This window comes from Jaculus jaculus, chromosome 3 (assembly GCF_020740685.1).
Source record: "Jaculus jaculus isolate mJacJac1 chromosome 3, mJacJac1.mat.Y.cur, whole genome shotgun sequence".
NCBI classification, from domain to species: domain Eukaryota; kingdom Metazoa; phylum Chordata; class Mammalia; order Rodentia; family Dipodidae; genus Jaculus; species Jaculus jaculus.
In genome coordinates, this window is record NC_059104.1 from 97,747,358 (window position 1) to 97,869,991 (window position 122,634).

Consider the following 122,634-nt stretch of genomic DNA (forward strand, 5'->3'; position numbering starts at 1 on the left):
AGTAACTAGAGTACAGAGTAACATCTCGATCACACCTTCCAAAGCTCAGGGTCTAATGCGGAAGAGGTGGCGGAAAGAATGTAAGAGCCAGAGGAAGGGTTCGACTCCTTACATCGTGCTCCCTCCAGACAAAAATTTGCCCTTGATATCCAAGACCTCATAGTGCCTGACCCTACCTACACAAGACCATCATAAGAGGAGGGAAGGATCATGGCATCCAAATACAGAAGAGACTTACTGAGATGGGGAGTGGATGTGATGGAGAGTGGAATTTCAAAGAGGAAAAGGGGGGAAGGGAGGCTATTACCATGGGATATTTTTAATTTTCATTTATTTATTTATTTGAGAGCGACAGACACAGAGAAAGATAGAGGGAGAGAGAGAGAATGGGCGCGCCAGGGCTTCCAGCCTCTGCAAACGAACTCCAGACGCATGCGCCCCCTTGTGCATCTGGCTAACATGGGACCTGGGGAACCCAGCCTTGAACCGGGGTCCTTAGGCTTTACAGGCAAGCGCTTAACCGCTAAGCCATGTCTCCAGCCATGGGATATTTTTTATAATCATGGAAAATGTTTAATAAAATTGAGAGAAAAGAAACAACCAAAAACAGTTGATAGGGGGAAAGGATTTACTTTGGCTTATCCTCTCTAGGGGAAGCTTCCTGACTGCAGGTGAAAGGTGATAGAGCAAAGGCTGACCATCACCTCCTTGGCAACAGCACCAGCAGGAGTGTGAGCTGACTAACTCTGTTAAGCTAGGGCCACAAACCTCAAGTTCCCAATGCAAACAGCTAATCCAGTCTCTCTTATTTTTTTTTCTTTTAAATTTTTGGTATGTTCTTCCTCTGCCCAGGATTCACTATGTAGTCTCAGCCTGGCCTAAAACTCACAGTGATCCTCCTACCTCTTCCTCCTGAGTGCTGGGATTAAAGGCATGTGCCACCAATCTTGGCTTTTTTTTTTTTTTTTAATAATCTTTTGGTAGGGTCTTGCTCTATCCCAGAATGACTAGGAATTCACTATGGAGTCTCAGGGTGGCCTCAAATAGCAATCCTAGACTTCCACCTCTTGAGTGCTGGGATTAAAGATGTGCACTACTACGCCCAGCCTGACCCAGCCTCCATAGTGGCAAGGGTTTCCAGCTAGATTGCCATGGTAATAGCTGAGTTTTGTTTGAATAAGGAGCTAGCTTTTTAATATAGTGTAATATTTTTGTTTATTTTCAAGGAGGGTGGGAGAGGAAGAGAATAGGCACACCAAAGCCTTTTGCTGCTGCAAAAAACCTAGATTTTAGTCAGGCTTGCTATAATGCTAGCTATCTGTAAAGTGTGGCTGGAGGATTTCAAGTTCAAGGCCTGCCTGAGCTATGAAATCAGCTTAAGCCAGTCTGATCAACACAGAGAGACCTTGTCTTGGAACTGAAGATACGGTTCAGTGGTAAAAAGCACTTGCTTGCAAAGACTAATGGCCCAGTTTCAATTCCTGAATACCCACATAAAATCAGATGTACAAAGAAGCACATGTGTCTGGAGTTCCTGGCATGTCTATTCTCTCTCAAATAAATGAATAAAGAAGAGATAACCCATCTCAAAATTAAGTAATAAGTTTGGGATATATGTCATCTGTATAGTACATGCTAGCATATGTGAGGCCCCAGGTTCAATCTCCAGTACACAAAAATACACTCTTAAAATTTAACAGATTTCAAGCAGGGCAGTGGCCCACACCTTTAAGCCCAGCACTCTGGGTGCAGATGTCAGAGGAGTGCCATGAGTTCAAGGCCACCCTGAGATTCCATAGTGAACTCCAGGTCAGCCTGGACTAGAATGAATCCCTATCTTGAAAAACAAAACAAAAAAAACAAAAAAAATTGAACAGATTTTAACATAGCAGCACAGAAAGTTCTTGTATGCTGTTTCCGATTCTACTATGTAACTAAGCCTTAAGAAACATCACTTGATAAGTTTTACAGAGGTATTTTCAAAAATCCATAGTACAGAATTAAATAGTTCAAAAACTATTAAAAAAAAACTACTCCCTACCTTTCTAATTTAGGTACTGTACTTTTCTTCATATACTTCATAAACTCTTTTGCAATTGGTTAAATGCAAAAGTAGGCAGGGAAAATTAAGGTCCATCCTTTAGAGATTTATAAACATCTAAACAGTGGGGGATAAGGACAGGTTCAGTGGCTAAAATACTCACTATTCAAGCCTGGGTACCCCAGTATGATCCTCAGACCCATGTACAAAGTCAGAAGCTGGTGTGTGGTCTTCTGTAGTCCTGGCATCCAAACTGAGCTGGGAAGTGAAGATAGAATTTTCTGTTAACTCTCAGGGAGCACAGCAGAAAGAACACAGCAAAGCAAGAGGAGAGAAATTCTTCCTCAAATGAGGTGGACTATTGAGAGCAGACACAGTTCTCCTCTGACCTCCAAACATGCACTGTGGCATGTGTGCTACACAACTGAACATCTGTACACAGGGTCATATATACACATACATTCCAATAAATAATTTTAAAAAGTCTAAACAGTGTTATTCTACTAAGTAAGTTGACTTAAAGATTGGAAAGTACTTTTTCATTAGGCTATGTTAACACAGCCAGGCATGGTATCACACACCTTTAATTCCAGCACTTGGGAGGCTGTGGTAGAGAGATCTCTGAGTTCCAGGCCACCCTGAGACTACATAGTGAATTCTAGGTCAGCTTGAGCTACAGTGGACACCCTACCTAGAAAAACCAGAAGGAAAAATGCATTAAAACATACATTGTAGTGTGTGTATGTGTATTACTGTTACTGAAAGGTCTCGCTCTACTCCATGCCGACCTGGAATACTCTATGTGGTCTCAAGGTGGCCTCAAACTTATCGCAATCTTCTTAGCTTTTTGTCTCTGCTGGGATTAAAGGAGTGTGTCACTACTCTCAGCCTTTTTTTTTAAAATTATTATTGTTTTAAACTTTATTTTTAATTATTTATTTGAGAGAGAAAGAGGCAGTGAGAGGGGGAGAGAAAAAGGGCACACCAGGGCCTCCAGCCACTGCAAACTTCAGACACATGCGCCTCCTTGTCAATCAAACCAGGGTCCTTTGGCTTTGCAGGCAAGTGCCTTAACCACAAGCCATCTCTCCAGACCTAGCTTCCTTTTTGAAATTTTCATTAATTGGGGGGAGAGGGACACAAGGCAGAGATAAAGGGCATGCCATCTAATCACTAATCTAATCTCTAATCGCTGCAAACAAAATCCAGACACATGCACCACCTTGTGCATCTGGATTACATGGGTACTAGGGAATCAACCTGGCTCTGTAGGCTTAGCAGGCAAGTGCTTTAACCATTAAGCCGTCTGCCCAACCCTGTATTCTAGATTTCTATGGGTCTTGGGGAACTGAACCTGGGCTGACAGCTTTTGCAAAGAAGAACCTTTAACCACTGTGCCATCTCCCCAGACCCAGTTTTTGTATGTATGTATGTATCTATCTATCTGTCATCCATCCATCCATCTATCTATCTATCTATCTATCTATCTACCTACCTACCTACCTACCTACCTACTTATTTATTTGAGACAGAGAGAAGGAGAGAGTGACAGAGAAAATGGGCACGCCAGGGCCTCCAGCCACTGCAAACTAACTTCAGATGCATGGGCCACCTTGTGTATCTGCCCTACATGTGACCTGGAGAATTGAACATGTATCCTTAGGCTTCACAGGCATGTGCCTTAACCACTAAGCCATCTCTCCAGACCTAGTTTATTTATTTAGAGAGGCTTTTATTTTGTTCTGGCCTCTAATTATTACAACAGTTTTTTTTTTTTCTGGTCCTGCTTTGAACTGCCTATGGAGTGCAGGCTTCTCTTGAACCCCTTGATTCTCCTGCCCCCCCTTCTCATGTACCATCACACCCAGCTTATTTTTGACTTTTTTTTTTTTCTTTTGAGGTAGGGTTTCAGGATAGTCCAGGCTAACCTGGAACTCACTATGCAGTATCAGGGTGGCCTTGAACTCATGCCTGTCTACCTACCTCTGCCTCCTAAGTGCTGGGATTAAAGGGGTGCACTACCATGGCTTTTTTTTGGTTGTTTGTTCTTTTGAGGTAGTATCTCACTCTAGCCCCAGCTGACCTGGAATTCATGATGTAATCTTAGGGTGTCCTTGACCTCATAGTGATCCTCCTACCTCTGCCTCCTGAGGGTTGGGAATACAAGCATGTGCCACCACACCCAGCCTTTTAAAAAAAAAAAAAAATTTTTTTTCCTAGGCTGGGGAAATGGCTTAGCAGTTAAGGAGTTTGCCTCTGAAGCCTAAGGACCATGGTCTGATTCCTCAGGATCCACGTAAGCCAGATGCACAAAGGTACAAATGCGTCTGGAATTTCTTTGCAGTGGCTTGAGGCCCTGACACGCCCATCCTCTCTTTCTATCTGCCTCTTTCACTCTCTCTCTCTTTCAAACAAATAAAAAAATAAATGTTACACTTTCCTTCTCAGTCTTTGGACTTTTGTTTTATTTGAGAGAAAGAGAGAATGGCCATGCTAGGGCCTGTAGCCTCTGTATATGAACTCTAGATGCGTTTGCCCCCTAGTGCATCTGGCGTACGTGGATCCTGAGGAATCATACCTGGGTCCTTTGGCTTTGGGTCTCAGTCTACTGCTCAGACGGGCTACAAACTCTTGTGCTCAAGTGATCCTCCTGCCTTAGCCTTCCAATAAGCTGGGACTACAGCGCACTGTGCCAGGTTTATAGCGTCTTTTGTGACTTCATCACCCGATTCATGACTATTAGCATTCTTCCTTCTTCCAAACCTTATTACTTACTAATCACTTAGCAGCACAGTCCCACCTTGCACCTAGATGGCCCAGTTTCCAAGACTCAAATTTTGCTCGTCTTTCACTCTTTTCCTTCTCTTCCTCCTTCCCCCCTCTTTTTTTTTTTTTTTCTACTTACTTTTTGAGACAGGGTCTTGTGTAGCTCAGGCTGGATTTGAACTTGCTATGTAGCTGATGAAGATCTTGAATTCCAGATCTTTAATCCTAAATGCTAGGATTAAAGACCTGCGCCATCACACCCAGTTTGTTCTGACTTCCTGACCACGACCTTCTTTCTGAATTCCAGTGCTTCACAAGGAATGCACTGATCCCATCCTATGATTCCCAGCTCAGCTTCCTTTTATTCTTCCTGTCTGTATTCTTTTATGCTTTTATGAGCATCCCATCATGTTGTTTGCTGCTAAGTAGGTTAGACCATGTGTTGTTTGGGCAGATATTGGTCATTATCCTCCAGTTGCTCAAGTTAGCACCTTTCAGCACTAGATGCACTGTCTGGGGATTGACTCTCTTCCAGCTTCCAGCAATGTCACTCCATGATACATACCAACAGTGTACGGTGTCTTCTGCAGTCGGGTCTTGCCACTAACATATGGTGTTCTGGCATATATCTATCTGTCTTTCTTTTGGGAGACCTTGTATGTCTCTGTGATCAAAAGCTCAATGTGTGTGATAACCTGCTGGTACCTGGGGTTACAGGACAGCGTCCAAGAAGAGAAGGAAGAAAAATATAAGTGATATAAAAGCGATAGATGAAAGAGAAGAGGGGGAGAGAGAGAGTAGCTGAAAGAGGAGGAGATAATGGTCAGTTTTTATTTAATTGAGAGATAGAGATATAGAGTCTAAGGCTGGTCAGACTGGGCTGTAACTCACTATGTAGAAGAAGCTAGCTTAGAACTCCAGACCCTCCTGCTTCACCTTATTAAAACATTTCATCAAGAGCAAAAACCTACCTTGAAACACGCCCCCCCCCAAAAAAAAGTCATTATTTGAGGGCTGGAGACATGGCTCAGCAGCTAAGGCACTTAGTTGCAAAGCCTGATGACCTTAGCGCGATTCTCTAGTACCCACATAAAGCCAGATGCATAGTGACACATGCATCTGATGTTTGTTTGCAGCACCTGGAGGCCCTCACATGCCCATTTTCTTTGCCTTCTTTTTCTCTACGTCTCTGCTTGAAAATAGATACATTCAGGTGGGGCAGAGAGTTCAGGGTAGGGTCTCACCCTGGACCAGGCTGACCTGGAATTTACTATGTCATTTCAGGGTGGCCTCGAACTCATGGTGATCCTCCTACCTCTGCCTCCCAAGTGCTGGGATTAAAGGCATGTGCCACCATGCCTGGCTAAATACTTTTTAAAATTCATTATTTGAATTAATAATGTATCCATCAATACAATAGGAATGAATAAAAAGCTTTTTTAAAAAAATTCTTATTAAATTTCAGTTGAATTTCTTATGCAGATTGAATTCATGTAGCAAATCTGTTGATTTATGACAGCATGCCTTTTGCAGAATTTTCTCTTTGATGAGTAACTGTAATTCTTCCCACACTTGTTTCTACTTGCGATACTTGAAAAACTCTCAGTCACTTTTGTGTTAAGCCTTCACTTGGATTGGACCCACCATTCATGTATTGGGTTTGCTTCTTGTGGCAAAGTAGCTTGTGATACCCCACCACCGCCCATTTTATGGTTTTCATGGGAGCAAATAGAAGTGACATTGGATTGATTTCAAAACCAAAGTCTTTTTATACATATGAAATTAGCATTGAATTTTCAAAGCGAAAGAAAAGACTGACTTTGGTTAAAGAATTAAAAATGAGTATTATTTTTGAACAGATGAAACTGTCACAAGGACATATTAACTTAAATGCAGCCAAAAGCGCTTGCCAACATAGTGGTTGTACTAGCTTAAATTCCCAACAATGAATGAGTGTTGCTATTTTTCCACATCCTTGCCAACATTTGTTTTCATTTAATTTTTTAATATTTGTTATCCTTACAAGGGCAAGGTGGAATCTCACAGTTGTTTTGTTGTTGTTGTTGTTGTTGTTTGGGGGAGTTGTTTTGTTTTTATTTATTATTTACTTTTTGGTTTTTTGGGGTAGGGTCTCACTCTAGCCCAGACTGACCTGGAATTCACTATGGAGTCTCAGGGTGGCCTCAAACTCATGGCAACCCTTCTACTTCTGCCTCTGTAGTGCTGGGATTAAAGGCATGCACCACCACACCCGGCTTCATAATTGTTTTAATTTGCATTTCCCTAATGGTTAGAGATACTGAACATTTTCTTCATTGTGTGTTAGCCATTTGTAATTCTTCCTCTGAGAACTCCCTACTTAGTCCTCTGCCCCACTTTTGGAGTGGGTTGTTTGATTTTTTATTGTTGAGTTTTTTGAGTTCTTTGTAGATTCTAGATATTAGGCTTCAGTCTGTGGTATAGTTAGCAAAGATTTTCTCCCATTTAGCAGGTAATCTATTGGCTCTGCTTATGGTATGTTGGATGTGCAAAAGCTTATTAGCTTCATGAGATCCCATTAGTTGAGTGCTTGTTTAATTTCCTGGGCTACTGGGGTTTTGTTGAGAAAGTCTATTCCCATTCCTATATCATGGAGAGTGCCTCCTATTTTTGTTTTGTTCTGCTTTCTTTTTTTGATGTAGGGTCTCACTCTACTTCAGGATGACCTGGAATTCACTATGTAGACTTAGGGTGGCCAGATTAGAAATAATGTGTACAGTGAACTCACCTACTCAATAAATTCAACAAGCATTGCTAAATAAAAATGGATGTGGGAAAATAAGTCAAAAATATTATAGAGAAATTGAGGGGTAACCCTTGAATCTTATTCATTAAAACTTTAATTTTTCTTTTTATTCACTTGTTTGAGAAAGAGACAGAGAGAGGGAAAGAGAGAATGGGCACATCAGGGCCTCTAGCCACTCCAAAGGAACTCCAGATGCATGCACCCCCTTGTTGTTCTGGTTTACGAGGGTCCTGGGGAATTGAACCAACGTCCTTTGGCTTTTCAGGCACATGCCTTAACCGCTAAGCCATCTTTCCAGCCCTGAGTCTTATTTTTAATTCCCTGCACCCTCCAAGCCAGGGTCTCATGTAACCTGGGATGGCCTCAAACTTGCTATATGGTCCAGGATGACCTTGAACTTCTGGTCTTTCCCTGACCCCACTTTCCAAGTGTGTATGACCACAGCTAACTTTTTGTGGCTCTATGCAGTGTTGGGGACCAAACTCAAGGTATTGTGCATGTTGGGCAAATACTGTAGCAACAAATGAGCTGGGCTCAACACAGGGAGTTAAACCAACTACTTGGAGGGCAAATTCAATCTAACACCAAGAGAAAAACAGCTCTTAATCCTAGACTGCCACCTGCTGGTTAGCAATGAACTAAAAATATCTGGGCGTTTTCATGTCTCCCATAATGGGGGGAAAACTGGTAGAAGTTTAAATTATCTCAAATAAATAACATTATAACAAATAACATTATAAATTTTGACTAACCCTCCTTCCACCCCTCTTCTCCATCATCCCTTCCTCTGACTACACTTTGTTTTCATGTATTTTAGACAGAAAATGGGCCTCCTGCTGCTGCAAGTGAACTCCAGACATGTACCACTATGTAGCTGGCTTTATATCAGCATTGGGAAATGGAACCCAGGGCAACAGACTTTGTAAGCAAATGCCTTTAACCATTAAGTAGACATGGTGCTCAATAGCTTTGTCCAGTTCTGGAGGGCATCCAGGACTTAGTATGTACTCATGCCAGGAATGGAAATATCACATTACAGAGTATTACCTCATAAAAGTACCTTTATTCAAGCCAGGGTTGGTGCTGCACACTTTTTAATCCCAGCACTTGGGATCCAGAGGTAGGAGGACCACTGTGAATTCGAGGCTCCCATGAGACTACATAGTGAATTCTAGGGCAGCCTGGGCTACAGTGAATCCCTACATTGAAAAACAAAACAAAACAAAAAGTGCCTTTCATAGCCATGCTAGCCAGGTATACATTGGCTTGGATACAAAAGAGTAGAATGAACAGACAGAGCTCATGGACAAATTCTATGATCAGTGCCTCCTATGTTTTACAAACCAGTGATTAGTATTAGTGCTATGCCACAGTGATAGTTCTCTAGAGAGAATGCTGTATTAATACCCTTCTGCTCCAAAATGAGTGTGTGCACAAGCACATGCACACACACGCACACTCTCTCACACGATTCCAGAATTTGCTAGTTCTTTGACAGGTGGTATCATTTGGTGGCTAAAGAATTAACCTTACTTCCATAATGACATGGTGTTGACATATCCTGCTCATGCTCCTTGTCAGTACCAGGTCCTGGGTGCTGAGTATTGCCACCTTTAGTAAAAGTGCCTATTCCTTGATTGAGATAGAGGTATTTGTCTGAGAAGGTTCCAGATCCAGTGGAGCTACTTAGTAAGCTACTGCTCATCCTGTCCTGGTTTGTAGTGGAGGCCTATGAAACCCAGCTGGGTCATCATTTTGTCCACTAGGTGTGCTGGGCATCAAAGTGAGGACATGCTGCTCTGGGACCCCAGTGGCAAGACTGCCCATAAGAAGCCCCTGTCTGACCGCATGACCATCGTGGAACCCACAGATGAGATCCTTCCCACAGCCCCCTTCTCAGCCATGTCTCAGCCAGTTCCTACATAATAGCAAGGTCTTGACCACTGCAGCTGGAGGCTGGATATTGCTCTGTAAAGACATTTAATAAAATCTTGCACAAAGAAAAGTAACTCTAGCATCAGAAAGTCTTAGGTTCCAACTGTACACTCATTTTTATTGTAATACTAGCCAAATTATAGAATTAGCCTGGGTGCCCAAAGATGGGAGTATGAATAATGAAAATGTGGTATGTATGTACAATGAAGTATTATTTAGCCATAAAGAAGAATAAAACCATGCTATTTACAGGGAAATGGATAGAACTGTAGATGATCATGTGCAGCAAAATAATCCAGCCCCCCTAAGACACATACTGAACATTTTCTCATACATGTAGAATCTAGATTAAAGAGGGACATGAAATTAGCTCTTTTTGTAGACAGTGTCTCATGTAGCCACACTAGTTGCAAATTTTTATGCAGCTGAAGATAACCTTGATACTACTGCATCCTCAGTGTTGGATTACAAGTGTTACTTGCTATTCTTAACATATACAGATTATAAACAACAAGAAACAGGGCTGGAGAGGTGGCTTAACAGTTCGGGTGCTTGCTTGTGAAGCCAAAGGACCCCGTTTCAATCCCCCATGATCCATGTAAGCCAGATGTACAAGGTGACACATCTGTCTGGAGTTCATTTACAGCAGCTGAAGGGCCTGGCATGTCCATTCTATCCTTATATGCCTCTCTTTCCCTTTCTTTCTCTCTCCCTCAAATGGAATAAAATAAAAAGCTAAAATAACAATAAACAAGTGGAGGTGTAGTAGGGACAATGGGCAGGAGGGTTAAGGGAAAGAGATGGAAGAACAAATAGTAAAAATGAAGCTTCCAAGCAACCCTTGCTCAGAAGAGGCTAGTTTTCTGACTAGTCATAAAGGCTTACAAAAACCTTCCAAAACTGAAGCTCAAAAGGTTGTTTGTTTGTTTTCTTTTAAATTTGAGGCAAGCCGACCTGAATGCCCTTTGTATGTGAGAGAGGAGGAGAGAGAGGTAGAGTTGATGTGCCAGGCCCTCCAGCCACTGCAATGAAACTCCAGATGTGTGCACCACCCTGTGTGCATGTGCAACCTTGCATGCTTGTGTGAATGTGCATTAGGAGTACATGGGACATGGAGAGTCAAACATGAGTCCTTGAGATCATATTTTTAAAAAATGAAGGTCAGTTAATTTGCACATCTGTGCAAGCATGCAGGCGTTAGGATGCCCAAGACAGCCAGAGTTGGACTCTCCAGACCCCATGTAAACAGGTGGACATAGTCATGCGCACCCGTAACCCATTCCCACAGAGGAGACCCAAGCATTGTCAAAGTGCTGCAAGTGTTGGAATCTGCAAGAAACTGGCTCAAAACATAGACTGGATAGACGTGTGCTGCAGAGCTGTTGCACTCCAGCCACTGCAGCAAGTGTCTCCTGACACAGGTGAGTGTGTGAGGTGCCACATGACAGTACACCCACACCATACCACATAAACACCACACACACAAAAGAAATATCACCATGTGTGATCTCTTTATATTTCTGCTCTGCAGCCTGGATAAACATATCTCCTTTTTTGTTTTTTATTTCTCTGAGTGGTTTATTCTTAGTGTTTTGAGAAAAGGTCTCATGTACCCAAGGCTGGCCTTGAACACTTGTTCCTCATGCCCCCACCTCCCAAGTGCTAGGACCACAAGTGTGTACTACCACACTCAGCACTTCCCCTTTTAAACAAATGTTGTTGCAGTCCGGTTCACATTGCTGGTAGAAATCACCCAACCAAGAATAGCTTCTGGGAAAAAGATTTATTTTGGCTTACAGGCTTGAGGGGAAGCTCCACGATGGCAGGGGAAACGATGGCATGAGCAGAGGGTGGACATCACCCCCTGGCCAACATAAGATGGACAATAGAAACAGGAGGGTGTGCCAAACACTGGCAAGGGGAAACTGGCTTTAATACCCATAAGCCGGCTCCCAACAATACACTCCCTCCAGGAGGCATTAATTCCCATATCTCCATCAGCTGGGAACCTAGCTTTCAGAACACCTAAGTTTATGGGGGACACCTGAATCAAACCACCACAAATGTAGTTACTTCTCTTTGTTCTCCTTTCTGCACAAGAAAAGCCTTTCCTTGACTCAGGAAAGCCAAGGTAGGAGGATTGCAGGTTAAAGCATATCCTGAGCTGCATAGCTAAACCCTATCTCAAAAAAGTTGTTGCTCCACACGAAGGCAAACCCTCCTGTGTGCATTTGTAATTTTATCCTTTTCTCTCTTAATCATTCTTCAAATTCTTAATCTTGCTATCCACATCTTCTTACCAAGATTTAAACATGTTCAAGCCTCTTGGATTAAAACAGATGGCCCTCTGCTCAAACTTACATTCTTCATAGCCCCTGATCCTTTCTATCCCTTCCAAAATCAACACAATAAAATTAGTATTATGAGTTTTTGTCAAAGAAAACTAGAATAATACAATGTATAAAGATACAGTGTATCCTTAAGACCAGTCACTCAGTCTCAAGATTCTGTCAAATGCCAAACAGGGTTCTAGAAAGTGAGTGGTGCTTACATTCCCTAGCCATAACCTAGAACGTGGGTGCCTTGCTCCCACTCCAGTGAGGCTTTCCCTCAGGGGCTTGCCTTGTCCTGATGGCTGAATGCAGCAGACACTTTTGACTTTGTAGTGGCCTCTTGGCTATGTTGCCCTTTGATTTCTCTTTCTTTTCTTTCTCGCTTTCCCTCTTACTTTTTTCTCTTTCTTTCTTTCTTTCTTTCTTTCTTTCTTTCTTTCTTTTCTTTTCTTTTCTTTTCTTTTCTTTTCTTTTCTTTTCTTTTTTTTGAGGTAGGGTCTCACTCTGGTCCAGGCTGAATTAGACTTACCTATGTAGCCCTCAGGTCAGCCTCAAACTCATGGTGATCCTCCTATCTCTGCCTCTGGAGTACTGGGATTAAACGTGTGTGCCACTATGCTTAGCTTGGTTTCTTTTGCTTGCTCATACATCCCATTTCCTCCTCAGTTGACAAAGTGTGGTGCTTTTAACTTGCCATGGCTGGCACTCAGCATGGTCATGCAAAGGAGGTCCATGGAAAGCAAGCCTTCCCCAGGAGCACCCACAATTTGATGCAAAAAATAAATTGGGGTCAATAACAAATGCAAAACTTTTCAACATTTAGTAAGAGGCTACAGTTTCATGGAAGCAACTGCCAAGAGCATGACCATGGGGCACCCGGTGCAGAAATCAGATGCAGGCTTGAAACCCTAGCTATTTAGGAGCTAAGGCAGGAGGGTCACAAGTTCAAGGCCTGCCAGACTGTAGCAATGATGAGCAGTTGTATGAAACCCAGGCATGTTCTGGCTTTGTTTGCCTGGCTTTGCCTTCAGCCATGCAGAACAGGGTCCATCTCTGCCACCTGCTATCAGGCTGCTGGGACAGTTTCACTGTGTGGTCATGCATTTGCAATCCCAGTCTACTTCAAATCTCTCTCATATGATTTAAAACTGCCCCGCCCCACTTATATTATGCTGAGAAAAATACAAGCACATTGAATACATCCTTTGAGGATACACTCAGTGAAATACAAACTGGAAAAAATGACCTAGAACAAGACACTATAGCAGCTCAAAGGCAGGAGAGAGAAGTACGGGTCATAGGTCTCAACCTGGAAGGTTGAGAGGTTGTCAAAGTCCAGGTTAATGCTTATAATGAGGCCAAGTATAAAATTAGGGGCACTCAGTGAAGGGCACAGAGACAAGGGGTTAAGTGCATTGCCCAGGCAGAGCAGGAAAGCCTTCTGTGTCCAAGACAATGGAGCTTCGCTTCACCCGGGTGCACATGTCCATGAAGAAGGCTCACTCATCTCCACTTCCCCACAGCAACTTGTGTTCCCCTTTCTCTCTGCACTCCTCTCCTCCTCCATGAGCTTCTGAGTACCCTGGTCAGATGCTGCCAGACATGCCACTTTTCATTGCTGAAGGTCCTTTCATGATCATCTCTCTTGTCACCGTTCTGTGCGGGGTACAGTCATGTCTTATAATCTTTTGCTTCTGCATTGTCTTCTTGTGAATCCATTGAAGACCATCTCTGATTTTCAGCTTAATCAGAAGGCTGGACCACATTCTTTAAAAAATATTTAATTATTTATCAGAAAAAGAGAGAGGGAAGAAAAAGGGGCATGCCAGGACCTCTAGGCACTGTAAACTAACTTCAGACACATGAGCCACCTTGTACATCTGGCTTTATGTGGGTACTTGGAATCAAACCTGTGTCTTTAGGCTTTTTAGGCAAGCATCTTAAGCCATGAGCCGCCACCTCCATTCCTGAACCCCATTCCTTTCTTCTTTTTCTTTTTTTCTTTTTCTTTTTCTTTTTAATTTTTTTTGGAGGTAGGGTCTCACTCTGGTCTAGGCTGGCCTGGAATTAACTCTGTAGTCTCAGGGTGGCCTTGGCTCATGGTGATCCTCTGACCTCTGCCTCCCGAGTGCTGGGATTAAAGGCGTGCACCACCACGCCTGGCACTTTTTCTTTTTCTTTTATTAGTTATGTATGCAGCGATGTTCATACCATCGTTAGCCTCCTCCCTGTCATTCCCACTCTATAGGGACCCTTCTTGCTGGGTTGTGTGGATCGTGCATTGTGGGGTTAGTCATCAGTTATGGGTAAGAGGCAATGTCTCTGTGCATAATATCCCAACATGTGGCTCTAACAATCTTTTCGCCCCCTCTTCCCCAAATTTCCCTGAGCCATGTTGGGTTCATTATAGGTCTACTTCAGTGATGAGGTCTTGGGAGCCTCTGTGTCTCTGGATATCTGGTTTGGTAGGAGTTGAATGTTCTGACTATCTCCTTCACCCTTATGCTTGCCCAAGTTCTCCAAGAAAGCAACACTCTTGCTCATTTTGCCAATTACTCTTGGGTTCAGCTGGGGCCTTGGTGAGGTGTGAAGTGCTGATTCTGTCCTCAGGATCTGCATCCATGTGAAAAAGACAAGTAAATTCTCCAATGGAGAGTGAAGTCAGCACCATATAAATGGGATAACCATTATGATTTTTAGAGAGAATTTAATAGGTGTAGGCCCTCTTGTAGCCACGATTGGTGGGAGCTTGGTAATGGAAAACAGGCTTGTTTGGGGAACATATTTCTAACTTGTTTCCCAGCTGCAGCTATGGGTTCCATTCCACTGAGCAGATCACTTAGCCAACTCGAGAGCAGTACATTACCCACCATGGCTGTGTGCCACTATTGCGCTTGTGTGAGCATCACGTCACGTTGGTTGCTGCTGAGTAGCTTAGACCATAAGTTGTTGGGAGAGATACTGGTCATTTTCTCCCAGTTGCTCATGTAGCACCTTCTGGCAATAGACAAGCTAACTGTCCAGAGACTGACTCTCTTCCAGATTCCAGCCAGGTCACTCCATGTTCCATACCAATAGCATGTAGCATGTTCAGCAGTAGGGTCTTACCACTAACCTTTGGTGGGTCATCAAGTACTCTGACAGAAATCGATCTGTTGGGAAACCTTGTCTGTCTCTCTGATCAATAGCTCATTATGGATATTAACCACATGCTATTCCTGGGAGTTACAGGTCAGCGCCAAGGAAGAGAAGGACAAAAAAAAATAGGTAATATAAAAGTGACAGAGAAAAGGAATAGAACAGGAGAGAGACAGAGAGAAATAGGAGAAGGCTAAGGTTACTCTTCATCATACTGTCTCTAGGGACCTGTGATTTCAGGTGTTCCCTCTAAGGACATGATGAAGGTTAAGCCATTTAGTCTGTCTTTTAGGACAGAGAATTATATGGTACTATTGCCATTTGGGCACAGTATTGTGTCCCTCACCCCAACACTTACCCTCCCCTCCAACTCCACCCTCCCTGCTGTTCAGTCCTAGGGTAACTTATTAGGTATGTCAGCATCTCAGGCAGATTCAGGTTAGGAGCCACAGATGAGTGAGACCCTGTGACAATTACCTTTCTATGATTTGGTGAGTTCACTGAGAATGATCTGTTCCAGGTCAACCATTTTTCTTCAAGTTTCATTGTGTCATTTATCCCTAGTGCTGTGTAGAATTCCATCATGTAGATGTATCACATCTTGGTTATCCATTTGTGTAATTATGGACATCTGGGTTGATTCAAGTTCTTAGCTATTATGAATTGAGCAGGTATAAACATAGTTGAGCAAATCTCTCTGAACTGAGGTGTGGAGCTTTTAGGGTAAATTCCCAATAAGGGAATAACTGGGTCGGTTGGAAACTCTATGGGCAACCATTTTAGTAGTCTTCTTACTGCTTTCCATAGTGGTTGTACCATGAAGCTGACCCCACTATTTTCTTCATCTATTGCATCATACTTAAGAACCTGAGAATAAATATCAGGATCTTTTAAATTTTATTTTTTTTATTAACACCTACCATGATTGTCAAAAACATCCCATGGTAATGCCCTCCCTCCCCCCACTTTGGAACTCCATTCTCCATCATATCCCCTCCCTCTCTCAATCAGTGTCTCTTTTCTATTGATATCTTGCTCTTTTCCTCTTATTATGATGGTCTTTTGTAGGTAGTCTAAAGCAGAATTCTTATGCTCACAGGGCTTCAGGGAGGAACAGTGCCACAACATAACCTGCAAGATCAGCCCTGTGTTCTTCCCCACTCTACACAACATCTGCCCCCAAATCAGGAGCTGCCACTTTTGCAACACCTTCTCTGTGCTTTATCTCTGGCCACGACAAGTCCCCACCTAAAACTCCCACTCCCTGGTATCTTCAAAAAGCTAGGGTTACTCTTTTTTTATTCTGGAGCTAGTAAGAGAGGGAGACAGAGAGAAAATTGGTGTGCCAGGGACTCAGGCATTGCAATCAAAATCCAGGCACTTGTGACATCTAATTTGCATGTGCAACCTTGCCTTTGCCTCACTTTTGTGCATCTGGCCAATGTGGAATCTGGAGAGTCAAATATGGGTCCTTAAGATTCATAGGCAAGCAACTTAACCACTAAGCCATCATCATGGGTAATACATTTTAGCATGTGTTCTCATTTTAGAAGGATACATCTCAAGTGCCATTGTATTTGAGTTTTGCTTCATAATGATAGGAGAAGGGGCTGAATGCCTAAGGAACTGGTGTGAGGTTGGAGGGAGGAGCTACTATTGTTGCAATGATTAACTTCTCCCAGGAGTGAAAAAGCAGACAATGTTAGACCTTGCTGAGGCCTAGGGGTCTACTGCCACTTCCCTATGGCCCATGGGAATCCTAGGCCATCCCAATCTGTATGTGGACATCAGGGACTCTTCTAGGGAGACATCCTTCAATGAGAACATTCTTTGGCTAATAGCTGGCCAACTGGGTCTTCTGCCTGGAGCCCTCAGGGCACCACCTTCGTGTAGCAACCACAATCTATGCCCTCAAGTTACCCCTCAGTGCATCTTCAGACCAGAAGGGTCTTATCCAAACTGCTTGCTTTGGCCCTGCAAGGCCCAGCCCCTCCTCCCTTCCCACTGCCCTCTCTACTCTTGCACTCTCATCATATTCCCAGTCTGCCCCTCCCAGGAACCTGGTGGCTTCCTCCAAACTCCATAACATCCATGTCCTCTGCCATTGCCCACCTTCCACTTGTTAATATTGATTGTCAACATCACTGGATTTAAAATCACCTTGGAGATACATTTCCAGGAATGTTTCTCTGGTGATGTTTTCAGAATTGTTTACTGTGGAGGAATGCCTCATCCTGACTACAGGTGGCACCATCTCATTGGCTGGTGTCCCCAAGTGAATAAAAGGAAAGGAAGCTAAACACCCACATTCATTTCTCTCTGCTCCTTGACTGCAGACACAATATGACCATCTGCCTCACTTCTGCCACAATGCCTGCCCCACCATGATGGACGATATTTGCATTTCTTTGGTCAAATATTTTGTCATAGCAATGAGAAATGTAATACACAGTTCTACATGCTAACACACAACTCATTCCACTTTCCACCTGATGCTTGCTTTTCAAGTCTTACCTTAGATTCTACTCATTCTAGGAAAAGGCCACTAAGTTCACTGAGGCAACCTTACTTCTGGTTGCCTAGATCTCCCTCCAAGGAAAGAGCTACGTGGGTGATTCATGAGCAAGTGCCACTCAGCTGTCAGCTCCATGTGCACAGACCTAGCAGGTGGGGGTAGGGATGCTTGGCAGTGTCAGGCTGACTCAGGAATTTGTCAGCCAGTCTGCTCTCCAGAGGACATTGTTTGGTCAAGAGTGAGAAGTTTATACATCCATTTAATGTCTTCCTCAACCAAATCCTGCTTCCCCCTCCTTTCATAGTGCGATCTCATAATCATCAAATGTCTGGCTCAGCATCCTCCTAAGGAGCTCAGCTGGAAATACTTTCCCATTCTCCCCTGCTTCTGGGACACCCTGGGAGGATTACTAGCTGACTTCATGGCTCCCAAGCATCTCTTCTATTTTACCATCACAACACACACACACACACACACAGGGTCTATGTAAGACTCTGTGTCCCACAAAGGACCCCAGACCCTGTGAGGCTGGATGTTCCTGTTCTTGCAGTTTTCAGCTAGGGGACAATAGTTGGCACATGACTGAGATCGAGTTCACCAATAGAATCTAGAGATAGGAAAGCACTACTAATGATACAGTGACCCACCCCATTTTGTTATCTTTTGACTCAGATTCCCCAAGTGTTCACTTGAGAACCCAAAGTTCATGAAGCCACAGCATCTTGCTATGCAAACAAACTCCAAATGCATGTGACGCTTTGTGTATCTGTCTTTATGTATTGGGGAATTGAACTCAGGCCAGCAGGCTTTGCAAGCATATGCCTTTACCTACTAAGCCAGGAACTTCTGAAACTGCTGGCAAGGTTTCTATAAACTCACTATAAAAATGCTTTCTGCGGGCTGGAGAGACGTCTTAGTGGTTAAGCACTTGCCTGTGAAGCCTAAGGACCCTGGTTCAAGGCTCAACTCCCCAGGACCCACGTTAGTCAGATGCACAAGGGAGTGCATGCGTCTGGAGTTCGTTTGCAGTGGCTGGAGGCCCTGGCATGCCCATTCTCTTTCCTCTACCTTTCTCTGTCTGTTGCTCTCAAATAGAGAAATAAAAATAAAATAAATATTTAAAAAATGCTTTCTGGAATTCCTTGGATATAAAGTCCTTACAAATTCTTTAAAATGAGGGTAGTTTCTTAAAGGCAGATACAGCAACTCACTTTAGAGACAGATCCTGAGCCTTGACATGGGCTCCTGGGGCGGGGTGAGATTGCAGGTGCTCAGCCCTTATGGGGAAACAGGACTAGAGGATTTATCACAGCACCCAGCATAGTCTGGTCAGCATTTGTACTTTAAATGCAAGTCTGTCTGCATTTTAGTGTTATGGAAATTGGGAGCCACAGAGCTTTTCTCAGATCTGGAAGATGTAGTTTAGGGTTACAACACTGGGCACTGTAATTCCAAAACCAAGCAGCACAAGCTCTTGAATTTTAACCAGTAAAAAATTCACAAGCATAGACACAAAAGGTAGAATATGAAAAATATTTACTCTGAGAGTAGAAAACAGTAGGTCGATCCACCTGGTGACTTGGATTGGATTTTCTTATCATCTTGGAGATGTGCTTAGTGCCCAGGGGGCTGGTGGTTTTCAGAGGGGATGGATGAGTTCCAAGTCAAGCACCTGAGTCTGAGATTGTGCCATGCGCTGGTGAGCTAGCTAACTCGCCTTAACATTTTGATATGGGATCTGAGTGATGGCACAATCCCACACACTTGTAAGAACATATCCATGAACAAACACCTTAGGATGGGCACAATTGTGAGGTCTTCCTCCTTGCGTGTGGGCTCCTGTATGGTCTCCTTCTTAGGGTGGGTATTACTGTGAGGTATTCCTCTTAGAGTGGGCATTATTGTGAGGTCTTCTTAGGGTGGGCATGACTGAGGTTTTCCTCATAGGATGGGCATTACTGTAGGGTCTTACTCCCTGGGTGTGGGTTCCTGCATGGTCTTCTTCTTAGGTTGGCTTTACTGTGAGGTTGTCTTTCTGAGGTGGGGCCTCCTCCATGGTCTTCTTCTTAGGTTGGACATTACTTTGTGGTCTTCTTCTGAGGGTGGGCATTACTGTGCGTTCTTCCTCCTATAGTGGGGGTACCCTCATGATCTTCTTCAGGTGGGCATTACTTTGAGTTCTTCCTTGGGTGGAGTTTTTGCATGATTTCTTAGGGTGGGCATTACTTTGAGGTCTTTCTCCTGGGGTGGAGGTTCTTGTATGGTCTTCTTAGGGTGGGCATTACTTTGAGGTCTTCCTCCTGGGGTGGACATTACTATAAGGTCTTCCTTCTAGGATGGAGGTTCTTGCATGGTCTTCTTAAGGTGGGCATTACTTTGATACTTTGAGGTCTTCCTCCTAGGGTGGAGGTTCTTGTATGGTCTTCTAAGGGTGGGCATTACTTTGAGGTCTTCCTCCTGGGGTAGACATTACTATGAGGTCTTCCTCCTAGGGTGGAGGTTCTTGCATGGTCTTCTTAAGGTGAGCATTACTTTGATACTTTGAGGTCTTCCTCCTGGGGTGGAGGTTCTTGTATGGTCTTCTTAGGGTGGGCATTACTTTGAGGACTTCCTCCTGGGGTGGACATTACTATGAGGTCTTCCTCCTAGGGTGGAGGTTCTTGCATGGTCCTCTTAGGTTGGGCATTACTTTGAGGTCTTTCTCCTAGGGTGGAGGTTCTTCCATGGTCTTCTTAGGATGGGCATTATATTAAGGTCTTCCTCCTGTGGTGGAAATTACCAAGATGTCTTCCTCCTGGGGTGCAGGTTCTTGCATGGTCTTTGTAGGGTGGGCATTACTGTGAGGCCTTCATCCTGGGGTGGAGTCTCCTGCACGGTCTTATTCTTAGGGTGGGCATCACTGTAAGGTCTTACTCCTGTGGTGGGGACACTTGCATGGTCTTCTTAGGCTGGGATTTACTGTGAGGTTTTCCTCCTGAGGTGGGGTTCCTCCATGGTCTCATTCTTACGTTGGGCATTACTTTGAGGTCTTTCTCCTGGGTGGGGGTTCTTGTATGGTCTTCCTATGGTGGGAATTACTGTGAGGTTTTCCTTCTGGAGTGGGGGCTTCTACACAGTTTTCTTGGGGTGGGCATTTTTGTGAGGTCTTCCTCCGGGAATTGGGGTTCCTGCATGGTCTTTCACCTGTGGTGGTGTCTCTGATGTGGCCTTCTTCTTCTGTAGGTGCCCCACAAGTTCTTACTCCTGACGTGGGTGCCCACAAGGCCTTCCACTTGTGGTCGGAGCATTGTGTGCTCTTCCTCTTGGGGAAAATGTCCTATGTGGTCTTCCTTCTATGGTGGGTGCCTGTGATATCTTCCTGAAAGGGTGTGAACCCTGCGTGGTCTGCCTGCTGGGGTGGATACCCAGCATTGTTGTTCTCTTGTTGCAGTGAACTTGGTTTGTCTTTCGTATCTGGTGGGGTCCACAGGTTGTCATCCTTTCTGTCTTTTCCATTTTTTCTCCCTTTTTCTTCCTTCTTCTTCAGATGGTGTTTGGGCTTACTATTCTGTAGTCACATTTTCATTGTTGGATCTCACAATATGTAGCTTCCTTTAAACATTATGGTTTTTTCTTCCATGAAAGCTTCAAATAATCAATGTATCTGTTAAATTGGTGCCTGTTGTCTTATAAGTTTGCTTTTTAGGTTGTTATCTATCAGAAAAATCTTCACTAAATCTTCTTCATTTATTTAGTTTACCATAATCTTTCTTATTTTCTGAGTAAAGATATTCATCCTTTAGTCCTAAAATAACCATAGTATGTTTGGGGGTTTGGTTTAGGTGGCTTTAATCTTCACCAGGAACTTCATCTATGTGAGCTGGCCATCAAGGATAAGATTTAATCCCAGTGAAGATGGAGTCACCAGCTTTGAAACTTTGTCATTTTGGGGGGGCGAAGCCAAGGTCCCCAACCACATGAGGTGGTGAGTCCTTGTGACCTAGAAAAAGAGCACACTCAAGTGATTTGGTCCATACCAAAGAGGTTAATAAACTCCTTTCTTCTGACACTTATATGACAAGTGTATGAATTGACTACAATAAATATAATCCATCAGCAAAATCTATAACACCTCAATAAATAAGATGTTTGGGTCTAATCAACCTTTCCATACATGTTCTAGGTTCCCAGGACATGTAATTACTTCTGGGGAATGTATGAATGATCAGCTTTCAGCACCACTGCTGTGCTCTAATGTATGTGTTGCTGGTTCATTGGTTCTTCCAGTGAAGCTGTCATTGGGGACAGAGGGCCGAAAAGGGTCAAGTTAGGGAAGAATTTTATTCAATTTTACATCACAATACTGAATGCTCCCTGGAGGAATTATGTTGGGCATCCAGGTAAGGGACTCTACCCTTTCACTCTAGCTGTCCCTAAGGTCTTAGAAAATTTTCTGCCACCTTTTGGTTCTCTTTCTGGGACTTGTCCCATCCTAGAGACAACTCTTCTGGGTGATGCTGGGGCATGGAGGCCTTCCCACCTGTTCAGTTCTCCTGCTTGCTTCAATGGGTCATCAGCAGCCTTTCACCTCTGTTCTCTGAGTAAAAGAACTAAATCCAATAAGGTTTTAAGACTCAATTGTCTTTTTAGACATGTTTTTCCTAAAAACTGGAATGCTCTGGGTTTTTGTTGTTGTTGATCTTCTGTTGTTTCCAATTCAATTTCTGTGTGTCTAGTAAGTTTTGTGAGAGAGGAAGGTGGGTCTATACCTTATATAGTGGGAAGAAAGGGACAGCAAGAGAGAAAATGGTGATAAAACAAAGGCCCATTCAGGAGAACTGTGTCTGGGGAACTCTATGTAAGAACGTTAGGCCAGGTTCTTTGGGTATATCCACCTAGCATCCATTATCAGGTCAAGAAGGAGTTGAAGGAATCCTAAAGTCTTTGTGGCTGGCCAGGCACAGTATCCAAAGGTACCAGGTCACTCAGGAAATAGGAGAAACATGGTGGAGAAACCTCTGGGTAAGAGGTAGTCATGAGAAGAGTGTTTGCAGGATATAGTCAGAGAGGTGGAACATAAGTCAATGCATGACACATTGCTTCTCCATAGGCTGACCCAAGAAGACCTTATCTCCAAGTTCACGTCATGCTATGTGAGAGCTGTGACCCACCACATTCCCTGTATCAGAGGTCAAGGCACAAAACTCAACACAACATGTCATGGGCACAATCTGAGAGCAAATAAGATAGGCTTGGAGGTTTGCCAATGGCAGGAGCAGGAAGATTAGGTCTTTTGGAAAAAAATCTTTAAATAGTAGCTTATACAGGGGCATCCTCAGCTTGAAGACACCACTGTCTCAATGATGTCTCTGAAAAGGTAAAAGCATTAGGCCTCTGCACATATTTCCATGTGCGCACTGATACCTTTTAGAGACTCTCTGTCACCTGAGCAGAAGGCATAATCTGACCACTTCTAGGACTCTCTCCCATTGGATCTGATTAGGAACATGATCATTTAATCCATCTTCACATTTGACAATCCCACCACTTATGAAATTCCATTGATCCACATTACTAACCTCGATAAGAAAGGCAGTAGAAAGAGTGGATCACTAAGCTTTCCGACCCTACCTGAGGGAATACTGACTTATTGAGCATCACCCTCAGTTTTACATTGATTGTCTTTACAGACTTCATGGAAGAATCATTTCATCTCAATGAAATCCTACACCAAACCCTCATTGCTATCAGGGATACAGGTCAGGGATCTTGGCATTGAAACAGTAGGATAGTTCCTAAACACATGACTCATTTAGAATACATACCAGGCTTCGCATTGGTAGAGTCCTGCAAGTATAGCAAAAGAAACAAGGTGACGATAAAGACATAACACTCACTTACTTACATTGGTTTGGATTTCCTTAGATCACTTAGGCAAACAAGTAGGGGAACAGTGGGTTGAGTCAATGGCCACGCAGCTAGAAACTCACAAAACACACCACTACAAAGCAAAATGCTTATCATGCACACTGTACTTCTCAAGAACATTTATACAGACAGTGCAAAATCCTTCCTATGAGAAAGAAAATCATTCCTGGGGGAAATCGTTCTACCATTCACTGAGCAGGACGTGGTGACATTAATTGTCTTAGCCATGAGTTGGTTTGTAGGAGAGTTCAATTCACCTCCACACCTCCAAGTAACAAATGTCTATGCAAGAATTATTCACATTGATGGAAACACAGAGCTGTATTTCTATAGAAGGTGAAGAACTGTGCTTTACCTCGTGCTGTGGTTCCTTTGGTGACTGTGCTGATGACATGCCTAGGATGAAACAGCAACTGTCAGTATGCTGGTAATTGATGGTTATAAATCACATTAGGAGCTTTAGATATGTGGACAAAGGTACAAGAAGGTGGAGGATTAGCAATTGTGAACTAAGCTGCTGGCTGGCTCTCCTCCAGGCTAGAAAAGTATGGGAAAGGAGCAGGAACGAATGACCTATAAAAACCTTGGCCTTACATTTACAAGCACTGTAAATTATACACTATCTTCACAGTGAACTGAACTGGGTGACAAATGTCTATGATATCAGCACTCAGAGAGTGGTGTCAGAAGTGTTTGAGGTAAATCATAGTGAATTTCATGAATCCCTGGGCTACAGAAATCTCTGTCTCACAAGTAAAACAAATAATGAGACTGTGATGACATAAACTGCACACTGACATTCAATGGAAGACTCTAGTCTTTCTTCCTTCACGTTTTTACCCATCTAAATTGGTAAGGTCCTCATGACATTTCCAAGGCCATTTCAATATACTTGGATCCGGAATGCTGGCCTAGGCTGCCATTTTGCACAGGGTATGTAGTTGATTAAATGCTAGTTTTGATGATGAAATGGTTTCCTTGCTAGCAACTGAATTATATATATTCCAAGAGTTTTGCTACATAATCCTCAAATATAGAAGTCTCAAGTTAATGTCCAACTATTCAACAATCCTACACTACCATTTCCAAGGTCATGTTGTCTTTATGAACTGTGGGCACATTGTTTTGTTTCACTAAGATCAGGATTGTCAGTAGATATTTTGTCACAATCTGTGAAACAGATCTTTGTGTTATCTTCCTTAAATCTCAGGGGTCTAGTTCACAGAGCCTTCTGTGTATGCCGCATGATGCTAAGAGACTTGATTCACAAAAATTGGCACAGGAAAAAAAATTACAATTTAAATTATCCTAAGATGAAACATTCAAATCTTTGCCGATAGCAAATGGAGTTTTCCCACTTATTTCTCGGCAATGGAAAATGGCTAAATCTTTACAGATTTGAGTTTATGTGACATATATTCATGCCGACTTACCAACTGTCTAAACTATCATCTCTAGATCATTTATTTAGCTTACAAAAAAGGCTACACAAAACAGTAACCAGTACTTACTAATGAAAGCAGGGTGCAGATAAAGTAACAGGTGAGAAGGAATGCTTCCCTGGGGCATCCTATATACTCAGCATTGCCCCTCCCTTTAGACTTTCTAGGTGATGACTAACTACATTAGACTCTTTGCCAGAAGAATGTAGTCATTTCTTTCATCCTGTATTATACTGTTTTCCTTGGTGGAAGAAGTATGGACAGAAGATCAAGCCTTAACTGTGGCAATAAGTCTCTGTATTTATGCTTAGAGTCCACAAAATGGTGGTATGAGATGGTCAATCTACCGAAGTCCTTAACTACAAACTATGATGTGGTGACACTCTGGTCACTTCTTCTTCCTATTTGGAAGTCAATGAAAATGTTATGTGGTCTTTACATGGACCAAAACTATCACATCTGCCTATGTTACTACTATAATGCACCATTCTATATAATTCCAATGACACTTTAAATAAACTTTTTTCAGGGTCCTGGAACTGATACTTGGAAACTTCATTGTACTAACTGATGACCCTCAGTTCACGAATATACAAAAAGTTACAAAAGTGTTAAAAATACTAACAAAGATTATCACAACTTTCCTTCGATTCTTCATTTCCCATGCCCTGTGTTTCTGTTGAGTAAGTGGCTACAGAGACCACACTAGACAGTAGTCTCCATAGCCTTGTTCATCTGGGGATTGGCATGGCTTGGGTCCTGATGCTCTTTACCCAGAAGCATAAGAGAATCTGAACCAATATGGCAACCAGGCAGACCACAATCTTTCAGTTCTTGTTTATGCCTCCTCTGAGGTCTTTAATAGACATTTTTTATATTAAGGTTAAATTGTCAAATACAAAAGATATTGAGGGCTGGACAGATGGCTAAGCGGTTAAGCGCTCGCCTGTGAAGCCTAAGGACCCCGGTTCGAGGCTCGGTTCCCCAGGTCCCACGTTAGCCAGATGCACAAGGGGGCGCACGCGTCTGGAGTTCGTTTGCAGAGGCTGGAAGCCCTGGCGCGCCCATTCTCTCTCTCTCCCTCTATCTGTCTTTCTCTCTGTCTCTGTCACTCTCAAATAAATAAATAAATAAATAATAAAAAAATTTAAAAAAAAAGATATTGAATAAATTTTATGTCTATGGCCAGTTTCTAAGACATATCCTAAGACTTTTTCAGAGGTAATTCATGTGGTTCTACTGATTGCTTTCACCTCAAACGTATGCACAAAGCTTAACCAGGCAATATTTGTGCTCATCACATGAAGGACTATGCCAAAGTCTGTGGAACACCTTTCGGTTGCTTGTATAGTTTAGGTGACAACTGAGGAACTCTATGGATAGATAGGGTCTATGAAGTAGAGCATGGAGTACTCAGGAATTTACAGGCTCTATAGACTCAGCTCTCAGGCTAGTGTCTCCCTGACAAGGCATAAGTATAATTGGGAATCAGAGAGGAGCAGATACTTCCACACATCTGGAGTCATGTTTCCACTTGTCCACATACAAAGTTGAGAGGTCAGGTCCTGTATCAGGTTGATATCACACCAATTTCAGTCATAAATATACTGAAGACTGGGTAAATAATTTATGTTGATTTCATTTCAAGTTTGTTTGCCATAGATTTGTTCAAGGAACTTGTTGAGGGCAATTGTGTTTAAAATTTCAAATATCTTCTGAGGAAAGAAAAACCTCAGACATAACCACACATGTATTCAAAATCAAAAGCCATATTAGCACACAAGGCCCAGCATTCGTCAAGTACACAAGCCCAAGCAATCCTAGCATGTGTGCAACTGCTTCCAGACACTGGTAGTTGAACAGAACTTATTTTGTTTTCCTCTCCAAAATTCTCAGTCCTTTCAACATCCCCAAAGTGAAAAATACAGCCTCTTTTCAAAGAGAATTCAGTAAGCATTCCAAACATCTACTTTTCCTTTTCAAAACAATTCTATAATACTTACCATTTGAATTTTCATCAGCATCTATCTGCAATTATACAATTAAAGACATTGTAAGAATCAAGTCATGAGACTTGTGGGCACATGGTATCACTTCCCTTCCTTATATAGAAGACATCCAAGAAGCAGTGAAAAAGTGAAAGCTTTACAAAACAAGGGTAAGATACAGCATCGGGGACCCATGATCTCTGCATGGAAAACATATCTCTAACTCTCTTTATGTCATGAATTCAAAATACCTCATCATAGGAGAAGACACAGATTCCAAATAGGAGGGCTACTGTACAGTGTGCAACCTGATGCTGCCATTTCCAAATGTCCTTTTGCATAAGAGAACACTTAGCATGGATTATTCCCTTATTCCACAAAATTTGATCTGCTATCTTGGAGTACCCATAATGCTAAGTGGCATATTTTTATGTCAACCTCAACCAAAAACAAGAAGTTAAGCAACCTTGTTATTTCAGGCAAGAAAATGTCACTTTACCTTCTCACTTACTTCTGTTGGGGTTTCCTTGTCTGTGTATTGCACTTCTGTAGAGCTGTCTGCTACATCTAGGAACACAACAGAGTAACTGTTAGTCATTGATGCAGTGGCTCACATTTTACTTGTAATACAATTGGAGGTTTGTGGTTGTGCAGTAGAGCTTCCATTGAGTAGTTAATCCAGCAACCTTGTCATTGAACTCACACACTAAACCAGAAGCAGCAAAGAAATGAGAAACTTATTCCTTGGCATTCAGCTATTGGCAAGGAAAGACAACAGAAAATAGTGTAAATGTCCTACACTCATAATGATCAGTTTTGAGCCACAATGGGTAATATTCTAAAGCCATGAAACAATGTGAATTATAAGTCATATTGTGTGACATCTAATCAGAAACTCTTTAGAATATTGTCACAAAGATTGTGATCTAAGGGTATTCAAGCAATATGGTTAATGCAGTGACATCTGTGAACATGAAAACAAAGACTGCCAAAAAGTCTCCCCTCCACAACACATCATAGATATTTGGGTATCCTGGAAAGTAACCAATTCTTACATACTGCAGGAAGAATGTTGGATGATGCTTGGTGGTAACTTACCATCTCCTGCACCATCCTGCACACACTAGGTCGAGAGTTGGACTAAACAGTAGCAGCCCCGTCGTGGAAAAATACAAACCTTGAAGACACGTGCACAGGAGAACTGTTATGTACTCCCTTCAGAGCTGATTTCCAGAAGAACTATCATTACTGGATCTGACTGACAGATGTCTCCCTATTACTGTCTATGTCTCAAATTTTTCAGAACTACCTCAAAACGATACAACAAGTACATTCTTATACAAGTGGACCAGTACAATACTGCCACATGAACTTATAGTATCAGTCCAATATGTGTCGTAATTAGAAATTGACAAGAGATGAAGATGAAACCTCCAAAACACTTACCAACTGAAATACACTGTCTAAAGAGACAGTCACAAAAGTTGAGAGATGAAATAACTCTGCGAATATATTGACCTGAAGGAAATAAGAATTGAGAATTAAGTGAATGCAATAAAAGCATTGCTGATATAGAAGTGTATAGAACTGAAAAATGCATTAAAATTGTACAATAGTTGCAGTTTAAGGATTTAATAAGGGAATATTAAAGTATAGAATAATTGAAACATAAAGAATTAAAAAATACTAGTTTTGAGGCAGTGCATTGGTGCATACCATTAATCCCAGCATTCAGAAAGAAGAGGTAGGAGGAATACCGAGTTCAAGGCCACCCTGAGACTACCGAATGAATTCCAGGTTGGCCTCGGCTAGGGTGGGAACCTACCTAGAAAACCAAATATAAATGTACATATACGTGTGTGTGTGTGTGTGTGTGTGTGTGTGTGTGTGTATAATTAGAAAATAAACATAATTAATAAAATAAAATCAGGCACTTATCCCCACTTCCAAATGCCACTGAAGGAAGACACATGTATTTTCCCACTGTCACAGGGAACATAAGGCCAGCACACTACAGAGCCTTGATACCCCTAGGCTCAAGAAACCTCAAGCATGCAGACACACTGGCCATCAGAGCTGACATCATGCCTATGGAGGGCATAAAAAGGCATAGTTTAAAGAGTTTTATAACCATATTATGTTTTGTTGTTTTGAGGTAGGGTCTCACTCTGGCCCTGGCTGACCTGGGATTAACTATGTATTCTCATGGTGGGTTTGAATTCATGGAGATCCTCCTACCTCTGCCTCTCAAGTGCTAAGATTAAAGACATGCACCACAATGCCTGGCTATAGCCATAATTTGACCTAGATGAGATGGACATACTTGAAGGACTTATTCCTACAAGGCTCACACAGGGGAAAATCTGCCTAAGCCCATCTATTTGAGCAAAATGAATGATATTTCTAAAAAGAAAGTGCCAGGTCCCAACAATGTCAGTGAAGGAACATAACAAATATTTCTAAACCCAAATATATTTGACCTATGGAATGCAATGTCAGTGATGTACATATTTGTCCAGTTGAGGTGAAGGGTTTTGTCCACAGAAACCATTCCTTTGTATGCAGACACCAACTGTGGAATTGAATGTAACATGCCTGCCAGATCTTCATATGTCTGTGATTAAGCCTCATCTTCCATGCTCAGTTGGTGGAGTCTCTGAGAGGTTGTAGACTTGGGGGAGGAACTGTGAAACTAGGAGCTGGACTTTGAGATTTACTATTCCAGCCGCTTAGTGATCAGAGCTAGGTCATTCTTTCTGCTCTCTTCCAGCTGATGTGACAGCATGTGATGCCCAGTGTCTGTTGTGTGATGCTTTCCCTACCATGATGATACTTTCCCTCAAAACTGTAAGCTTGAAACAAGCACCCTCCTCCCATGAGCTTATTTTTGTCAAGTGAGTCCCCCCTCTCCATGCCAACAAGAAGAAGCTAACAGCAATACCAGTGTTAACTTTGGTCACCCTAACTGAAATCAAACATGATTTCCTTGCTGTGGTAAATAGTTGAACAACTTTCAGTTCATATGCACTTATTAATGAGAAAGACAGTATCTTAAATATATATATATATATGGATAGGTAAAACAGACTATCAAGGAAAAGATGAACTTTGGTTCCCACTGACTGACATTATGAAAAAGACAAAAGTATATAAGGTCTTTCCAGGGCTTCTGAGCAACGGGGTAAAGATTGGTTATAGAAACATAGTGGTTGTTATGCTTTAAAAAGGACTAATGGGCTAGGGTGTTGGCGTAGCAGTTAATGCACTTGCCTATGTTGTCTAAGAACTCATTAGACTCTCCAGGTCTCACGAAAGCCAGATGTACAGTGAAACAAATGCACAAGTTCATACACGGGCACAAGGGCAGACACATCTGGAGTTCCATTGCAGTGGCTGGAGCCCCTGCAGTGCCAATTCTCTTTCTCCTTATCTTTCTCTGTTTCTCTTACTTTCACATAAAAAAATGCAGCGTATTTGGCTTGCCTCAAAAAAGGACTGATATTGTGATCCTAAAAAATAATCATTTGAATGTATAAATCTCAGAAATATACATTGCAAGGAATGAAGCAATGTAATAAGTTGAGCTGGGCTAAAAATTCACTATGACACATACCACCTTTTCATGTGGACTGTCTCCCATTTTCAGAAGCCATTAATAACCAGAAGAATCTGGGATATTATATCACTCACTTGGTAATGTCTGCAGGTGAATGCTATCTCACAAATTTTTTTTTTTTTTTCCCATTCAGTTTTTTGGAGATAGAGTCTCACTGTAGCTGATGTTGACCTGGAATTTGCTACACAGTCTCAGGCTGGCCTTGAACTCATGGTGATCCTCTAACCTCAGCCCCAACCAACCTCTGGTTGCCGGGAATAAATATGTGTGTCACCATACCTAGCTTCTCTCATGACCACTGAGGGAATCATGATAGTGTTTGGGATCTTTGTAAACTGGAATATCCCTGGTATGCATAAAACTACTACAATTTTTTTTCTATAATATTGGGAAGTGAAACATAATCTCCCTACATAGAAAATCAGTTCTCTACCAAATGTGCAATATAACCAACTCTTATGGGCTAGAACTCTTACACAGTGCCTACTAAACTTCTGGTGGGATAAACAGAGATGTACTTTAAGATCAATATTGGAACATGTGTTTGGAAATCTTTTGTGGCTTTTGTAACCCACAGTGTTGAGCCTGGTCACTAACCTCTGTGTATTGGTTTATCAAACTGTTGAAGGGTACACCGGGAAATAAAACTGCCATAAATGTATTTGATGAGGTTGGAAGGAATTAATGTAGGTTGATCTAGTGAATTTCTTTCTTTCTTGACAAATTGCCTTTGAAAATTAGGTTGAGTAATTGGGATAAAAATTCATGTCCTTAGGGGAAGAAAAAAAAAACCTACATATAGATACACAGGCACTCACAAAATCTGAAACCAAATATAGGAAAATCTGCTGAATCCAGGGACTGTACTCTCAATAGGCCTTCCCAACAGAAGGCACAGATCACAGTGGTGAACCAGCTAAAAGAACCAAAATTTACACCATTCTTATTTAAAACATGTCTTCAGAACGTGATTTCAGAATACATACACAATCTCCGGGTCCTTGATCCAACCTGTAATGCAGAGAGGAAGAAACAATCAGACTTCCAGATCAAGCTGTGTTCTCTTTGCTCAGATTCTTTAGATCTCCCAGTGACATGGGAAAATGGGATTCAGTATAGAAAAGAACATCCAGTCCAAGACTGTATTAGTCTCTTCTGTCTTGAAGCCAAAAGGTATGTGATGTGGGGTACTTTGTGAAAAAGAGTACTTTGAAACTTATGCTGTTTCCCAGCAGCAATTTGTCTGTTCAATCTTCACTGAGAGTTCCTAAGATATGTAGCTACATTATAGAGACAAATAGAAACATCTTGTTCTTGGGTGAGCTTCCTCAGTTCCAAAGGGAGGGTGAGGTATCTGTATGTTCCCACTGTCTACACTGAGTCTCATGACTGAAAGGTATTATCAATACAACATACTGGACATAAGAATCTTCCACTGCACTGACCTCAGGGAATACCCTTAACTCTATTCAAACCATAGAAGTTTCAGAAAACGGTACGTAGACAAAACATATATGCTGTTTTTGAACCTACATAATAAGCCTGTCCACATTTGAGTAAAAATAAGTCAAATTTTAATCTAAATAGAAATGCTCCAGACAAAGGAAGATAACAGAATATGCAGTGTGCAAGCTTCACTAGCATTTGCAAAGACTCTTCAATTCAAGGGTGAGTTGGTAAATTTCTATCACCCCATTCCTAGGCAAACACTCTAATAACTATAGTGTATATTACAAACCTCACTGTTCATATATGATACCCACCAAAATTATAGGAATTATGAATGTATACTTTGTAGCTTTGCAAAAGAAAAAGCTGTATTACCTGGACATAATGGGTTGGTGTATGGTCAGTTGTGGATGGAGTAATTTCATCCTCCTTTGGATCAGCTAGAAGGATACAAAATAACTCTCAACTGATGGTGCACTTATTACTGAATGATGGCTTCTTACTTGGTATGGTAAAATGTCAAGGGCTTAGTTATAATACAAGAACTCATGGATGTTCCTGATGAATAACCATTGTTGTCCTCTGACAGAAAAATACCAACCATGAGGAGCCTTAGAATTGAGAACAGTATTTTTTACTTTCTAGGTAATAGCCCGACATATAATGTGAAGCAGCCATTCTCCAATGGGATTAACGCTTTTAAACATGTTAGCATTAACTGTCAGTGTTCTATCACTTCTTCTGACCATCTTGAAACCCAGTGGAATGACACTAGTGTCTTCACATCTGTTAGTCATATTTTAAGCTGCTGATATTCATGATAAATGTTCTGTATTCATCTTCCACTGCATAAGGTTTTGTCATGGATAAGATACACATTATACTAGGGAAAAGAATTTAACACTTGTCACAAACTGTAATGATATATATTTATAAATCCTTTGTCTTACAATAATAAATGATTTTTTTTTTTTTTTTTGGTTTGTCGAGGTAGGGTCTCATTCTAGCTCAGGCTGACCTGGAATGCACTATGTAGTCTCAGGGTGGCCTCATACTCTCTGCGATCCTCCTACCTCTGCCTCCTGAGTGCTGGGATTAAAGGCGTGTGCCACCACACCGGGCTAATAATAAATGACTAAAGGGTGAGAGATATTGGCAACATTATGCTTTAATAAGATCCAGTAAATGTCCTTTGTGTGGGTGGGACACATTCTAGCACAGGATAACCTGGAATTCATTATGTATTCTCAGGCTGGCCCTGAACTCAGTAATTCTCTGATCAATGCCTTTAAATTTGTCAGTTGTGTAACATCTTTAATAAGCACAATTACGGCTTCCCCTACCCTACTTAGATCAGGGTGAAATTTTCAAGTGTATTGAAATATTTCTCTAATTTTCATGTTTGAGAGGAGATTATAAGACACAACCACAGGCCTCATGGTGTTGGATCATAGTGTCCTTTCAACTGATTCCATCTACAAAGACTTGCAAAATGACATAAAACATCAGGGCATATGTGAGCTTTTCACATAGTGACTATGCCAACGTCTGTGGAAATATGTTCCAAATGCTTCTTCACTGTATGTAAAAACTGAGGCAAGTCTCTATGGATGGGTCTCGTGTGTAAATTTGAGTTCTTTGGGACTGTAGAGAAATTGGAATCAGTCTGCCCTGGGACTCATGCCTCAATGATGGAGTCAAGGGAACTGCACTGGCATATTGTCCTGCAACATGATTTCAACTGTCCATGCACAATTTGACAGCAAACTCGGTGCATTTTGCTCTGCGGTTTTGTTTGGAAACAAGTCATCTGTAGGACTAAATGTTTGGAAGTCTGAATGACTTAATTTGTGTAACTCAATTAAAGGATGTGTTTGCAATGAATATTTTTTAGAAAGGCTGAGGGCACTTTGTGAGTATGAAATATCTTTTGAGCAACATAATACACCACATTTATTCAAATTAGGGCAAGATCCATACAGTATTCATGCATGCAGAGCCACATAATTGAAAAATGAGTGCAACTGCATGCAAGAAATGAAGAAAACTTGACTCTAAGTTCTTACCTAAACAATCACCATCTTTTTCAAACTACCCTCTACCCTTTCAACTCCAGCAACACAGAATTCCAGTTTCTCTCTAAAGAATACATAATAAAGATACAGCACATATCTTATGATTTAGTTTTTCTTCTTCAAGGAATTCTAGGTTACTTACAGTTTTCACTTTCAACAGCAGCCATCTGCAATTAGAGAAGCAAAGGCATTATAATAACTATGTTATGGGAGTTGTTGATAATGATATTGTTTCTCTTCCTAATGTTGGTGACATACTAGAAACATTACCAAAGTCAAAGATTTACGAACAATGCTTAGGTACATCATTGAAAAGCCATGATGTTTTCCTAGGAATGTATCTGTAAGGCTCTGTAGATAATGCATTATAAATCATTGAACACAAGCAATGACAATGCATTCAACCCAGTAGAGACCCAGTGTTCATGTTTCCGGAGGCTGTCATTTGAAAAATGACCTTTTGCACAATTTGGAATGGGCTATTCTTCAACCATTTTAGAAAACAGAATATAATACTTGTAAATATCTATAATGCTTAGTATCATGTAGTTACAGTCAAGTTCAACTAAAATAGGAAATGAAGAAAGTAACATTTATATTTTAGGTATGGAAAGGTTGCCTTACCTTGTCATTGGCCTCACTGTCTTCATCATCATTATTGGTGTGTGACTGATCATAAACAGTACCATCGCCAACTAGGAAGACAATAGAATAACTGTTAACCATAGGTGAGAGCCTCATGTTTTACTCAGAACATACTGTGTATATTACTGTGATTTGAAGACCAGATTTAGTGGCTGCAACAGCAAAGATGCCACAAAGAAATGATTCCCTGGGCCCTTCATGGTCTGCTAATGTAAAACCAGGACATAATCTTGAAAGAGGACTAATGTCCTATCATTTATGGTCATCCCTTTGAAAACCAGATAGATGATATTTTAAAACCATTAAGCCATCTGGGTCATAATGCATGCTAAGTGAAATCTAATAAAAATTCTTAAAGGAATTATCCTCACATTCTCATAAACAATGGTTCAAGGGTATTCAAAATAAAATGGTTTAGGGAGTGGCATCAGAGACCATGAAAACACACAGGTCCAAATGATCCCCTCCAAAATACAGTTTAGGTACTTGAGCATGCCCTTCTGACCAGGATCAATGATGGAGAGAGGAACATTAATGTATAATGTTATAATTAATTATAATATTATTTAATTATATTTAATTATTTAATAATTAATTACAATAATTAATGCTATAGGTCACTGTAGGAAGAGAGAGCACATCTCTCTCTTTTTTGGCTCACACTTTAAGCCCTTATGCCCAGGTTCATGTCAGTGCTATGTGAGACTTTTTCCATTACATTTCTTTTTTTTTTTTTTAATTTAATTTATTAGTTTTCTTTTCAGTAAATACAGGCAGTTTGGTACCATTATTTAGGCTCATCTGTGATCTACCCCCTCCCATTAGACCCTCCTTGTTATTGAAAATGGGTCGTGCATTGTGGAGTTAGCCCCCAGTTATTAGTATGATAAATGTCTCTGAAAATCATGACCCAACATGTAACTCTGACATTCTTTCCGCCCCCTCTTCCGCAAGATTTCCCTGAGCCATGTTGGGTTCATTTTTGGTCTGCTTCAGTGCTGAATTACATTTCTTATAAGTAGGTCACTGATCAAAACCTAATACTACACTTCATGGACACAGTTCTTTAAGAGAACTACAAAAGGCATGTAATTTTGGCAGTTGCAGAAACAGGTAGCAATAGGTCCTCAAGGAAAGGTCATTGTTAAGTCAGAAGCAAGGCACATCCAATGAGTACACAGCACTGCTTACAATCATGCCTTTGAAAAAGGATAGCACAAGAGCCTCCATACATATTTCCTTGTCTTTACTGGTACATTTCACATGCCCTCATTCTCCTGAGCAGAGGGCCCAAGCTAACTGATACTGGACTGTCCATATTGGATTTGACAAGGATCCTCTGATAGCAATCTTCACTGTTTTTAAGTATTTTATTATTTATTTATTTATTTATTTGAGAGAGAGAGAGTAGGAGAAATGGGGAGAGAGAAAAGAAAAGAGGCATGCCAGGGCCTATAGCCACTGCAAATGAAAATTAGACACATGTGCCTTCTTGTGTATCTGGCTCATGTGACTTATAGGGAATTGACTCTGGCTCCTTAGGCTTTGCAGGCAAATGCCTTAACTGTGAGGCCATTTCCCTAGCCCACCTTCACACTTGATACATGTGGCATTAGTGAAATTCCATTGATCTACATTACAAGAAGAAAGTCAATAAGGACAATGGAGAATCTATTCCATCCTACACATTAAAAGGCAACTTTGGCTCATACAGGATCAACCTCAGTGTTCCATAGGCATTCAATATACATATCATGGCAGAACCTTTTCACCTCAACACCACACCCTCAACCCTCATTACTAGCAGGAACTCAGATCCAGGCATCTCAAGACTGAAACAGTAAGATACTTCCATAACAAATGACTTGATTCAGAATACATACCAGGTTCTGATCTGGTGGTATCCTGCAATGATAGAAAAAAAAATATGGTTTGTTCAAGGTATGCCATACACTTTATATAGGTCTGGCTTATTTTGATAGTGTAGGACAACAGACAGGGAAACAGTACATTTAAACAATGGTAACATAGCTACAAAGCTTTCGCATAAGACACAGTTCCAAAAGGCTAGTGGATTTCACATTCAGTATCTTTCACAACTTCTTTTCTACCTTCATTCAAACTAAAATTCTTTTCTGTAAATTTCTTTTAAAAATTTATTTCAAAGAGACTGAGTGAGTAAGTATAGCTGCTCCCGGAGTACTAGCACGTTTTGTGTCTGCAAACAAGCTGCAGATGTATGCACCACTTTGTGAATCTGGTTTTATGTTGGTACTGGGGCATCAAAGCTGGGCTGGCCAACTTTAAAAGCAAGTTCCTTTAACCACTTAGTCATTTCCCCAACCCTCAGATACACAATTCCTAGAACAAGAAGGAATATCATTTGTGGGTTAAACCCGGTACTGTTCACTTATCATAGATGTGACAACATTCACTGTAGAAGAGAGTAATGAATCAGTTGATAGGAGATTACCAGTCAAGTGCACCCACCCAGATCATATTTCTAAGAATAATGCACATTGACTGACAATGGATTTACATTTCTATGTAATTGTTTTAAAGTGCTCTTACAGTATTTTCTGATTCTTCTACCATTTTGCCTGGCATAACATCTAGAAGGAAACATAACAAATGTTAGTTTTGTTGGTGAGTGTTTATCAGTCACTCATGGCTATTCTATATGTATACATGTGGGTATGGCACTGGATAGAAAGTGTGAGCTGTTGAAGTACCAACTTCCTGACTAGAAGAAAGATGGGGAAAGTGCACAAAGTAATCACTCATAGAAGACTTGGACTTGATGCTAAAGTCACTGTAACTTATATGCAATAATCAAGCTGAGCAGAGTGGAGTGGCATATGATTCTAATCCCAGAACTCAGAAGGTGGACTCATGAGAGTTTGAGGCCATCTTGGGTGCACAGATAATATGACATGTTAAGTGGGTGACATCTGTGAACAGGAAAACATAAATACGGAGAACAATTCTCCCATCCACAAAAAAAATCATACGTATTTGGGGATCCTCGAAAATAACCAATACTTATAAACTGAAGGAAGGATTACATGATCAAGATGCTTGATAGGGCTGGAGAGATGGCTTAGCAGTTAAGCGCTTGCCTGTGAAGCCTAAGGACCCCGGTTCGAGGCTCGGTTCCCCAGGTCCCACGTTAGCCGGATGCACAAGGGGGCGCACGCGTCTGGAGTTCGTTTGCAGTGGCTGGAAGCCCTGGCGCACCCATTCTCTCTCTCTCCCTCTATTTGTCTTTCTCTCTGTGTCTGTCGCTCTCAAATAAATAAATTAAAAATTAAAAAAAAAAAGATGCTTGATAGTATCTTAACCTCTCCTGTTCAGTCTTCCATTCTCTAGTTCAAGAGTTGGATTAGACAGTAGCTGTCCCATTATGGAGAAAATTCAAATCTTGATGTCCCATGCATGGGAGAACTGAAATGTACTCCTTCAGAGATGCTTTCCAGGAAAACTATAATTAGGGGATCTGACTGACACATCTCTCCCCATAACTGTGTATGTCTGGAAGTTTTCAGAGTTATCTCAAAGATATACAAAAGCAAAAAAATTCTCACACAAGTGGACCTGTACAATTCTACCACACGAACTTATAGTATCAGACAAATATGCAACTTAATTATAAATTGAAAAGAGATGAAATTGAAATCTCCAAAATACTTACCAATTGTAGTACACAGTGGAACGACATAGTTAGAAATGTGGGGAGTAGAAAAAGCTCCACACATATGTTGACCTGAAGAAAGTAACAATTTAGAATTCTGTGTGCAATGCAACAAAACAATGCTGATATACAAGTGTATAGGACTAAATTGTGCATTGCAAAGAGGTGCACGCCTTTATTTTCAGCACTTGTGAGGTACAGGTAAGAGGATCACAATGACTTTAAGGTCACCCAGAGACTACATAGTGAATTTCAGGTCAGCCTGGGATAGAGTCATACCCTACCTTGAAAAACAAAACTACACAAACAAAGAAACAAACAAATTCCTAGAAAAGCAAACACCAAATGTGAGTTGGAATGTAAAATGTCCCCAGAGCCTCCTATGTTTATGAAGACTCCTCATATTCCATGCTCAGCTGTTGGAGTCTTTAGCCCATGAAGTAATGGTAGATGAAGTGTGAAACTACGGAGTGGATCTTGAGGATTTACTACTGCAGCTTAATTGGTGTTCAGAGATAGATCATCCTTTCTGCTCTCTTCCAGCTGATATGACAGGATTTGATGCCCAGTGTCTGCTGTGTGATACTTTCCCTGCCACAGTGAAACTTCCCCGCAAAACAGTAAACTTGAAACAAACACCCTCCTCCCATGATCTCCTTCTTGTCAGGTGTGTCCCCTCTCCCCAGGCCAGCAAGAAGAAGCTAACAGCAATACCAATGTTAACTGTAGTCACCCAAACTGGAATCAAACATGATATCCTTGCAGAGGTTAATAGTTGGACACCTTTCCGTTCATGTGCACTCATTAATGAGAAAGGCAGAATCTTAAATATATATGGGTTAGTAAAACAGAGTAGCATGGAAAAGGTGAACTCTGATTTCCACTGAATGACATTATAAAAACGAAAAAGAATATAAGAGGTATCCAAGGCTTCTGAGCAACTTGGTAAAGATTAGTTATTGAAATATAGTGAGTGTGTATGGTTTCAAAAGGACTGACAGCTAGATGGATGGATGGTATAGCAGGTAAGGCACTTGCCTGTGAAGCTTAAGGACTCATATTCAACTCTCCCAGTCCCACATAAACTAGTGACACAAGGGAACAAGGTCATGTATGCACAGAGGGGGCAGATGCATCGGGAGTTCAATGGCAGTGGCTCAGCCTGTGGGACACCAATTCCCTCCTCTCTTCCTCCCTGTCTGTCTGTCTGTCTGTCTCTCTCTCTCTCTCTCTCTCTCTCTCTCTCTCCCTCTCTGTCAATGACTTTCTTATTTAAAAATAGGCAATCTATTGAGCTTGCCATAAAAAGGACCATTATAGTGATACTGAAAAACGATCATGTGAATACACAAATCTCCCAAATATCCATCCCAAGGAGTGAAGCTATATAAAGTGCTGAGCCAGGCTGGCAAGTATCAATTTGTGTTTACCAGTTGTAGCAAATGTAATACTGTAACAATGTAGCTGGTGATAACCTTGAATTTCTGATCCTATTGCCTTTTTCTCCTGAGGTGTAGGATTGGAGGATTACTCAACTAGGTCTGCTTTTGGTAAGTACTAAGATTTGAATCCAGGGATTCGCACATGCTGTCTTCATTTAAACTTAATTCTTACTCCTCTTATCAAAGTCCTACATTGCAAAGCCTGCATGCACACATACACCCTAATGATGAAGCACTCTGAAAAAAATGACATCCAGTCACACTTTTCAATGCTGTTGATACAAATACACACAGTGGGTTGGCTCTGTATGCTTCCATTGCACTGCCAACATGCACATTATCATCTGGGAAAAGTACTTTTGGAGCAGAGTCCAGCTTACTGCATAAGTGTGCTACCAACAGAATGATTGACCCTGGCTAACAATTGTTGACTGGCATTCTGAGTGGACACTATGTCTAAGCTCTGTTGCTCTTTGGGCTCCTAATCATGTTGGACAATTGGCTAAAGTACTTCCAAAGTTCTAGCCACAATGACACATGCCTAATAAGGATCAATTACGTTGCACACCCATACATTTTCATGGGGGGTGTCTCTCATTTTCAGAAACCATGATTTGACAGGAATGTTCTGGGAGTTGGTATCATTTTCCTATAAATGTCTGCAGGTGAATGCTATCTCAGCTTCTTTATCCTTTGTCGTTTTCTTTCTTTCTTTCTTTCCTTTTTTTTTTTTTTTTTTCCCTTGAGATAGGTTCTTGCTTTGGCTCATGTTGTCCTGGAATTCACTTTGAAGTCACAGGCTGGCCTCCACTCATAGTGATCCTCTTAACTCTGACTCCACCCCTGTGTGCTGGTATAAAATAAGTATTCCACCATGCACAGCCTCTCTCATGACCATTGCGGCATTCATGATAGTGTTTGGGATCTTTGTTAACTGCAATATCCCTGGCATGCGTAGAATAATTAGAGTATCTTTTTTTCAGCACATTAATTTGGGAATTGAACAATAGCATTCCTGCATGCAAAAGAAACTCTCTACCAATTGAGCTATATAAACAACACTGGTAGTCCAGACCTCTTACACAGGGCCTACTGACCTGGGGGAATAGAGGTGGACCTTTAAAAGAAATATTAGACTACACATTTGGGATTATCTTGTGGCTTTTGCACCCCTAGGTTGTTGAGCCTGGACAATTACCACTGTGTCTTGGTTTATTCATCTGTGGAGGGCATATAAATCTAACAAATACGTTTTTGATGAGGTTGGAACTAGATATGTATGTAGAGTCAGTGTTGGGAATAAACTTTTTTCTACAGAAACTGCCATTGAAAATTATGCTGGGTAAATGGAATAAAAATTAATGTCCTCGAGCCGGGCATGGTGGCACACGCCTTTAATCCCAGCACTCAGAGATAGGAGGATCGCTGTGAGTTTGAGGTCACCCTGAGATGACATAGTGAATTACAGGTCGACCTGAGTAAGAGCAAGACCCTCCCTCAGAAAAACAAAATTAAAAAAATTAATGTCCTTGAGAAAAAAAGACCTATATATAGACATGCACTCATCCACAAAATCAAAAGAAAATAAAGGGAAAACTGCTGAATCCAGGGGCTATATCCTCAATCCTCCTTCCTAGCATAAGGCACAGATCATAGTGGTGAACCAGATAAAAGAACCAATATTTATATCATTCTTAATTAAAGCATGTCTTCTGAAAATGATTTCTGAATACATACACAGTCCTGTCTTCCATGAGCCAACCTGTAATGGAGAAAGGAAAAATAATCTGAGTTCCATATCAAGCTGGGTTCTATTTGACCAGATTCTTTGGTTCTCCAGTGACTTGGGAAAATGCGATAGAGGATAGAAAAAAATAGTTGGTCCAAGACGGTCTTCGTCTCTTCTATCTTGCTGTCAAAAGACATGATGCTGGGAACGTTGTGAGAGAGAGTACTTTTGACACTTAAGCTGTTTCAAAGACCAGTTCTGTCTGTCTGGCCTTCATTGAGAGTCCCTAATAAACATGGCTGCATGACACAGAAACTTAGAACATCCTGTTATTGGGTGAGCTTCCTCCTTTCTACAGGGGAGTACGAGGGGTCTCTATGGCCCCATTGCTTACACCAGGCCTCATCACTGACAGGTATTATCAATATGACAACAGTGGACAGAAGACTCTTCCACCACACAGAAGTTGGGAAACACCCTAAGTTCTATGTTATTATGCTTTTATGAAAACATAGAAGCCCTCAGAAGTATCAGAAGAGGGTACTTAGAAAAAACACATAGACTTTTTTTTCACATATACTTTTTTGACCATACACAACAGGCCTGTCCACATTTGAGTAAAAATAACTCATATTTTCATCTCAATATAAACACTTGCTCCAGGAAAAGGAAGTTGCCTGAATAATGCACCTGCACTGGCATTTACTCTGGAAATCAGGGGTGAGTGGGTAAAATTCCATTTCATCCCCTTCCTAGGCAAAAACTCCACTACCAGTAGGGTATGTAATTAACCTCAGTGTTCATATAATATCCACCAAAAATTAAGGAATCAAGAAAGTATCCTTTATAGCTCTGCAAAAGAAAGGGATGTATTACCTGAACAAAATGTGTCTCTCTATGTTCCGTCATGGATAGAGTAATTTCCTCCTCCTTGGGATCAACTAGAAGGGAACAAAGTAACTCTCAACTGATGGTGCAGTTATTACTGGATCAGGGTTCTTTGCTTGGTATAGTGAATGGTCAAGGACTTAGTTATACTATGAGAATTTATGGGTGTACCTGAATAACAACAATTGTTGGCTTCTGACAAGAAAAAAAAGAGCATGAGAACCAATAAGAGAATTGGGGAGCGGTATATTTTACTTTCTTAGTAATAGGAGCCTAACACAATGTGAAACAACACTTCTCCAATGGGATCAACACTTTGAAGCATGTTATGGTAAATGTCAGTGTTCTATCACTTCTTCAGACCATCCTAAAGCCTGGTGGAATGACACTAGTGTCTTCATATCTGTTAAATCTATTTGAGCCTTCTGATATTCATGAATACAAATTCTGTATTCATCATTTGGTGCATATGATTTTATCCTGGATAAGATACAGATTATACTAGGGAAAAGAATTTATCACTGGTCACAAGCTGGAATGATATACATCCATTAATCTTTCATCATACAATAAGTGATATAAGAGTAAAAGATGTTCACATTATTATGCTTTTATGAAAAGCAGTAATATATATGTGTGTGTGTGTCAAGTTTCAGGATGGGTCACAGTCTAGCATAAGCTAACCTGGAATTCATTATGTATCCTCTGGCCACAAAATCACAGCGATAATCCACTTCTGTCTCCCAAGTGTGGGCATAATGTACTGTGCCACAGTGACTGACACATGTCACTTTATTGTCCTTCTGGGCTTTCTGTATTATACCCTGTATTTGTCTTGATTGTGATTTTCTAGGTTTAGATAGTGTCAGTACCGTGAGCTGGGGTACAATGGGGATCTACCCACTACAGAACAATGAGGCTTATTTGTCACTCCTATAAGGTTTTCATAAGCATAATTAGATCTTTTCCTTTTGGCTCAGGGTGAAGTTATCAAGTGTATTGAATTATTTCTCTAATGTTCATGTTTGGAAAGAGATTCTAAGACACAAACCCAGACCTTACAGAGTTGGGTCATATTGATTACATACTTGAAGTTATATACAATATATAATGTATATCTATGTTCCCCTATCTACATATATACATACATACTACATAAATGCACAGACCAAAGAGAGTCAATATGTGCAAGCTTTAAAGTGCAGTATGATTAGATGTCAGAACCTGGTCATTTCTTCTACATATTTAGAAATGAACTAAAGTGCTGCTATTTTCTTTGCAAGGACCCAAACCATCAGACCAACCTGTTACTACTGCATTCATTCATTCTATCTACTTTCCACAGCATGGAAAGCAAGCTAGCATCAGAGACCTGGACCTAATTCAAGGCAAAAATGCTACTATTCTAACTGATGATCCCACAATCAGACATAACAAAAATTACAAAAGAAGTGAAAACACTAACAATCTTTTTCTACTCATCCATCTTTTTCCATGACCTGGATTTCCTATGAATTCTTAGCTACAGAGAGCACACTAGCTAGTCACCATTGACAGAGTTCATCATGGGGTGTGACTCAGATCAGGTCTTCATGATCTCATGCCATGAGAACAACAGAATGTGCAGCATTATGGAAAACCAAATGACAACACACTTTCAGTTTTTATCTGAATTCCAATATTAGAGCACAGGTGGAAATATCATGAATACTAATATTTCACGAGTTTTCATGTTTGAGGCTAGTTCTCAAGACATGGCCCTATGACTTAAATAAGTGATTCACATTGTATTATCGATTGCTTCTTCCATACAGCACGTGTACACTGAGCTGAAACAGAGTATATATATATGCTTTTCAAATAAATGACTATGCCAATGCTTATAGAAACACCATCTCATTATTTATATAGCCTGTGTGACAACTGAGGAAATGCCAGGGATGGGTCGACCTATGAACTAGAGTTTGGAGTACTTCAGGGGGACTCTGGCACTGTAGTCTTTCAGCTCTTCATCCAGTGAGTCCATGAAAAATCCCAAGATATACTTGAGAATCTGAGAACCACTGGTCCACACATCAGAATTCCAGTTTTCACTTGCCGACATATAAATTTGGAAGCCCACAGTATTTCTTTTTATCCTATTCCAGGCATAATTTAGTTGATGGCATGAGTTACTCCAAACTCATATAAATTATGCATTTATTGTGGCTTTGTATTAAGAACTAGTTCTGGGTAATTATGTTGTAAGCCATAAATATTTTCTGAGAATTTAGAACCTCAGAGAGAATCACACATACATTTTTTTAAAAATCACAAGGAAGGACTGTAAAGGTTGCACTTTTTGGGTAAGGAAGAGGATCCACAGGGATCTGAGACTCACTGAGTTTATATCCCACACTCCTGGTTCATGTCAGGGCCATGTGTGAGCTGTAAACAACTGCATTCCTTGTATCAGAGGTCAAGGCTCAAACCTCAATACAATATATCATGTGCACAATTACAGAGATGAAATACAAAGGCTTTGGGTTTTGCCATGGCAGGAGCAGGAAGAAAAGGTTTTTTGGAAACAACTATCTTTAAATAGTAGCCCAAACAAGGGCATCCTTAGCTTGCAGATAGCACTCTCTCAATGATGTCTCTGAGAAGGTAAAGGCATAAAGCCCCTGCACATGTTTCCTCATTTTCACTGATACCTTTCAGATACTCTCGCTACTTGAGGAGAAGGCAATCCCAGACCATTCCTGGGACTCTCTCTCATTGGATCTGACTACGAACATGATCATTTACACCCATATTCACTCTTTACACTCCCAAAAGACTTATGAAATTTCATTGATCTGTCTTACTATTACAAAAGGTCAATAGAGAGAGTGGATCACTAAGTCTTGCCCACACCAGATGAGGCAGTACTGGATCATTGAACATCAACCTAGAATTAATAAGGCAACCTCAGATTTATTTATTTCTAGGCAAAGAAAAATTTACTAAATTGTCACAGATTAGAGTGTTTGACATATGGTCATGCTGATTTTTAACTAAATAAGCATCTGTAGATCATTTATATGGTTTCCACAAAAGGACACACAGAACAGCAACCAAACCACTTACTAATAAAAGCCGGGGGCAGATGAAGAAGCAGGTCAGGAGAATGGCTTCCCTGGGCTATCCTGAGTGAGCTCACCTTTGCCCTCCTTGCAGTTTTGCTAGTTGATTACTAACTATAATTGACTCTTTGGCAGAAGAAGGTGGTCATATCTTTCTAATTGGATTCTACTATGTTCCTTGGTGGAAGAAGTGTGGGTAGAGAATCAAGCCATGAGGGTGGAAGTATTTGTATTTATGCTCACAGTCCACATTTTGGTGGGTCAAGATGGTCAATCTACACAAGGCCTCAACTACATACAATGATCCAGTAACACTCTGGTAAATTCTTCTCATGTGGAAGTCAATAAAAAAGGTCATGTGCTCTTTACATGGACCAAAACCATCAGATTTGCCTATGTTACAACTGTATTTCACCATTCTATATAATGACCATAGAACTTACAATGAAATGTTTACAGCGTTCTGGAAATGATACGTGGAAACTCTCCAATATAATACCTGCTGATCCTAGGTTCATGAATATACAAGAAAAGTGACAAAAGTGTTGAAAATCCTAAAAAAGATAATCACAACTTTCCTTCCATTCTTCATTTTCCATGCCCTGTGTCTCTTGAATTAGTGTCTGCAGAGACCACACTAGACAGACACCATAGCCATGTTCGTATGGGGGGTGGCAGGGTTTGTGTCCTGGTGCCCTTAACCCAGAAGCATAACAGAATCTGAACCAGTATGAAAACCAAGCAGAGAACCCACTTTCAGCCTTTGTTTATTCCAACTCTTAAAGTTTTTAATAGGCAAACACTTGAGCATTTTGTTATCTTAAGGTTAAATTATCAAGTGCACAAAATTATTGAACTAATTTTAGGTCTGTGGTCAGTTTCTAAGAGGTGTCCTAAGTATTTTCATAGGGAATGCATGTTGACCTAACAAATTGAGCTCACCGTCAAACCTATTCACTGATTCAACAAGTTACATTTCTGCTCATCACATGTACAACTATGCCAAAGTCTGTGGAAACACCTTCATGTTACGTGTAGTTTATGTGACAACTGAAGGAACTCTGTGGTTAGATATGATCTATGAAGTAGAGCCTGCAGTACTTCAGGAATACACAGGCTCTATAGACTTTCAGCTCTCGGGCTAGTGTCTCCATAACAAGGCATAAGTACAACTAACTGCAAACCAGAGAGAAACAGATAGGTCCACACATCTGGATTCATGTTTCCACTTGCCCACATAAAATATGAAAGCTCAGGTACCGTATCAGGGGTGACATCAAATCAACTTCAGCCCATAATGTACTGAGCACTGGATGAATACCTGACATAGACATCATTTAAAGTATATTAGCCATGGATTTGTTTAAGGAACCGGTTGCAGGCACATGTGTTTAAAACCTCATATAACTTCAGAGAAAACATAACCTGTCATAACCACACATATATTCAAAATAAAAAGCCATATTAGCACACGGTCCCAGCATTCTTCAAGTACACAACCCCAAGTAAACGTACTGTGAGTGTAACTACTTTCAGACACTTGGCTAGAATTTTTGAACTAGAAAGCATTTTTTTTTTTCTCTAAGACATCCTCAATACTTTCACCCTCCAGAAAGTGAGAATTACAGTTTCTCTTCATAGAGAATTCAGTATGTATTCCAAATGTGGGAAGCCGGTGTGGTGGCACGTGCCTTTAATCCCAGCACTCGAGAGACAGAGGTAGCAGGATCACCATGAGTTCAAGGCCATCCTGAGAATACAGAGTGAATTCCAGGTCAGCCTAGACGAGAGTGAGACCCTCCCTCAAAAAACCAAAAACAAACAAATATGTAATTTCCTTTTGCCAAACATTTCTACAATGCTTACCAGTTGAATTTTCATCAGCATGTATCTGCAATAATACAAACAAAAATAGTGTAAGAACTAAGTCATGTACCTGTGGGCACATGGTGTTTTTTCTCTTCCTTATAGTGAAGACATATAAGAAGCATTGAAAAGTGAAGGGCTTACAAAGAAAGAATAGCATATCATTGTGAACCCATGATCTCTGCATGGGAAACATATTTTTCTCTCTCTTTAGGTCATGAATTCAATATACTTCATCCCAGGAGAAGACACTGCTTCCAAGTAGGAGGATGCCTTGTGTTTAACGGGATGCCAACATTTCCAAAGGTGCTTTCACATAAGACAACAGTTGGTATTGAATAGTCTACTATTCCACAAAATAGGATCTGCTATACTTAAGTATCTATAATGCTTGGTATCATATTTTCATACCAACCTCAACAAATCAGGAAATAAAGCAACATTGTTATTTCAGGCAAGAGTAGGTCCCTTTACCTTTACCCTTTACTCACTTCAATTGGGGTTTCCTTGTCCATATATTCCTCAGGTGCAGAGCTGTCTGGTACACCTATGAAAACAACAGAGTAACTTTGGTCTTTGTGCTATGGCTCACGTTTTACTTAGAATACACTTGGAGCTTCATGGCTGTTCAATAGAGCTTAGATAGAGTAGTTACTCCAGCAGCTTCATCAGTCATATCAGACACTAAACAAGAAGCTACAAAAACATAAGTAGTTTCTCTCTTGGCATTCTGCTAATGGCAAAGAAAGACAACAGGAAATAGTGTAAGTGTCCTATTCACTCATGATGATCACTTTTGAGCCTCCATGGGTGATGTTCTAAAGCCATGAAACAATCAGAGTTATAATTCTTACTATGTAGCAGCTAATCACAAACATTTTAAGATATTGTCACCAACACTATGATCCAAAGTATTCAAAAAACAGTTAAGTGGGTGACATCTGTGATTGTGAAAACATGAAGACTGCCAAACATTCTCCCTTCCTAAATACATCATAGGTATTTGGGGATCCTGGAAAATAACCAACTCTTCTATACTGCAGGAGGCATTTTTCATGATCAAGATGCTTCATGGAATCTTAATGTCTCCTAACACCACCCTCTACTCTCTAGGTCAAAGTTGGACTAGACAGTTGCAGTCCCACCATGGACAAGATGTAAACCATGAAGACGTGTGCATGAGAGAATTCTAATGTACACCTTCAGAGTCACATTCCAAGAGAACTATCATTTCTTGATCTGACTCATAGATAACTGTTTACATCTGGAAGTATTCAGAGCTATCTCAGAGCAATACAACAACAAAAAAACTCTCATACAAAAGGACTGGTACAATTCCACCACATGAACATGTAGTACGAGATCGCTATGTCACTTGATTAGAAATTGACAAAATGAAGTTTCAACCTCCAAAACACTTATCATTTGAAGGACACAAAGGAAAGAATCTGTCAGAACAGTGTGGAGCTGAAAAAGTTCTGTGAATATAACCACCTGAAAAATGTAAGAATTTAGAATTAAGTGTGGAATGCACCATAAACATTGTTGAAATAGAAGTATATAGCACTGTTATGTGCATTAATGCATTAAATGAGTATAATAATTAAAATTTAAAGATTTAATAAAGGAATGGTAAATCACAGAGTAATTCAAACTTGAGAAATCAGAAAACATGAGTTCTGTAAAAGTAGAAAATAAACAAAATTAATGCAAATGAAACCAGACCACATATCCACAGTTACCAAATGCTACTGAAGCAAGACATATTTATTTTTCCCACTGTCACAATAAACATAAAGCCAGCACACTGCAGAGCCTGGCCAGACTTGGGACCTAGAGACCTCAAGCATACAGACATAATGACTCTCAGAGCTGACCACATGACTATGAAAAGCATCAAAAGACATAGTGTAAAGTGTTTTACAGCCACAATTTGACCTAGATGAGATGCACAGACTTGAAGGGCTTACTCCTTCAAGGCTCCCACAGTACATAATCTGCTTAAGCCAATGAATGAATATAATGAATATATGAGTGTCTAAACTCTTTTAATGCTCTGTAAATTAATAATGGTTATTCCAGTTAACCAGTCCTGACTTCACTCTCTGTTGGAGAATCTGCTTCTATTTTTCTGATGGGAACTATACCTGAGGAGATAAACAACCCAGTGCGCTCTACCCCGGCCCCAGCTGAAACCACAGAGGAATTAGGGAAATGAGCAAGAGTGCTGCTCTCTTATTTAAGCTGATATCAGTACAAGGGTGATGGAGAAACATACTGAGGACACTCAACATCTACCAAACCAGAGATCCAGATGTTCCTAGTTGCCCATCACTGAAGGAGATTAAGATGCTCCTAGCATGTCTCAGAGAATTTTGTGGAAGAGGGGTGGAAAGATTGTTAGAGGGATGCTGTGCACAGAGACATGGCCTCTGTCCTCCCCCACAATACAAGACCCACAATCCCCATGGGGTGGATCTGTATTCCCAACTTGAAAGGCCTTTTCAGAAAAGGGGTATGGAGGAGGGAAAGGATGGTACCAACATGTGATGTTTACATACAAAATATATCCATACCTAATAATAAAAATGAACTAACATTGGTCTTCATCATAGTCTCTACAGGGCCCCATAATTCATGTGTTCCTTCTAAGGACATGATGAAGTTTCAACCATTTAGTCTATCTTTTAGGATGTACAACTTTATAGTACCATTGCCATTGGTGCCCAGTTTTGTACCTTAATCTTCTCCTGTTTTTCTCTCTCTCTCTCCCTCATCTATCTCCACCTTGTTTATATTACCTAACTATTTCTTCCTTCTTTTCCTTGGGTTACCTCCAGTACCACTACATGGCTAACATCTACAATTAGCTGTTGGTCAGAGAGAACTACAAGGTTTCCCAAAGTAAGACAGGTTTCCATCAGAGTACTTGATGACCCACCAAACGTTAGTGGAAAGACCCTACTACTGAAGACACCATGTGCTGTTAGTATGGAACATGGAGTGACCTGGTTGGAATCTGGAAGAGAGCCAGGCTCCAGATAGTCAGTGTGTTTAGAGACAGAAGATGTTATATGAGTGAGTAAGGGCAAATGAGAAAAATTTGTCAAAGCAAGTCATGTTCTAAGCTACTTAGCAACAAACAACCTGACATGATGTACATACAAGTACAGTGGATGCAAACCCATGGTGGGTAACCAAATGCTTTTGATTTGGCTAACTGAACTGCTCAGTGGAATGCAACCCATAGCTGGAGCTGGGAAACAAGTCAGAAACATATCCCCAAAACAAGCCTACTCTACTTTATCAAGCTCCCACCAATCATGGGCTACAAGAGGGCCCATACCTATTAAATTATCTGTAAAATAATGATGGTTATCCCATTTATCTGGTGCTGACTTCACTTTCCACTGGAGAATGTCCTTCTCTTTTTCAGATGGACACATACTGAAGACAGAATTAACACATCACAACTCACCAGGTCCCCAGCTGAAACCAAAGTAATTGAAGAAATGAGCAAGAGTGCTGCTTTCTTGGTGAACCTAGTACCAGCAAAAGGGTGAAGGAGATACACACAGAGAACACTCAACTCCTATGAAACAAGGTATCCACACACAGAGGCTCCCGAAACCTTCTGACTGAAGTAGACCTAAAATAAACCCAACATGGCTCAGAGAACTTTGTGAAAGAGGGGGCTGACAGATGGTTAGAGCCACATGTTGGGACATCATGCACAGAGACAAGACATCTTACCCATAACTGATGGCTAACCCCCCAATGCACGATCCACATTCCCCAACAAGGGAGGTCCCAGCAGAGGGGGAATGAAAGGAGGAGGCTAACTATGGTACCAACATGACTGTATACAGACTATGTACATAAATAATAAAAACTAATACAATGAAGAATTTTTTTAAATGTAGCTGATGAGAACTTTTAATATCTGATTCTATTGTTCTTTCTTTCGGATGTGTAGGTTGACAGGACTACTCAACCATGTCTTCTTTTGTTCAGTACTAGGAATTGAATCCAGGAATTCATGCATGCTCTGTTCATGCACACTATATTCATAGCCTATTGAACTACTCCTGCCAAGGTCCTCCATAGGCAAGGCCTGCACACACAGACACATCGTAATGATGAAGCATTCTGAAAAAATGATAAACAGCCTCACTTTTCAATTTGTATCAACATACAAATCCACAGAATGGATTAGATCCATGTGATTTCATTTCCCTGTCAGCAGGCCCAATATCATTCAGAAAAAGTACTTTTTGAGCAGAGTCCGGCTCACTTTCATAAATGTAATACCAACAGAATGATTGACCCTGATTAAGAATTATTGACTGGCATTCTGAGTGGACACTATCACTAGGCTCTGTTGCTATTTGGACTCCTAATAATGCTGGTCAATTGGTGAAAGTATTTCAACAGTTCTAGCTATAATGAGCCACGCCTATTAGACATGTAATTATGGCACACACTCGCTATTTTCATGTGGAGTCTCTCATTTTCAGAAACCATGATCTGACCAGAAGAATGTGGGACTTTATGTCATTCACTGTGATATCTACAGGTGAATTCTATCTCAGATTTATTTATTTATATTTTTATTCATTTATTTATTTGAGCTAGAGTCTCTCTGTAGGTCGTGAAGTCCTCGAGTTCACTATCAGTTTCAGGCTGGCTGAAATGGTGATCCTTTTACCTCTGCCTCCACCCATGAGTGCTGGGATTAAATTCATGTGCCACCATGCCCAGCCTCTCTCATGACCAGTGAGGCAATCATGATTGTGCTTAAGATCTTTGTAAACTGGAGTATCCCTGGTATGAATAGCTTTTGTTTCAGTAATGCTGGGAATTGGCCCATGAGCTTCCTACGTGCAAAATAAGCTCCCCGCCAACTGAGACATAACCAACTCTGAGAGTCTAGAACTCTTATCCAGTGCCTACTGATCTCATGGTGGACTGAATAGAGGTGGGTACTTTAAGTACAATATTTACCACTTATTTGAGATTGTCTTGTGGCTTTTTTATCCCAGTTTGGTGAGCCTTGTTACTTCTGTGTATTGGTTTATTCATCTGCATAGGGGTACTCAGGGAAATAAATGTACCATACATGTTTTTGATGAGGTTGGAACTAGATAATGTAGGTAGAGTCTGTATTTGGAATTTTTTTTTTCTTGACAAACTGCCATTGAAAATTAGGTTGGAGCTGGGTGTGGTGGCACACGCCTTTAATCCCAGCACTCAGGAGGCAGAGGTAGGAGGATCGCCATGAGTGTGGTGCCAACTTGAGACTCCATAGTGTATTTTAGGTCAGCCTGGGCTAGAGTGAGACCCTACTTCAAAAAACCAAAGAGAGAGAGAGAGAGAAAAAATTAGGTTGAATAATTGGGATAAAAATTCATGTCCTCAAGGGAAAAAAAAAAACCTATATACAGACACACAATCATTCACAAAATCTGAAACAAAATGGAGGGAACAACACTGACTCCAGGGACTATATACTCAAACCTCATTCCCAGCAGAAGTCAGAGATCATAGCGGTGAAGCAGAAAGACAGGAAGCCCAATATTTACAGCATTCTTATTTAAAATGTATCTTTAGAAAGTGATTTCAGAATACCTACACAATGCAGTGTTCCTTGATCCAACCTGTAATGGAAAGAAGAAAAAACAATCTGAGTTCTAGATCAAGCTGTGTTCACTTTGCCCAGATTCTTTGGTTCTCCCACTGACTTGGGAAAATGGAATCTAGGATAGAAATGAACAGCCTGTCCAAGAAAGGATTAGTCTTTCCTATGTTCCTGCCACAAGGCCTGTGATGCTGGGTACTTTCTGAAGAAGAGTACTTTTGAAACTGATGTTGTTTCCAAGCCCTGCTTTGTCTGTTTGGCCTTTGTTGAGAGTCCCTAAGGTACACAGCTACATTAGAAACTAGAAACATCCCATTCTGGGGTGAATATCCTCCTTTCTAAAGGTGAGGGTGAGGTGTCTCTGTGTTTCCATTTAGTTTCATGACTAAAATGTATTATCAATACCACATTGGACATAAGAATCTTCCACCACACTGACCTCAGGGAATACCCTTAACTCTATTCAAACCAAGTTTCAGAAGATGGTACTTAGACAAAACATATGTGCTGTCTTTGAACATATAAAATAAGCCTGTCCACATTTGAGTAAATTTAACTCAAATTTTAATCTAAATAGAAATGCTCCAGAAAAGGGAAGATAGGACAATATGCAGTGTGAAATCTGCACTGGTATTTGTAAAGACCTTTGAAATCAAGGGTGAATTGGTAAATTTCTAGGTTCCCCTCCCCATAGGCACACACTCTAATAAATATAGTGTATATTACAAACCTCACTGGTCCTATATGATTTCCACCAAAAATAAAGAAATTAGGAAAGTATTCTTTCTAGCTTTGCAAAAAGAAAAAGTTGTATTACCTGGACATAATTGGTCTGAGTCTCTTCAGTCATGGACAGAGTAATTTCATCCTCCTTTGCATCACCTAGAAGAACACAAAGTAACTCTCAACTGATGGTGCACTTACTAATGAATCAGGGCTCTTTGCTCAATAAGGTAAAATGTCAAGGACTTAGTTATAATATGAGAACTCATGGGTGTGTTTTACTAATAACCATTGTCTTCTGAGGAAAAAGAAACCCACCATGAAGCCTTAAAGGAACTGAGGAACAGTATTTTTGTACTGTCTAGGTAATAGGAGCCAAATATAAGTGAAACAACTATTCTCTAGTTGGATCAACCCTTTTAAACATGTTAAGATTAAATGTCATGGTTCTATCACTTCTTCAGACCATCTTGGAGCCAGGTAGAATGACACTAGTGTCTTCTCTTCCATTAATCTGATTTTAACCTTCTGATATTCATCAATACAAATTCTGTATTCATCTTTCACTGCATAAGCTTTTATCATGGGTATACACATTATACTAGGGAATAGAATTTCACAGTGGTTACAAGCTATACTGATATAAATTTATTAATCTTTGTCCTACAATAATAAATGATTTAAGAGTGGGAGATATTGGCATCATTATGGTTTTATAAGAAAAAGTAAATGTCATTTTCTTGTGGGGTGTATGGACACATTTTAACACAGGATACCCTGGAATTCATCAGGTATTCTCAGGCTGGCCCTGAACTCACAGTCATTCTCCTATCTCTGCCTCTTTTTTTTCTTTTTTCTTTCTTTCTTTTTCTTTCAAGGTAAGGTCTCACTCTATCTCAGGGTGACCTGGATTTCACTATATAGTTGCAAGATGGCCTCAAACTCAGAACAATCCTCATACATCTGCCTCTCGAGTATCGTGATTAAAGGCATGTGCCATCACTCTTGGTCCTCTGCCTTTCATGTTCTGGGAGAGATGGTATGTGCCACCACACATGACACATGTCACTTTATTCTCCTTCTGGTCTTGTTGTGTTATACCATGTATTTGTCTTAATTGTTACTCTCTAGGTTTAGGCCAGTACCAGCTGAGGCTGAATATGGACCTAGTCACTACTGCACACTGAGGCTTTAAACAAAATAACTCTGCAAACACCAGGGAAATACATCTCTGGAAAATCGTATGAATACCTTCAGTTCACATTTGTCACTCCTATGACATCTTTAATAAGAACAATCAGAGATCCCCCACCCCGGATCATGGTGAGATTATCAAGTGTATTGAAATATTTCTCTAATTTTCATGTTTGAGAGGAGATTCTAAGACACAACCCCAGACCTTATAGAGATGGGTCATAGTGTCATTTTGACTGATTCCATCTACAAAGACTTGCAATCTGACATAAAACATCAGGGTATATTTGAGCTTTTCACATCAATGTCTATGCCAGGGTCTGTGGAAACACCTTCCAAATACTTTGTCACTATTTGTAAAAACTATGGTAAGTTTCTATAGATGGATCGCATGTGTAAACTATACACTAGAATTCTTTGGGACTGTAGAAGAATTGTAAACTCTCTGTCCTGGGGTTAATGCCTCAATGACTAAGTCAAGGGAACTCCACTGGCAAATTCTCCTGGACTTATAATTTCAACTATACATACACAAACTTGACAGTTAACTTGGTGCAGTTTGTCCTGTGGTCGTGTTTGGAAACAAGTCAACTGCAGCTCTAAATGTTCTGATGTATGAGTGACTTGATTTGTATAATTCAAGTCAAGCATGTGTTCGCAATAAACACTTTTTAGAAAGGCTGTGGTCACTTTGAAATATCTTTTGAGCAAACATAATGAACCACATGTAATCAAATTCAGGCAAGAGCCATGCCCTATGCATGGATGGACCCCACATAAGGGAAAAGTGAGTGCAACAGCTTGCAAGAAGTGCAGAATCACCATCTTACCAAAATACCTTCTACCCTTTTCAACTCCAGAACACAGAATCCCAGTTTCTCTCTAAAGAATTCTTAGTAAAGATACAACACATATCTTATGATTTACAGTTTTTCTTCTTCAAGGAATTCTAGGTGACTTACAGTTTTCACTTTCAACAGCAGCCTCCTGCAATTAGAGAAGCCAAGGCATTATAACTATGTCATGAGACTTGTTGACAAATGGTATTATTCCTCTCCCTAATGTGGATGACATACTAGAAACAGTCAAAGCTTTACAAACAATGCTAAGGTACATCATTGAAAATCCATGATGTTTTCCTGGGGATGTGCCTGTAAGGCTCTGTAGATAATGAATTATAAAACATTGAACACTAGAAATGACAATGCATCCAACACAGAAGAGACCAAATAGACAATATATTTCCTGAGTCTGCCATTTGAAAATGACCTTTTGCTCAAACAGTTTGGAAGGGTCTATTCTTCAACCATTTCAGAAAGCAGAATGGTAATGCTTGTAAATTTCTATGATGCTCAGGGTTATATATTCATGGCCAAGTTCAGCTACAACAGGAAATAAAGAAAGCAACATTTTTATTTCAGGCAAGGAAAGGTTACCTTACCTTGTCATTGGCCTCACTGTCTTCATCATTATTGGTGTGTGGCTGATCATAAACAGTACCATCGCCAACTAGGAAGACAACAGAATAACTGTTAACCACAGGTGAGAGTCTCATGTTTTACTTAGAGCATACTGGGTGCATGACTGTGATTTGAAATCAGATTCATGGCTGCAACAACAATGAATTTGCAAAGAAATGAATACCTGGGCCCTTCACATTGTGTTAATGTAAAAAAGGACATAGTCTTGAAGAGAACTAGAGTCCTATCATTTAGAGTGGTCCCTTTGAAAACCAGAGAGATGATATTTTAAATTCATTAAGCCATGGGGGTCATAATGCATGCTAAGTGGAATCTAACACAAATTCTTAAGGGAAATATCCTCAATGCCTCACAGACAATGGTTCAAGAGTATTCAAAATAAAATGGATTCGGAGTGGCACAGTGACCATGAAATCACAGAGTGCCAAATTTTCCCCTCCCCGTACATTTTAGATACTTCAGCATGCCCTCCTAACTAGGATCAATGAGGAGAGAGGAACATTAATGTACTACTGTAAGTCCCAGTAGGGAGTTAGAGAAGATCTATCTCCATTGGCTCACTCTTTAAGCCCTTATGCCCAGGTTCATGTCAGTGCTACGTGAGATTTGTTCCTGTTACATTTCTTATAAGTAGGTCACTGTTGAAAACCTAATACAATACTTCATAGACACATTTCTTTAAGAGAACTAGCAAAGGCTTGAAATTTTGGCAGTGGTAGAAACAGGTAGGAGTAGGTCCTCAAGGCAAGGTCATCTTTAACAGCCAGAAGCAGGGCACATCCAACATGGGTCCTCCTCATTGGATTTGACAGGATCATCTGATAACAACCATCACTATATTTTAATTGTTTAATTAATTAATTTTTTTATTTATGTATGGTCTGGAGAGAGAAGGACAAAGTGGCAGAGAGAAGAGAGAAAGGCATGCCAGCCCCTATAGCCACTGCAAATGAAAATTAGACACATGCGCTTCCTTGTGCATTTGGCTTAAGTGCCTCCTTGGGGATTTGAACCTGGCACCTTAGACTTTGGAGGCAAAAGCCTCAACCGTTAAGCCATTTCCCCGGCCCATCTTCACACTTGATACATGTGGCACTTATGAAATTCCATGTATCTACATTAGAAACTTCCAGAAGAAAGTCAATAGTGACAGTGGAGAATCTATTCCATTCTACACATTAAAAGGCAACTTTGGCTCATACAGGATCAACTTCAGCTTTCCATAGACATCCAATGTAGATATCAGGATAGATCCTTTTCACCTCAACACCACACATTCAACACTCATTCCTAGCAGGAACTCAGGTTCAGGGATCTCAAGACTGAAACAGTAAAAAACTTCCATAACAAATGACTTGATCCAGAATACGTACCAGATTCTGGTCTGCTGGTATCCTGCAATTAGAGAAAAATTACTGTTTGTTCAGGGTATGCTGTAAACTTGACCTAGGTCTGCTTTATTATTGTTGTGATAACAGGACAACAAACAGAGACACAGTAGATTTAATTAATGGCCGCATTGCGACAAAGCTTTCACATAAGACACCATTCCCAAAAGCTACTGAATTTCACATACAGTATATTTCACAACTTCCTTTCTACCTTCATTCAAATTGAAAACCTTTTCTGTAAATTTCTTTTAAAATTTATTTCAAAGAGTCTGAATGAGAAAGTACAACTGCACCAGGAGTGCCAGGAACTTTTCTGTCTAAAGAAAAGCTTCAGACGTATACGCCCTTTATGATTCTGGATTTATGTCAGTACTGGGGCATCAAAGGTGGGCTGGCCAATTTTAAAAGCGAGTGCCTCTAACCACTGAGCCATTTCCCCAACCCTCAGATACAATTGGTAGAAGAAGAAGGAATATCATTTGTGAGGTAAACACTGTATCATTCATTTATCATAGATGTGACAATATAAACTGTAGAAGAGTAATGAATCAGCAGGTAGGAGGTTCCCCGCCAACTGCACCCAACCCAGAACATGTTTCTGTCAAAGAGTAATGCACATTGACTAACCATGGATCTTCATTTCTACATAATTAATTTTAAAGCGTTCTTACATTACTTTCTGATTTTCCTGCAATTTTTCCTGGCATAACATCTAGAGGGAAACAAAACATCTGTTAGTTTATTGGTAACCAGTGATTATCACTAACTCGTGGGTGTTCCATATGTATACATGAGTTGAGGCTGGATAGAAAGTGTGAGTTGCTGATGTACCAACTTCCTGACTAGAAGAAGGATGGGAAACATGCAGGAAGTAATCACTCAGAAGACTTGCACTTGATGATAAAGTCCCTTTAATTAATATGCAATAATGAAGCTGAATTGAGTGGGGTGGCACATGATTCTAATGCCAGAATTCAGAAGGTGGACCCACAAGAGATTGATGCCATCTCAGGTGCACAGTAAACATGACATCCTCTAACAAAATGAACACTGAAGCAGAAATGGTGTATAAGGTGCACTATCTTCAATGAAAGATTCCTGTCATTCTCCTCACATGTTTTGAAAGGCATATAAGTTGTTAAGATCTTCTCAATATCTCCAAGAACATTTCAATATATTGGGATCAAACCTCACTTTTGCACTGACTATCCCTGCTGTCTTCATGGAAGAATTGTCTCATCTTATTGGCTTCCCAAGCCCAACCCTCATTCCTATCAGGAAGTCAGATCACAGATCTTGGCTCTGAAACAGTAGGATAGTTCACAAACATATGACTAATTTAGAATACATACCAGGCTTCAATGTGGTAGAGTCCTGCAAGTATGGAAAAGTTAACAAAGTGAGGATGTGGACATCCCATTTACATTATTTACATAGGTTTGGATTTCTTTTGATAACATAGGAAAACAGACAGCAGTATAGTGGGTCCAAACAGTGGCTATGTAGCTGAACAGTTGTCACAAAAGACACCACTACAAAGGGCAAAGGGTTTTCATGCATAGTGCACTTCTCAAGACCCTTTACACAGTACAAAATCCTTAGTGTGTGAAGGAAAATAATTCCTGGAGGAAATACTTCTACCATTCACATATAGGGACATGACAACAGTAATAGTCTAGAGAGCCATGAATTGCTTTGCAGGAGTGTTCAATTCATTTCCACACCACCCAGTAACAAATGTTTGTGCAAGAATCATTCACATTGACTAAAACACAGGGATATATTTCGATAGAAGATGAAGAATAGTGCTTTACCTTGTGCTGTAGATCATTTGGTGTCTGTGTTGACAACACACCTAGGATGAAACAGAGCAACTATCATTATGGTGGTAACTGGTGGTTATGGATCACTCTGGGAACTTTAGTTATGTGGACAAGGGTACAAAGAGCTGGATGATTAGCAAGTGTGGACTAAGCTACTGGTGGGCCCGCCTCCTGGCTAGAAAACTGTGGGAATGAATGATACATAGAAACCTGGGCTTTATAGTTACCAGCAGTATAAATGATACACTATAATCAAAGTGAGCAGAATTGGGTGACGCATGCATGTGATCCCAGCACCCAGAGAGTGATGTCCAAAGGGTTTAAGTCCAATCATAGAGAATTTCATGAATCCCTGGGCTGCAGAAATCCCTGCCTCACAATTAAAGCTAATAATCAAGTTGCAGTGACATATACTGCACATTGGCATTCAATGGAAGACTTTTGCCTTTCTTCTCTCATGATTGAAAAATGACCACACTTTTACTAATGAAAGGAAAGGGTAGATGAAGAAGCAGGTCATGAGGAATGCTTCTGTGGGGATCCTCTGCAATCAGCTTTGCCCTCCCTCCGTATTTCCTAACTGATTTCTAACTACATTTCACTCTTAGCCAGAAGAATGTGATCATTTGTTTCTTCTTGAATTATACTATCTTATTCTGTGGAAGAACAGTGGATATGGGGGTCAAGCTTTAATGGCAGAAGTAAGTCTCTGTATTTATGCTTAGAGTCCACATTACAGTGGTATAAGATGGTCAGTCTACACAAGGCCTTAACATTACAGTATGATGTGGTGACACTCTGGTCATTTCTTCTTCTCATTTGAAGTCAATGAAAATGTCATATGGTCTTTACATGGACCAATACCATCAGATCTGCATATATTACTATTGCATTACACCATTCTACTAAATTCCCATGCACTTAAAACAATTTTTTCATTGTCCTGGAAATGGTACTATGAAATTCTCCATCATATTAACTGGGGATCCTAAGTTCATGAATATAATAAAACGTTAAAGTGTTGATAATGGTAACAAAGATAATCACAACTTTCCTTCCATTCTTTATTTTCTATGTCCTGTGTTTCTTCTCAATTAGCAGTACAGACATCACAGTAGACTGTCACGATAGCCATATTCATTTGGGAACTGTCAGGGTTTGTGTCTTGAAGCTTTTAACCCAGAAACATAAGAAAATCTGAAGCAGTATGGCAACCAGGCAGACAACCAACTTACAGTTCTTGATTTTTCCTGCTCTAAGGTCTTTAACAGGCAAACACTTGAGCATTTTGTTTTCGTAAAGGTAAGTTGTCAAGTGCACAAAATAATTGAACTAATTTTAAGTGTGTAGACCATTTTTAATACATGTCCTAAGACTTCTCAGAGGTAACTATTATTGTCCTGTTGATTGCTTTCACCACCAAACCTACGCACTGAGCTTAAACAGTTATAGTGGTGCTCATCACATGAAGAACTCTGCCAAAGTCTATGGAAACACCTTCGTGTTACTTGTATAGTTTATGTGACAACTCAGGGGACTTTAGGGATAGAAAGGATCTAGGAAGTAGAGTCTGGAGTACCTCAGGAACAAACAAGCTCTATAGACTCTCTGCTCTTGGGTGAGTGTCTCCTGGACAAGGTATAAGTATGAAAGTGAATCAGAGAGGAACAGATATGTCCAAATGTCTGAAGTCTTCTTTCCACTTGTCTACATACAAATATGAGAGCTCAGGGTCGACATCAGGGGGATATCAAACCAACTTTAGTCATAATGTACTCACGACTGGATGATTAGTTTACATAGATTTCATTTAAAGGATGTTTGCCATAGATGTTTTTTTAAGGAACTGGTTGAGGGCAATGGTGTTTAAATCTTCCAATATCTTCTGAGAAAACATAACCTCAGACACAATCACACGTATATTCAAAATAAAAAGCCATATTAGCACAAAAGTCCCTGGCATTCGTCAAGTACACAAGCCCAAGTAAATCTATCCTGAGTCAACTGCTTCAGACAGCTAACTATAATTCTTGAAATAGAAAGTGCTTTTTCTTTTCCAAAATGTCCTCAATCCTTTCAGCCTTGAGAAACCAAGTATTACCATTTCTCCTCAAAGAGAATTCAGTGAGTATTCCAACATCAAGTTTTCTTTTGTAAAGGAATTCTAGAATACTTACCAGTTAAATTTTCATCAGTGTACATCTGCAATTATAGAAGCACAGACATTGTAAGAACTAAGTCATGTGACTTGTTGGCACATGGTATCATTTCTCTTATTTATATTGAGGATATACAGGAAGCACTCAAATGAAAGGGTTACCAAACAATGATAAGATACATCACTGGGAGCCCATGGTGTCTGTGTGGACAAGTTATTTCTATCTGTCTTTAGGTCATGAATTCAAAATACTTCATCCCAGGACAAGACACTGCTTCCAAGTAGGAATAGGCCTAGTGTACAGTGTGGAACCTGAAGCTACATCTTACAAATGCCATTTCAAACAATTAAACAGTTGTTATTGTTTTTTCTACTATTCCAGAAAATAGGATCTGCTATATTTGAGTATCCTTAATGCTCGGTTTCATATTTTGATGTCAAAATCAAATAAGAACTGGAAATTAAGCAACATTTTTAGTTCAAGCAAGAGCAAGTAGCTTTACCTTTTCGCTTACTTCAATTGGGGTTTCCTTGTCCATATATTCCACCTCTGCTGAGGTATCTGCTACATCTAGGAACGCAACAGAGTAACTGTTGGTCTTTGGTGCTATGATTCACATTTTACTTAGAATACACTTGATGCTTCAGGGCTGTGCAATAGAGCTTAGGTAGTCATTCTAGCACCCAATCATTGAAATCAGATACTAAAGAAAAAGTAGCAAAGAAATAAGAAACTTATCCCTTGGCATTCTGGTAATGTCAAGAAAAGACAACAGGAAAGTGTGTAAGTGACCTATCACTCATAATGATCACTTCTGAGCCTCAGTGGGTGAAATTCCAAAGCCATGAAACAGTGTGAGTTAAAATTCATCCTTGTGGCATCTAATCACAAATTTTTTAGGATATTGTAAAAACAAACTATGTTCTAAGAGTATTCAAAAAATATAGTTAATTGGGTGACATCTGTGAACACGAAAACATAAAGACTGCCCAAATTTCTCCCATCCACAATACATCATATGTATTTCAGGATCCTGGAAAATAACCAATGCTTATATACTGAAGGAATAATTATTCATGATCAATATGCTTGATGGCATCCTAATTTACCCTGTACAGACCTCCACTCTCTAGTTAAAGAGTTGGATTAGACAGTAGCTGTCCCATCATAGAGAAAATTCAAACCCTGAAAACCCATGCATGGATGTACTGGATTGTACTCTTTCAGGGCTGCTTTGCAGGAGAACTATCACTAGTGAATCTGACTGAAATCTCTCCCCATAACTGTTTATGTCTAAAAGTTTTCAGAGTTATCTCAAAGATATCCAAAACAAAAACAAATTTTCACACAAGTGAACATGTACAATTCCACAACATGAACATAAAATACCAGACCAATATGCAACTTAATCAGAAATTGACAAGAGATGAGGTTGAAATCTCCAAAATACTTACCAGTTGTAGTACACAGTGGAACGACATAGTTTGAAAGGTGAGGAGTAGAAAAAGCTCTGCGGATATGTTGACCTGAAGAAAACAACAATTTAGAATAACGTGTGGAATGCAACAAAGCAAGGATGATATGCAGGTGCATAGAACTAAAATGTTCATTAGAAAGGGTATAATAATTATAATTTAAAGGCTTAGGTCATGGTGGTACATGCCTTTAATCCCAGTACTTGGGAGGCAGAGGTAGGAGGTTCACTGTGAGTTCAAGACCACTTGAGACTACTGAATGAATTCCAGATAAGCCTGAGCAAGGAGACCCTATCTGGAACCACCACTGCCTAATATTTTTTAATTTAAACATAAATATTTAAATATTTATAAGAGCAAACATACTTGCATTATGGAATGCAACACCAATGATGTAACATATTTTTCTAGGAGAGATTCAGAGCTAAGTCCACAAAAAAATCATTTTAGTACTATGCATAGTGGTGCATGCCTTTATTCCCAGCACTTGCAAGGTCGAGGTAAGAGGATCACCATGAATTTAAGGCCACCCAGAGACTACAGATTGAATTCCAGGTCAGCCTGTGATAGAGCAGACCCTACATTGAAAAATAAAATAAAGAATAAAATAAAACATTCCTAGGAAAGCAAAAACCGACTGTAAATTGGAATGTAAGATGTCCCCAGTGCCTTCTAAGTTTGTGATTAAGCCTAATATTCCATGCTCAGCTGGTAGGGTCCTTGGGCAGTGAAGCCTTAGTGGAGGAAGTGTAAAACTATGGGAGTAGACATTGAGGATTTACTAGTGCAGCCCAATTGGTGTTCAGAGCTAGATCATTCCTTCTGCTCTCTTCCAGCTGATATGACAGGATGTGATGCCCAGTGTCTGCTGTGTGATACTTTCCCTGCCACAATGAAACTTCCCCTCAAAACTGTAAACTTGAAACAAACACCCTGCTCCCATGAGCTGCCTTTTGTCAGGTGTGTCCCCCCCTCCCGATGCCAGCAAGAAGAAACTAACAGCAATACCAGTGTTAACTGTAGTCACCCATACTCGAATCAAACATGATTTCCTTGAAAAGCTAAATAGTTGGACACCACTCAGTTCATGTGCACTCATTAATGAAAAAGGCAGAATCTTACATATATATTGGTTAGTAAAACAGAGTAGCATGGAAAAGCTGTACTCTGATTCCTAGTGAATGACATGAAAAAGACCAAAAGAATCTAAGGTGTATCCAGGGCTTCTGAGCAACTGGGTAAAAACTGGTTATTGGAGTATTGTGGCTGGGTATGGCTTAAAAAGCACTGATGGGCATGACGGATTGCATAGCAGGTAAAGTGCTTGCCTGTGAAGCCCAGTGAATTATATTGGACTCTCCAGTTGCCATGTAAGCTAGATGTACAGTGAACCAAGGGCACGAGGTCATACATGCACACAGACAGCAGATGCATCGGGAGTCCACTGGCAGTGGCCGGAGTCCACGGCACACCAATTCCCTCCCTGTCTTCCTCTCTCTCTCATATCTCACTGACTTTCTTATTTTAAAATAGGCAATCTATTTGGTTTGCCACAAAAATGACTAATATTGTGATACCAAAAAGTGATCATGTGAATATACAAATCTCAGGAATAACCATCCTAAGGAGTGAAGCAATGTAAAGTGCTGAGCTAGGCTAGAAAGTATCAATTTGTGTTTACCAATTGTAGCAAATGTAAAAAGCAGTGAAAGACACAAATAAAAGGATAACTGTGTCAGTGATTTGCCAAGGGGTGGACATGGGTATTTAACATAAATGATAATCATATCAGTTTTATGCAGGTCTGACTTGTTCCCCCATTGGAAAAATGTGTAGCATATGATGTGAACTGGCTCTATTACATAGATAGCTATGAGCCTACCAATCAATGAGAAACAGGTTCTCAATGGAGCACCAGAAGTCTGGAAATCTTTCTGGCTAACCTGTAACACCGAGTGAGGCTCATACCTCAGACTTTGAGAGGCCGAGGTCCAACAAAACTTGGATTTTAAATGCATATTTAAATTCTATGGCTGGCTCTGTACTAATGAGCTCGATAATTAACACTTTTGCTTCTTGAAATACACTACTCCAACTCTTCCACTTTTACTCACAGTATACAAGAGAACACAAGCTACAACACCTGCCCAGAATTTGTTGTACTTAGTAAGGTCAAGACTCAGAATGTATTCCCAATAGACTTATGCCAGCATAATGCCAGGACAACAGAGGGAAGTGAGTAATTCCAAGGTCAAACATTTGTTTTCATTACATGCCTCCAAGTATAGACATCTCTTCCTGAGTGGGGCTTCAGGCAGATTATGATATTCAGTGTGTTCTTAAGATCTGCCTTATGTGGAGTATACCTCAGACCAATAATTTTGTGGAAGAAATAATTTAGAAAAAGACCAGCATGACAGAAATTTGGGTATGGTACCTAATGACCAATATCCAACTTCATTTTCAACCTTTATAAAGAATAAACCTAGTTAATATGATGCCTCTGTTCTGTTCTTTGAACTATGACACTAAAAATGTCATAACACCTTCTTCTATAAACATTATTATTTCAAACAGTAATATTGTAGCTGGAGATAACCTTGAATTTCTGATCCTAATGCCTTTTTCTCCTGAGGTGTAGCATTGCAGGACTACTCAACTAGTTCTGCTTTTGGTAAGTGCTAGGATTTGAATGTAGGGATTGGTGCATGCTGTCTTCATTTAAACTTGATTCTTACTCCTCTTACCAAGGTCCTACATAGCCAAGGCCTGCACACATACATACACGTTAATGATGAAGTATTCTGAAAAAATGACATCCAGTCACACTTTTCAATGGTGTTGACACAAATACACACAGTGGGTTGGCTCCGTATGCTTCCATTTCCCTGTCAACATGCACATTATCAGTCTGAAAAAAGTACTTTTTGAGCAGCTTCCAGCTTCCTGCATAAGTGTGCTACCAATGGGATGACTGACCCTAACAATTGTTGAATGGCAATCTGAGTAAACACAATCGCTAAGCTCTGTTGCTCTTTGTGCTCCTAATCATGCTGGACAATTTGCTAATGTATTTCAAAAGTTCTAGCAATAATGACACATGCCTATTAGAAATCAGTTATTATACACACCCCACACATTTACAAATTTTCATGTGGAGTGTCTCTCATTTTCAGAAGCCATGATTTCACTGAAAGAATCTCTGATTTTATTTCATTTTCTTGTGTATGTCAGCAGGTGAATGCTGCCACAGCTTTATATATATATGTATGTGTGTGTGTGTGTGTGTGTGTGTATGTATGTACAAATATATATATATATATATATATATATATATATATATATATATATATATATATATATATTTATTTATTTATTTTTTAGATAGTTTCTCACTTTGACTCCTGAGACCTGGAATTCTCTTTGAAGTCTCACGCTTGGTACAAGTCATGCAGATCTTTCTAACTCTGCCCCACCCCTGTGTGCTGGGATAAATAAGTATGCCACCATGCCCAGTCTCTCTCATAACCAATGTGGCAGACATGATAGTGTTTGGGATTTTGTTAACTGCAGTATCCCTGGTATGCATACAACAATTACAGTATCTTTTTCTGTACATCAACATGGGAATTAACTATAGGATTTCTGCATGCAAAAGAAGCTCTCTACCAATCGAGCTATATAACCAACTCTGATAGTCTAGCACTCTTACACAGTGCCTACTGAGCTGGTGGAATAAATAGAGGTGGAACTTCAAAAGAAATACTGGAGCACATATTTGGGAATATTTTGTGGCTTTTGCACCCCTACAGTTGCTGAGCCCAGTCACTTACCTCTGTGTGGTGGTTTATTCATCTGTGGTGAGGAACCCAGTGAAATAAATCTACAATACATGTATTTCATGAGGTTGTAACTAGTTCATGTATGCAGAGTCTGTGTTGTGAATTTATTTTTTCTCTTATGAAACTGCCATTGAAAATTGAGTTAAGTACTTGGGATAAATACTAATGTCCTCATGAAAAAAAAAGACCTATACACAGACATGCAATCATTCACAAAATCAAAAGAAAATGAAGGGAACACTGCTGAATCCAAGGGCCATATCCTCAATCTTCCTTCCCAGCAGAAGTCACAGATCATAGTGGTGAAACAGATAAAAGAACCAATATTTATACCATTCTTAATTAAAGCATGTCTTCAGAAAATGATTTCAAAATACATACACAATCCTGTCTTCCATGAGCCAACCTGTAATGGAGAGAGGAAAAAACAATCTGAGTTTCATATCAAGCTGGGTTCTATTTGATCAGATTCCTTGGTTCTCCCAGTGACTTGGGAAACTGGGATCCAGGACAGAAAAGAACTGTCAGTCCAAGACTATGTTAGTGTCTTCTGTCTTGCAGTTAAAAGACATTTGATGCTGGATGCATTGTGAAATAGAGTACTTTTGATGCTTAAGCTGTTACAAAGACCAGTTCTCTATCTTTAGCCTTCATTGAGAGTCCCTAATGTACAAGGCTATAAGATAGAGAAACTCAGAAACATCCTGCTATTGGGTGAGCTTCCTCCTTTCTAAAGGGGGGAGCGAATGGTCTCTATGGTCCCATAGCCTACACCAGGCCTCATCACTGACAGGTATTATCAATATCACAACAATGGACATAAGAATCTTCCACCACACAGAACTCAAGGAACACCATATGCACTATTCCAAACATAGAAGCCTTAAGAAGTATCAGAAGAGAGTACTTAGAAAAACACATATACATTTTTGACCATACATAACAAGCCTGTCCACATTTGAGTAAATATTACTCACATTTTAGTTTCAATATAAACAGTTCCTCCAGGCAAAGGAAGATGCCAGAGTAATGCAATGATCCACCTACCCTGGCAATTACTTTTGAAATCAGGGCTGAATGGGTAAAATTCCATTTAGTACACTTTCAAGGCAAAGACTAATAATGTACATTATAAACCTCAGTGTTTATATGATATCCACCAATAATGAAGGAATCATGACAGTATCCTTTCAAGCTTGCAAAAGAAAAGGATGTATTACCTGAACAAAATGTGGCTCTGCATGTTCTGTCATGCCTGGAGTAATTTCATCCTCCTTTTGATCAGCTACAAGGAAACAAAGTAACTCAACTGATGGTGCACTTATTACAGAATCAGGGTCTATGCTTGATATAGTGAAAGGTCAAAGGCTTAGTTATAGTATAAGAATTCTTGGGCTGGAGAGATGGCTTAGCGGTTAAGCGCTTGCCTGTGAAGCCTAAGGACCCCGGTTTGAGGCTCGGTTCCCCAGGTCCCACGTTAGCCAGATGCACAAGGAGTTCATTTTCAGAGGCTGGAAGCCCTGGCACGCCCATTCTCTCTCTCTCCCTCTATCTGTCTTTCTCTCTGTGTCTGTCACTCTCAAATAAATAAATAAATAAATAAATAAAAATAAAAATAAAATAAAATAAAGGAATAGCTTTAGAATACATACCCAGTGACATCATACAGGATTCCTGCAATTAAAGAAAAGAAAACACGGTGAGAGGCAGGCAATACCATGGCAAGGCTTTCTTTGTATTACTTTGGGAAAGCAGGTATTCTGAGTTAAATGAAATTTTTCACAAACTAACAAAGATTTCCCAAAGCCAACAGCTGAACTGTTCAAGAACATTTCATGCACAAGTACAGTTACACTTTGAAATACACAATCCTTAGTGTAAGAAGATAAATCATTTGCCCTGGAATTGTTCTGCCATTTAGGAGTCATATTAACTATCCTTGGATGTGATGAATTGATTTGCAGGAGATTCTTATTCAACTCCACAACACCCAGAAATATGTCTGCACAAGAATTACGCACACTGAAAGAATATAAAGGGAAGATTCTACATAAGTCACAAAAAGATTCTCTTACATCATCTGATGGTCCTTTTTCCAAAATTGTTGGGAGTGAACCTAAGCGGAAAGAATACAACTGTCAGCATGTCCTTAACTATGAGGTGTAATCCCTTGGGGAGCTTTCTGTATGTTGTTAAGTCTAGCTGCAGTGAATGACTAGCGATTGTGGGCTGAGCTGTCACAGGCTCATGCTTCTGGCTAAAAGAAGAATGAGAAAAGAACAGAAAGAAAATACACAAGGGAGACTGGTCTTTGCAAATATATCCTTCATAGATGATACACAAATATCAAGCTCTGCTGAATAGCATAGCACTTGCCAGTCATCTCAACACTGAGGAAGTGTAGGCAAGGGAATTTGAGTCCAATATCAGGTACACATTGATTTTCAGGAATCTCTGGGCTCTAAGAAATCCTGTATTTTAATCCTCATGACATTTCAGGTCATTTCAATATATGAGGATCAATAATGCTTGGATTTGCTGCTAATTTTTACTGGATTATGAAAGTTGATCAAAAACAGTTGGGAATCTGCTGTACAAATTGCATTATGTCACATTTATAACTAGTTTCTGTCCATATTATCACCAATAAATATTTCTCTATTTAAAGTACAAGCATTTCATAATAGTACACAACTGCCAATTTCACCCTGTTTTGCTTAACTCTTTGAGCACAATATGTTTTTCCCCTGTGATCAAACAGTCATAGAATTTTTGACACTCTATGTGATGCTGGTACTCTTGAGATCTGGCAGTAACCTCATGGTCCAAGTCCATAGAACCTGGATCTAAGAACATGATCATGATTGACAGAAGGCAGCAACAACTGAAGACAGCTGATATTGGCATTATGGAAGAAAGGCAGAGACATTAAAAAAATATATTAAGATGAACAGGAACAGGTGTTTGCTGATGAAACATGATCTTTAAATCTAACAAAGTGCTTTCTCATTTATTCCTATAATACAAAATTCCTATAATACAAAATGATTAAGTCTTCACAGAATTCAGCTTATACGTCTGATGTTCACTCTCTGTTATTTATTAGCTATTAAGAAAACATGTCTAGTTCATGACAATAGTTCCACAAAAAGGAGCACAGAGCAAATGATCATCCATTTTCTGATGAAAGCTCAGTACAGTGAGGAAACAAGTATTTTTGCTTGTGTGAGTTTCACTTCAGGCTTTACAATGCACACATCCAAATGTTCTCTGTCACTAACATCTGGAAGAAGTCAGCAGAGCTCGTGACTCCCCTACTCCTAACTACAACAATGAAGCTGCACTGGAACACACAACACCAACCTCAGTTTTCCCGTGGTTCACAGATTTTGTAGATGATGCCAAAGTACAATTGACTCTTGGCCATGTGATTATGTTCATTTCATCCCACATGAAACATAATATCGTTCTAAGTGGTGAAAGGATGGACATAATCAAAGTCTGTCACTCCATTCCTATTTCTGGTACAGCTTAGGTGATGACAGAGGAGCCTCTCTAAGAATGGTTAGACCTGGGAACTAGAGGGGGGAGTACTTGAGGAGTCCACAGGCAGTGTTGTCTCTGCTCTCCTCTGGGTATTGTCTGCATAACAACCTGTGAGAAATAGCAATGGCCCCTATTTCTGGATTCATGTTCTTGTTTGTCTACATAGAAATTTGAGAGCTAAGACTATTCATTTTGTCCTGCATTAGAGGTGATACTACACCAATCCCAGGTATAAATATAGTGCACTGCATGCTTTAATTTACAGAATGTTCATGTAATATACATGTTTGTCATAGACTTTTTTAAGGAAGAAGATGAGGGTAATTGTGACTAAACTTTCAAATATCTTGTGAGAAAACATGACCTCAGGGAAAATCACATATGTATTCAAATCACAAGATGCAGAAGCACACCAGATCCTATCATGGAGCAGTGAGTGAAATTGCCTCCAAGAACTAGAGAAAACATTCCAACAAGTTTTCACTTAGACAACTAGCTTTATTTTGAAGGTTTTTTCCTGCTCTTTCAACCTGTAAAACATTACAAACATCATCACTATTCTAAGAGAATCCAGTAAGGACTTACATATTTCCATAAATATTAATAATAGTATACTTACAATTTTTATCATCTTTTGTGGGTTCCATCTACAATTATAGAAGCAAACACAGTGTAAAAAGTCATGAGACTCACTGATACCTTGATTTATTTTTCATTCTGACTATTAAAAACCATCAATCACTGGCAAGGTTACAAGCTTACAACACAAGAATGAGATACACCATTCAAAACAGTGATCATTTCCAGGAAGAGCTCTTGATACCTGTCATTACCTCATGAATTACAGCAGATCCCCAGGAGAAGACTAGGCTTCCTTGCTGAAGGATGACCCCTCATACACCATTTCACCTGACCCTGCATAGGCAATTGTCCATTTGCAAAATGTAACAGTTGCTAAGTGGCTACCCTTCCACCATTCTGGAAAACAAAGTCTGAAATCTATTAGTATCTATAATACTCAGTGGCATGGTTTAATGGCCATGGATGACCTGAACTAAAACCAGGAAATTAAGAAAGCAATATTAAAGATGAAGAAAGATTGTTTTACCTTTTCACTGGATTCTGTGTCTTCATCTTTATTATTAAGACTGTTGTCATGAGTGGTAACAACCTCCACTAGGAAGACAACAGAGTAAGTGTTACTCAGAGGTGATGAGGCCCGTGCATTACTCAGAGAGCACAGCTTGGCCAACACAAAGGCCAGCATGTATGGCTGTGCTCTGAAAACCAGAAGCAGCGCTGTTACAGCAGCATCCTCAAGTGACAGCAGAGACTAACCAAGAAGAAAAGGTGGGGGGGAGTGTGCTGGAGAGATGCCTCAGTAGTTAAGACACTTACCTCAAAACCTAAAGACCCAAGTTCAAGTCCTCAGTACCCATGTAGAGCCAGATGCACAGGTTGATTCATGCATCTGGAGTTAGTTTGTAGTGGCTAGAGGCTATGGCATGCGCATTCTGTCTGTCTCTCTCTGCTGGGATTGATGGTGCGTGCCTTTAATCAAGTTCAAGGCCATCCTGAGTCTGCATAGTGAATTCCAGGTCACCCTAGGCTAGAGTAAGTAACTAACACATTAAAAAAAAAAAAAAAAGCCTGGAGAGAGAGAAGCAACACAACAGAAAATAGCAGCATCCAAATGGTACTAGTGAGTGTCCTCTCACTCACAGTGAGCATGTTGGAACCTAGATAGATGGCATTCTAGTGCCAAGAAACCACTTTATAAGTTATAATGTGTGCTAGTGAGCATTTAATATAAACTTTATAGGAAATCTTCCTTGAAGTCTCATAGACAATGTTTCAAGAGAATTCAAAATATTAGAGCTTGGTGAGTGACATCTGAGAAATGAAGCCATAAATACTGTCAAAATTCTCCCCTCATCATACATTCGTTACTTCAGTGTGCCCTGTGAACCAGGATCCATGAGAGATGCACATGAAGGCCCTACTTTAAATCCTGGATGAAAAGAGGGGGGATCTGCTTCTTCAATGACTCACTCTTAAGACTTTATGTCCATGTTCACGTGAGTGTCATGTGAGTCCTGTATCCCGCCACATTCCCTATATCATAGGTTAGTGCCCAAAACTCAATACAACACTTTGTATTTATCAGGAGAGCTGCCAAAGGCTTAGAAGTTTGGCAAAGGCAGAAACAGAAAGGAACAGGTTTGCTGGGAAAGATCTCTTTTAAATGACCACCCAACACAAGGTGGACGTTAGGTCCCAGGCACTACTGCATAGATTTATGCCTTTGAAAAAGAAAAGGCAGGCTGGAAAGATGGGTCAGTGATTACAGATGCTTTTTTGCCAAGGAAAATGGCCAGAGTTTGATTCTCATGTTTAGCCACATGCACAGAGTGGCACATGCCTCTGGAGCTTATTTACATTGGCACACAGTATCCTGGTGTGCCCATTCTCTCTCTCTCTTCTCTCTCTCTCTCTCTCTCTCTCTCTCTCTCTCTCTGTGTGTGTGTGTGTGTGTGTGTGTGTGTGTGTGTGTGTGTGTTTCATAACTTAGTAAAAAGACACATGAACAAAGAAATATTAACCAAAAAAGGGAAAGGAAAAGCAAAGGATCTCTTCCCCCAATATATATACTTGTCCTCTGAATACCTTTCTCACCACCACAGCCTTAACAGCAAAAGGTAAGTTTTCTTCAATACCAGCACTTGGGAAACTGAAGTAAAAGCATCACTGTCAGATGCAGAACTGCTTGGGCACCAAAGTGATTTCCAGGTCAGCCAGGGCTAGGCCTCCAACCTCCTCAAAACTAACAAACCCAGCCTGGAGACATGGCTTACCAGTTAAAATGCTTGCCTGCATAGCCAAAGGACTCAGGTCTGGATCCTCAGGAAAAAGAGACCAAGCAAGTGAGTGTGAGAGAGAGAGAGAGTGAGAAACTGTGCATGTGTGTGTGTGTGTGTGAGAGAGAGAGAGAGCAGAATGGGCACACCAGAGCTTCCAGCTACTGCAAATGAAGTCAAATGCATGTTCCACTTTGTGCCTCTTGCTTACATGGGTTCTGGAGAATCAGATCTAGGTCTTCTGGCTTTGTAGGCAAATGCCTGAACTGCTAAGCTATCTCTACAGCCCAACATGTACTGTTTTAACCAATGAAACAGATTTAATACTAAGCAAAAAAAAAAAAAAGTATTAACAGCAGCATGTGGTACTACACACAATACTAGGGAGGCAGAGATAGGAGGGTCTCTATGAGTTTGAAGCAGACCTGAGACTACATAGTGAATTCCAGGTCATCCTGGGCTACAGCGAGACCCTATCTGGAAAATACAAACAATAATACATAGTGAAATTCACCCTCTTTTCTAGAATGAATGATTCTACAATGAAGATACTGAATCATTTCTTTAAAAGCACCATTTTATCTAAATGTAAAATTTTATGTAAAAAATTTACTATTTCTTTTTGGTAAATAGATTTTAAACCAATTCTAGCAAGAAACTAATGCAGTTAGCTTATTTTATGTTTCACTTAAGATAAGGCAGGGGCCCTTAGCTAAAGGACTGTTTATTTGTTACTTTAATACTACAAGGGAAGTGCAAAGGTAAAGCATAGTCTAAAACGGTGCATATAGGAAGCAGCATCTTAGCAGCAGTGCAGTCCTTCAAGATTTTCATTATCATGCTTTCCTGAACAAGATGGGATGGCTCAACATGAAAAGAGTTTGGGTAATAATATTATGTATTTTAGTGTGGAAACAAGCCTTGCAGAAATTACCTTTTGGATTTGTGGATTCTTTGTCCTTCTTAGAGGTACTTTTGGATATGATTGATTGAATTGGCTTAATATGGTGACATAATAAATCAAAAAATTTTAAACATCAAGTGAAAACTTAGAAAAGGCATTGTTCTATATGCCCTATAAATTACTCTATGAGAATACATGCTAAGCTACGTGTGATGGTTCGGCTTCTGTTGTTTTGTTCATAGTCTTCTAGGAAACGGGTAAACCTGAATGTTCAATTCATTAGTAGCAGTTTTTCCCTTTAATGTAGGCTTTTTGGCCTACTCTTGAAAAACTGCTTTATTCCTAAGAACATGATTCTGAATCGTCATCAGCCTTACCAACCCTTCCAGGTTCAGACCTAACCTCCTACTTTCGTTACTGTTCACTGCATTTTCCTTTTATGTTTAGCCCAGTGTTACTAAGATAAACAAGGGCAATGAAGTTTGCCAACTTTGCAATGCATTTGAGGACATTGTGGCAGCTTTAGAGGCTTTCCCGATTTCTATTCCTCAGACAGGAGACCCACAACCAGTTTCGGATACAAGAAAAAGTCATGGGCTTGCACAGCTGTCATGTTAGAAAGCTCTGATAGGAATTCAAATGTGGCCTGTTACTTAAAAGCCAACAATTTTAAGGAATGAGTTTTACTGGCCACTTAAACTCTTTGTACAGTGTCAGATTGCTAAAAAAATAAAAAATAAAAAGAGCTCCAATAAAAAAAGAGATTAAATTTTAAGACTCCAAATCAGAGGAGCACTTCAAGTTATTTTGTTTGGATTTGTTTTTAGTGTAAAGCAGATAGTCATTGGCTAGATCTTTTGTTATCATTTCCATACCTGAGAGCTGTGCCTATTTGCCATTATGTCTATTGATAGGACAGTGACAAAGAAACATTCTTCAGTGAATTCCTAACTTAGAATTGTTAACATTAATGCTCAATAAACAAATTCCCTGAAAAAAAAAAATCTCCTCTTGGCTGGTGGGCTCCAGGGCTGATGGAGGTGGTGCATGGCTGCCTCACCCCCACCTCCACAGGGGCCCGCCTCCGCCCATCGCCCCACCATGCCTCCCTGGGCTGGTATGAAATCTTAGCCACCTTCCCAACAAGCAGCTGGGCCTGCTAAGCTGCTGGTGGCTCTCCTTTCTCAGGCTCTCTGAGCAGCCACTCCCCCACCCAAGGGTCCCGCCTCCGCTGAGGCCCCACCCTGGCCCGCTCGCCTACCTGTGCTGGGTCCCTCCTCCCATTGGACACCGCAGTATATATGTAATTTAGTGAATGAAATTATAGCATAAACAGAATTATCAGTGTATATTCATGAAGAATTAATTATATAAAATATTTTAACATTTACTATCCAGTCTACTTGAAGGGAAAGCATTCAATGGCCAGTCAACATACCTTTAGATGAACAACAGCCCATACTTAAATACCATTAAAAAATAACGCTACTAACACTCTCTGCAGAAATCTGACTTTATGGCTCAGTGCCTAGACACATACTGGCAGAATTCAGCACTGAGAGGGTAGATATCACAATAGCCCATAGAACTTTCAGTGGGTTCTCAATCGCTACTATGACAACCACCTCTGATATTAGCCAAGTGTGCTTCTGTCAGTTCAAGACATTCTATAGGTTACTTTATGTGTGAGTGCATGTAATATTCTCTCCCTAAGACTATAACTACCAAAGTAGATGTATTCTTCTCATATGTTTAAATTATTATGAAGTTTCTTATCTCTAAATGTGTGACTGCACTGAAAAATATTCACATCACTATGTAGTTAAATGATAGGATAGTCAGTGAGTAATATAGACAAAGTATTATTCTAAGAACATCTTTGTGTGGATATAAATATCTTAGGCATAAATACATAATTATACTATTCAATATAAATTTTCAAATAAACATGTAAAATTAAGTATACTATAGCAATAAAAGCTATTCATGTAATATATTCTCATGATGTGCTCATGAAAACAAGCTATAAAAAGAAACATAACCTATCCCCAAATAAATGAAACAAGCTACTTTCCTGAGGAATTGTTGTACATTGAATTTGAAAAGCCATAAGCATATTAACAAAATTAAACCTGTCTTTTTTTTTTTTTTTTTTTGAAGTAAGGTGTCACATTAGCTCAGGATCTCACTCTTTACTCCCAGGCTGGCCTTGAACTCACAGTGATCCTACTACTTCTGCCTTCCAAGTGCTGGGATTAACGTTTGTGCCACTATGCCCTGCAAACCTGTACTTTAACAGATCATATGTAAAACATATTTTTAGGTGTATTTTGTTCTAGAGAATCCTACGAAGGTTTAGAGGCCTACTGAATATACAAAATCAATTGCAGAAAAAATCCCAGAAGGAACTGTCCTCAGCCTGGGAGATTGTGAACAAGCCCAAAGCTTCTTGGCTTAATTTGACAAGTTTGACTGCCTCGATTTTCCAAAAACAATTTTCTGCTGCTTTTGCTGAGAAGATGCTCTCACCATGAGCGGGGACTGTGTTAGTCTGCACACAGGTTCACTTCTGCCCAGCTAAGTCGCTTTGCTTTCCCTTTAGAGTCCTGGGTGTGTCTTGTTTTCCATTAGCGCTTCGGGGCCATTCTAAATAGATGCTTTCTCTGCTAAGCCACTGAGACTCTTCCACATCTATGTTTGTGAGGCAAACCTACAAGGTGATATGGTTATTTTACAAGGCATTTACACTGGTGGAGAAGAGCAAGCTAATAAGCAAGGTCACATGAGGTGACAGCTATGTGAGTTTTCCTCACAATTTTCCTGAAGTGTGCTTTGGAACTTAAAACTTGCTTTTAGTTTTCTGAGTTCAAATACCTTCTTATTTATTAAGTTACATTTATTGTTAGTTTACTGGTGCCATGCTGAAGAGAAAGACATAAGTGATAACATGAATGAGGTCTTAAAATACAAAATTATTTTTGCTTCTAGTGTCTAAAAACAGACTACATTGTGCATCTTTTGTAACACTGTCTGTCCTCATGATAAACGCTGAAATAGCATGATAAACAGTCCTATCCTTCAGTATAATCAGTTGGGGAAAACTAGCCTTCCCCCCACCCCGGATTGTTTCTTAAAAGGTAAATTGCTAATTTATACTGTGTGATTCTGTTCTTCATAAAATAGGTTTCATTAATCACAACAAATCACTTATTGTTAGAAACTACTACAGGGTATAAAGTAAAATCTACCATTTTTTATTGTGAAAAACTCACATTGCTTGTCTCCTAAGGCCCTCAGAGTAGGCATGGTAGTCCAGTGTCTTCTACTGACAAGTGTAATTATCCACCTGGGGCCCCAGAAAGACTCCTGCTCTAACATGACTTTGAAGCAAACCAAAATCAGGCTTGTTAAGGCAAAGGTTCTCTCTTCAGAGCCAGGCTCACATCCAGGGATGGGTCACAAAGCTGAGGAACTTCCCTGGCACCCTGCTCCCCACCTGGCCCAGCTGCGTGCTCTGTGGATATCAACCTGCAGGGTAGGGGGGAGTCATAGTTGACAACCAGCTCCACATTGGTGCTGACCAGGCCACAGGAAGCTGTGTCTGCAAATAAGGATGTCTTGGGAGCCCTTCGAGAAGCACTGGAAAACCCCTGCCCTCATGAAGGCTGGCATGTGCCCTGCAGCCTTAGTTGTAGGATCTCGGGGTCATCCAGAACACATCCTAGCTGGTTCCCAGGGCCTGAGCTGTCGCAGAACACCAGGACATCCCAAGGGTCTAGTCTCATGTGCTCATCATGCTGCTTGAGGATTTGTACAACTCTGTCACCTTCTCTGCTCCTTTTAGCGTCACAGATGTCTGTGGGACATGAGGCTCCAAGCTGATCAGCCAATTTTCAGAGCCTTCCACAGATCTCCTGGAGAGTCCCCGCACGTGTGCTGACTGCTGTCTGGAAGCTGCAGCCTAATCCTGCACATGCCACAACTCCCGCTGTCTGCACACCTGCAAGCCCAAGGACGTGCCCAGTGACCCGGCCACAGCTTGCACCTGCCAGGCTAACTCTCAGGAAGGCACCAGCGGGACCAAACTCGGTCGCCCAACAGGTGTAGACACGCGGGCGGGAGGAAACACAGAGTCTGGCCACTGCTGGTTTCCATGCAGATGTCGCAGTGGCCGCCAAGTGCTGGGGGAAGGCTCTGGACTGCACCGTGGGATGAGCCACTGGGCACAGCTTCCTCAAGGGCACCCAGGACTGGGTGTGCCAAGCTACGCCGGGAGACCGACGGGTAGCTGAGGGTGGCGCCTACTGTCGCACGCGCCCCAGGGAGAACTGGTCCCTTGAGTCCAGCGACCGGGCAGAGCCTCCAGCCTGGTGTGGCCAGAGGCGCGCTGCCAATCGCTCAGGGCTGTGCACGCGGGTCGCTTCCACCCCTGCGGCGCCCACAAGCGGGGCTCCAGGACGCACCACCACTGGCCACCAGCGTCTCCAGGAAGTGGAAGAGCCATTTCACTATTCTTATTAAAACTGTTGGTGAGAAAATGATCTGCTGTTCAAGTAAGTTTGTTTGACATTTTTCTTAAAAATATTTCAATATGCATTATTTATTGTTATAACAAATGAGCTAGGAAAGATGAATTTTCATTTTGTGACAGATCTAATAAACTTGCCTAACTAATCTTTAGTATGGGATGATTTTGATGCTATCTTTGGAGCTTTGCACTGAATATTAAAAATTATACTGGCACAGTGTATTCACATAAAATAAGTAGTACTTGGCTTAATTGTTAATATTTGGGATACTTTTTAAATCACTGTTTCAATTAGACTCAAAATTCTTTCTATTTTTTATTTAATTTTTAAAGGAAACATCTGTCAAAGTAGTATTTATTCATTCCAAACTAATGTTTGTGTGAATTATATCTATATTTTCATGATATAAGAATAAAGTTTCTTTGAAGTAAGGAGGGAAAAATCTGGATTCATTGATTTTGCTGAGGTGACGTGTCCAGTGTAAGAATGATCCATGTGTTAGTTTCCACAAGAAACTTCTTGGTATTTCAAGAAGCTTTAAGTAGGGGGTACTGATAACTGCTACTCTGTCAGTCCGCTGTCTCCATATGCAGTGAAGTTTTATGATCCCTTTATAATGAAATGTAAGAAATCACAACCATTCTTGAACAGAAAAGGCTTCCATGCTTTATGATTCTGTTATTATTATAGCATACCTGTTTGCTCTTAAACTCTAGGATGTATGGAAATCTTTCCTCTGCTTTCCCCTACCTTTTCCTCCCAAGTAGATAAATCTATGCTCTCCCATACAGTGTATTTAATTTTTGGAAAATATATGCTATACATCAAGTGTGTGTTAATTAAGCCACTTTGATATTTTATGTTTCTACAGTTCCTATTTTCCTCAGAAAATTGTGGAACAAGTAATTACCAATTATAATGATGCCCATTGTCCTCTGCTGTAAAAAAAAGAAGTCTGAATAGGTACTCGACTTGTTTCAATGTCCATGAACTTGAGCTACTCATGTGCAATTATGTGTATGGGAATGGAGTACTGTTCATGAGTTGTATCTACATCATCATATGGATGTATATTTATTAATAAAGTAACTACTTTACAAGTAAAAAATAGAATAAGAAAAAAAATACTCGGGGCTGTTTTTGATTGAATGTGTACAGTGTTAAGTTAAATTTTAGAATCTACCTGTATTTTATTCCACTCAGCCTGCTTGAATACTCCTATAGCAGGGAATCTCAACCCCTAAGAACATCTTTGTAGATACTCTGAGAGTCTTAAGAGCCACACCTAATACCTAAAGGTCCTACCCTGAAAATATATTACATCAAATCAATTGATACAGCTAAGAACACACAGCTAGCTAGAAAATCCAAGCATTAACTTAATCCAAGATGCAAAAATATATACATTATAACACAAGAAACACTAAAAAGCAAGATGATATAAATCCACTTAAAAGTATTAATGCATCAGAAATGTCCTCCAGTGAGAAAGAGTTAGAGGAAATGCCTGAGAAAGAGTTCAAAAGAATAATTATAAATATGTTCAAAGAGGTCAAAGAACACATGAAAGCAATCAAAGAAGAAATCAAAGAGGAAATCAAAGGAATCAAAGAAGAGGCAGGACACCAATTTAATGAAATAAAGAAGGCAATACAAGACATAAATAGGGAAATAGAAATAATAAAGAAAAACCAGTCAGAATTACTAGCAATGAAGAACACAGTTAATGAAATAAAAAACTCTGTAGAAAATCTCACCAGTAGGATGGATGAGGGAGAGGACAGAATATCTAAGCTAGAAGACCAGGTGGCAGACCTAATGCAGTCCAACAAAGAGAAAGACAAACTTATAGAAAAGTATGAGTGGGAATTTCAAGATATTCGGGACACTATGAAAAGATCCAATATAAGAATTCAGGGCATAGTAGAAAGAGAAGAACTCCACTCCAGAGGCATAGTAAGCATCTTCAACAAAATCATAGAGGAAAATTTCCCCCAAATTGGGAAAGAGGTGCCAATACAGATACAGGAAGCCTTTAGAACCCCAGCCAGACAAAACCCAGAAAGAACCTCTCCTCGCCATATTATAATCAAACTTCCAAACACACACACCAAAGAAAAAATATTGAAAGCAGTTAGAGAGAAAAATCAAGTTACCTACAAAAGCAAGCCCATCAGTATTACAGCAGATTATTCAACACAAACTTTTAAAGCCAGAAGGGCTTGGAGTGATATATTCCAAGTTCTGAAAGATAACAACTGTCAACCAAGGTTACTTTATCCTGCAAAGTTATCCATTCAAATAGATGGAGAAATAAAGACATTCCATGACAAAAGCAGGTTAAAGGAGTATTTGAAGACAAAACCAGCTCTACAGAAAATACTTGATAGAATCCTCCATGCTGAACAAAAGGAAAAGCACACATATAAGGAACCTAGAAAAAACAAGCCATACTCAAATACCAGTTACCAGAAGAGAGCACAGGTAGAACCAGTAACACACACACACACACACACAAATGGGAAACATAAATACACACCTTTCAATAATATCTCTTAATATCAACGGTCTCAATGCCCCAACGAAAAGACATAGATTTGCAGACTGAGTTAAAAAGCAGGATCCTACAATTTGTTGTCTCCAAGAAACTCACCTTTCTACAAAGGATAGACATTATCTTAGGGTGAAAGGTTGGAAGACGGTGTTTCAAGCAAATGGGCCTAGAAAACAAGCAGGGGTTGCTATCCTAATATCAGACAGGGTAGACTTTAGTCCGACATTAGTCAAGAAAGATAAGCAAGGTCACTTTATATTGATTAAGGGCACACTCCAACAGGAGGACATTACAATCCTAAACATATATGCACCTAACATGGGGGCTCCCAAATTCGTTAAACAAACACTATTAGAACTAAGGTCACAGATAACACCAAACACAGTGGTGGTGGGTGACTTTAACACCCCACTCTCATCAATTGACAGGTCATCCAGGGAAAGAATAAACAGAGAGGCATCTGGACTAAATGAGGTCATAGAAGGAATGGACCTAACAGATATATACAGGACATTTCATCCAAAGGCTGCAGAATATACATTCTTTTCAGCAGCACATGGAACATTCTCTAAAATAGACCATATATTAGGACACAAAGCAAATCTTAACAAATTCAGGAAAATTGAAATAATTCCTTGCATTCTATCTGACCACAATGGAATTAAAATACAAATCAGTAGCAAGAAAGGCTATAGAGCATACACAAAATCATGGAAACTAAACAATACACTACTAAATGATGAGTGGGTCAATGAAGAAATCAAAAAGGAAATCAAAAAATTTATAGAGTCAAATGATAATGAGAACACATCATACCAAAATCTCTGGGACAAAATGAAGGCAGTTCTAAGAGTAAATTTATAGCCTTAAGTGCCTATATTAAGAAATTAGAAAGGTCACAAGTAAACGACCTAATGCTTCGCCTTAAAGCCTTGGAAAAAGAAGAACAAGGCAAACCAAAAATTAGTAGACGGGAAGAAATAATAAAGATTAGGGCAGAAATTAATGAAATAGAAACAAAAAGAACAATCCAAAGAATTAATGAAACAAAGAGTTGGTTCTTTGAAAGGATAAACAAGATTGATAAACCCTTACGAAATCTGACCAAAAGAAAGAGAGAAGAGACACAAATTAATAAAATCAGAGATAAACAAGGTAACATCACAACAGATTCCAGAGAAATTCAAGAAATCATAGGGACATACTATAAAAGCATATACTCCACAAAGTATGAAAATCTGAAAGAAATGGATGATTTCCTTGATGTATATGACCTACCTAAATTAAATCAAAATGAGATTAATCACTTAAATAGACCTATAACAAACATGGAGATCCAAACAGTTATCAATAATCTCCCAATAAAAAAAGCCCAGGCCCGGATGGATTCACTGCTGAATTTTACCAGACTTTTAAGGAAGAGCTAACACCATTGCTTCTTAAGCTTTTCCAGGAAACAGAAAAAGAAGGAATTCTACCAACCTCCTTCTATGAGGCCAGCATCACCCTGATACCAAAACCAGGCAAAGATAGAACAAGAAAAGAAAATTACAGACCAATCTCCCTCATGAACATAGATGCAAAAATTCTCAACAAAATATTGGCAAACACAATACAAGAGTATATCAAAAAGATCATTCACCCTGACCAAGTAGGCTTTATCCCAGAGATGCAGGGATGGTTCAACATACGCAAATATATAAATGTAATACATTACATAAATGGGTTGAAGGACAAAAATCACATGATCATCTCATTAGATGCAGAGAAAGCATTTGACAAAATCCAACATCCCTTCATGATAAAAGTCCTACATAGACTGGGAATAGAAGGAACATATCTCAATATAATAAAGGCTATTTATGACAAGCCTACAGCCAACATATTACTAAATGGGGAAAAACTGGAAGCTTTTCCACTAAAATCAGGAACAAGACAAGGGTGTCCACTGTCCCCACTTCTATTTAATATAGTTTTGGAAGTCTTAGCCATAGCAATAAGGCAAGAGACACACATAAAAGGGATACAAATTGGAAAGGAAGAAATCAAGTTATCATTATTTGCAGATGACATGATTCTATACATAAAGGACACTAAAGACTCTACTAGCAAGCTGTTAGAGCTGATCAAAACCTACAGCAATGTAGCAGGATACAAAATAAATACACAGAAATCAGTAGCCTTCATATATGCTAACAACAAACACACAGAGGATGAAATCAGAGAATCGCTCCCATTCACAATTGCATCAAAAAAAATAAAATACCTTGGAATAAACCTAACCAAGGAAGTAAAGAATCTATACAATGAGAACTTTAAAACACTCAAGCGAGAAGTTGCAGAAGGCACTAGAAAGTGGAGAAACATCCCTTGTTCCTGGCTTGGAAGAATCAATATCGTGAAAATGGCAATCTTACCTAAAGCAATCTACACATTTAATGCAATCCCTATCAAAATTCCAAAGGCTTTCTTCATGGAAATAGAAAAAACAATCCAAAAATTCATTTGGAATCACAAAAAACCTCGAATATCTAAAATAATACTGAGCAACAAAAAAGAGGCTGGTGGTATCACCATACCTGATTTTAACGTATAGTACAGAGCCATAGTAACAAAAACAGCATGGTACTGGCACAAAAACAGACATGTAGATCAGTGGAACAGAATAGAGGACCCAGATGTAAGCCCAAGTAGCTATAGCCACCTGATATTCGATAAAAATGCCAAAAATACTCATTGGAGAAGAGACAGCCTCTTCAGCAAATGGTGTTTTGAAAACTGGATAAATATCTGCAGAAGGATGAAAATAGATTCTTCTCTCTCGCCATGCACAAGAATTAAGTCCAAATGGATTAAGGATCTTAACATCAGACTGGAAACTTTGAAACTGCTAGAGGAAAAAGTAGGGGAAACCCTTCAACATACTGGTCTTGGCAAAGACTTTCTGAATACAACCCCAATTGCTCAGGCAATAAAACCACAGATTAACCACTGGGACCTAATGAAATTCCAAAGATTTTGCACCGCAAAGGACACAGTGAAAAAAGCAAAGAGGCAACCTACAGAATGGGAAAAAATCTTTGCCAGCTATATATCTGATAGAGGATTAATATCTAGGATATACAAAGAACTCAAAAAGTTAAATAATAAGGAATCAAACAAGCCAATCAAAAAACGGGCTATGGAGCTAAATAGAGAGTTCTCAAAGGAAGAAATACGAATGGCATATAAGCATCTAAAAAAATGTTCTGCGTCACTAGTCATCAGGGAAATGCAGATTAAAACTACATTGAGATTCCATCTCACTCCTGTCAGATTGGCCACCATCATGAAAACAAATGATCATAAATGTTGGCGGGGATGTGGAAAAAAAGGAACCCTTCTGCACTGCTGGTGGGAATGCAATCTGGTCCAGCCATTGTGGAAAACAGTGTGGAGTTTCCTAAAACAGCTAGAGATTGATCTACCATATGACCCAGCTATAGCGCTCCTAGGCATATATCCAAAGGACTCATCTCATTTCCTTAGAAGTACATGCTCAACCATGTTTATTGCTGCTCAATTTATAATAGCTGGGAAATGGAACCAGCCTAGATGTCCCTCAACAGATGAGTGGATAATGAAGATGTGGTACATTTATACAATGGAGTTCTACTCAGCGGTAAAGAAAAATGAAGTTATGAAATTTGCAGAAAAATGGATGGACCTGGAAAGTATTATACTAAGTCAGGTAACCCAGGCCCAGAAAGCCAAGCGCCACATGTTCTCTCTCATATGTGGATCCTAGCTACAGATGACTGGGCTTCTGTGTGAGAACGAAAATACTTAGTAGCAGAGGCCAGTAAGTTGAAAAGGAGACATAAAGGGTGGAGAAAGGAAGGGCGGATGATACTTAATAGGTTGATATTGTATATATGTAATTACAATGATTGTAATGGGGAGGTAATATGATGGAGAATGGAATTTCAAACGGGAAAGTGTGGGGGTGGGGAGGGAGGGAATTACCATGGGATATATTTTATAATCATGGAAAATGTTAATAAAAATTAAAAAAAATTTAAAAAAAAGATGATTTCTTGCAAACCCTGATTGCCCAGATTCAATACCCAGTACCCACATAAAGTCGGATGCACAAAGTGGCAAGTATATCTTGCATCTGGTGTTGCAGAGGCAGTAGGCCCTGGCAAGCCACCGCACCCCCATACAAACACACCTTCCCTCCAGTTCCCTCCCTCTGTCTCCTCTCTCCCTTGCTCTCAAATAAGTATTTAAAAAAGACAAACATGGGGGCTGGAGAGATTGCTTCGTGGTTAAGATACTTGCCTATGAAACCTATGGACCCAGGTTCAATTGTCCAGTACTCATGTAAGCCAGATGCACAGGGTCGTGCAAGTGTCTGGAGTTCATTTGCAGTGGTTAGAGCCCCTGGTGCATCCATTCTCTCCATCTGCCAAATATTTTTAATTTGTTTTATTTATTTATAAGAGATGTGAAGAGGGAATGGGTGTTCTAGGACCTCTAGCCCTGCAAACCAACACCAGATGCCTCTGGATTACATGTGTTCTGGAGCATTGAACCTGGGTTCTTAGGCTTCCCATGCTAGGGAAGGGGTCAGTGAGGAAGGGAAGGGAGAAGTGAGAGAGAAAGAAAGAATGGGTGCATCTGGCTTATGTGGAGTATGGGGGGGGGGATCGAACCAAGATCCTGTGGCTTTGCAGGCAAGCACCTTAACCACTAAACCACCTCTCCAGCTCAATAAATATACTTTTTAATAAACGTGGTTACCACCATTGTACCGGAAAGTTTTTTCTGTTTCACAGTATTTGTCAGTTCCCAGTGATGTCAGTTGCTACCTTGCTGTCATAACTTCTAGGAGTCATAGAGCATAAATAAAAAGTGAAGATTGACAGGACCTTCTCTGTTCCTTCCCGAACTAACTTAATCACTTCACCCTAAACAGAACCTAACCTTATTGTCTGTTTTCTAGACACTGCTGCAAAGGACCAGGCTCAAATGGGTTCATCTAGCACGTCATGGGGCAGTACACCTGTCAGCAGCGGCAATATGATGTCAGGTCAGTTCATTGGGAAAGTATCTTTTTAGAAAATCTGTGAGTTCTGTTCTTGGCTTTGTTTATTCTTTTCTTTTCTTTTTTTTGCTTGATTTTTCCTTCAGTTTTTGAGGTAGGATCTCATTGTAGCTCAGGCTGATCTGAAATTCACTGTCTAGTCTCAGGGTGGTCTCGAACTCACAGTGATCCTCCTACCTCTGCCTTCCCAGTCTGCGATTAAAGGTGTGTGCCACCACATCTAGCATGTTTGTTTGTTTTTGAGGTAGTGTCTTGCTCTAGCCCAGGTTTACCTGGAATTTATTGTGTTGTCTCATGCTGACCTTCACAACTCAACAGTGATCTTCCTTACCTCTTCCTCCTGATTGCTTGGATTAAATGCGTCTACCACCATCCCTGACCAGGCTGGATTTTAAAATTATTATTTATTTAAATAAAGTATCATGCTGGTCTTGAACTCGGTACTCAAGGCTGACCTTGAACTTCTGTTCTCCCTGCTTCCACCTCCTGAGTCCTGGGATTACAGGTGTGTACCATCACATACCCTCTTCTGGTGTTGGCCTAGGATTTGTTATGTAGACTAGGCTTGGTGTGAACATGTAGTGATTCTCTTGCCTCTCCTGCCTCCACCTCACTAGGGCTGGATTTGGATTATAGGCATACCACCTACCCATCTCCCCACTCCCTTTTTTTCTTCAAGGTAAGTGTTGCTCTATCTCAGGAGGCTGACCTGGAATTCACTATGTATTCTCAGGGTGGCCTCGAAGTCATGGCAATCCTCCTACCTTGCCTTCTGAGTGCTGGCATTAAAGGCATGCACCTTTATGCCTGGCTTTTAAAATATTTTATTTACTTATTTGAGAGAGAAAGAGACAGGCCATAGTGATAAGAGTTCAGGAATGAGTCAGAGACAAAAGGTCAGTGTCCACAGGGCTCCTCAGGGCACGGAGGTCTTGTTTGCTTTGTCCTATCTGGAGCAGGCTGGCTTCTAGGCTCACAACAGTGATCTCTCCACCACAGCGCTGGAACAAAGAGAGAACAGAGGAAGGGGGCTCCACCAGCCAATATCACAGCCAGGCTCCGGGGCCAAAAGCGCAACATTTGGTAGGAAATTGCGGAATTAGCTCAAGGGCTCAAAGGGAAGTGTTTTTTTGGGGAAAGGAAGGGAGGCGAGAATGGGAGGCATCTCCCACAGAGACAGCCATTCTGGAGCCAAATCCCAGCAACCACATCCTTCAATCTCCTGGGCACAGGAAAGAGTCCTTTTATAAACTGGGTGGAGGGAATGGTACACTTCTAGCCTTGGTGAGTTTGACCTTCCTGAGCTTGTGAAGGAAAGAAACAGCGCGGGTTAGGTGGGCAACACACACTTTTTGTTTGTTTGTTTGTTTGTTTTGTTTTGTTTTGTTTTTTGGTGGTGGTGGTTGTTTTTTACACAGGTTCGCGCTCCACTGGCTGGGCGTTGACATGCTGGTCCTGGTCGGTTGGCAGAGGCGACAGCCTCTCCCCCCAGCATCCATACCCCACTCTTGGGTCTCCCTCTCTTTTTCTGGGTGCCTTCAATTCCCGGTGGGCATCCGAACTTGGTCTTGCAGTGCAAGATGTGCTCCGCAAGGTAGCGGAGACAGCGCTACAGCAGCTGGGCATGCGGGTCCCCTAGTGCAGCCAGCTAGGGGAAGGTGGGCTCGTGGCTCCCATAGGGGCACAGCAGCCTGGCCGCCGCGTCCTGCCCGCGGTGCAGCTCCAGGACCCTCCTCGCAGTCCACTGGCGGAACACGCACACCGACTGCAACAGAGGCTTGTCATGCTTGTCCCACATACCTGCCACAGATAGCAGTGCACCAAACTGGCCTGGCTGTCCAGAAACACCGGCGCCCCGCCCAGTCCTCCGTGCAAATTGCTTGCTGGTGGCACGCTGCAGGACGTGCGGGTCCCCTTGCAAGCTGAACAGGTTGCTGATGATCCTGGATCCTGTCGAAGTTGGCCTTCAGGTAGTGTAAGACGATCAGGTCATTCCACTGCACCAGATCCACCAGCTCTGCCTGGCCTGGTTGGCCAGCTCTCCACAGGGGCCTCAGAAGGCCGTCCTCCGAGAGCCAGGGCTCAGGCCCAGTAAGCGCGCCAGGTAGTAGGACAGCTCTTCGCCCCAGATCTGATCCTGGTCGATGCCATAGTGCACACAGGCTGGGGTACCGTGGACAAAGCAAGCCAGGCATTTGGAGCTGCGCCCCCCAGCCTCTGCTTTCCAGGCCACCACCAGGGCGCCCCGCTCAGCTTCCAACCACGCCATCGCCAGCCTTCCAAAAGCCTTGGGGTACTCGTTCCTCCAGGCTGCGTCCCCAGAAGATGCCCCATGCACCGTGGAGCTCTCAGCCGCTGGCAGGGGCTCTAGGTGGGCACGGGCCTGGGCGGATTGTGCGCGCTGGCCGCCAGGGTGAGCTGCGCCCGGAAAGTTTTCAGGGAGCCGCGGAGGGCGTCTGATAACAGGGGCGGAGGCACAGGGAAGCCCGGCGCAGGCGACGATCCCTGCTCCAGAAGTGCCTGTTGGCGGGCGGCCATGGAGTCCGCGGAGCCGGGCCCACAGAGCCAGTAGTGAGCTCTGCGCCAGCAGCAAGAGACCACTGGTGGCGCTACGCATGCTCCTTCTCCCTGGCTCAGGACCGATGTCCCCCTCTCTTTCAAGCCGGGTGCCCAGGTGCGGGCCCCAGCTGTCCGGTTCGCGGGCTTCAGGAGCCGAGCCCCATCGTGGTGGTGCAGCGCAGGGAACTCGCCTCGCAGACGCATCCCAGATGCTTTGGTATTTTGCTGTGAGACCCTCCAATGTATGATTCTTACATACATATTCTCATCAAATAACCTTTGGAAGAAAACCTCAGAAACTGTACCCTGAGTTACAGATAACTATGGCAAGAGAGTATTTCATGGGCATTTTTTTTTTCTCCCCTTCCAATTCAGTTTGTCATCACTAAAGAACGAAAGATAAGCTAGCCTCAATCCCAGCTGCTGTATGTGGGGGGAAATTTCTTCCCCTTCCACCATGGCTCTCACATTACTACATTTTTGCGGGTTATAGCTCAGGCGCTTCTCCACTAGGGATTGGATTGGATTATAGGCATGTTATAGGCACATACCACCATATCCACCTCCCTTCCCCCCCCCTTTTTTTCTTTGTTTTTCGAGGTAAGGTTTTGCTCTACCTCAGGAGGCTGACCTGGAATTCACTATGTAGTCTCAGAGTTGCCTCAAAGTCATGGCAATCCTCCTACCTCTACCTTCTGAGTGCTGGGATTATAGGCATGCGCCTCTATGCCTGGCTTTAAAACATTTTATTTACTTATTTGAGAGAGAAAGAGACAGGCCATAGTGACAAGAGTTCAGGCACGAGTCAGAGACAAATGGTCAGGGTCCACAGGGCTCCCCAGGGCTTGGGGGTCTCCAATGCTTCCTCCAATCAGGAGCCAGTTTCTGGGCTTGCAACAGTGATCTCCCCACCAGCGATGGAACAAAGCAAAGGGGGCTCCACCAGCCAATGTCACAGCCAGGCTCCTAGGCCACCATCCCTGCCTTTGGTAGGAAATTGCTGGATTAGCTCAAGGGCTCAAAGGGAAGTTTTCCTTTTTGGGAAAGGGAAGGGAGGCGAGAATGGGCAGCATCTCCCACAGAGACAGCCGCTCTGGGGCTAAACGCCAGCAGCCACATCCTTCCATCCAGTCTCGTCCTGGGCACAGGAAAGTGTCCTTTTATAAACTGGGTGGTGGAAATGATACACCTCTCACCTCGGTGAGTTTGTCCTTCCTGAACTTGTGAAGGAAAGAAACAGCACGGGTTTAAAAGAAAGAGGCAGGTGGGCGAAGCACAAGTTTGTTTTGTTGTTCTTGTTTTTTACACACCTTTGCGCTCCACTGGTGGGCATTGGCCAGCTGGTCCTGGTTGGTTGGCAGAGGCGACAGCCCTTCCCCCCAGCATCCATAGCCCAGTCTCGGGTCTCCTCTTCCTCGGGGCGCCTTTACTTCCCGAACTGGCGTCAGTACTTGGCCTTGCCCTGAAAGATGTGGTCAGCGAGGAAGCCAAGGCGGCATTGCAGCAGCTGAGCGTGCAGGTCGGCGAGCGCAGCCAGCTCGGGAAACAGGGCTCACGGTGCCGGTAGAGGCGCAACAGCCTGGCCACAGCGACCTGTCTGCGGTGCAGCTCCAGGACCCTCCTCTCCCTCCGCTCACGGAACATGCACACAAACTGCAACAGCAGCTCCGCGTTCTCGTCCCACAACCCGCCACAGATAGCCTTGCACCAAGCCGGCCTCGCCCTCCAGAAACACGGGCGCCCCGCCCGGTCCTCGGTGCATATTGCTGGTGGCACGCTGCAGGACGCGCGGGTCCCATTGCAAGCAGAAGTTGCTCTCGAGCCTGTCTAAGTTGGCCATCAGGTGGTTGAAGATCAGGTTGGTCTATTGCACCAGATCCACCAGCTACGCATGGCTGAGGTTGGCCAGCTCGCCTAGGGCACCGCGCAGTGGCCGCAGACGACTGTCCTCTAAGCGCCAGAGCTTGGGCACCAGGGCATCCCTGAGGTTGGGCAGCCAGCGCGTCCAGCTCACCACGCAGCCCTAGGTCCCAAGCCGCGCGCAGTTCCTCCTGCACCTGCACCCGCTGCGTGCGCCGGGCCTCCACCCGGGCTATTGCCAGGGGCTGCACGTGGCACTGAAGGCTCAGTAGGCTCGCCAGGTAGTAGGACAGGGCCTCAGGGGGTCGATGCCATAGCGCATGCAGGCTTGGGTACCATGGACACAGCGAGCCAGGCTATTGGAGCTGCGCCGCCAGCAGCCTCCATGCTCCAGGGCCACCACCCGGGGGCCCTGTTCAGTCTCCAACCATGCCGTGGCTCGCGCCCCCCAAAAGCTTCGGGGTACTCCTTCCTCCAGGCTGTGTCCCCAGAAGATGTCCCGTGCACCGCTGAGCTCTCAGCCGCCGGCTGGGCTGGTCGGCGGGCACGGGCCGGGCGATTGTCCGCACTGTCCGTCAGGGTGAGCAGCGCACGGATAGATTTCAGGGAGCCGCTCAGACCTCTGACGCCAGGGGCGGGGACAGAGGGAAGCCCTCCTGTCAGCGGGCCTGGGCGCGGAGAGATCCTGTCGGTAGGCAGCATGGAACCCGCCCCGGCGGATGCCTGGCACACAGCGCCAGCAGCAAGTTCAGCGCCAGGAGCCAGAAGGCGGGGTTCTCCGCAACAGCCTTTCCCAGGCTCTTGTCTGCTCTCAGGAGCCACCTCCTTGGCTTTCCTTCAAGCCAAGCCCCATCACAGCAGCAGAGCACTGGGAACTCGCCTCGCTGCAGCTGCCCAAATGCTTTTATATTTCGCTGTGTGACCCTCCCAAGGTATGATTCTTACCTACATAGTCTCATCAAATAACCTTTGGAAGAAAACCTCAGAAACTGTACCCTGAGTTACAGATAACTATGGCAAGAGGGTATTTCACGGACAATTTTTTTTCTCCTCTTCCAAATTCAGTTCGTCATCACTAAAGAACTCAGCAATCCTCTTACCACTGCCTACCAAGCGCTTTTTCTGTTTTGAAACAGGCTAGTCTAGGACTCACTGCATAGCTCAGCTGACCTCAAACTTAGGGCAGTCTTGGCATCCTGAGTACTTGGGTTGCAGGGTGTGAGCCTCCACGCCTGCCCTCTGGTGTTCCTCTCTATGTAGGGTTCCCTTCAGCAAGGGTTGTAGAATCCGTGAGCTGGTCCTGTGCTCAATCAAGTAAGAAACAAGCTGTGTGGATGTATATGCTGTCAGAAAAGCACATAGTGAAACCCAAGTTTTATAAACAAGTGGCAAACTAGGTTGTGTGTGTGTAATTATAGGCTGTAATTGCATCTGACAACGGTAAAGGTGTTGCAGAAAAACACCACTAGGAAAGAACCGGGGTGCCCAGAGCCACATCCAGGGTCAGAACTGTCTACACCTGGCTTGTTTATGCTTCCTAAGCAGCTTTTGCATGACTGTCTGACTTTCTCCTCTCTAGTACGTGTGTTGAGGTCAGATGACAGCCTTGGTGTTATGCCCTCAGGAACACCATCTATTTTATTTTATTTTATTTTATTTTATTTTATTTTATTTTTTCAATTTTTCAAGGTAAGGTCTTGTTCTAGCTCAGGCTGAAATTGAATTTGCTCTGTAGTCACAGGGTGGCCTCAGTCACCATGACCCTCCTACCTCTGCTTCCTGAGTGCTGGGATTAAAGGTGTGCACCACCACTCCTGGCACCCCATTTACCTTAAAAAAAAGAAAAAAAAAACTATTTCAGAAAGAGAAAGAGAATGGGCACATCAGGGCCTTAGCTTTAGCCACTGTAAGCATCATCTCTAAGCCATCTTTCTACCTTGCTGCCTCCTCTTTTTTTTTTTTTTTTTAATAATCATAGGCCTGTAGCCCAACAGGCCAGATGGGGCTGGCCAGCAAGACCCAGGATCTGCCTTCTCCACCTCCTCAGCACGAGGATTACAGGCACACACCATGTTGGTTCCAAGGACTGAACTCGGCTCCTCGTGCTTGTACAGCAAGCACTTAAGCTTGTGCTTTTGTTGCCACTCTGGTCTTGTCCTCACATGGCTTTCTAGGTCCACTTGCTTAGACTGTGCTTCAGGGTTAGGATCAGCTGAACTGGGAAGCTCCTTGTGGGCTGGATTCACATTTGTACCATGTGGTTCCTTTTAGGTCACATGCTGAAGCACACAGGTCACATGAAATCGCATAAGCACTTAATTAGCACCTAGTGCAGTCACAGGTGCTGTCACATTGCCCTGTAGAGCAAGCTATATGGCCAAAGCCCTCATCCCAGCCACCCTCCGATTGCCTGAATTATCACAGCAGATAGCTGTTTTTTTAATGCCTTCCTGCCTCCTACACCAACCATCAGAAACACATCCTTCACCTCACTTTTCAAGTTCATCAGACTCTCCAGTTACAGCAGTTTTGATATTTCTCCTTTTCTCTTTGTTGATAGTGTCCCAATATAAGTGCAGGCAGGATGTCCAGCTTCTCCCACTTGAGTAATTGTGACTGAGGGGTGGGCTCATGAGAGGATTTCTGGAATGCTGAGGTCAAAGGGCAATCAACTGGTTCCAAATCTAGAAAGAGACAAGTGTGAGGTGGAAGGGGCTTCCTGGTGTAACACGAGTGAAAACTGGTGAGGGCACACCTAGTCACTGCAAAGGTCTTCTCCCCCCATATGAAGTTACCACCAGGAACGCAAAGTGTCTCCTTACAAAATCCTGTAGAAGGAGCTGGAGAGATGGCTTAGCAGTAAAGGCACTAGCCTGTGAGGCCTGAGGACCCAAGTTCGGTTTCCCAGTACCCATGTAAGCCAGATGCACAAGGTGGCACATGCATCTGGAGATTGTTTGCAGTAGAGGCCCTGGCATGTCCATGTCCATTCTCTCTCTGTGTCTGTCACACACACACATACATAAATACCCTATTTTTTAAAAACCTGGAGAAAAGCAGCATCTACTGGGAAAGGGTCACTTCCTGTTCCTTCTCCCCCAACACACAAAAGCCCAAAACTGGGGTAGGGTGCCACACTCTATTACTGTCTTGGTGAAGCCCTCTTGCACTGAGAAAAATGAAAACAAAGCATAAACAAAACAACCCCTGAGCAGAGACCAAACTAGTGACAGGACACAAAACAACCTCCACCCCTCTTCCATGCTGTTCATATGAACATTATAATGATGCTGAAACAGACAGGAGCATGGGAAGAAAATCAGCTCCAAGGCATCACACAGAAAGAAGATCTAAAAACCAAGAGTGGGATGCACTCTGGGAAAGCACTCTGCAATCTAAGCCTATGGGGTGGGAGGAATTTAAACCTGTGACACCCTGGGTCTGATCAAAGTAACACAGCCCTCACACTATAGGCCTCCCAGAAGAGGAAATGATATAGCCATGTGTACACCTAAAACTACCCTTTCCTTTGCACCTCTGTCCCACACAAGATGTCTGACAGATGTGTGACCCACTTTAAGAAATGACACAATCTTCAGAACAAGGCATCAGAACGAACACACTAGAACCGCTGGATAAAGTTTTAAGTATAAAGGAGCTGGGGAGGTCACTCAGTGGTTATAGACATTCACTTGCAAAGCCTGTGATCCTGGGTTCATTTCCCTAGCACCCACCATCATAAGGCCAGATGGAAAAAAGTGGCACATGTGTCTGGTGTTCACTTGCAGCTGCAGGCCACTCTGCACACCTATACATAAGTATAAACCAGGCAGGGTTGCACACCGCATTCATCCCAGCCCTCAGGATGCTGAGGTAGGGGAATCGCCTTGCGTTCAAGGTCAGTCTGGGCCTAGAGTACTTCAGGGTCAGCCTGGGATGGTGGGGGGGGTGGGATGTAGGGAAGTATAGGAGCTAACCAACTGCAGAATAAAAAGTATAGTCAGGGTGATCCTAGATCAGTGGTAGGAACCAGTTGCCTTCTTTTGTTTACTTGTTTTTTGAATTAGAGTTTCACTCTAGCCCAGGCTGATCTGGAATTCACTATGTAGTCTCAGGGTGGCCCAAACTCTAGTTTCTTTCTTTCTTTCACCTTTTCTTTTCTTCTCTTTTCTTTTCTTTTCTTTTCCTTTTTCTTTTTTCTTTTTTTCTTTTTTTTTTTTTTTTTTTTTAGGTAGGGTCTCACTCTGGTCCACTCTGACCTGTAATTCACTATTTAGTCTCATGGTGGCCTTGAAATCACAGTGATTTTCCTACCTCTGCCTCCTGAGTGCTGGGATTAAAGGTGTGCGCCACCACACCCAACTCCCCATTTTCATTTTCATTTTTGACCCATGGCTGCCTGAACTAAAATAGATGCTCAGATTGTAAGGTTTACAGAAAGGAGGCCAGAATAATGGTTCATCAGTTGAAGAGTAGAGTGTTGCTTGTTGAGACTGTATAAACTCAGGCTGGCCTTGAATTTGGTGTGATCCTTTTATCATAATCTCAGAGTACTGGGATTATCGATGTGTGCCACTGCCCCTGGCTATATTCTACTTTGGATATATTTTTACTTATTATTTGCAAGTAGAGATGATAAAAGGAAGGAATGGGTGTGCCGGGGTCTCTAGCCACTGCAAACACACTCCATATACATGTGCCACCTCGTGTATCTTGCTTTATGTGAGTACTGGGGAATCAACTTGGGCCATAAGGCTTTGCAAGCAAGCACCTTTAACTGCTGCACCATTTTTTCAGCCCTACTTTTGATTTTTCAGGAATTGGAAAACAAAATCTTTCTTAGTTCATGAGCCATGCAAAAGGAGGCCATGACTAGCTGGAGGCTCTACTGAGGTGAGTCTTTGTCCTTGCCAGCTCCTGGTCTGAAGCCACACTTAGCATGAAGCACATGTTTATTACAACAACTGGTAAAGAGTTAGCTTGGGTTACTTTTTTTTTTTTTTTTTTTTTTTGGTTTTTGAGGTAGGGTCTCACTCTGGTCCAGACTGACCTGGACTTAACTCTGTCATCTCAGGGTGGCCTTGAACTCCTGGCAGTCCTCCTACCTGTGCCTACAGAGTGCTGGGATTAAAGGGGTGCACCACCATGCCCAGCTGCTTGGGTTACTTTTGAAGAGGATCTCTGCTACCTACACTAGACCTACATAATAGGTGGGGGAAAATGACATCAAGCCAGGTGTAGCATACTCCTTTAGTCCCAGCACTCAGGAAGCAAATGGAGGAGGATTGCCAGGCGTTCAAGCCCAGCCTGAGACTACAAAGTGAATTCCATGTCACACTGGACTAGAGTGAGACCCTACCTCAAAAAAAAAAAAAAAAAAGACATTAAAATAGACTAGCTAACCTGGAATTCACTATGTAGTCTCAACGTGGTCAAACTCAAGGTGATCATCCTACCTGTGCCTCCTGAGTGCTGGGATTAAAGGTGTGTGCCACCACACCCAGCAAAAGATGGCTCCTTTTTTTTTTTTACGTACTGGAAAACTTTAATACAATATGGGCAAGCACAATATTCAAATACTAAACTTGTCAAGCACATGGAGATCGTCTGCTGAAAGTCAGACTGGACTTCTCTTTGCAGCGATCTCTGGGTAACGAAGCCGGCTTTCCCTCCGCAGGTCCAACAGCGATCTCGATGCTTGTTAGAGGTTCCATGTAAGAAATGACCACATGTAGGAAGTGTTGGGCACTGTGAGGTCATGGATATCCAGGCCATTTTGTCTCTGGAGGAGCATGTCCTACGCAAGACCAAAAAGATGGCTTCTTAACAGTTCAGGTGCTTTGTGGAAAAGCCAAAGGATCCAGGTTCAATTGCCCTACATAAAGCCAGATGCACAAGGTGGCACATGTGTCTGGAGTTTGTTTGTAATGACTAGAGGCCCTAGTGCACCCATATTCATTTTCCCTCCCTCCCTCCCTCCCTCCCTCCCTCCCCCCCCCCCTCTCACACACACACAAATAAATTAAATTAAAAAAAATTTAAACAGACTACTTGGGCTGGGCATAGTGTTGCATGCCTGTAATGCCAGCACTCTGGAGGCTGAAATAGTAAGATCATTGTTCAGGTCAGCCTGGGACTACAGAATGAGCTCCAGGTCAACTTGCTCTACAGTGAGAACCTGCCTTGAGGGACGAAAAAAGGACTAGTTGGAAAGAAGGATTTGGTTGGGGAGGAATTTGGTAGGAGGAAAAGGTAGGGAAATAAAGGGGGATTATGACCATAGTATATTGTTTTTATTTATGGGACTTGCAAATATTAAAAAAATTAATTTTGTTTTCTTTTTTTTCTTTCTTTTTTTGTGTTTTGAGGAAGGATCTCACTGTAGCTCAGGCTGACTTGGAATCCACTATGTAATCTCAAGGTGGCTTTGAACTCATGGCAATTCTCCTACCTCTGCCTCCCAAGTGCTAGGATCAAAGGCATGCACCACTACATCGAAAACAAAAATCTTTTTTGTATCTGGTTTATGTGTGGTATGGAGAGTCTAAGATGGGTCCTTGGGCTTTGCAGGCAAGCACCCTCACCACAAAGCCATCTGTGAGGCTCTTTCTGACTGGACTAGTGAATGGTGTGACTGATATGGGGTGGGAATGGGTGTTAGAAAGGATGGCGTGGGCTTCCAAGTAATGAGAAACTCAACTACATGACACAGCGCTATTTTTGGACAAGAGACCGTTTGCACAACACTGTGCAGGGCTGCTGATCTCTTACAATCAATGAACAACGCCTCTCATCATAGTACAGTGCTCCACCTGGGGGGCCATGTGCCATGATCCCACCAAATTGAAATAGCCAAATATGACAGGGGTTTGTGTGGGAAAGTAAGAAAGGAGATAAAATCCTCAGTAAGGCGATGTCAAGGCTCCTACTTAGGGTAGATACAGCGTCTCTCGCTTCACTGATAGCATGCAACCATGTGACTTCATTACTTTTATTTTTTTCTTCAAATTTTTATTAACAACTTCCATGATTATAAAAAACATCCCATGGTAATACCCTCTCTCCTCCCACTTTCCCATTTGAAACTCCATTCTCCATCACATCCTCTCCCCATCTCAATCAGCCTCTCTTTTATTTTGATGTCATGATCTTTTCCTCCTATTATGATGGTGTTGTGTAGATAGTGTCAGGCACTGTGAGGTGATGGATATCCAGACCATTTTGTGTCTGGGGGGAGCACGTTGTAAGGAGTCCTACTCTTCCTCTGGCTCTTACATTCTTTCCGCCACGTCTTCCGCAAGAGCCCCTGAGCCTTTGAAGATGTGATAGAGATAGTACTGAGCACTGCAGTCACTTCTGTCCAGCACCATGATACCTTCTGAGTCATCCCAAGGTCACTGCCATCTGAAAAGAGAAGATTCTCTACCAAAAGTGAGAGCAGCATAAAGAGAAGGTTATGAACATTGAGAAGTGCTTACTAGACAGCAGCAGATATTACACCCCTAAACCACATGATTCCCTGTTTTAACTTTTTATTTATATATTTATTTATTTTGGTTTTTCGAGGTAGGGTCTCACTCTGGTCCAGGCTGACCTGGAATTAACTCTGTAGTCTCAGGGTGGCCTTGAACTCACGGCGATCCTCCTACCTCTGCCTCCCAAGTGCTGGGATTAAAGGCGTGCGCCACCACGCCCAGCTTGTTTTAACTTTTTAGTATCAGGGATGTATTCCCCCCTAGGAGCAGGCCATCAGTCCAATTAGAGGGCAGTTGGTTTCCACCATGATAGACGAGCCACTATTGCACCGGTTGGCCCATTTGGCCTGGCTGGCCAAATATAAGGCTTGCAGTGTCCACTGTTGAATATCTTCACTGGTGATTTCTTTCTCCCATTGAACTGCATGCAGAATGGCTTCTTCCAGCTTTCTGTCAACTGGTCTACAAGGACTTTTATTATCACTATACTATTCCACAGGTAAGAAAAGTAAACCAAGGGGCTGGAGAGATGGCTCAGAGGCTAAGGGACATTCCTGCAAAGACTAATGACCCAGGTTTGATTTTCCAGGATCCACACAAAGCCAGGTGCAAACAGTGGCACCTGCGTGTGGAATGTATTAGCACTCAGGACACCCTGACACACCCATTCTGTCTCTCTCCCTCCCTCCCTCCCTCCTGTCCCCCTGCCTCTCTCTCTTTCTGCTTGCAAATAAATGGGCTGGGCATGGTAGCTCAGGACTTTATTCCCAGCACTTGGGAGGCCAAGGTAGGAGGACAGCTGATAGTTTGAGCCACCGTGAGACTATATAATGAGTTCCAGGTCAGCATGGACTAGCAAGAGACCCTATGTGGAAGCCCTCCCCCCACAAAAAAATAAAATAAAAAATAAAAATAAACACTGGCATGGTACCGCAGGTCTTTAATCCCAGACTAGGAGGAGGAAAAGGGAGGAGAATTGCCCTGAATTCCAGGTCATCCTGAGACTATATAGTGAATTCCAGGTCAGCCTAAGCTACAGTGAGACCCTACCTGTAAAAAACATACATATATTTACATATTATAAGCAGTGCTCAGATCAGGTCTAGAAAACACTAGTTGATGCCTTTAATCCCAGCACTCAGGTAGGCAAAGGTAAAAGGAGTACCATGAGTTTGAGGCCAGCCTGAGACTACATAGTGAATTCTAGGTCAGCCTGGGCTACAGTGAAACCCAACCTCCCAAAACAAAACAAAAAACCAAGACTGCCACTCTGCAGGGATCAAAGCCAAGCACACTACCGCGCTGGTCCTTTTCTCTGGCTACTGAAGCAGCACGCGCATGCGTCCAGTTCTCACCCCCCCCACCACCCCGTAAGGGTCACGTGCGGGCGTGGTGGGCGTGTCTTCGTGCGCGCCTGCGCCGCGGGCTGACGCGGAAAGCCCTCCCTGCTGTGGCGGAGTTGAGGGTGAGTGTCTGGGAGCCGCGTCTTCGGGACCCGTAAGCAGCCGGCGCTTGGGACGCGACCCTCGGGCGTGAGCCGAGCGACTTCGCCAAGAAGCAGGAAGGTACGGGAGCGGGCCGGGGTCGGCGTCGGCCTGCGCGGATAGCCGGAGGCGCCGAGGCCCAGGTGGGGACCGCGGCGGCCCGGGGCCCGGACTGTGGTCGGGGGGCTTCACGCGGGACGGGGAGGGCAGCGGGCCTGCGGTGGGGACCGGGGTGCCGGGCCGACGGAGGGGAACCCCGGCAGGCAGGCAGGGTCCCGTCCCGGAGGAAGGGGCGGGCGGAGCAGAGGCTCTGCGCCGCGGCCTCCTCCGCCCGGAGCCGACGACTGGGTTCGGGAGCCATGGCCGCCCCTGCCCGCCGCGCCCGCGGCTTCAGGGCCGCCTTCCTTCGAGTCTGACGGCTCCCGCGCCGCCGCGCTGCCGGCCGTTAGTTTAACGGACCGGCTCTGGCCCTCGGCAGTCACAGAACTGTGCACCCGCCGCCGCTGTCCAATTCCGGGACACTCATTCCGGAAAAGAAACTCCCTAGAGTGTCCTCTCTCCTAGAGAGAGAATGGGCGCGCCAGGGCCTCCAGCCACTGCAAAGGGAACTCAGGATGCCTGCGCCCCCTGGTGCATGTGGCTAACGTGGGTCCTGGGGAATCGAACCTGGGTCCTTTGGCTTCGCAGGCCAACTCCTTAATCGCTAAGCCATCCCTCCAGCCCATTTTTTTTCTTGTTTTAAAAATACGATTTATTTATTTGCGCGCGAGAGAATGAGAGAGTGGGTGCACCAGGGCCTCCAGCCACTGCAAAGGAACTCCAGATGCATGCGCCCCTTTGTACATCTGGCTTATGTGGGTCCTGGAGAATTGAACACCTTAACCACTAAGCCATGTCTCCAGCCCCCCTACTTTTTTAAATTTTTTTAAAATTTATTAGTGTTGGTGGTATAGTGGTGAGCATAGCTGCCTTCCTCCTCCTTTTTTTTAAAGTTTGCTGGTGCAGGTGTGATTCCTCAGTACTCACGTAAAGCCAGATGTAGAAAGTGCATGTGGAGTTTGTAGTAGCAGAAGGGCCTGACACACCCATATTCTCTCTTTTTCTCTCACATACACACACTGGCCTTCTCTCTCTTCAATAAATAAATAAATAAATAAAATTTAAAAAAGCATTTAATAAGAGTTGGGCATGGTACCTCACTTTTAATTCCAGCACTCAGGAGGCAGAGGCAGGGGAACCACTATGAGTTCCAGGCCAGTCTGGAACTACACAGTGAGTTCCAAGTCAGCCTGGTCTTGAAAACTGCCTCTCCCCAAGTTAAAAAAATAATAGATAAAAAACTGCAAGGTGTTTAACTCATTACCTTGTCACTAGTAATGAATATGGCTGTTGAGAAACAGTTGTTTCATGAGGAATATCATGGTCTCCCTAATGACAGCCATGTTGAAAACAAACACATTCCCTTTGACATTCCGCTTGTGTGTGTGTGTATGTGCATGTGGAGTCAAGAGGACAGTTTTGATGTCATTCCTCAGAAACCATCCACCTTCTTGAGACACAATCTCTCACTGGCCTGGAGCTTGACAAGTAGGCTAGCCTGGGTGGCCTGCAAGCCCCAAGGATCCACCTGTGTCCAGCTCCCAAGCTCTGGGATAACAAGTGTACACCACTCACTATGCTTGACTTTATTTTGCTTTTCTTTTCTTTTCCTCCCCCCCACTCTCTCTTTCTTTCTTTTTGAGGTAGGGTCTCACTCTACCTCAGGCTGACCTGGAATTCACTATATAGTCTCAGGGTGGCTTCTCACGGTGATCACTCCTGCCTCTACCTCCCAAGGGCTGGGATTAAAGGCTTGTGCCACCATGCCTGGCTGAAAAATTATTTTTTTTCCAATTCTGGTTATTGAACACAGGATCTCTCACCTGCTGGGTAAGTACTCTTCCATTGAGCCACATCCCCAGCCCAGCAAAATGCTTAACCTTGAAATACATGTGTTCCATAAAGCTTGTTGTTAAGAAAGAACATGAGCTGGTCATGGTGACCTATGCCTTTAGTCCCAGCACTTGGAGGGCAGAAGTAGGTGAATTGTTATGAGTTCGAGGCCAGCATGACTATATAGTGAATTCCAGGTCAGTCTGGGCTAGAGCAAGACCCTACCTCAAAAAGAAGAGAGAGAGAACAGGAAAACATAAGTAGTAGTTGCTGTGCATGCCTGAATATACTCAACACTTATTATAATTGTAATTCCTTGCTTGTTACTTTCACAGGCTGTATCTGTAGTGTTTTACACATCATGTGGTTTTTTAAAAATCTCTATTGCCAGGCTTGGTGGTGCATGCCTTTAATCCCAGCACTTGGGAGGCAGAGGTAGGAAGATTGTCGTGAGGTGGAGGCCACCGGAGAGGAGACTCAATACTGAATGCCAGGTCAGCTTGGGCTAGAGTGAGACCCTACCTCGAAAAACACAACACAACAAAACAAAATCTCTGCTGTTTGAGAGTGATAGGGGAACTAATTAATAAACGTCACCAGAGGCTGGAGAGCAGGCTCAGCGGTTAAAGGTGCTTGCTTGCAAAGCCTGACAGCCTGTGTTCCATTATTCAGTACCAGTGTAAAACCATATGCACAAGCAGCGCATATGTCTGTAGTTCATTTACAGAGGCAGGAGACCATGGCATGCCCATACTCACTCTACCTCTCTTTCTGTCACTTTCTCTTTGTCTCTCTCTCTCTCTCTCTCAAATAAATAAATCTAAAATAAATGTCAACTACGTACCAGCTCTCTATCTCAAATAAATAAATCTAAAATAAATGTCAACTATGTACCAGTGATGGTCCTGACAGGAAGGTGTTAGTCTTGCAGCCTAGAGAAGTGATTTGTCTGAGGTTCTAGAACCAGATAAGTGTTGGAAGCCACAATCTTCCTTAGGTTCACACATCCTTTTTCACTTTTTTTTTTTTTTTTGGTTTTTCCAGGTAGGTCTCTCTAGTCCAGGATGACCTGGAATTCACTATGGAGTCTCAGGGTGGCCTCAAACTCACGGTGATCCTCCTACCTCTGCCTCCCGAGTGCTGGTATTACAGGCGTGCGCCACCATGCCCTGCTTTTCACTTTATTTTTTTCCCCCTCTTTTTATTTTAGAGAGACTGTGAGAGAGGGGAGAGAATTGTCAATTGGCCCAAGGCCTCAGCCCCTGCCATCAACTCTAGGTGCTTGTGCCACCTAGTGGGCATCTGCAGCTTTGCACTTGCCTCACCTTTGTGTCTGATGTGGGATCTGGAGAAATAAGGCGCTTAGTGGTGAAGGTTTTGTCTGTGAAACTGAAGGACCAGGTTTGATTCCCCAGTACCCACAAAAGCCAGATGCAAAAGGTGACATGTGTCTGGAGTTGGTTAGCAGTGGCTAGAGGCCCTGATGCACCCATTCTCTCTCTCCCTTCCGCCTCCTCCAAATAAATAAGCTTTAAAAAAAAAAACATGGTTAAGCTGGGCATGGTGCCGCATGCCTTTTATCCCAGCACTCGGGTGGCCGGGGTAGGAGGATTGCTGAGAGTTCGAGGCCACCCTGAGAATACATAGTGAATTCCAGGTCAGCCTGAGCTAGAGTAAGACCCTACCTTAGGGGAAAAAAAAAAAACAAAAAACACGGATATTCTGAATTGTGCCTGTGATCACTGGCTCAGACTTACGACGAGTGCTCATCTTTTTTTGTTGTTTGTTTCTAGCCCAGGCTGACCTGGAAAATACTATGTAGTTTTAGGGTGGCCTCAAACTCATGGTGATCCTCCTACCTCTGCCTCCAGAGTGTTGGGATTAAACGTGTGCATCACCATGCCTGGCTAACAGTTCATTTTTTTTTTTAAAAAAAAATTTATTTATTTATTTATTTATTTGAGACAGAGAAATAGTGGGAACTCCAGGAACTCCACCCACTGCAAACAAACTCCAGACACATGCTGCACCCCCTTGTGCATCTGGCTTATGTGGGTTCTGGAAAGTTGTACCAGGACCCTTTGACTTTGTGGGCCAACGGCTCAACCGCTAAGCCATCTCACCAGTCCCAGTTCATCTTTTTAACAAGTAGGCAACTTTGGCTGGAGAGTTGACTCAGCACTCCAGGGCCTCCATGCACTGCAAACAAACTCCAGACACATGCACCACATTGTGCATCTGACTTAAGTGGGTTCTGAGGGCTCGATCCTGTGTCCCTTGACTTCACAGGCAAACACCTTAATCACTAAGACACCTCTCCAGTCCTTGTTTTTCATTGTTATGGATAGCAAAACAACTCTTATGTTATCCTCTAGCGTAGCTGTCAGCAGGGCCAAGCAGGACATACTTCATGTTCTGTGGACATTACATGGACTTTTGTAGCAACCATTCCAGCATGAATGCCACCTGAGAACCCCTATGCATGTGTGTTCTAATAAAACTTATTTCCAAGCCGGGCGTGGTGGTGTATGCCTTTAATCCCAGCACTGGTGCTCCTATTCTCTCTGTCTCTGCCTCTTTCCCTCTCTTAAATAAATAAGTAAATAAAAATGAAAAAAACTGGATATATTTGGTCCACATGATATAGGTGACCAACCCTTGCCTTGGAGCAATGTTGAGTAGTAGAACTTTTTTTGTTGTTTTTTGAGGTAGGGTTTCTCTGGAATTCAGGCTGATCTGGAGTTCACTGTGTAGTCTCAGGGTGACCTTCAGCTCACAAGGGTCCTCCTACCTGTGCCTCCCAGAGTGCTCAGATTAAAGGTGTGTGCCACCACACCAGGATTTAGTAATAGAACGTTCTGAAATGATGGAAATGGTCTACCTCTGCGATCTGGTGTGGTTACCATAGTCATATTCAACTTTTTTCCTTTAATTTGACAGAAATAGGGGGTGGGTGAGAATGAGCATGGGCAGCACGCTAGGGCCTGTAGCCACTGCAAACAAATTCCAGACATACATGCCCCCTTGAGCATTTGGCTAATGTGGGTCCTGGGGAATTGAACCTGGTTCCTTTGGCTTTGCAGGCAAACACCTTAACCGCTAAGCCTTCCCTCCCGCCCACATTTGACTTTTAAGTACTTGAGATCTGAATTTTTCTGTGTCATCATATTTTAATGTTGTATAGCCACATATGCTTAGTAACCTTCATATTAGTGAAGCTATAGAGGCGGAGGCTGGACATGTAATTCAGTTGGTGGTGTTCTTGCTTGCTTAGCATGTGCAGAGCCTGGCTTTGATTCATAGCACTGCAAACTGGATGTGGTATCCCATGCCCATAATCCCAGCACTCAGGAAGAGGAGGCAGGAGGGTCAGAAGTTCATAAGGTTTCTTGGTTACACAGGGGTTTGTGGTCAGCCAAGGATACATTACTCCTTGTCTCAAAAAAAAAAAAAAAAAAATCCTCAGGCACTTGATAGTGTTACTTTTGTTTAAATCAAAAATTGAACATATCTCATGTTTCTTTCTTTCTCTCTTTCCTCGCATTTCTTGTTAGGACAAAATGATGACAGAGAGAAGCCCATTGAAGGAGCGTTACCAAGAAGTCCTGGACAAGCAGAGGCAGGTGGAAAACCAACTCCAAGCGCAATTGAAGCAACTTCAGCAAAGGAGAGAAGAAGAAATGAAGAATCACCAGGTATTGTACTTCCTTCATTGAAGTTTTTGAGATGGGATGCTTAATGACTTGCATTCAATTCCCAGGGCCATAGAGAGAGAGAGACAGAGATACAGAAGTTGCACCCAGTGGAAAATTCACCAAATGTTTTTTCTCATTTGTAGAACCTTCTGTTTTTCTCCTTTCACTGGTGGTTGAAGTCTGAAGTCCATTATTAGTAAAAGCAGATCACAACTCCAGAACAAAGCCTCCTCCCTCCGTGTTGTTCTTCCATGTCATTTGTAATTTTCCTGTCTTTTTATCCTGCCTCAACACTCGGCTCCATAGTTTGCTGTGAGGCCAGGGGGGGATACATGAGATCCTGTCTCAAAAGAAATTTAAAATATGCAGATACTTTTATTCTAGCAGTCATATTATTAGGAGTCCATTCTGGAGATAATGTTTGTATCAAAGTGTTAACATGGAGAATATTAATTGTATATTGTAGTATTGTTTTAAAAATTACATGAGCGCCGGGCATGGAAGCACACGCCTTTAATCACAGCACTCAGGAGGCAGAGGTAGGAGCATCTCTGTGAGTTCAAGGCCACCCTAAGAACTACAGAGTGAGTTCCAGGTCAGCCTGGGCCAGAGTGAGACCCTATCTCAAAAAGCCAAAAAACAAAAAGATTAGACTAGACCCACTTGCATACGCTATACATAGCATGCACCTTATCACACCCATACTCTACATGTACCTATACAACACACAGAAAAAATTAGATGTGGCAGTTTAAACAGATGTTGAACTTTAAGCAGAATGATTAGACAGCTTAGAGATATCCATATGATGGTATAGTGTGCAGTGATTTTTTTAGTTATGTCCACAGTTATTGATATATAGTATGCTCATGAAAAGTGATAAAAACCAACATGCAAATTAAATACAAAATGATTTCATTAAAACAGGAAAAATGGTGCTAGGCAGGATGGCACACACCTTTAATCCCAGACTTGGGAGGCAGAGGTAGGAGGATCACCATGAGTTCAAGGGCACCCTGAGACCCTTCCTCAGTAACAGTAACAGTAATAAAGGCAGACGTGGTGATGCACACGTTTTATCCTAGCAATCCGGAGGGAGAGAGGTAGGAGGATCACCATGAGTTTGAGGCTACCCTGTGACTATATAGTCAATTCCTGGTCAGCCTGTGCTAGAATGAAACCCTACCTTGAAAACAACAACAATAATAATAATAAAATAGAGTAAAATGGAAAAATAAGAGGCCAGGTAGATGCTGTAAAGCAGTAAAAGATGCTTGCAAACCTGCTGGTCAAAGTTCAACTCCCCATCAACCACATAAAGCTGGATTTAAAATGGCACACATATCTGTGAGCTCAAGTTGCCTATGGCAAGGGGAGACAGAGCCAAGAGAAATTTGAAGCTTATGGGCCAGGTACACTGCCACATATACATATATACACATATCTCATATCCACCCACACATACATACAGGTACACAGAAATTTTTTAAAGCTTTTGATGTGGTTTTTTTGTTTTTTGTTTTTTGTGACCTTGAACTCACAGAGATCCTCCTTCCTCTGCCTCCTGAGTACTGGGATTAGAGGTGTGCACCACCACACCCAGCAAGTTTTTGTTTCTTTATTTGCAAACACTGGTACTGGCAAGGCAAACCCAGGTTGTTAGGCTTTGCAGGCAATCACCTTAACTGTGAAGCCATCACTCCAGTCCCAGATACACAGAATTTTTAAGAAACTTTCATTTATTTATTTTGCAATGGTGGTACGCACCTTTTTAAAATTTTTGTTTATGAGAGAGAGAGAGAATGTGCATTCCGGGGCCTCTAGCCAGTGCAAATGAACCCCAGATGCATGTGTCACCTTGTACATCTGGCTTATGTGGGTCCTGGGGAATAGAACCTGGGTCTTTAGGCGTTCCGGGCAATTGCTTTAATGGCTAAGCCATTTCTCCACCCCATAATTTTTTTAAAAGGATGAAACGGCTGGGCATGGTGGTGCATGTCTTTAATCCCAGCACTGAGGAGGCATAGGTAAAAGGATCATTTTAAGTTCAAGGCCACCCTGAGACTGCATAGTGAATTTCAGGTCAGCTTGGCTAGAGTGAGACTCTCCCTTGGACAAAAAGATAAAATGAAGTATGGGTAGAGCTTAGTAATAGGACGGGTGCTTTTCATGTTCCTGGCCCTGGGTTTCATCCCTTGACAAAACAAGTTTTAAAACAAGCCAATACATCAGCAACCAAAACAGGCAACAAAAAACATGGAGTCTGGGGCAATTAAAGGTGCTTGCCTGATGGTCGGGGTTTGGTTCCCCAGCACCCACACAAAGCCAGGTGCCAAGAGGCTCAGGCATCTGTGACCCCAGTGCACCTGCAACAGTGGGAGGCTGAGACAGGAGAACCTAAAGCTTGCTTGTTGTGGCAAGGGACTCTCTCTCAAGAGCAGGTGGAACAGACACCTTGACGTTGTCTGCTGATCTCCACACATGCACTGTGGCATGTGCACACCCAGATACATACCCATACATGCATGCACAGGTAACTTTTTAAAAACACATATATAAATCTAGACATGTTTGTGTGAGAGTAGATAAATCGTGAAGTTGCACATTGGTTACCTTATGGGCTGGTGGTATGGAGCTGGGGTAATTGTGAGTTCTGTCACCTTTGTGGTGTTTGGCTTGTTACTACAAATATATGTGCATATATATTTATTTGTTTATCTTCTTACACAGAAAAAAAGAAAACATTAATCCCCTCCATATAATAAGCAGAGCCATAGCAAAACGAGATCCTATCTGTTGGATCCAGCGGTTGCTAGAATGCCGTTACTGGTACTATTGGCAATATTTAAACATCGGTCGGCACAATCCAATTTTGAACAGTGACCATTAGGACTTTCTCCTGGTGAGTTAAGTTAGTATTCCTCTAACTTTTTTCCAGAGGTCTGGTTACTTTTGGATCATCACATCAGATTCTTTCAATTCAGTTTGAGCCCATAAAGGCAGTATGTAATTAATAGTTAGGTTTGGATTGGTGGGTCATGAATCACTTGAGAAGCTGAGGCAGGAGGGTTGCCATAAGTTTGAGGTCAGTCTGGGTGACATTGAGTTCAAGGGCAGCCTGGGATAGATCCTGAAACCCTGTCTCAAAAACAAATAAACAGCTTCCAGTTGTGATGGCAGCATAGGTACCACACCAAAGAAGCCTGGTGGGGAGGAGCCCTTTAAAACTCAGCAAAATACACACTTTTTCTAAAAAGTGAGGTGGGAGGATTTCTGTGAGTTCGAGGGCAACCTGAGACTCCATTGTAAACACAGGTCAGCCTGGGCTAGAGTGAGACCCTACCTTGAAAAGCCCCCCCCCCAAAAAAAAACAAAAAAAATAAATAAAAGAAAAATAAAAGTACCATTAGAGCTGGCTGGGGTGTAGTTTAGTGGTAGAGTTTCTCTAGCATGTATGAGGCCCTGGGCTTAAACTCCAGCATCACAAAAAAAAGTCAAAGTAAAAACATTTTCATAATTAAACAACTAACTTCTTTCCTCCTCTATTTGTGTGTGGCTGTGGGATTTAGGAGATACTCAAGGCTCTTCAGGATGTGACCATAAAGTGGGAAGAAACCAAGAAGAAAATAGAGACAGAAAAGAAGGAGTTTTTGCAAAAGGAGCAGGACCTGAAAACTGAAATTGAGAACCTGTGTGAGAAAGGCGGAAGGTAAATAAATGATGCTTTAAAAATAAAACCCTGCAATGGACGTGTGTTTTTGGATGTAAGGGGCCCATGTATTCTGTGGTTTTTTTTTTTTTTTTTTTGGATCATTTTGTTTGATTTTGAGATAGGGCCTCACTTTATCCTAGGCTGCCTTTGGAACTTACTCTGTAGCCTAGGCTGGCCTTGAATTCCCGGTGATCCTTCTACCTCAGTGGAGACTAAATGCGTAAGCCATAAAACTAAATCCATTCTTTTTATTTGAAAAAGAAGCACACAAGTAATGATTTTCCAGTGGCTTGGTATTCTCAGTACCCTACGTTACACTTAATAAAGAAAAGTTCCAAAAGACAGTATCTGGAAATATTAAGGGGTTAGGGTTATAGCTCAGTGGTGGAAAACCCAAGAATACATTAGGACTGGGGTTAGTCCTTGATAGTCCCCCCACCTCCAAAAAGTCATATAGATAATGAATTGGGGTGCAAGTATAATTAAGATTAGGGGGGTCGTTGGAGGGATGGCTAACAGTTAAGGAGTTGGCATGCAAAGCCAAAGGACCCAGGTTTGATTTCCCCAGGATGTAAGCAAAATGCACAAGATGGCACATGCATCTGGAGTTCATTTGCAGTGGCTGGAAGCCCTGGTGTGGCCGTTCTCTCTCTCTCTCTCTCTTTGTCTGTCTCTCTCTCTCTCTCTCTCTCTCTCTCTCTCTCTCTTTCTATCTCTCTGTCTCCCTCCCTCCTTTTCCTCTTTCCCTCTGACAAATAAATAAAAATAATTTTTTTTAAATGATTTTTTTTTCAAGGTAGGGTCTCACTCTAGCCTAGACTTAGAATTCACTATGTAGTCTCAGGGTGGACTTAAACTCAAGGCAGTCTTCCTACGTTGGCCTCCAGAGTGCTGGGATTAAAGGTGTGTGCCACCACACCCACCCATATTCAGGAGTTTGATGTGGGCCAGATGTGGTGTTCACAGCTTTAGTCCCACTGCTGGGGAGGCTGAGGTAGGAGGATTATGAGTTTCAGGCCACCGATGTGGTACAGAGTGAGCTTTAGGTCAGTGTGGGCTAGAGTGAGAGACCCTGTCTTTAAAAAAAAAAAAAGAAGAAGAAAGAAAAGAAAAGAAGATTTTGATGTGCATTTAACACTTAATGCACTTGCTTTATAACATGAAGGGTTTTTTGTTTGTTTTTTGTTTTTCAAGGTAGGGTCTCACTCTGGCTGAGTCTGACTAGAATTAACAATTAACTATGTAGTTTCAGGGTGGCCTTTTTTGTTTTGTTTTTTGAGGTATGGTCTCACTCTAGCTCAGGCTGACCTGCAATTCACTGTGTAGTTTAAAGATAGCCTTGAAATCATGGGTATCCTTCTACCGCTGCCTCCCAAGTGCTGGGATAAATGCATGCACCACCACACCTGGCTGTAAAGAGAGAGAGAGAGAGAGAAAGAATGGTGGCACCAGAACCTTTGTAAATGAACTGCAGGTGCATGCACTACTTTGTGCATCTTGTTTACATAGGTCCGGGGGAGTCAAATCTGTGTCCTTTGGCTTCACAGACAAGTGCCCTAACTGGTAAGCCATCTCTCTAGCCTGAAGGGGTTGTTTTTTGTTTGTTTGTTTTTTGAGGTAGGGTCTCACTCTAGCCCAGGCTGACCTGGAATTTACTATGTAGTCTCAGGGTGGCTTTGAACTCAGTGCTCCTCTTACCTCTGCCTCCCAAGTGCTGGGATTAAAGGTGTGTGCCACCACACTCGGACAAGGTTGTTTTTTGTTTTTTAATTGACAACTTCCATAATTATATACAATATCCCATAGTAATTCCTTCCCCCCCACCCCTGCTTTCCCCTCTCCATCATATCCCCTTCCCCTCTCAATAAGTCTCACTTTTTATTTTGATGTCATGATAGTTTTCTCACATTATGATGGTCTTGTGTATGTAGTGTCAGGCACTGTGAGGTCATGGATATCCAGGCCATTTTATGTCTGGGGGAACACTTTTTAAGGAGTCCTACACTTTGGCTCTCATTCTTCCCGCCAGTTCTTCTGCAATGGACCCTGAGCCCCTGAAGGTGTGATTGAGATTCAGTGCTGAGCACTCCTCTGTCATATCTTCTCAGCACCATGGTGCCTTTTGAGTCATCCCAACGTCACTGCCCTCTGAAAAGAGAATGTTCTCTAACCAAAAGTGAGAGTAGCATTAATATATAGGTCTGAACATTAAGAGAAGTGCTTACAGGGCAGTTTGGTGAGCATAGTGTATACATGTAGCCAGACAGCAGCAGACATTACACCCCTAGGACTCATGACTTACCCCTGTTGTAGGTTTTCAGTTTCAGGGATATAGTCCTTCCCATGGAGTGGGCCTCCAGTCAAATTAAAGGGCAGTTGATTTTCCCCGTAACAGACATTCCACTATTGCACCCATTGGCTCATTTAGCCTGGATGGCCAAATATAAGGCTGGCAGTGTCCACTGTTGAGTATCTCTACTGTTGATTTCTTTCCCATGGAACTGCATGCAGCATAGCTTTCTCCAGCTTTCTTTCAGCTGGTCTACATAGAGATGGTTTTTAGCTCAGCTCCAGCAGATTTTTCAGTGACCTTGCAGCCCAAGTATGTGGAGTCTTCAGCAATAGGGTCTTGCCATCTATTTCTTTTGGGAAGCCAAGGGCCTCTGCAATGGCCTGTAATGTTTTGGGGGGATCAGGGGCCTCCCTGGCCAACATCTCACAGAATGGTATCCCATCCCTGGCACTGCAAATTTACTACTATTAATCTACGGCTTCTGAGTGTTCTGTTGTCCCAAAAAGTAGGCTAGCTTCCATATGACTTAATTTATATCCTCTTAGATTTTGATTAGACCTCTCTAAGGGTTTTGGGTTTGGTTTGTTTTTGTGTTTTTCGAGGTAGGGTCTCACTCTAGCCCAGGCTGACCTGGAATTCACTATGTAGTCTTAGGCTAGCCTTGAACTTACAGTGATCCTCCTATCTCTGTCTCCCGAGTGCTGAGAGTAAAGACATGTACCACCATGCCCAGCTACATACTTATTTATTGAGATCTCAGCTGTTGAAAATAGGTAAGAATACTGAGTGAAAGTAACAAGCTTACTTGCTGAGTCATTCTCCAAATATGAAAGAAATTAACTGTGGAACCTCCACATTACTGAAGGACGACTGAGCCTGAGGAGGCTGAATGAGGAGGACGTGGGTCAGTTTTCCATGGTGAGCATTTCCCAGCAGTTATGTATAGTTGCAGCTGTATGTTGTTGTGTCTGATGCTGACAAAGATCAGAACAACTTCGTCTTCCACGCAGCGTGACTTTTGCTGTTGTCTTCGCAGCTGCCACGGGAAGCTGAAGCAGAGGCATGGGAATGTAGCCATTTAGCACAAGCCACTTTAAAGAGGCGCCTTAAGAACAGATCTGTCATTTTGTCTAATCCCTGTGACAGGTTGTGTTCTGTACCTCACTCTGTAGCTCAACCCCTCCTTGAATTTTTGGCCATCGCCCTACCTCAGCATGATGAGATTGAAGGCATATGCCACCATGCCTGTTCATAGTGTGCTCTTTTCACTCTTTACATACCTCTGACTATCTGATAGAATAGCTACAAGCGATGATTGATGCATTTTTAAGTTTTAATTGACAGCTTCCATAATCAAAGACAATAAATCATAATTCCCTCCCTACCCCCACTTGGAACCTCACAGATGTACCCTCCATCTTATCTCTCCCTATTTCAAGTAGTCTTTTATTTTGATGTCATCATCTTTTCCATTTATGAAGGTCTTGTGCAGGTAGTGCCAGGCACAGCAAGGTCGGGGATGTCCAGGCCATTTTGTGTCTGGAAGATTGCATTGTAATCAGTCCTACCCTTCTTTGGCTCTTGCATTCTTTCTGCCACCTCACCTGCAATGGATCTTGAGCCTTGGAAGGTGTGACTGAGATGTATCAGTGCTCAATGAAGAGCATTCCACTGTCACTTCTTCTCAGGACTATGGTGACTTTTGAGTCATGCCAGTGGTTACTGCTACAAGGAAAGCTTCTCTAGCCAAAAGTGAGAGTAGTGTTAATATATGTGTATCAACATTAAGGAGGCTGAAGAGATGGCTTAGCAGTTAGGGCGCTTTCCTGCACAGCGAAGGACCCAGGTTCGACTCTCCAGGACCCACATAAGTGAGATGCACGATGGGGCGCACACATCGGGAGGTCATTTGCAGTGGCTGGAGGCCCTGGTGCGCCCATTCTCTATCTCTACCTGCCTGTTTCTGTCTGTCTGTCTCTCTCTGTCTCTCAAATAAAACAAAATACTTTAACATTAAGAAAAGTGCTTATCAGGCCAGGTGTGGTGGCGCAGGCCTTTATTCCCAGCACGCGGGAGGCTGAGGTAGGAGGGTGACTGTGAGTTCGAGGCCACCCTGAAAGAACAGTGAATTCTAGGTCAGCCTTGACTAGAGTGAAACTCTACCTTGAAAAACTGAAAAATAAATAAATAAATTTTTAAAAGAAAGAAAAAAGAAAAGTGCTTATAGGGTACTTTGGTGGGCATGATATATATATTTAGCCAGACAAAAGCAGGTGTTATTCCCCTAGGGCTCATCATGACCTCCCTAGCCTTAAGTTTTTGAATAAGTTTTCACTACCAGGCTTGTATTCCCTCCCATAGAGTGGGTCTCCAGTCCAATTAGAGAACAGTTGGCTTCCCCCATAATATACATGTACAAGCCGCTATTGCACCATTTGGCACAGGATCGATGTAATTATTATGATCTGTGGTCTTAAAGGTACAATTTTTTTTTTTTTTCTGTCTGTTGCCTTTAGTTTCCTGTTTTGTTGAGAGGGGAGGTAGAGAGTAGTGGGAACCTGACATCCTGGTGTGGAGCAGGTGAGGTAGAATGGAATGGACAGGTTGTTCTTTCCTGTGGCTTGGTCCCATTGGGTAGAAGAGGAAGCCCTCCCTCAGAGGAAAGAGCAACGCTGGGACTGAAAGAACAGGAGCTCCCTATAGGGGGAGGAGAGAGAGATGTACCTGGGCAGCAGGGTCCTCTGGATAAAAGTTCCATTTCAGGGCTGGGAGATAGCCAACTGGGTAAAGTACTTGAGGATCTGAGTTCAGTTCTGCAGAATGCACATAGAAAGACCTGGCACGGGCTCAACAGTTAAGGTGCTTGTGTTGAAAACCAAAGGACCCAGGTTCAATTTCCCCAGTAGCTGCATAAGCCAGATGCACAAAGGGGCACATGTGTCTGGAGTTCATTTGCAGTAGCTAGAGGCCCAGGTGTTCCCATTCTCTCTCTCTCAAATAAATAAATATAATATTAAAGGAATACCTGGCATTGTGGCATGTGCTTGCTATCTTAGCACTAGGAAGATGGAGATGGAATCTCTGGCTCACTGGCTAGCTAATCTATCCAAATCAGTAGGGTCTAGATTTGGCAAGGACCCTGTTTCAGAGAATAAGTGCTATCAAGGAAGATACCCGATGTCTCCCTCTGGCTTCCACATGCACATACCCACACCCACCCACCCACACACACACACACACACAAGCCCCATTGGAGTGTGAAGCAGTGGCCCTGTTTGGTATGGACAACTGCATGCACACATGCTAGGTGGCCCCTCCTTACACCTTGGCGAGACCCTACCAAAATAAACAACAACAAAAAAGAGACAGAGAATATTCCTTAGTGTTATACAACAAGGGAAGGAAAACAGTTCAAGCTGCTTTAATTTTGATTAATTAATTATTATTATTATTATTATTATTATTATTATTATTATTATTATTTTAAAGGAAAGGTTTCACTGTAGCTCAGGCTGACCTGGAATTCACTGTGTAGTCTCAGGCTGTCCTTGAACTTTCGGTGATCCTCCTACCTCTGCCTGCTGAGTGCTGGGATAAAGCGTGCGCCACCATACCCACCTCAAGCTTCTTGTAAATTACAAGGTGAAAGCCTGGAGAGGTTGCTGAGCAGTTAAGGTGCTTGCCTGCAAAGCCTCAAAACCCAGGTTTGATTTCCCTAGTACTCAGGTAATGCCAAACTTACAATGTGGCACATTTGTCTGGAGATTTGTTTGCAGTAGCTAGAAAACCTCTTGTACCCCTTCTCTATTTGCCTCTTTCTCTCTCTCAAATAAATAAATAAATAGAATATTTTTAAAAATTAAGTTACAGGTTGGAGAGATTGTTTAGTGGTAAAGCCAGAGGACCTCAATTCGAATCCCTAGGACCCATGTACGCCAGATTCACAAGGTGGCACGTGCATCCGGAGTTTGTTTGCAGTGGTTGTAGGCCCTGGCACACACATCCTCTCTCTCTAATAAATAAATAAAATATAATATAAAGTTGAGTTACAGGGCGAGAAGAGGGACAAAGTGGAGGATGGTAGCAGCTGCACAGCCATGAGCATTGGTAGACACCTGTCTGTGTTCATGTAGCCAGAACTGGCTTAACAAGTTGGGTTTGACCATGGCATCACACTGGCCTCCTGGCTCCAAATTCTTCCTGAAAGTGGCACAAATAGGCCTAAGGCACTCAGACACAAGGGGAGCCACATCATGGCAGGGAGGATCACAAACACATACCTGGGCACCAACATGCCATCCTAGCTCCCACAGCTCTCCTTGCCATTGCCAGCTCCTAGAATTACCCCTGTTGGAGCTGAAGGGAATGGGCCAGGCTTCTTCCTGGAAACACTAGGAGAAGATGGGAAGTTGGAATGGATCAGCTATACCGAGAGCAGAGGCCATTTCGTGGCCACGAATACTGGGAGACACACGTACAAACAGGTGGCCCTGGTGACATAGAGAATGCTAGGCCTTGCACAGATAGAAGCAGAGGATCTGAGACTGTTGAGGTGTGATAGGCCCCCAGGTTCTGTCTGTGGCCTTGGTCCTAGCTGTTGCCAGCTTGGCTAGTCTTGTTCATGGAGAGTTCCCATGGCTGCAAGGTCACCGAGCCTGGGGTAACTATCTGCAACATATTTTTTCTGTCTTTTCCTGGCAGCTTAACGTCCTGGTGGACACAGGAAGCAGTAACTTTGTGGTGGACGCTGCCCCCCACGTTTTCTGCATGGCTACCACCAGAGGCTGCTGTAAGTCCTGGGGAAAGCTGGGCATGGGAGACTTTCTTTTCTGAACAGAGTGAGAGGATGGAAAATAACTGCCTGCTGGGGAAGGGAAAGGAAAAGGAGTGGGTAACTTGAAGGAGCATAATTGGCATATTATAGGAAAGGATAAGTAGAGGGGCAGTTAAAAAGTAGAAGGTTGCAGACCACTGACTCCCGGAGAGGGGCCAGGAGGCATTTCATTCTAACAGGCTTCAGTGGTTAGTTATCTCCTGTGCTGTGTTCTCACTCAGAGGCCACTCTGGGTGACTTTGCACGGATTAAACATTCGAAGGCCTGGGTGTGGTGGTACACACCTGCAATCCTAGTCCTTGGGAGACTGAGGGCAAGATTGCTGAGGTTTCCTGGGCTGTCAGAAGACCCTATTTCAAAGAGCAGCCCCCCTCAAAAAAAAAAAAAAAAGATGCAAAAGCTGGGCTGGAGAGATGGCTTAGACATTAAGGTGTTTGCCTGCAAAGCCAAAGGACCTTTGGTTCGATTTCCCAGGACCCACGTAAACCAGATGTACAAGGGGGTTCATGTGTCTGAGTTGTTTTTTTTTTTTTTTTTTTTTTTTTTTGCAGTGGATGGAGGCCCTGGTACATACCCATTCTCTCTTTCTCTCTGCCTCTCTCTCTGTGTGCGTGTGTGTTTGCTTCTTTCCCTCTCTTAATGTCTCAAATAAAATAATATTTTTTTGTTTACTTTTACTTACTTGAGAGTGCCACAGAGAATGAGCACACCACGGCCTGCAACTACTACATGTGAACTCCAGATGTGTGCACCACCCTGAGCATCTGGCATTTCTAAGCACTGTGGAATAGAGCCTTGAACTGGGGTTCTTAGGTTTCACAGGCAAGTGCTTAAATGCTAGGCCATCTCTCTAGCCCCCAGTTAAAAAAAATTATTTTTAAGATGCAAAGGAGGAATCTTCCCTTACTTCTTGGACCTGTATCAGGGACCAAAGGCTAAACTGTCTCCTCCAGGTACCGCCCCAAGTCCTATTAGCTGGGTTCACCTCGGTGGTGGGGGAGCAGGGGTGACAATGATCTGGAGGGCTCCTTAGCAGTAAAAGCAGGGTGAGGTAGTGGTGAGTGGACATCTAATGCTGGAGGCATCTCCGTACGAACACGTGAAGAAGGATGGAGCCTTAGACCCCAATCTTTAACTTCTAGGGGGGAAAAAGCCCACCTTCATATTTCCCCTTTCCCTGTCTAGGGACACAGGGAGGATGGCGTGGCCAAGATCAGTGAAAGGGATTCATTCCAGGTGTGTATCCATGCCCTGCATAGTGGCGTGGTTAAACACAGCCAGAGCATCTCATGTTGACAGGCATGTTTTACTTCTGGTGTTCAACACCTGCCTACTCAGATGGAAAAAGAGCATGGGCATGCCAGGGGCGCCTTTGTGCATCTGGCTTATGTAGGTCCTGGGGAATAGATCCTCAAACCAGAGTCCTTAGGTTTCAAAGGCAAACGACTTAACCACTAAGCCATTTCCCTAGGCCTTTTTTTGGTCTTATTTTCGAGGTAGAGTCTGGCAGCTAGCCTAGAATTCACTATGTAGTCTCAGTGTGGCCTCAAACTCATGGCAATCCTGTTCCTCCCAAGTGCTGGAATTAAAGGCATGTACCACCATGCCCAGCCTCATATTATGTATTTATTTATGTATTTTTTTTTTTTTTTTGGACAATGTTGAATGAATCTCCAGCAAGCAGAGAAATGAAACAGAAGCATATAACCAATTCATTCAACATTTATTGTGCTAGCTTGGTCTTAAATAACTTTCTACCCAAGCCTTTGTAATAAATAATCCTGGCTGTCTTCCCTTGAACATGTCTAAGAATTTAGAAATTCCCATGGGCCCTGATGGGATTAGAAGACATGGATGGGTCCAGTGTAGAGGGCCTTGCCACTGCAACCTTACTGCTTAGTTTTGAGTGGCCTGTTGGTCTGTTCTAGGACACAGATGCCTGCCTCTTTTTCTCTTAGATCATTGGGGGTATCAACCATTCACTGTACACAGGCAGTCTCTGGTACACACCCATCCGGCAGGAGTGGTATTATGAGGTGATCATTGTACGTGTGGAAATCAATGGACAAGATCTAAAAATGGATTTCAAGGAGGTAAGAAAACAGAAGGGGAGTCAAGTGGGGGAGAAGAGGCTGGCCCATGGAGTGAGGGAGGACCTTGCAAAAGAGGTTGGGAGGACAGAGTCATGGGACCTGTGAAGAGCTCAGTTTTGGATTTAAGGTCAGAACCCTAATGAACACACTGAACAGGCCCTGAGGTGTAGGGCCAGGGTCTGACAGAGCATTTTCAGAGACCACAAAGCTTACATTTTAGAGATGAAAACAGCATGGAACTAATTCCTGTTGGCTCTAAATTACTGCCTTACTTCATAACGTTGGACACGTCATTTGTGGGCAACACCATAAGTCAGAGTGAAGTCCCCAAGATCTGGAATTGACTTTGGCTCTGGCATTTCTAGTATTATGTGTCTATTTCCTTTTGTACAGAACAGAGCTTGTCCACATTGTGGAGGTCATAAACCTTCCAAGGAGCTAATCTCTGGGGTTGGCAGTATATGACAAGTGCTAATCATTTGTCTCCTTCCCTAGATTCTATGCATGCTAAATTAGAACAAATTGAAAATTAAAGACATTATATTAAGGCATGTTTACTTTAGATTTGCAGAATACCTGCACACCAAAATGATAACAGTTAACATTTCCTGAGTATCTTTTATCTGCCTGGCACCATTCTTAATTATTTTCAATATGTTGATGTATTGAATCCTTATGATAACCTCAGAAGTAGGTGCCATTATCATCATTTTAGAGAGGAGGAGATTGATATATAGAAGTAAAGTAACTTGCTCAAGGAAGCACGTGTACAAAGGGCCAAGCTGAGGTTTTAATCCCAGCAAGACCCCCAGCTGTTGGAGCCTGGCACCACCACAGCTCTTCTCATCCTTTCCTCCCCTTCCTAGTACATCTATGACAAGAGCATCGTGGACAGTGGCACCACCAACCTTCGTTTACCTAAGAAGTGTTTGAAGCTGCAGTCAAGTCCATCAAGGCAGCCTCCTCGGTCAGTGGACTAAGAATGACACAGTATCAGGAAATCAGTGAGACACACATTCTTCAGCAAGCCAAGATGTCTGCACTTCGGCCTTCCACTCAGAGCTCTTAAAACCTGTGCTTTATTGATGTATGGTTCACCATACAATCCCCCAGTGCAGGTTTTTTTTTTTTTTCTTTTGAGATAAGGAAGGCTCAGTTTAGCTACAGATGATTGAGTAAAGGAAATGTGGAGGAAGTGCTAGTCACAATCGGAGAGGATATAAATAAATCAAATGGTATCCTTCAGTTTTGGACAATGGAACGCTCAGGAGCCATATATTGTTGCTAGAAGATTTTCAGTGCCAGGGATGGGATACCTTCCAGTGAGATGTTGGCCAGGGAGGTCCCTGATGCCCCAAAAACATTATAGGTCATTGCCGAGGCCCTTGGTTTGCCACCAGGAATAGATGGTAAGACCCTGTTGCTGAAGACTCCACATACTTGGTCTGCAAGGCCACTGAGAAATCCTGCTGGAACTAAGCTGATAATCTCCTCCATGCAGACCAACTGACAGAAAGCTGGAAGAAGCCATTCTACCTGTAGTTCAATGGGAGAAAGAGATACCACCAGTGAAGATACTCAACAGTGGACACTGCAAGCCTTGTCATTGCCGAGCCAGACCAAATGAGCCAGTGGGTGCAATAGTGGCATGGCTGTCATGGTGGACACCAACTGCCCTCCAGTTGGACTGGAGGCCTGCTCCAAGGGAGGGAATACATCCCTGATACTCAAAACTTAAAACAGGGATAGTCATGAGCCCTAGGGTTGTAACATCTGCTGATGTCTGGATACGTGTATATACTGTGCATATCAAACTGCCCAGTAAGCACTTCTTCATATGCATACCCATATATTAATGCTACTCTCACTTTGGATAGAGAATCTTCTCTTTTCAGATGGCAGTGACCTTGGGACAACTCAGAAGGTATCATGGTGCTGGAAAGAAGTAACTAGAGTACAGAGTAACATCTCGATCACACCTTCCAAAGCTCAGGGTCTAATGCGGAAGAGGTGGCGGAAAGAATGTAAGAGCCAGAGGAAGGGTTCGACTCCTTACATCGTGCTCCCTCCAGACAAAAATTTGCCCTTGATATCCAAGACCTCATAGTGCCTGACCCTACCTACACAAGACCATCATAAGAGGAGGGAAGGATCATGGCATCCAAATACAGAAGAGACTTACTGAGATGGGGAGTGGATGTGATGGAGAGTGGAATTTCAAAGAGGAAAAGGGGGGAATGGAGGCTATTACCATGGGATATTTTTAATTTTCATTTATTTATTTATTTGAGAGCGACAGACACAGAGAGAAAGATAGAGGGAGAGAGAGAGAATGGGCGCGCCAGGGCTTCCAGCCTCTGCAAACGAACTCCAGACGCATGCGCCCCCTTGTGCATCTGGCTAACATGGGACCTGGGGAACCCAGCCTTGAACCGGGGTCCTTAGGCTTTACAGGCAAGCGCTTAACCGCTAAGCTATCTCTCCAGCCATGGGATATTTTTTATAATCATGGAAAATGTTTAATAAAATTGAGAGAAAAGAAACAACCAAAAACAGTTGATAGGGGGAAAGGATTTACTTTGGCTTATCCTCTCTAGGGGAAGCTTCCTGACTGCAGGTGAAAGGTGATAGAGCAAAGGCCGACCATCACCTCCTTGGCAACAGCACCAGCAGGAGTGTGAGCTGACTAACTGTTAAGCTAGGGCCACAAACCTCAAGTTCCCAATGCAAACAGCTAATCCAGTCTCTCTTATTTTTTTTTCTTTTAAATTTTTGGTATGTTCTTCCTCTGCCCAGGATTCACTATGTAGTCTCAGCCTGGCCTAAAACTCACAGTGATCCTCCTACCTCTTCCTCCTGAGTGCTGGGATTAAAGGCATGTGCCACCAATCTTGGCTTTTTTTTTTTTTTTTTTTTAATAATCTTTTGGTAGGGTCTTGCTCTATCCCAGAATGACTAGGAATTCACTATGGAGTCTCAGGGTGGCCTCAAATAGCAATCCTAGACTTCCACCTCTTGAGTGCTGGGATTAAAGATGTGCACTACTATGCCCAGCCTGACCAAGCCTCCATAGTGGCAAGGGTTTCCAGCTAGATTGCCATGGTAATAGCTGAGTTTTGTTTGAATAAGGGGCTAGCTTTTTAATATAGTGTAATATTTTTGTTTATTTTCAAGGAGGGTGGGAGAGGAAGAGAATAGGCACACCAAAGCCTTTTGCTGCTGCAAAAAACCTAGATTTTAGTCAGGCTTGCTATAATGCTAGCTATCTGTAAAGTGTGGCTGGAGGATTTCAAGTTCAAGGCCTGCCTGAGCTATGAAATCAGCTTAAGCCAGTCTGATCAACACAGAGAGACCTTGTCTTGGAACTGAAGATACGGCTCAGTGGTAAAAACCACTTGCTTGCAAAGACTAATGGCCCAGTTTCAATTCCTGAATACCCACATAAAATCAGATGTACAAAGAAGCACATGTGTCTGGAGTTCCTGGCATGTCTATTCTCTCTCAAATAAATGAATAAAGAAGAGATAACCCATCTCAAAATTAAGTAATAAGTTTGGGATATATGTCATCTGTATAGTACATGCTAGCATATGTGAGGCCCCAGGTTCAATCTCCAGTACACAAAAATACACTCTTAAAATTTAACAGATTTCAAGCAGGGCAGTGGCCCACACCTTTAAGCCCAGCACTCTGGGCGCAGATGTCAGAGGAGTGCCATGAGTTCAAGGCCACCCTGAGATTCCATAGTGAACTCCAGGTCAGCCTGGACTAGAATGAATCCCTATCTTGAAAAACAAAAAAAAAAAAAAAAAAAAAAAAAATTGAACAGATTTTAACATAGCAGCCCAAAAAGTTCTTGTATGCTGTTTCCGATTCTACTATGTAACTAAGCCTTAAGAAACATCACTTGATAAGTTTTACGGAGGTATTTTCAAAAATCCATAGTACAGAATTAAATAGTTCAAAAACTATTAAAAAAAAACTCCCTACCTTTCTAATTTAGGTACTGTACTTTTCTTCATATACTTCATAAACTCTTTTGCAATTGATTAAATGCAAAAGTAGGCAGGGAAAATTAAGGTCCATCCTTTAGAGATTTATAAACATCTAAACAGTGGGGGATAAGGACAGGTTCA

The 122,634-nt window shown here is 42.1% G+C and overlaps 2 protein-coding genes and 2 pseudogenes across 2 annotated transcripts; 1 reads left to right on the plus strand and 3 right to left on the minus strand.

Moving 5' to 3' along the window:
* Positions 1-21,433: 21,433 nt before the first annotated feature.
* On the minus strand, positions 21,434-74,545 carry LOC123459448. Its single transcript, XM_045146071.1, has 29 exons — positions 74,420-74,545; positions 71,736-71,803; positions 71,247-71,274; positions 69,157-69,197; positions 68,734-68,755; positions 68,302-68,366; positions 67,463-67,487; positions 63,219-63,290; positions 62,267-62,334; positions 61,783-61,807; positions 53,811-53,875; positions 52,988-53,012; positions 47,847-47,902; positions 47,356-47,380; positions 42,374-42,438; positions 41,506-41,530; positions 38,327-38,398; positions 37,207-37,247; positions 36,519-36,540; positions 34,615-34,685; positions 34,133-34,157; positions 32,291-32,355; positions 31,453-31,477; positions 28,297-28,368; positions 27,350-27,417; positions 26,866-26,890; positions 23,776-23,816; positions 23,318-23,339; positions 21,434-21,492 (listed from the first exon to the last, which is right to left on the minus strand). The coding sequence occupies exons 3-29, from the start codon at positions 71,272-71,274 to the stop codon at positions 21,434-21,436; spliced, it is 1,215 nt and encodes a 404-aa protein (XP_045002006.1). The 5' UTR covers positions 71,736-71,803; positions 74,420-74,545.
* A 13,169-nt stretch (positions 74,546-87,714) lies between these two features.
* Positions 87,715-90,239, minus strand: LOC123459449 (annotated as a pseudogene).
* Positions 90,240-90,546: 307 nt separating this feature from the next.
* On the minus strand, positions 90,547-91,682 carry LOC105944626 (annotated as a pseudogene).
* An 8,242-nt stretch (positions 91,683-99,924) lies between these two features.
* Positions 99,925-119,633, plus strand: LOC123459375. Its single transcript, XM_045145801.1, has 6 exons — positions 99,925-100,020; positions 105,426-105,566; positions 109,136-109,275; positions 116,273-116,360; positions 118,364-118,498; positions 119,365-119,633. Exons 2-6 carry the CDS (start codon positions 105,432-105,434, stop codon positions 119,476-119,478), a joined length of 612 nt encoding a protein of 203 aa, XP_045001736.1. The 5' UTR covers positions 99,925-100,020; positions 105,426-105,431; the 3' UTR covers positions 119,479-119,633.
* The last annotated feature ends 3,001 nt before the right edge of the window (positions 119,634-122,634 follow it).

What these genes read in the sequence shown, in the direction of transcription:
- LOC123459448 (XM_045146071.1), bottom strand. Translation starts at nt 71,274, where the DNA reads ATGGAACCCACAAAAGATGATAAAAATT. An exon ending in TAGAAGAATCAGAAAATACT is followed by an intron (nt 36,541 to 37,206) that starts GTAAGAGCACTT and finishes CTATCATTGCAG; the next exon opens with GATACCACCAGATCAGAACC. An exon ending in TAGACAGTGTATTTCAGTTG is followed by an intron (nt 27,418 to 28,296) that starts GTAAGTGTTTTG and finishes TTGTGTTCCTAG; the next exon opens with ATGTAGCAGACAGCTCTACA.
- LOC123459375 (XM_045145801.1), top strand. Translation starts at nt 105,432, where the DNA reads ATGATGACAGAGAGAAGCCCATTGAAGGAGCGTTACCAAGAAGTCCTG. An exon ending in AAGAAATGAAGAATCACCAG is followed by an intron (nt 105,567 to 109,135) that starts GTATTGTACTTC and finishes TGTGGGATTTAG; the next exon opens with GAGATACTCAAGGCTCTTCA. An exon ending in CTGTGTGAGAAAGGCGGAAG is followed by an intron (nt 109,276 to 116,272) that starts GTAAATAAATGA and finishes TTTTCCTGGCAG; the next exon opens with CTTAACGTCCTGGTGGACAC.